The 144,179-nt window shown below is 45.5% G+C and overlaps 2 protein-coding genes across 2 annotated transcripts; both read right to left on the bottom strand.

Annotated features, from left to right (window-relative positions):
• Window positions 1–52,602: 52,602 nt before the first annotated feature.
• Window positions 52,603–56,752, bottom strand: LOC140720300 (NACHT, LRR and PYD domains-containing protein 3-like). Its single transcript, XM_073035167.1, has 6 exons — window positions 55,559–56,752; window positions 54,437–54,523; window positions 54,113–54,283; window positions 53,787–53,957; window positions 53,464–53,631; window positions 52,603–53,321 (listed from the first exon to the last, which is right to left on the bottom strand). Exons 1-6 carry the CDS (start codon window positions 56,479–56,481, stop codon window positions 53,234–53,236), a joined length of 1,608 nt encoding a protein of 535 aa, XP_072891268.1. The 5' UTR covers window positions 56,482–56,752; the 3' UTR covers window positions 52,603–53,233.
• On the bottom strand, window positions 56,750–77,198 carry LOC140720301 (NACHT, LRR and PYD domains-containing protein 12-like). Its single transcript, XM_073035168.1, has 6 exons — window positions 77,103–77,198; window positions 74,697–74,978; window positions 72,718–72,884; window positions 67,162–67,333; window positions 66,996–67,061; window positions 56,750–57,276 (listed from the first exon to the last, which is right to left on the bottom strand). Exons 1-6 carry the CDS (start codon window positions 77,110–77,112, stop codon window positions 56,750–56,752), a joined length of 1,224 nt encoding a protein of 407 aa, XP_072891269.1. The 5' UTR covers window positions 77,113–77,198.
• Between the last annotated feature and the right edge of the window lie 66,981 nt (window positions 77,199–144,179).

Genomic DNA, 144,179 nt, shown 5'->3' with positions numbered 1-144,179 from the left:
TTCCTCGATCAAGGCTCTGCGTTCCTGTCTCTCCCTCGACCGAGTCAAGGCTTCGGGGTTTCGTCCAGTCCCAGTCACGTCCAAGATCCTTGTCCTGTCCAAGCCACGGCTTTGTGTTCTCTTCTTGTCCATGTGCCTCGCCAAGCTCAGGAGTTACTTGCCCATCCAGGTGCTGGGGTTCCCTCGTCCTGTGCTGGGGTTCCCTCGTCCTGTGCTGGGTTTCCCTTGTCCTGTTCATGAGTCTCACGTCCCGTCCTGTAACCTCTTCATGTCCTCGCCTGGTTCTGGGGTCCGAGCCCGAGTCAAGACCCAGGTTCTGGGTCCTTGTCCAGTCTCTGTCTCGGAGTCCAAGGCTAGGCTCCTACTTCCCAGTTCCATGTCCTGGTTCCCTATCCTAGTTAGGTCCTGGTCCAGGCCCAGAATCCTGTCTCGTCTGGGGCCTTTGTCGTGTCCAGCGACCTGTCTTCCTCACTTCCCTTGCTTCCTTCTCACGCCTAGTCCTGTTCTTGGTAGTTCAGTGTCTGTGTCCTGCTTTTGGGGCCACTCCCAGCCCCCCCCCCCCATATGACACAGCAAGAGGATCAGGAGTTAAAAAAAGTACAAAGAGCCGAGGAATCTGAAGAGTTTGAGAAATATCGAGTGATGCAGGCACGTAATCGGATTGTAATTAATAATGGTAAATCTGTGGTGCCTAAATGGGAAAGAAATCAAGTGATGCATTGGCACCATGGCAATTGTGGGCATCAAGGTTCAGATAGATCTATGGAATATTTGAAGAATCTGTGTTGGTGGCCGAAATTGCGAGGAGATGTACAACATTATAGTAAGAATTGTTTGGTTTGTGCCCGCTGAGAACCCCGATAAATCGGCTGGAGAAGCAAAATGACTATACGGCTCATGGGTCCCGGTCTTACCCTATGTTCTGAGAATAGCCCTCAGCACAGAAGCATCCTCTCCTGCATTTGTACGTTTTATGTTGACGATCGGGAGAAAAATGAAAGGGTTAGATTTATCGAAGACCGAGTATGATACATTGGAATGAACAATAGCAAACAGCAAATAATTGACTCTTTTATGGAGGCTCATTATGACGCCGCCCATAATACGTGACGGAAGAAACGGCAGAGCGAAGCTTGTTTCGAGGTGCGAGCAAAACCGCGGGTGTTTAAAATATGACAGAATGTTATGATGTCACTACATCAGCCGAGACCCTTTACCCCTTCCAGATTAGTCGGGACAGAGCCAGTCTATCAGTATATCGAATTCAGACCGCTCCATATAAGTTAGGTTTGTATCATATGAACCAACTCAAACACCTTGGAGATAGTCAATGTCCTCTAGTAGCTGAGCTCCAGAAAACATATTGTCAATGGGATGCTCTGCTCCGTGATGAGATAATCCTCTTGGATTTACGTTTCAGGCAATCGACGGTGATGTGGATGATGGAGCAGTTGCCCCCACAGTGAGTTGTGCGACCACTTCCAGTTTGTACCTGGAGGATCGAGACAGTTCACATCTCTGCACTCGCCCGAGCCAAAGCGGAGACACTGGAAGAGAGAAACAGATGGGAGAACATGTTTGTTGCGTGGCCTTTTGGAAATAAAGTGGGCGATAATTTATCTGATATGAATGGATTTTAACAAGGCGTTAAATTTATCCATGGTAGGACCATTCATAATTTCAGAAGGTTTGGCATCCAGGGTAAGTTCGCTGATGGATTCTGACCTGACGCCCACAGAAGACAGAGGATAGTTGTCGATGGGGCGTTTTCTCCCTGGATTTTGGTGAAAGGTGTCCTGCAGAGATCTGTTCTGAGAGCGCCGGCATTTCGTGTTTTTATGAACGATTTGGATGAGGAGGTGGTAGGGTGGTTTATTGTGTTTTCAATGATGTGGAGATTGGTGGAATTATGGATAGTATAGAAGGTTGTCACAGATTACAACAGGATAGTGACAGGACGCAGAGCAACGCTGAGAAGTTACAGATGGAGTTCAACCCGGAAAGGTACGAAGTGATTCACTTTGGAAAGATGGATTTGAAGGCAGTGGTGATATTTTCTAGTGTCAACCGAGGGCCGCGCGTTAGTACGAGTTCCACAATGGAAACAGAGTGAAGAGACTCTCTCCAATAAGCCGAGGGCCGCTCATCGGTACGAGAACCACAATCGGCACGGAGCGGTGCACTGCCGGAGCAGAAGGAAGTGTGATTTACTGGTGAGCTTGAACACATCCGCTGTTCTGAACATTCATATAGTGACGCTCGAAAGGTAATATACCTGACAGTAAATCAGGAGGGAAAAAATGACAACTTAATCACAAATAATAGCTCAGCCTGGAAACCTGAAGATTGTTCACAGATTTCACTTGCTACTTTTGTTCAAAGAGAGAATGGATGGAGAAATAGTGGTGGTATTGTGGCAGGTTGGAGAATATCTTTAAAGTTAAACAGACTGCATCGCACGTCACGGGTATGTGGTGGTCAAGTCATTCACTGGAAGAGGTCAGATTCCTGCCAAACGGCCCGTGTCTGCGCTGGAAAACATTGTTCTACAAACCGTCCACAACCCTCGCTAATTTCCCAAGGACAAGCTCCCTTTCTGATCACAGGCCTCTGGACTATCGCTGTGGATCTTTTACAGTGTTTTGAGGAATATGTGCCATGTATTTTATTTTAACACATGTCAGCTGTCACTGTGATTTCCATTACTCAAACCCCCAGAATGACTGGAACGAACGAACGAAAAGATGAATGAATGTTCCCCTTTAATAAAGAGGTTTTCTCCATTTCAGCCGCCAGCTCCTTCCCACAACTTCAGAAGCGAATGTGCACGGTCAAATATTACAAGATAAATTGACTTCAAGATGAATGCCTGTTTAAAGCAACACAGATACAAAAAGTATCATATTTGAATAGCTGAAGCCAGGTATCATGGAAAATAACATGAAAAATCCAGATCATGTGTTCTTCTAATGTAAATGGATTGTAATATCCCTTGAGGAATCAAACTCGTGACACGGCAGCAGTGAGTAAAATAGTTTAACGTAAGTGCTTGTGCAGTTGGTTGTCACTAATATCCCTAACGTGATAGCCACGCTAATTGCCTCAGTGAAATTGCTCTCTCCTCAATAAAAGTCTGTTAAGCCGATCCCCAGTCCATCTGAGCAGATGAAACGCTCCGTACAACTGAACTTTGCTTCTGACGGAACATGGGATATGCGGCGATTTACTACATCGCGGCCGTTTTCTATCCCACACTTGTAGCGGTTGGTGTCCCCGGTAAGATGCTGGAGCTGGTTACTTTATGTATGGTGCCGTCGTTACTCTGCTGCGGTATCCGCACTGTTACTGAGCACAGATGCTGCCATCGGCTGAAACGTGTTTCCGGAATGGAGGATCCAGGCATCCAGTGCTTTTATTTTCATTTTCCATATTTCGTTTCCTTCTTTTGTCAATTAAGTTGGTGCCGATATTGACATTGTTTCAGAATTTCACCTCGCTAGGCTTTCTGAAGTGATGCTGGTCTCTGCTTTTCTAGGTCCGAGTCTCTATCAGTGCAGACACTTCGATCTTCTAACAACGTGGCAGCTTATTTAAAAGACGGTCCCGTCTATTTGCGACACGTAGGTCTGTTCCTCTGTAAGTCAGTAAATGAGAACTCGTGCTTTATATTTCCTTGACTCCACTTTGTCACCGCTACAAACAATCCCGTCAGCTCTTTCACCTCTAATAATGGAAATGGTGTTCTTTACAGGAGCGATCGACTGCTCACCGGTCCGTGAGTCGTGGAACTCGGATGCCTCGCTCTAAACAGTGGGAAGGTCGCCAATCCACTGACACTCACATCCGTCATTGTCCTCCAGCCGGAGTGCAGCGACCGAGACCGCACACACTGGATTCCCGCTTTCCACTTCCAAACAGACCACACCCTGCATAGCATCGATGGAATGGGGGCATTCAGGAAACTGACCGTATTTCTATTTTGTTTCCAAATTTCTTGCAGTTAATTTAATGGCGATTGTGATCCTCTCTCGGGGAAAATGCGGACTCTCCAAATGCATCACCCGTTACCTGGTTGGAATGGCAACAGCGGATCTGATGGTGGTTATCGCTGTTGCTTCAGTGGAACAGACCAACAATATCTGCATTTATTCTAGATCCCTGCTCATCACTCCTGTATGCGCTCTGACACTTGTATTCGGGATGGTAGCGACGGACTGTTCTGTTTGGCTCACGGTCAGTTTTACCTTCTATCGCTTCATCGCAATATGTTGTCAAAAGCTGCGGGAGCGATACTGCACCGAGAGAACAGCAACGGTGGTTATGGTGACCGTGGTTACAATGAGCTGCGGGAGATGTGTCCCGTTTTACTTTGCCCTTGAACCTTACGTCATCATTAACAACATGCCGTGTCGGTGCACAGCCACATACGAATCCCTTACTTCACCTGTGTGGAGAGGATACGAATTACTGGACAGTATTTTAAAACCATTGCTACCAATCGGCTTAATCCTGGTGTTTAACGGATTAACCATAAGTCATATCGTTGTGGCAAATAGAGTCCGCAGAAAGCTTCGGCACAGCAGCGACAATCAGAAAGATGCCGAGGTGGAAAAACGCAGAAAATCGATGATTTTGTTGTTTTCTATATCAGCTAATTTCATATTATTTTGGATGCCCTATGTAGCCCATTCACTGAAATGGCAAGCAGAAAACGATTATTACCAGGACAGATATTTGAGTTCCCCGGTATACATCCTCCAACACCTTGGGTTCATGTTGCAAATTCTCAGCATGTGCACCAATACCTGTCGCTATACACTGACACAAAGGAAATTCAGAGAAGAGCTGAGGAATGGAATGAAATATGTGTTGACATTAAATGGCCATCAGTATAGATAACGCCCGTGTCTAATGGCAAATCAGTAGAGTTTTCAAATAAAACCATTTTACAATGAACCTGTTTGGCAAATATGTCAGAAATTCAAACAATATTATGCCTGGTCATCCGAAAATGGCAGAATTGGCGGACGATTGCTGACATCACACAGTTCAGGTCGATAGCAATACAAACGCTCAATGCTGCTGGTGTGATTGTCACTTTGGTTGAAATATGTTCCAAACTATCACAGACACTCGACTGTCACAAGGGCAGGAATGGCTTCCGGATTTTAGATGTTTCAAAATGGACAGGGTCGGGTAACAGAGTGTAAAGGGAGTGCGATGGGAAACCAGGGATAGTATCGCAGCTGCAGAAAGGGAGGACAACGTGGAGCGTTCGTTTGTTAATAGAGTGTGAACGAACACAGACACATGATCACCCCATATGGAGCATTCTATTTCGATCCGGATGCGGGTCTTGGGTATTTGCCATGTTATTGGCATGGGTAACTTAAACTTCCATAATATTCTTTAGCCCCTACTCAGGGTAAAAGTTTTAAGTATGGCATAATATCTCAGTTTTGTCCAAGAACAATTCATGTCACTATATGTCGACAGGCGCACTTGCAAACATTCCATACCAGATCTAATATTAGAAAAGGAAACGGGTGAGGTGACAGATCTCTCGGTGGGTCAGCATTTCAGAACGATAGGACAGAACTCCCCTCCATTTACCTTGCCCAGGGATAGGACCAGAGAGTATGGAGTGTGTTTAATTGGGGGTCAACGATGTGTGGTGCTACCTGGCAGGAGCTCAGGACCGTACTTTGGGAAATGATGCACTCGGGGTATTGCGCAACAGATATGTGGGGATTGTTTAGGGAGCACTTACACAGGGTTCAGTATAGGCTTGTCTCAGTGACGCAGGGAAAGGATGACAGTGTAAAGTAATCCTGGGAGACAAGAAAGTTGGAACAACACGTCAAGAGGAAGAAAGAACGATACTTACAGAACAGGAAGAAAGGATCAGGTAACGCTATAGCGAGTCACAATGTGGACAGGAAGGAATTTAACAATGTACAATATTAGGAGTGATAGGGGGATTTCAGAAATCCTTGACGAGTTGCAATGTGAAGAACCGGAGGAGACTGGAGAGAGTGTGGGCAGATCAGATGTAAAAGAAGAAAACGTGTCTGGAGTTCAAGGAGGCGGTAAAGCTCCTCACTGAATAAATTGATGAATGTGAACACAGCGTCAAAAGGCAGATATGCTCGAATATGCCGACACTGAAAAGAGGATTGGGTGGAAACTTAGAAAACATTATGAAAACAAAATTCTTCCGGCATCGGAGAATTATGATGGATAATTCTCCGATGCCGGAAGAGATATAGCCCAGGTAATAGATGATTCCCAAATGCCGGAAGGGATATTGTCCAGGTAATTTTGGAAAGCGAGCTCAGATATTGCTGAGTTATTGGACAGGATATGTGTGTCTTCGCTGGCAACAGAAGTAGAACTAGATGATTGGAGGGTGGGAAATGTTCATTTGTTGACGAAAAATAACAGGGATACTTCTTGGAAATATAGACCAGGGAGTCTTACATCAGTAGTGGGTAAACTACTGGAGATGATTATTGAAGAGGGAACTTATGAGTATTTGAAGAATCTTAGTCTTGTTACGGAGAGAAATTTTGTCCTTAATGATCCAGATTGATTTATTTGAAAAACTGAAAATAAAACTAACAGATGAACCAGGACAGTCGATGTGGGTGCATTAATTTTGGTCAGGCGTTTTAATCAGTTCCACATGTGGACTCATTCAGAAAGTCAGGAGGCATGGGATCGAGGGTAACCTGTTTGCGTTGATTCAGAATTGGCTTCCTAACAGAAGGCAGATGATGTAGTAGACAGAGTGAATTCTGGCTGGAAGACAAATGGCAGCCGTGTTCCGCATCGAGAGTCGAAACTTTGGTACAATTTACAACCCTATTACGCGTCTGCAGTTACAGTGCTCCAAGAAATAGGGCTGAGGAAATAATCGATTTAATCTGATCACACAGCAGCACCTGGATAATTTATGGAATTAGGGTTGACGGCGTAAGCAAATCGCTGAGCGACTGACTGCACCTGCGCGTTTTCTGAACTGATCTGTCATTTACATATTACAGGGCAAATGCTACAATGACATCCAAGCATCTTTTCCACTGGAGCCCTACAACTTAAAACCAGCATTTCAAAGTGTTCAGCAGCAGCTTCTGGTGCTTATTAAAAGAAACAGCCTTCCAAAATGCCAATTCCAAATTCCCAATTCAAGTACACACCAATTTATCCCAATATCAATTTACCCCTGAATCGTGGTTTTATCGCATCGAGTGTAGATACGGTCATAGTTCGATCCATTTAATCCTGAATCCACATGGCCGATGTGGAATCCGTGTCTCTCTCTGAAATCAATTATAAATGAAACATACAAAATTACACAAAGTAAAATGCAGCGAAGGAATAACAAACACCCGTGCTCACACAAAGACATCGCAGGCAATTGGAGAACATGGAATAAACTACTTCAATAGCTTCCATCTTCTCATGCACAGAAGCAGTCTTCAGCCCGTCGGGTCAGTGAGGAATTATTGAAACTGCCTAGTCCCATCGACCTGACCCGGACCGTGGCCATCCATATCCCAGTACTTGTGCAATCATCTCTTAGATGTTGAAATCGGAATCTCAATTACCACTGGCGTTGGTAGCACTGTCTACACTCTGTCCACCCTCTGGGTGAAGAAGTTTCCCCTCATGTTTCCCTTAAACATTTCACATTTCACCCTTCACCCATGTTCTCCAGTTGTATTCTCGCTCAACTTCAGTGGAGAAAGCCCACTTGCATTTACACTCTCTATACGCCTCATAATGTTGTATACCTCTAACAAATCTCCCCTCAGTCTTCTACCCGCTCGGGAATAAAGTGCTGACATATGTAATCTTTCCTTTTAATTCAAAACATTCAGTACCGGCAATAGCTGTGTAATTTTTTTCTTCATTTTTTCAATCTTATTTGCATCGTTCCTGTAGGTAGTTGAGCCCAACAGCACACAATATTCCAATTCGGGACTCAATAAAGCCGTAAACCACAGCAACGTAACGTCCCAACTCCTGTACTCCATACTTTGGTCTTGGAAGGCGAAAGTGCGAATAGCTTTACGACCCTGTCTAACTGTGCGGCAACTTTCATTGAATTATGGACCTGCATTCCCAGATTCGTTTGTTCTATCGTACTCCTCAGTGCCCTATTTCTCATTGTGTCAGACCGACCCTGGCTGGTCCTCCCAAAGTGCAAAATCACTTGTTTGCGTTAACTCCGATCCTCTATTTTTCAGCCAATTTTCCAGTTGGTTCAGATCCCGCTTCATGCCCCGGTACTCCTTCCCGCTGTTGACTACACCTGTAATGATGTTGTCATCGGCAAATTTGCTCATCCAGTTCACAACATTATTATCCAGATCGTTGATATAGATTAAAAGTAACAACAGCTACAGCGACGATCCCTGGGACACTCCTCTCGTCACAGGTCCCCCGTCAGACAGACAACCATCTATTACCACATTCTAGCTTCCCCAACATAGCCAATGGCTAATCCATCTTATTACCTCATCGTGAAAGCCAAGTGACTGAACCTTCTCGAACATCCTCCCATACGGAACCTTCAGAAAATCCTTGCTGAAGTCCCTGTTAGACGGCGTCCACTGCCTTGCCACCACACCATTCCTGGGAACTACCGCGTAAAGCTCTGGGAGATTGGTTAGACATGACCTAATACGCAGTGGCCCATACTGACTATCCCTAATGTTCCTCTTTGTGCATATACTTTCTTTCATACCCCATGCCCAGCGTAGTCTGAACACCGAGGACAATTCATCATTACATAATACTTGGCGAGTCCCTTCCAAGAAAAGCTATCGAGATCATCCAGCGTTCGGCACTGGTATTTATGGCCTATTATTCTTTAAATTCTCCTGCACTTTATTATCTGACGCATTGAGAGTAGTCTGGAAAAGCAAGGCGTCATAGCTTTAAATAATTAATCGACTTGCTTAACTATAGCAAGATACGGTACGCTCGATCGAGCACAGAACATAGAATATTACAGCACAGTACACGAGGTTCTGATAGGCTTTCAACGAATGGAAGTTCGATCTAACACATCCCCCCTGCATCTGAATCAGAATCAAAGGTTTCAAAGGTACATTTCCAGAATCAGAACCAGATTTAATATCGCAGACATACGTCGTGAAATTGTTAACTTTCCGGTAGCAGTACAATGAAATACAGGATAAATAAATATAGAGAAAACAAAACTGAGATACAGGTTGCAGCGGGGAAAAATAAACTGTTCCTGAATCTCTGAACCTGAGCTTTCAGGCTTCTGTATCTCCTTCCCGATGGTAACACTGTGAAGAGGGCACGTCCTGTTAGTGGGCAATGTTAATGATGGGCGCCACTGTGACAAGAATCATCCCTTGTAACAACGATCAATGAGATACACATAATCTGTATTTACTGTTATGGATTCAAGCAACAATAAATATATGAGTTAGGCAGGGTATTTTATAACAAATAACAGGTTTATTAAACACTGAAAACAAACCCCCCAAAAGTAAGCACATCACTAACGTAACCGGAAATCAGCTGCTGGGCGGCAGCTTAAACAGTTCTTAAAGCGATGTTGCCAAAACAGTTCTTCGAAGTGGTATTGCAAAAGTACTAAATGCTCACAGTCCATTTATAGGAGAGATTTTTTGAAGACGATTTAAATTCTCTTTCACGTCGTGTTGCTTCGGTTCCCGAATCGAACTTTTCCCACGAGAATTTTACGAAGATGGGGAAAGGAAACGGCTTAAAGGCACTGACCTTTCCTTTACAGAACTGTTCCCAATCCTTTCTGCTATTTCACAGGGATTCACACGAAAACAGTCCACGAATTCCTTCCGAATAAGGATAAACAAGGTCGAACCTGTTTCACCGTCGAAATCGATTCTCCTCGATCTTTTAACTCCCGAACTCCAATCTTCACTCTCCACTGATTCCCAACTAGCAGTGCTATAAAGAAACTGCTGGCAATGACCTTTTAAACTTTAGGCATTAGATAAAACTTCATCTTTCATCTAATCTGCGTCATAACATTAAATCACGCAGTGGCATAAAGTCAACATGGCAAATCCAGCCACGAACAGCCCCTCCTCACAGGGAGGGGTCCTCCTTTTAAACCCAGCTTAAAAAACCTGTCACATGACCTCTACTGGCGGGAAAATGACGTCACTCCACCATCACAAGACCATCACCTCAAGTCCAGCAAAGCTTCAACACCTGTCACGTGACAAGTACGAAACATTACCAACAAGTATCTTTTATTATTTCTACTAAAAGCACGTAGATTTACACACTATCTTCCTCTGTGCACCCTACTGGAAACCCTGACTCTCCATGAACAGTCAATGAAGTGAAAAGGTATTATCCGGGAAAAGAGTCGACGCTGGCAAGACATTCCATAGAAACATAGAAAACATAGAAAATCTACAGCACAATACAGGGCCTTCGGCACACAAAGTTGTGCCGAACATGTCCCTACCTTAGAAATTACTAGGCTTACTTATAGCCCTCTATCTTTCTAAGCTCCATGTACCGATCCAAAAGTCTCTTAAAAACACCCAATCGTATCCGCCTCCACCACTGTTACCGGCAGCCCATTCCACGCGCTCGCCCCTCTCTGAGTTAAAAAAAAAACTTACCCCGACATCTTCTCTGTACCAAGTCCCCAGCACCTTCAACCTGTGTCCTCTTGTGGCAACCATTTCAGCACTGGGAAAAAGCCTCTGACTATCCACACGATCAATGCCTCTCATCATCTTCCGATCCTCATGTTCCCGATCTCCACGTGTCCGTGTGGTCCTACTTTTCGGCAATGGTTGGTCTCTGGCCGCTGGAGAGTTATTTCCCCTGCATGTTTGAAGCTCCGGAATCTTATATTGTTCCTCATCAATTGAACCATTGGATTCCCAAACCATTGGCTCAACGTCATCTGACCTACCTGGGTTATCTGGTTACTGATCATTGTACAGAGCTACAACCAACATATTGTACCTGGCTCTGCCCACTCCAGCCTTGTGTATTCGTATCTTTACACCCTGACTGGTCCGAACCAGTTAAAGGAGGCAACCCAGACAGAGTCTACCGAGACTACAGTTTACTTATTTGGTAGGTCAGGCATTTTACATAACAAGTAGCAGCTCCTCTGAGTATGGTCCCAGAGTCAAGAATCAGTTCAGAGTCCACGCCCTTCACATAACAAATGGCGACTAGTTTGAGAATGGTCTCAGGTTTAGCAGATCATTACCTGAAGCTTCCTGTGTCCACATTCAGTTCCTCTGATTAAATTATTCCAGTGCAAGAATCAGTTCATTATCCACAAAATGGGGGGAAACAGAGAGAACTGGTTTGTCTGCTGCCCCTGTCCTTGATCAGTCTGTAGTTTCTTCTGGCCAACAGTGTTTTATGAGCCATTCAATCTGACACGACGGTATCTTTCTCGGGTCTGCTGTCGTCTGTACGCACCAGGGTGGATGATGGAGGTTTTGCGGAGACGCCGAGTGCTGTAGGGGTCGAAGTGGTTTACAGATATGCGGTGTGATGTAGGGGTTGGAACGATGTTGTGACATACCTCGTAACGGGTTAAAAGAACCAGCGGAAATGGAACACACCTGGAGTCTGGTATTAGTGTTTATTAGTATCTACGTAATATAGTAATATAAAACCAGATAAATCAAACAGGTTAGCAGAGTTTATCCATACACAAGTGTGTAAATATAAAACCCCAAACTTCTTCAAGCTTAGGTGGTAAATGATACAGTCTTACGATGGTATAGGAATGACGTCAGTTCAGTTCGTGATATTAAGTGGAGTAGAACTGAGCAGAGAGAGAGCGGTGATTTGTTTTCCAAGTAAGCCGATGCCGTCGATCTTTCCGTTATCCTCCGAAGTCCTGTTAAAGTTACCGACTGTGACCACACAAAAGGGTACCGTCTTCACAAGGTAATGCTGTCAACCCAGTCAATGGTTAAACACACCGATACCATTCCACCGGTCACCCCTTTTCCACACTGTGAGCAAAACCCACACTTTCGTGGGCAGTGAAAGCTCAACCAGTGTCTATTTCTTCTGTATTTCTCTCCGTGTCCTCCGTGTGTCTGTGTGTCTGTGAGAATGGATTTAAAGGCAGAGGTGATACATTCTCGAGTCAACCGAGGGCCGCGTATGAGTACGAGTTCCACAATGGAAACAGAGTGATGAGACTTTCTCCAATAACCACAAGCGGCACGGAGCGGTGCACTGCAGGAGCAGAAGGAAGTGTGATTGACAGGTGAGCTTGAACACATCCGCTGTTCTGCACATACTCATAGTGACCGTTACTTAAGAAAACAGATTGAGTGAACTCTGCGTGTTCTCCTTGGAGCGACGGAGGATGAGAGGTGTCCTGATAGAGGTGTACAGGGTGATGTAAGGCATTGATCGTGTGGATAGTTAGAGGCTTTTTCGCACGGCGGAAATGATACAGGATAAAGCTGCTTGGGAGTAGGTACAGATCAAATGTCAGGGGTAAGTTTTCTACGCAGAGAGTGGTGAGTGCGTGGAATGGGCTGCCAGCAACTGTATTGGAAGCAGATACGATAGGGTCTTTTAAGAGACTTTTGGATAGGTACTTTGAGCTTAGAAAAATAGAGGGCTATGGCTAACCCTAGTAATTTCTAAGGTACGGGCATGTTCGGCACAACAGTATGGGCCTATACTGTACTGTACGTTTTCCTTTTTCTATGTTTGTATGAAAGACAATATACCTGAAAGCAAATCAGGAGAAAGACAGACAACTTCGTGGCAAATATAGCCTGAAACCCTGCGGAATGTTCACAGATTTTACTTGTTACTTTTGTTCAAACTGAGAAAGGATGGCGAAATACTCGTAGAATTGTGGCTAGTTTGAGAATATCTTTAAAGTTAAATCGACTGCATCGCATGTCACGGGTATGGGGTGTTCAAGTCATTCACTGGAAGAGGTCAGGGTCCCGCCAAACGGCCGATGACTACGTTGGAAGACATTGTTCTTCAAATTGTTCACAGCCGCCGCTAATTTCCCGAGGACTCGTTCCCTTCTTGACCACAGGTCTCTGGAATATCGCTGTGGATCTTTTAAATTGTTTGGAGGAATATAAGTGCAGTGTTATTGTAATACATGTCAGCTGTCATTGTTTATTCCACCACTCACACCGCCCGGAATGACTGGAACAAACGAAAGAAAAGAATGAACGAATGTTCCCCTTTAATTAATAAATGTTCTCCATTTCACCTGCCAGAACAAACTCCTTCCCTCAATTTCAGAAGCGAATGTGCTCCGACAAATGTCACAAAATAAATCGACTTCAATATGCATGCCGACTTTAAAAGCAATACAATTTAATAAAAAAAGATAAATTACAAAAAATAAAGAAATTAAAAAACGCAACACGGATATTTTAAAAAATCATATTTAATTACCTGAAGCCAGGTATCACGGAAAATAACGTGGAAAATTCACATCATATTTTGTTTTAAAGTAAATAGATTGCAATATCCCTTGAGTAGCCAAATTAATGACACGGGGACAGTGAGTAAAAATAGTTTAACGTAAGTGTTTGTGCAGTTGGTTGTCACTAATGTCTCTGACGTGATCGCCACGCTAATTGACTCAGTGGAATTGCTCTCACCTCAATAAATTTCTGTCTGCTAAACCGATCACCAGTTAATCTGAGCATCTGAAACGCTCCGCACAACTGAACGCTTCTTCTGACGGAATATGGGATATGCGGCGATTTACCACATCGCAGGCATATTCTATCCCACACTTGTAGCGGTTGGTATCCCCGGTAAGATGCCGGAGCTGGTCACTTTATGTATGGTGCCGTCGTTTCTCTGCTGCGGTATCCGCACTGTTACTGAGCACAGATGCTACCGTCGGCTGAAACGTGTTTCCGGAATGGAGGATTCAGCCATCCAATGGTTTTATATCCATTTTCCATTTTTTGATCGGAGTGTTTTCCTCTTCTGTCAATTAAGTTGGTGATATCGTCACTGTTTCATAATTGCGCCTCGCTAGGCTTTCTGAAGTGAGGCTGGTCTCTGCTTTTCTAGGTCCGAATCTCTATCAGTGCAGACTCTTCGCCCTTATAACAACGTGGCAGCTTATTTAAATGACGGTACCGTCTATTTTCGACATGTAGGTCTGTTCTTCTGTAAGTCAGTAAATGAGAACTCGTGCTTTATATCTGCACGATACCGCTTTGTCACCGCTACGAAGAATTCCTTCAGCTATTTCACCTCTAATAATGGAAAAGGTGTTGTTTACAGGAGCGATCGGCTGCTCACCGAGAAGGGAGTCGTGGAACTCGGATGCCTCTCTCTAAACTGTGGGAAGGTCGCCAATCCACTGACACTCACGTCCGTCATTGTCCTCCAGCCCGACGCAGCGACGGGGACCGCACACACTGGATTCCCGCTTTCCACTTCCACAGACCATACCCTGCAGGAATCGGGGGGAGTGGTCATTGATCAGTTGCAGCTAAACCATATTCTGCATAGCATCGTTATAATGGATGTTCAGTGAGTTGCCACTGACGATATTTATTTTTTATTCAAATTTCTTGCAGTTAACTTAACGCCGATTGTGATCCTTTCTCGGGGAAAATGCGGACTCTCCAAATGCATCACCCGTTACCTGGTTGGAATGGCAACAGCGGATCTGATGGTGGTTATCGTTGTTGCTTTAGTGGAACAGACCAACTATATCCACATGTATTCCAGAACCCTGCTCATTACTCCTGTATGCACTCTGACCCTTGTATTTCGGGTCATATTGTTCGATTGTTCTGTTTGGTTTACGGTCAGTTTTACCTTCGATCGCTTCATCGCAATATGTTGCCAAAAGCTGCGGGACAGATACTGCACCGAGAGAACAGCAACGGTGGTCATCGTGACCGTGGTTATAGTGAGCTGTGGGAAATGTGTCCCGTTATACTTTGTCATTGAACCTTACGTCATCATTGACAACATACCGTGGCGTTGCGCCCACACACAGGAATACGCTACTTCAGACGTGTGGAGAGGATACGAATTACTGGACAGTATTTTAACACCATTGCTACCAATCGGATTAATCCTGTTGTTTAACGGGTTCACTGTAAGACATATGATTGCGGCAAATATAGTCCGCAGAAGGCTTCGACACAACAGCGACAATCAGAAAGATGCCGAAGTGGAAAACCGCAGGAAATCGATGATTTTGCTGTTTTCTATATCAGCTAATTTTATATTATTTTGGATGGCCTATTTAGTCCATTCCTTGAAATGGCAAGTGGAAAACTATTTTTACGAGAACAGATATTTGAGTTCCCCGGTATACATCCTACAGCAATTTGGGTTCATGTTGCAAATTCTCAGCATGTGTACCAATACTTGTATCTATACACTGACACAGAGGAAATTCAGAGAAGAGTTGAGGAATGGAATAACGTATGTGTTTACAATGAATGGCCATCTGTGTAGATAATGCCCGTGTCTAATGGCAAGTAAGAGGAGTTTTCAAATAAAGCAGTTTTACAACGAACAGGTACAGGTTTGGCAAATATGTCATTAATTCAAACAATCATATGCCTAGTCATCCGGAAATTGCTGAAATGGCGGAAGATTGTTTGCTTCATAAGGTTCAGGTAGGTAGCAATGCAAACGCTCAATGCTGCTGGCGTGATTGTTACACTGATTGAAGTATGTTCCAAACTATCACAGACACTCGACTGTCACAAGGACAGGGATGGCTTCAGGACTTTCGGGTTAACAGAGAGTGAAGTGAGTGCGATGGGAAACCAGGGATAGTATCGCAGCTTCAGGAAGGGAGGACAATGTGGAGCGTTCGTTTGTTAATAGACTGGGAGACGAACACAGAGACATGAAGGGCGCGATCACCCCATTTAGAGTATTCTGCATAGCCTCCGAACTGTTTACCCAAAAAAAAAAACAAAATCTGCAACGGGAACGGTGAGGAACCGATCGGGAAGCAGATCTTTGACATGTGCAATGGTATTGGCACAGGTAAGTGAAACTTCCACAATATTCATTGGCACCTCCGAGGGTAAAAGTCTGGCATAATCTCTCAGTTGTGTGCTGGAAGGATTCAAAGAAATATAAAAAGAAAGGCGGTCTAGCGAACAGTCCAGACCGGATCTAATATTAGAAAAGTGAACGGATCAGGTGACAGATCTCTCCGCAGGTCACCATTTCAGAACGACAGGGCAGAACTCCCCTCCATTTACCTTACACGGGGATATGACCAGGGAGCATGAGATGTATTGAACTGGAGATCTGCGATGTGTGGTGCTAACTGGCCAGAACATGGAATGGGAAATAAGGAAACAATGTACTGAAGGAAATGCACAACAGATATGTGGAGATTATTCAGAAAGCACTTAGATGGGTTCAGTATAGACTTGTGTGACTGAGGCAGGCAAAGGATGACAGCGTAAAGTAACCCTTGCTGACAAGAAATATGGAACAGCTCGTCAAGAGGAAGAAAGGAAGATACTTAAGGTTTAGGAAGAAAGGATCAGATAGGGTTATGACGAGTCACAATGTAGACTGAAAAGAATTTAAACAATGGACTTCAAAGTTAGAAGGGGAGTAAAGATGCACTAAGATAAGTGAAGTACAGGAGGAGACCTGAGAGAGTGTAGTCAAATCAGAGGTAAAAAAGGAAAACCTGTGTCTGGAGTCCAAGGAGGCAGTGAAGCTCCTAACTGAATATATTGATCAATGTGCACACAGCGTCAAAAGATAGATATGCTCGAACATGCCAACGCTGAAAAGAGGATGCGATAGAAACTTGGAAAACATTATGATAGATGATTCCCCGATACCGGAAGGGATATACTCCAGGTAATATTGGAAAGCGAGCTCAGAAATTGCTGAGCTTTTGGACGGGATATTTGTGTCTTCGCTGGCCATGGAAGTAGAACTAGACGATTGGAGGGTGGAACATGTTATTCATTTGTTGACGAAAAATAATAGGGATACTTCTTGGAATTATTGACCAGGGTGTCTTACATCAGTAGTGGGTAAACTACTGGGTGGGATTATTGAAGAAGGAATTTATGAGTATTTGGAGAAACGTAGTCTGGTTAAGGACAGACAACGTGGCATGTTGTCCTTTATGAGTCAGATTGAATTATTTGAAAAAATGAATATAAAACAAAGAGAAGAATCAGATCAGTCGATGTGGATGTATTAATTATGGTGAAGTATTTTATCACTTCCCCAAAGTGGACTCATTCAGAAAGTCAGGAGGAATGGGATCGAGGGAAACCTGGCTGCGTTGATTCAGAGTTTGCTTACTAACAGAAGGCATATGATATAGTAGACAGAGTGAACTCTGGCTGAAAGACAGCGACCAGCCGTGTTCCGCACGGAGAGCCGAAATTTCAGTACACTTTTTAACTTTATTTCGAGTTTGCAGTTAAACGGCTGCAAATGGAGAGTCGGAATTTCGGTACACTTTATAACTTTATTTCGAGTTTGCAGTTAAACTGCTGAAATAGGGCTGAGGGCTGAGTCGATTTAATCTGAACACAGAGCAGCAGCTGGATAATTTATGGAATTAAGACTGACGGCATAAGCAAATCGCTGAGCGATTGACTGCACCGCCACTTGTCTAAACTGACCTGTGAATTACATATTACAGGGCAAATGCTACATTGACTTCAAAGCATCTTTTCCAGTGGAGACCTACAACTTAAAACCAGCATTTCAAAGTGTTCAGCAACAGCTTTTGCTGCTCATTAAAAGAACCAGCCTTCCAAAATGCCAATTCCAAATTCCCAATTCAAGTACACACCAATTTATCCTAAAGCCAATTTACGTTTGAATCGTGGTTTTATCGTATCGGGTGTAGATACGCTCATATTTAGATCTATTTAACCCTGAATCCACATGGCCGGTGTGGAATCCGTGTCTCCCTCTGGAATCATTAATAAATGAAACACACAAAACTACACAAACTAAAAATACAGCAAGAGCAAAGCAAATATCTGGTCTCACACTTGTCTTCCTTCAAAACCATCGCAGACTGTTGGGGATGCAGAATAAACATGTTCCAAATTTTCCATCTTCTCATGCTGTAACCATCCATTAACTCAGTCTCCATGCTTCAGTGTGTGCAAAGACAGAGGGATCGAACAGTATCAACGACTTTCTAGATTGATCGGTGCTGTGAGACACTACGGTTCTAACCCAGACATACAGTCGGACAGCCATAGGAAACCACTGCACAGAAACAGGGTCTCCAGCCAGTCCAGTCAGTGAGGAATTATTTAAACGACCTACTGCCATAGACCTCACCCGGACCGTGGTCATCTCATCCGTGTACTTCTCCAATCAGCTCTTAAACGTTGACATCGGAATCTCAATTACCATTTGTGTTGGCAGCTCTGTCTACACTCTGACCACCTTCTGAGTGAAGAGGTTTTCACTCATGTTTCCCTTAAACATTTCACATTTCACCCTTCACCTGTGATTTCCAGTTGTATTCTCGCCCAACATCAGTACAGAAAGACAGCTTGCATTTACACTCACTGTACGCCTCATAATGTTGTATACCTCCATCAAATATCCTTTCTCTCTTCTACCCGCTCGGGAATAACGTGCTCACATATGTAATCTTTCCTTTTATTTGAAAACATTTAGTCTTTCACGGCCATAACCGTGTAATTTTTTCTGCATTATTTTAATCTTATTTTCATCTTTCTTGCACACAATATTCCAAATTAGACCCCAATAAAGCCTTTAACATCAGCAACGTAAAGTCCCATCTCCTGTACTCACTACCTTGCTCTGTGAAGGCCGAAGTGCAAAAAGCTTTTTTTTACGACCCTGTCTAACTGTGGTGCAACTTCCATTGAATTATGGAGCTGCATTCGCAGATTCGTTTGCTCTATCGTACTCCCCAGTGCCTTATTTCTCATTGTGTCAGACCAATCGTGGCTGCTACTCCCAAAGGGCAACATCTGACACTTGTCTGCGTTAAATCCGATATTGTTTTTTAGCCTATTGTTCCAACTGGTCCAGATCCCGTTTCTGGTACCATGCTCTGGTACTCTTCCTCGCTGTCAACTACACAGGTAATGCTGCTGTCATCGGCAGTTTGCTGATCCAGTTAACGACATCATTACCCAGATCGTTAATATAGATGACAAACAAAAAACAACGATGACAGCAAAAATCCTTGCGGCAGTCCACTCGTCAACAGAGAGACAACCATTTTTACCACACTTCAGTTTCCCCAGCGTAGTCAATGGCGACTGCAGTTTAATAATTCATCATGAAAGCCAAGCTACTGAACCTTCCCGAGCATCCACCCTACGGAACGTTGAGAAATTCCTTGCTGAAGTCCCTGTTAGATGGCATTCACTGCCTTGCCTTCCACACCATTCCTGGTAACTACCTCGTACAGCTCTGTGAGATTGGTTAGACATGACCTACTCCGCACGGGCCTATACTGACTATCGCTAATGGTCCTGATACTTCCAGATACTTCCCTTCATACCCCATGACCAGCGTAGTCTGAACACCGAGGACAATTCATCATTTCGTAATACTTGGCGAGTCCCTTGCAAGCAAAGCTATCGATATCATCCAGCGGTCGGTACTGATATTTATGGCCTATTTTTTTAAAAATTCTCCTGCACATTATTATCCGACACATTCAGAGTAGTCTGGAAAAGCAAGGCGCTGTAACTTTAAATAATTAATCGATTCACTGAACTATAGCAAGATACTGTCCGCTCGATCGAGCACAGAACATAGAATATTACAGCACAGTAAACGAGGTTCTGATAGGCTTTCAACTAATGTAAGTTCGATCTAACACATCCCCCCTGCATCTGACTCAGAATCAAAGGTTTCAAAGGTACATTTAAAGAATCAGAACCAGATTTAATAGCACAGACATACGTCATGAAATTTTTAACTTTTACGGTAGCAGTACAATGAAATACAGGATAAATAAATACAGAGAAAACAAAACTGAGATACAGGTGGCAGCGGGGAAAAAGCTGTTCCTGAATCGCTGAGCCTGAGCTTTCAGGCTTCTGTATCTCCTTCCCGATGGTAACACTGTGTAGAGGGCACGTCCTGTTAGTCGGCAATGTTAATGATGGACGCCACTGTGACAAGATTCATCCATTGTAACAACGAACAATGAGATACAGAGAATCTATATTTACCAACAAGCATCGTTTATTATTTCTACTAAAATCACGTAAATTTACACATTATCTTCCTGTGTGCACCCTACTGGAAACCCAACACTCCATGAACAGTCAATGAAGAGAAAAGGTATTATCCGGGAAAACAGCCTACACTGGCAAGGCATTCCATAGAAACATAGAAAACATAGAAAATCTACAGCACAATACAGGGCCTTCGGCCCACAAAGTTGTGCCGAACATGTCCCTACCTTAGAAATGACTAGGCTTCCCCATAGCCCTCTATTTTTCTAAGCTCCATGTACCTATCCAAAGGTCGCATAAAAAGACCCAATCGTATCCGCTTCGACCACTGTTGCCGGCAGCCTACTCCACGCAATCACCACTCTCTGAGTAAAAGAAAAACTTACCCCTGACATCTCCGCTCTACCGCCATCCCGGACCTTCAACCTGTGTCCTCTTGTGGCAACCATTTCGGCCCTGGGAAAAAGCCTCTGAATATCCACACGATCAATGCCTCTCATCATCTTCCGATCCTCATGTTCCCGATCTCCACGTGTCCGTGTGTTCCTACTTTTCGGCAATGGTTGGTCTCTGGCCGCTGGAGAGTTATCACCCCTGCAAATCTGGAGCTCCGGAATCTTATAGGAATATAGGGTAGCAAGAAAGGAGCTTAGGAAGGGGCTGAGAAGAGCAAGAAGGGGGCATGAGAAGGCCTTGGCGAGTAGGGTAAAGGAAAACCCCAAGGCATTCTTCAATTATGTGAAGAACAAAAGGATGACAGGAGTGAAGGTAGGACCGATTAGAGATAAAAGTGGGAAGATGCGCCTGGAGGCTGTGGAAGTGAGCGAGGTCCTCAATGAATACTTCTCTTCGGTGTTCACCATTGAGAGGGAACTTGATGACGGTGAGGACAATCGGAGAGAGGTTGATGTTCCGGAGCATGTTAAAATTAAGGGAGAGGAGGTGTTGGAGTTGTTAAAATACATTAGGAGGAATAAGTCCCCGGGGCCTGTCGGAATATTCCCCATGAGTATTCCCCTTGCTCCACGAGGCAAGGGAAGAGATTGCTGAACCTTTGGCTAGGATCTTTATGTCCTCGTTATCCACGGGAATGGTACTAGAGGATTGGAGGGAGGCGAATGTTGTCCCCTTGTTCAAAAAAGGTAGTAGGGATAGTCCAGGTAATTATAGATTAGTGAGTCTTACGTCTGTGGTGGGAAAGCTGTTTGAAAAGATTCTTAGAGTTCGGATCTATGGGTATTTAGAGAATCATGGTCTGATCAGGGACAGTCAGCATGGCTTTGTGAAGGGCAGATCCTGCCTAACAAGACTGATAGAGTTCTTTGAGGAGGTGACCAGGCATATAGATGAGGGTTGTACAGTGGATGTGATCTACATGGATTTTAGTAAGGCATTTGACAAGTTTCCACAAGGTAGGCTTATTCAAAAAGTCAGAAGGCATGGGATCCAGGGAAGTTTGGCCAGGTGGATTCAGAATTGGCTTGCCTGCAGAAGGCAGAGGGTCGTGGTGGAGGGAGTACATTCAGATTGGAGGGTTGTGACTAGTGGTGTCCCACAAGGATCTGTTCAGGGGCCTCTAATTTATGTGATTTTTATTAACGACCTAGATGTGGGGGTAGAAGGGTGGGTTGGCAAGTTTGCAGGCGACACAAAGGTTGGTGGTGTTGTTGATAGTGTAGAGGATTGTCGAAGATTGCAGAGAGACATTGATAGAAGTGTGAGATCGTACACTTTGGAAGGACAAACTCCAAGGCAGAGTACAGAGTAAATGGCAGGATAGTTGGTAGTGTGGAGGAGCAGAGGGAGCTGGGGGTACATGTCCACAGATCCCTGAAAGTTGCCTCACAGGTAGATAGGATAATTAAGAAAGCTTATGGGCTGTTAGCTTTCATAAGTCGAGGGACAGAGTTCAAGAGTCGCGATGTAATGATGCAGATGTATAAAACTCTAGTTAGGCCACACTTAGAGTACTGTATCCAGTTCTGGTCGCCTCACTATGGGAAGGGTGTGGAAGCATTGGAAAGCGTACAGAGGAGATTTACCACGATCCTGGTCAGTACAAGAAGACATGGCTTTAAGGTAAGGGGAGGGAAGTTCAAGGAGGATATTAGAGGAAGGTTTTTCACTCAGAGAGTGATTGGTGCGTGGAATGCACTGCCTGAGTCAGTGATGGAGGCAGATACACGAGTGATGTTTGAGAGACTACTAGACACGTATATTGAGGAACTTAATGTGGGGGGTGGTGTTAGTTGTAATATGGGAAGCAGTGTTTGAGGGTCGGCAAAACACTGTGGGCGGATGGGGCTGTAATGTGCTATTCAATGTTTTATATTCTATATGTAATATAGCAATAGAAAACCAGATAAATCCAACAGGTTAGCAGAGTTTCTGCAGATATAACTGTGTAAATATAAAACCCCAAACTTCCTCAAGCTTCTGTGGTAAATGATACAGTCTTACGATGGTATAGGAATGTTGTCAGTTCACTTCGTGATATGAAATTGAGTAGAAGTGTGGAGAGAGAGAGAGAGAGAGAGAGAGAGAGAGAGAGAGAGAGAGAGAGAGAGAGAGAGAGAGAGAGAGAGAGAGAGAGAGAGAGAGAGAGAGAGAGAGAGAGAGGTGATTTGTTTTCCAAGTAGGCCGATGCCGTCGAACTTTCCGTTGTCCTCCGAAGTCCTGTTAAAGTTACCGATTGTGACCACACAAAAGAGTACCGTCTTCACGCGGTAAAGCTATCAACCCAGTCCAGGGTTAAACACACCGATAGAATTCCACCGGTCACCCCTTTTCCACACTGCGAGCAAAACCCACCCTTTGGAGGGCGGTGAAAGCTCATCCAGTGTCTATTTCTTCTGTATATCTCTCCGTGACGTCCGTGTTTCTGTGTGAAAAGCCAGCTGACCTTGTATGTATCCCAAACATGCTGAAAGCTATCTGTCCATTATTTAGCCCCGCCCTTCCGTAACCATGGAGACTCACGAGCTGTTCGGTGCTCTCTCTCTCTCTGAATCAGTGTACACCCACTCTCTCCTTTTTTAAAGGCACATCCATATTGTCACACCTCCCTCCTGTTGGGAAAAAAAGTTTGATCAACGAGCAAAATTGTTGTCAAACTTTTGATTACAGAATATGAAGCAATACATACATGATTAACATATAGCAGACTAGAGAAGTGTATAATAATAATAGTTTCTATTTCATTCTTCAACTTAACATCCGAACAATCAATCCACCATGTCATTGTCTTTACCTTTCACATACTTTGTTACAAAACCAGATTCCTGCAAAACGAAAACCCCTCTATCTTCAAAATGGCGTTTGATCACACATTTTCTCATTTACACTTCACTACAGAATATTTAACCATCACGTGATCAGCCCCAACAGGGCTTTCACGTTCGGCCTGAAATTTATCCTGCACAGTAACTAACTCCTCAGTCGTGTTTTCTAAACTAAGCCCTTTCGCTGAACTTCCAAAGAAATCCTTAGCTCCAAACAAGTCATTAATTCTATCTCCAAGATCTTTAGTTCCATATGTTTCCATAAGAACACCTGCCGATGGCCTCTCTTTGTCAAAACAACACTTCCCTTTGTTTTGAGAAGTCTCCGAACCTTGTCTCTCCAATTCCCAAACTTGAACAACATCACCAAGTTATTTATCTTTAAATTCAAAAACATAGTTAAACGAACCAACGTGTACTGTCTCAGCATCTGAGAGGCTGTTTCTGTCAGCAAGGTCAAAGGTCTTGAACCCAATCTAGATTTCACAGGTACTTTATTCAAAAGTCCAGAAACAGCACCCTTCTCAATATCTTCAATAACATTCACCTCACCAGTTTTCATCTCATCACCAACTTTTAGTACACTGTTTAACTCAGCTGACTGAGAATCCTCAATTTCCACTGCTGGCAAGGTTAACCCCTTATTCACTGAACCAAATCCAGCTGACACAAAAGGACTGTATTCCTTTTCAACCGATTCAGACACCTCAGACCTTAACTGAGTTCCAACACAAGGTGCAATACGCTGTAAATTCACAGGTGCTTCAAGAACCTGAACACAGGCAATCGGGTAAGCTGCCTCTTCTACGCTTTCATTACTAGCTCCAGTTTCAAATTCCAGTTCACCCTGATTACCCCAGCTACTCTCTTTGAGGCTCTCATTCAGGAAAAACTTAACCTCATGGGTTATAGCAAACTTGTCTGCTGGCTTAGCAGACCCTCAGCCACTTTCTCATCCTACCCCTTTAATTTTTCTAACCGAAGCCGAACCTCAGCCTTAGTAGGTTTACTGTAAACAACATTTCCCACATATCCTCTTCAAACGTTCCCTTGGATATATAATGCTTTGCTATTAACGCCTGTATTATGTATATCGTCATTCTAGTGCTCACCTTAAGTTTTAGCTTATGTGTAATTCACAACTGCACATCTTAGCATCATCTCATACTTCAGGGGATGGTTCCACCGAAACCTGCCAACCTCAATCTCCATTGCTGCTGATTTTCCACGCAAGGAAATATAAAGAGATAACGAGATATTCCCCTTCAAGATAAACCACTAATCACTCAATTAAGCCTCCTACAAATTTAGAATGGCTCCAAACAAGTTTTTTTCTGATTCCCGGACGAGCCCCCAATTTTTAAGATACCCCTAACGAGTTAAAAGAACCATCAGAAATGGAACACACTGGAGTCTGGTTTTAGAAGACAGAACATAGAATAGTACATTGCAGTTCAGGATTTCTGGCCCACAATGTTGTGCCGACCCTTAAACCCGGCCTCCCACCTTAAATTGTAACCCCAGATCCCGCTGGTCTCCCACAAAACCAAGTTTGAAAACATTTACTTTGTACGCTGCCTTGTAGATTGTCCTTCCAAAGTGTACCACCTCACACTTCTCTGTGTTGAACTCCATCTGCCACTTCTCAGCCCACTTCTGCATCCGATCAATGTCTCTCTGAAATCTGCTACAAACAAAACACAATTTATTAATATCTACGTAATATAGCAATATAAAACCAGAACAAATCAAACATGTTAGCAGAGCGACTGACGGACTGGTGCAGAGACCAGTAACCTGTCTCTTAATGTGAACAAACTAAAGAGATGGTTGTTGACTTCAGAAGGGCACCGAGCGACCACTCCCCGCTGAACATCGAAGGTTCCTCTGTAGAGATCGTAAAAAGCACAAAATTTCTTGGTATTCACCTGACGGAAATTTCACCTGGTCCCTCAACACCAACTACAAGCAAAGAAAGCCCAGCAGCGTCTCTACTTTCTGCGAAGGCTGAGGGAAGACTATCTCCCACTCTCCCCCCTCCATCCTCATCACGTTCGACAGGGGTTGTATTGAGAGCATCCTGAGCAGCTGCATCACTGCCTGGTTCGGAAATTGCACCATTTCGGATCGCAAGACCCTGCAATGGATAGTGAGGTCAGCTGAGAAGATCATCGGGGTCACTCTTCCCGCCATCACGGACACGTACACCACACGCTGCATCCGGAAAGGAAACAGCATTATGAAGGACCCCATGCACCCCTCATACAATCACTTCTCCCTCCTGCCGTCTGGGAAAAGGCACCGAAGCATTCGGGCTCTCACGACCAGACTATGTAACAGTTTCTTCCCCCAAGCTATCAGACTCCTCAGTACCCGAAGCCTGGACTGACACCTTGCCCTACTGTCCTGTTTATTAGCTATTGTAATGTATGCACTGTTTTGTGCACTTTATGCAGTCCTGTGTAGGTCTGTAATCTACTGTAGTTTCTCTGTGTTGTTGTTGCTGTTTTGTAAAAAGTAGTTCAGTCTAGTTTTTGGACTGTGTCATGTAACGCCATGGTTCTGAAAAACGTTGTCTCATTTTTACTATGTACTGCACCAGCAGTTATGGTCGAAATGACAATAAAAGTGACTTGACTTGACTTTACTTTACTTGATTATGCATATATAAATTTGTGAATATAAAACCCCAAACTTCTTCAAGCTCAGTTGGTAAATGATACAGTCTTACGATGGTATAGGAATGACGTCAGTGCAGTTCGTGATATTAAGTTGAGTAGAATTGAAGACAGAGAGAGAGCGAGAGTTGATTTGTTTTCCAAGTAAGCCGATGCCGTCGATCTTTCCGTTGTCCTCCGAAGTCCTGGTAATTTTACCAGCTGTGACCACACAAAAGGTTACCGTCTTCACGCGGTGAGGCTATCAACACAGGCAAGGGTTAAACACACCGATAGCCTTACACCGGTCACCCCTTTCCCACACTGCGAGTAAAACCCTTCCGTGGGCACTGAAAGCTCATCCAGTGTCTATTTCTTCTGTATTTCTGTCCGTGTCTTCCGTGTGTCTGTGTATCGGTCTGAAAAGCCAGCTGACCTTGTATGCATCCCAAATATGCTGAACACAGCTGTCCATTACACAGCTACGCCCTTCCGTAACCATGGAGACTCATAAGCTGTTCGGTGCACTCTCTCTCTCTAAATCGGTGTACACCCACTCCCTCTTTTTAAAGGCACAGTCCATATTGAATACACCTTTGGATCTCGTCACAGTTTTTACAGATAGCGAGGGTGTCAGCACACTTATTCACCAAACTGGCATTTCTGTCTGTAACAAAATGAAACTCGTATTGTGTCAGAGTGTTCTGTTAATAATGTTCGTGCAACATTATGCTGAGTGAACCTGAATACCTGATTGCAGACCGCAGTCCCTACACTGTATTTCATCTGCCACTTCATTGTCTGTTCTTCAAACCGGTCTGAGTCCTTCTGCAGACACCCACTTTGCTCTAAGCTGCCTATCCGGTACCTACCTTCGTAGCAACTACAAAGTCGGTCACCAAGCCACCAACTCTGTCATCCACATCGTTCATTTTAACATGAACAGAATAAATCTCATTACCGACTCCAGAGGAACGCCATTGGTTACCGGTAGCAAACAGAATAGGCTCGCATTGTTCTAACTCTTTGCCTCATGCCGGTAAACCAATCTTCGATCCGTGTCAGTATCTTTCCTGTAATACCATGAGTTGTGATCTTGTTTGGCAGCCTCATGTGCAGCGAGTCGTTAAAAACCATCTGAGAATCCAAGAGAAAAATATCCACTGCCTCTCCTTTGTCTATTCTGCTTGTTATTTTGTCAAAGAATTCCAAGAGATTTGACAGACAATATACACCCTGAAGACAACCATGCTGAATTTGGACCACTTCAGCTTGCGCTGAATACCCCTAAAAATCATCCTTAATGAAATCCAACCACGACTAACTGTTCTATAATTTCCTTTCTTCTGCCTCCCTTCCTTCTTAAAGTGTGGGATGACATTTGCAACTTCCTAGTTCGCCAGAAGCTTTCCAAAATCGAGACACTCTTGAAAGATAATTACTCATTCTTTAAGAGAAAAATGAGGGGGAATTTCTTCTCTCAGAGGCGGTGGGAATGTGAAATGTGCTGCCAGAGCAAGTGGCACGGTCGATTTTCAACATTTCAGAGATGTTTGGATGGGTATATGGATGACAGGGAATGGATGACTGTGGTCCCGTTAGAGGTTGCTGGAACTAGGCAGATTAAGGGTTTGGCACAGTCTAGAACTGGCCCAATGGCATTGTCCTGTGTTGTAATGTTTCATGACTCTAGTACCTTCACAAACTCTTCAGCTACCTCTTTCTGAACCTTGGGGTATACATCATCTGGTCCAGGAGTCTTATCTACCTCCAGGCGTTCCAGCTTCCAAAGCACATTTTCTCATTAGTAATGGCATCTATACTCACTTCTGTCCACGATACTCTTGAATTATTGTCTTTTTTTGAAAAATATGATAAGTCAAGGTAAGAGGTGTAGTGGGCAGGGGCGGAAGAATAACAAAGCGGTACTCCATCGGTGGAACTGGGAGATGGGAAGGGGTGTTAATTAAAAAAAATCTCCTCAGGATATGTTTTTCTTAACGAAACCAGAATTAAGCACTGCATGCCGGCATGTGTAAAACTAATACAAAATACACACCACTAAACTCAAATGAGAGCACCATCCAGAAACATGAAGAAATGGTCACTTGGAAGATCAAGTGAACCACTCATGTCCGTCCATAGAAGACATCCCAGCGATCTGAGCGCACAGTTTCCTGGCAAACTGAGAAATGAGTGTGCTTCGCGATGGCTGTACCTCAAGTTATACCAGGTTGATCTAAGAAACAAGTAAAATATAATAATAATGATGATGATGATAATAATAATAATTATTATTATTATTATTATTATTATAGTTTGACAAACCCTGCATAGACTCCATCGCTCCTTCATCATTAAAAGTAGAAGAATTAATTAAATAGTCGAACTATATTCTAAAGATATAAACATGAACTTTAGACAGGATAAGTGCAGAGCAAAATTATGAAAGTTGCAATAGAGCTGGTAGTGTATGAACCAGATCTGCCCGATACAATACAACTGAGAAATGAATATTAAACTTAAGATTAAAAGACGTGGGAGCAGAGTTAGGTTATCGAGTCTGCTCTGCCATTTCATCATGGCTGATCCAATTTTCCTCTCAGACCCAATCGCTGGCTTTCACCCTGTATCCCTTCATGTCCTGACAAGTCAGGAATCTATCAATCTCTGTCCTAAGTAAGCACAATGTCTTGGCCTCTACATCTGCCTGTGGCAACGAATTCCACAGATTCACCACACTCTGGCTAATCTCATCAACGTTGGATATGGAGGCCCCGCTATTCAGAAACTGTTTCCTCTGGTCCTAGACTCTCTCACCATAAGACACATTCGGACATCATCCAGCCCATCGCGGACATTCGATATATTCAAATTGTATCACCAATCAAATTCTCTTCATATGACAAAATTTCAATCCTGGAATCATTTTCATAAACCTCTGCTAAACTCGTTCAAGTGTTAACCCATCCTTTCTAAGACCAGGGGCCCAAAACAGCATACAATCTCTAAGTGAGATGTTGTGCCTTTTTCAGTTCACAGCTGGTATGTACAGACCACGTGAGGTCCTCGGTGATGTGGATGCTAAGGATCTTAAAGCTGTTTACCCTCTCAACTACAGATCCATTGATGTCAATAGGGGTTAGCCCGTCTTTATTCCTCCTGTAATCCACATCCAGCGCTTTTGTTTTTGCGACATTGAGGGAGAGGTTGTTTTCTTGGCACCAGTGTGTTGGAGAGATAACTTCTTCCCTGCAGGCCACTTCGTTGTTTTTTGAGATTAGTTCAATCAATATACTATCGTCGGCAAATGTAATTAACAGATTGGAGCTATGGGAGGCGATACAATCATAGGTATACAGGGAGTAAGGGAGGGGACTCAGTTCATGGCCCTGAGTGGCTCCTGTGTTGAAAGTCAGAGGGGTGGAGCTGAGGGAGCCCACTCTTACAAACTGCTGGCGATCTGAGAGGCAGGGTCAAGGACGAGATCTCTGAGCTTCCTGTCGAGCCTGCGGGAAATTATGGTGTTGAATACTGAACTGTCGTCCAAGAATAGCAATCTCACATAAGCATCCTTCTTCTCCAGATGGGTAAGGACGATGTGTAGATCAGTGATAATGCGCCGTCTGCCGATCGGTTGCGTCGGTTGGCAACTTTAAAGGGGTCCAGCGGCATCCTTTCATAAAAGGGTTACATACAATAATCACACAGGCCCGCGTCAGTCACCAAGTAATCTCAATGCCCCGCTGTGTCCCCACAACCTCGTGTCAATCAGGAACGGATTTGTCCTGGGAAATGCACAACGGAAATGTGAATGTATTTTAGGCTGGGGTTCTGGACAGGTTTTCCCCGTGCAGGCAGGGAAAGGACGGTAGGTTGAAGGAACCGGACCGGACCCTAACAGTATCACCTCTGCCTTCAAATTGATCCTTCCAACGTGAATCATTCCGTACCTTTCCGGGTTGAACTTCATCTGTAACCTCTCAGCGCTGCTCTGCGTCCTGTAGCTGTCCTGTTGTAATCTGTGACAACCTTCTACACTATCCAGAATTCCACCAACTTGCACATCATTGCAAGTACAATAAACCACCATTCCACTTCCTTACTTACATAATTTTTAAAGCACTAAAATTCGGTGCTCTCGGAACAAATCTCTGCAGGACACCACAGGCACCGGCATCCAGGGAGAAAACGTTCAATCCACAACTATCCTCTGCCTTCTGGGGCGTCAGTCCTGAATCCACCAGCCAACTTTCCCAGGATACCAAGCCTTCTAACGTTCTGAAATGACTTACCTGATTAACTGAAGGATGACCATCACATCCTCACAAAATTGAAGCAGGCTCGAGAAACATAATCTTACCCTCACAAAGCCATACTGATTCTTCCAAATCAGGTAATACTTCTCCAAATTCTGCTAAATTCTGTTTCTAAGAATGTTCTCCAATAATTTGCCCATCACTGAAGTAGGACTTACCGCTTCCCACAGTCACCCAGGGATTCTCCCGACCACACAAGAGGACTTATCTATCCTAATGTATTTTTTTCAGAAGTTCCAGTACATCCTCCCTCCTAATCTCGGTATGTTGTCGCACCTGCTCTGTCTCTGGTCCGACTGCTCTGAAACCTACTCTGTCCCTGGTCCGCCGGCTCTGAATCCTGCTCTGTCCCTGGTCCGGCGGATTTGAATCCTGCTCTGGACCTGTTTCGCCAGCTCCGGATCCGTTTCTACCCTGGTTGCCGCCCTGCTCTGTATCCTGCTCAGCTCTGGTTGCCGGCCTGCTCTGTATCCTGTTCTGCGCTGGTTGCCGACCTGATCGGAATCCTGTTCTTCCCTGGTTGCCGGCCTGTTCATTATCTGTTCTGTCCGGCTGGTCGTGTTCCCCTGCTTCTCTCGTACGCTGGTCCCGCTGTTCCGCCTTATTCGCATTGCCCGCGTTGTCACGCTGTCGGTTGTCTTTCCCAATGTACCCGGTGTGTCACGGTAGTCCTGCTGCTCAACCTGGACCCAGCTTTCTTCTGTTCCCTCGCCTCCATCGGGTAAGCCAGGCCGTTGCCGTTGCCCTACGGGTGGTTCTGTCCCTTCCTACCCCTCATCTCTGATGAGTTGTGCCCCGCACCTGCCCAGGTGTCCGCGCCTTGCACAGGCCTACGTGTTTCCGCCTGGGAGGCGGCCCTGCCCGTGATCCATATGCGGCCCGCCTTGAGGACTCATCCTGCCCTGACTGAAATCTGGGATCCTCCCACCTCGCCTGAAATCTGGGATCCTCTCGTCTCGCCTGACCTCCGGGATCCAGCCCCGCCTGCATTACCCTTTGCATGCCATGGCATCCCCATCCTGTCCTACCCCTAGCACTTCAGTGCCTGCGTCCTGCATTTGGGTCCATTTCATGTCCTCTCCTGACAGATACTTACTCAAGTCAACCGAGGGCCGCATGTTAGTAAAAATTCCTCAAAGGAAACAGAGTAATGAGACGTTCTCCAATAAGCCGAGGGCCGCACATTAATACGAGTTCCGCAATTGAAACAGAGTGGTTAGACTGTCTCCAATAAAGAGAGGGTGTCTCAGCGCTCCGAGAACCACAATAGGCACAGAGCTGTGCACTGCAGGTGCTGGAGGAAGTGTGATTAAAAGGTGAGCTTGAAAACTTCCGCTGTTCTGCACATGCTCGTAGTGACGCTCGAAAGCCAATACACCTGACAGTAAATCCGAAGAAAAAAATACAAATCGTGGCAAATAATTGAACAACCTGTGAACCTGCGGATAGCTCACAAATTTTACTTGTTTCTTTTGTTCAAAGAGAGAATGGATAAAGAAATAGTGGTATAATTGTCGCAGGTTTGAGAATATCATTGACGTTAAATAGACTGCATCGCACGTCACGGTTGTGGGGTGGTCAACACATTGAGTGGCAGAGGTCAGGTTCCTGCCAAACGCCCCATGTGTGCGCTGGAAAACATTGATCTTCAAACTGTCCACAGCTCTCGCTAATTTCCAGGAGACACATTCCGTTTTTGCTCATAAGTCTCTGGAATATGGCTCTGGATCTTTTAAACTGTTTTGAGGAATATGTGCAGTGCATTTTATTGTAACACGTGCCAGATGTCACTGTGATTTCCATCATTCACACCGCCCTGAACGGCTGGAGCGAAAGAAAGAAAAGAATAAACGAATGTTCCCCTTTAATAAAGAAGTTCTCCATTTCACCTGCCAGAACAAACTCCTTCCCTGAATTTCAGAAGCCAATGTGTTCCCTCAAATGGTACCAAATAAATCGACTTCAAGATTAATGCCAACGTTAAAAGCAATAGAGATATAAATATATCCAATTTAAATAGCTGAAGCTGGGCATCATTGAAAATAACATGGAAAATTTGCATCATTTTTTAAAAAAGTAAATAGATTACAATATCCCTTGAGGAGTCAAATTCAAGACACGGGAACAATGAGTAAAAAATAGTTTAACGTAAGTGTTTGTGCAGTTGATTGTCACTAATGTCCCTGACGTGATCGCCACGCTAATTGCCTCAGTGGAATTGCTCTCACCTCAATAAAAGTCTGTTAAACCGATCGCCAGTCCATCTGAGCAGCTGAAACGTTCTGTACAACTGAACGCTGCTTCTGACGGAATATGGGATAGTCGACGATTTACTACATCGCGGCCATTTTCTATCCTACACTTGTAGCGGTTGGTGTCCCCGGTAAGATGCCGGAGCTGGTTACTTTATGTATGGTGCCGTCGTTACTCTGCTCCGAGATCCGAACTGTTACTAAGCACAGATGCTACCATCGGCTGAAACGTGTTTCCGGAATGGAGGATTCAGACATCTAACGGTTTTACTTCCATTTTCCATATTTCGATAGCAGTGTTTTCTTCCTTTTTCAATTAAGTTGTTGCCGACATTGCCAGAGTTTCATAATTTAACTTCCCTAGGCTTTCTTAAGTGATGTTAAGTGATGCTGGTCTCTGATTTTCTCGCTCCGAGTCTCTATCAGCGCAGACTCTTCGACCATATAACAACGCGGCAGTTTATTTAAATGACGGCCCAGTATATTTCCAACATGTAGGACTGTTCTTCCGTGAGTCAGTAAATGATAACTCGTGCTTTATGTCTCCATGATGCAACGTTGTCACCGCTAGAAACAACCCCTTCAGCTATTTCACCTCTAATAATGGAAATGGCGTTGTTTACAGGAGCGATCGACTGCTCACCGGTACGTGAGCCGTGGAACTCGGATGCCTCGCTCTAAACTGTCGGAAGGTCGCCAATCCACTGACACTCACATCCGTCATTGTCCTCCAGCCGGAGTGCAGCGACCGAGACTGCACACACTGGATAGCCGCTTTCCACTTCCAAACAGACCATACCCTGCAAAGCATCGGTAGAATGGGGGAATTCAGAGAGTTGACCATATTTCTATTTTTGTTTCCAAATTTCTTGCAGTTAATCTAACGGCGATTGTGATCCTTTCTCGGGGAAAATGTGGACTCTCCAAATGTATCACCCGTTACCTGGTTGGAATGGCAACAGCGGATCTGATGGTGGTTATCGTTGTTGCTTTAGTGGAACAGACCAACAATATCTACATTTATTCCAGATCCCTGTTCATCACTCCTGTATGCGCTCTGACATTTGTATTTGTGGTTGCGACGCGGGACTGTTCTGTTTGGTTCACGGTCAGTTTTACCTTCGATCGCTTCATCGCAATATGTTGCCGAAAGCTGCGGGAGCGATACTGCACCGAGAGAACAGCAACGGTGGTTATCGTGACCGTGGTTATAGTCAGCTGCGGAAAATGTGTCCCGTGTTACTTTGTCCTTGAACCTTACGTCATCATTGACAACATGCCGTGGCGGTGCACCCTCACATATGAATACGCTACTTCACCCGTGTGGAGAGGATACCAATTACTGCTCGGTATTGTAACCCCATTGCTACCAATCGGCTTAATCCTGGTGTTTAACGGGTTAACCATAAGGCATATCGTTGTTGCAAATAGAGTCCGCAGAAGGCTTCGGCACAGCAGCGACAATCAGAAAGATGCCGAGGTGGAAAAACGCAGAAAATCGATGATTTTGTTGTTTTCTATATCGGCTAATTTCATATTATTTTGGATGCCCTATGTAGCCCATTCCGTGAAATGGCAAGCACAAAACTATTTTTACGAGGACAGATATTTGAGTTCTCCGGTATACATCCTACAGCAATTTGGGTTAATGATGCAATTTCTCAGCATGTGCACCAATACTTGTATCTATACACTGACACAGAGGAAATTCAGAGCAGAGCTGAGGAATGGAATGAAGTATGTGTTTACAATAAATGGCCATCTGTGTAGATAACGCCCGTGTCTAATGGTAAGTCAGCGGAGTTTTCAAATAAAGCAGTTTTGCAATGAACAAGTTAGGCATTTATGTCATTAATTCAAACAATCATATGCCTGGTCATCGGGAAATTGCTGAAATGGCGGACGATTGTTTGCTTCATCCGGTTCAGGTCGGTAGCAATACAAACGCTCAATGTTGCTGGCGTGATTGTTAAATTGGTTGAAGTATGTTCCAAACTATCACAGACACTCGACTGTCACAAGGGCGGAATCTCTTCAGGAATTTCCGTGTTTTAGATATTTGAAAATGGACAGGGTCGGGTAACAGAGTGTAAAGGGAGTGCGGTGGCAAACCAGGGATAGTATCGCAGCTGCAGAAAGGTAGGACAACGTGGAGTGTTCCTTTGTTAATAAACTGTGACACGAACACAGAAACATGAAGGGCGCGAGCACCCTGTATGGAGTATTCAACAAAAAAGAACGCAACGGGAACAGTGAGGAACCGATCGGGAAGCGGATCTTTGACATGCGCCATGTTATTGACACGGTCAAATAAGTGAAACTTACACAATATTCTTTGGCACCTCCCCAGGGTAAAATGGTTAGGTATGGTATAATTTCTCTGTAGTATCCAGGAAAGATTCATGTCACTATAAGAAGAAAGGTGGGCTAGAGAACCGTCCACACTGGATCTAATGTTAGAAAAGGAAACGGATTAGGTGACAGATCTCTCCGCGTGTCAGCCTTTCAGAACGATAGGGCAGAACTCCCCAACATTTACCTTGCGCAGGGGTAAGACCAGGGAGCCTGGAATTTGGGGTCTGCGATGTATGGTGCTACCTGGCAAGAACTTGGGAACGTAGATTGGGAAATGATGTTCTCAGGGAAATGCGCAACAGATATGTGGAGATTGTTTAGGGAGCACTGACATGGGGTTCAGTATGGGCTTGTCTCATTGATGCATGGAAAGGATAATAGCGTAAAGTAACTCTGGTTGACAAGAAAGTTGGAACAGCTCGCCAAGAGGAAGAAAGAAAGATACCTACGGTTTAGGAAGAAAAAATCGGGTAGGGTTATGGCGAGTCGCAATGCAGACAGGAAAGAATTTAACAATCGGCTTAGAAGAGGTAGAAAGTGACTTGAGAACCCTTGGCGAGTTGCACTGTGAAGAACAGGAGGAGACTAGAGAGAGTGTGGGCAGGTCAGAGGAAAACCTGTGACTGGAGTCCAAAGAGGCTGTGAAGCTCCTCACTGAATACATTCATGAATGTGAACACAGCGTAAAAAGGCAAATATGCCAAACATGCTGACGCTTCGAAAGTGGACAAGATGGAAACTTGGAAAACATTATGATAGATGATTCCCCGATACCGGAAGTGATATAGTCCAGGTAATGTTGGAAGGCGAGTGAAGATATTGCTGCACTTTTGGACAAGATATTTGTGTCTTCGCTGGCCATGGAAGTAGAACTAGAAGACTGGGTGACGGCAAATGTAATTCCTCTGTTGACGAAAGATAATAGATATACTCTTTCGAATTAGAGACCGCTGAATATTATGTCAGTAGTGGGTAAATTATTGGAGAAGATTATCGTGGAGGGAATTTTTGGGCATTTGGAAAAAACGTAGTCCAGCTATGGAGAGTCAACATGGCTTTTTGAGCGGCATGTTGTCCTTTATGAACCAGATTGCATTATTTGTAACAGTGAAAAACAAACAGATGAATCAGAACAGTCGATGTGGATATATTAATCTTGCTCAGTCGTTTGATCCGTTCTCAATAGTAGAATCATTCAGAAAGTCAGGAGGGTTGGGATCGAGGGAAACCAGGCTGCGCTAATTCAGAATTGGCTTACTCACAGAAGAGAGTTGATGTATTAGATAGAGTGAATTCTGGCAGGAAGACAGCGGTCAGCCGTATTCCGTAAGGAGGGTAGAAATTTCGGTAGACTTCACAACTATATTTGGACTCTGTAGTTATAACCGATTTAATCTGACCACCGAGCAGCAGCTGGATAATTTATGGAAATAGGGCTGGCGACGTAAGCAAATCGCTGAGCTATTGACTGCACCGCCACGTTGTCTAAACTGACCTGTGATGTCCATATTACAGGGCAGATGCTATGACGAATTCAAAACAATCTTTTCCAATGGAACCCGACAACTTAAAACCAGCATTCCAAAGTGTTGAGCAGCAGCCTTTGGTGCTCATTAAAAGAACCAGCCTTCCAAAATGAAGATTCCAAATTCCCAATACAAGTGCACACCATTTTATCCTAATACCAATTTACCTCTGAATCGTGGTTTTATCGTATAACCATATAAATATTACAGCACGGAAACAGGCCATCACGGCCCTTCTAGTCCGTGCCGAACGCTTACTCTCACCTAGTCTCACCGACCTGCACTCAGCACATAACCCTCCAATCCACTCCTGTCCATATACCTATCCAATTTTACTTTAAATGACAATATCGAACCTGCCTCTACCACTTCTACTGGAAGCTCGTTCCACACAGCTACCACTCTGTGAGTAAAGAAGGACCCCCTCGTGTCACCCCTAAACCTTTGCCCCCAACTCTCAACTCATGCCCTCTTGTTTGAATCTCCCTACTCTCAATGGAAAAAGCCTATCCACGTCAACTCTGTCTATCCCCCTCATAATTTTAAATACTTCTATCAAGTCACCACTCAACCTTTTACGTTCTAAAGAATTAAGACATAATTTGTTCAACCTTTCTCTGTAACTTAGGTGCTGAAACCCAGGTAAGATTCCAGTAAATCTCCTCTGTACTCTCTCTATTTTGTTGACATCTTTCCTATAAATCGGTGACCAGAACTGTGCACAATACTCTAAATTTGACCTTACCAATGCCTTGTATAATTTTAACATTGCATCACAACACCTATACTAAATGTTCTGATTTATAAAGGACAGCACACGAAAAGCTTTCTTCACCACCCTATCCACATGATATTCCACCTTCAGGGAACTATGCACATTATTCCTAAATCAATCTGTTCTACTGCATTCCTCAATGCCTCCATTTACCATGTATGTCCTAATTTGATTATTCCTACAAAAATGTAGCACGTCACACTTATCCGCATTAACCTCCATCTGCCATCTTTCAGCCAACTCTTCTACCTGCCCTAAATCTCTCTGCAGACTTTTAAAACCGACTTCATTATCCACAACGCCACTTACCTTAGAAGCATCTGCATATTTACTAATCCAATTTACCACCCTATCATCCAGATCATTAATGTATATGAAAAACAACATTGGACCCTGTACAGATCCCTGAGGCACACAACTATTGACTGGCCTCCAACCTGACAAACGGTTTTCCACATTACTCTCTGGCATCTCCCGTCCAGCCACTGTTGAATCCATTTTACTACTTCAATATTAATACCTAACGATTGAACCTTCCAAACTAACCTTCCGTATGGTACCTTGTCAAAGGCCTTACTAAAGTCCATATAGACAACATCCCCTGCTTTTCCCTCGTCAACTTTCCTATTAAACTCTTTTAAAATTCAATAATATTTGTCAAACATGACCTTCCACTCACAAATCCATGTTGACTGTTCCTAATCAGACACTGTCTATCCAGAAAATTATATATACCTTCTCTAAAAATAATTTCCATTCATTTACCCACCACTGACGTCAAACTTACAGGCCGATAATTGCTAGGTTTACTCTTCGAACCCTTCTTAAACAATGGAACTACATGAGCAATAGGTTAATCCTTCGGCACCATCCGCGTTTCTAATATTTCTGTCAGAGCCCCTGCTATTTCTACACTAACTTCCCTCAAGAATCTATGGAATAGTCTGTCAGGACCCGGAGACTTATCCACTTTTATATTCCTTAAGAGCTCCAGTATTTCCTCTTCTTTAATCATCATATTTTCCATAACTTCCCTACTTGTTTCCCTTACCATACACAATTCATATAGCCATATAACAATATAACAATTACAGCACCGGGACAGCCCATTTCGGCGCTTATAGTCCGAGCCGAACGCCTTCTCCCACCTAATACCACTGGCCCGTACTCAGCCCATAACCCTCTATTCCTTTCCTGTCCATATACCTGTCCAATTTTACTTCAAATGACAATACCGAACCTGCCTCTACCACTTCTACTGGAAGCTCGCTCTACACAGCTACCACTCTCTGAGGAAAGAAATTCCCCCTCATGTTACCCCTAAACTTTTGCCCCCTAACTCTCACCTCATGCCTTCTTGTTTGAATCTCCCCCACTCTCAATGGGAAAAGCCTATCCACGTCAACTCAATCTATCCCCTTCATAATTTTAAATACCTCTATCAAGATCGGCAAATTTGCTGATCCAGATAGTTGATATAAATGAGAAACTGCCACGAACACAGCGACGATCCCTGGAGCACTCCTCTCGTCACACGTCCCCAGTCAGCGAGACAACCATCCACTATCACACACTATCTTCCGCAACATAGCCAATGACGAATCCAATTTTCTACCTCATCGTGAAAGACAAGCGACTGAACCGTCCCGACCATCCTCCCATACGGAACCTTGCAAATTCCTTGCTGAAGCCCCTGTAGACGGCATCCATTGCCTTGCCTTCAACCCCATTCCTGGTAACTACCTCGTAAAGCTCTGTAAGATTGCTTAGACATGACCTACGACGGCCTGATCCATACTGACTATCGCTAATGTTCCTGTTTGTCCCGACACTTCCCTTCATACCCCATGACCAGCGTAGTCTGAACACGGCGGACAATTCCTCATTACGTAATACTTGACGTGTCCCTTCCAAGCAAAACTATCCATATCATCCAGCGGCCGGTACTGACATATATGGCCTATTGCTGTTAAATACTCCTGCAATATTATCAGACACATTGAGAGTAGTCTGGAAAAGGAAGGCGTCGTAGCTTTAAATAACGAATCGACTGGACTTAAGTAGGAAGATACGATACACTAGATAGAGCATAGAACATAGAAGATTAGCAGAACCAGATTTAATATCATGGGCGTATGTCGTGAAAGTTGTTAACTTTACGGTAGCAGTACAATGACATGCACGATGATTAAAAAAAGAGGGAAAAACCCGAGTTACAGTTGGCAGCGGGCAAGACACTGTTCCTGAATCGCTGAGCCTGAGCTTTCAGGCTTCTGTATCTCCTTCCCGATGGTAACACTGTGTAGAGGGCATGTCCTGTTAGTGGGCAATGTTAATGATGGACGCCACTGTGACAAGAATCATCCCTTGTAATAACGATCTGTGAGGTACAGAGAAGCTGTGTTTATCAACAAGTAACTTTTATTATTTGAACTAAAATGCAGTTAGATTCACATGCTATCTACCTGTCTGCACCGTACGAGAACCCCTGACACTCCATGAACATTCAATGAAGAAAAAATGCATGAACCCGGGAAAGGAGTCGACGCTGGACAGAGAGTCGAGAGAGAGAGACTGGGGAGAAAGAGACCGGGACAGAGACTGGTGAGGTAGCGTGAGATAGAGGAGGGTAGAGAAAGACCATGGGGAGGGAGGCCGGGGAAGTCGAGGGATCTGGTGTGAAGAGAGATCGGGGGTTGGGGAAAGGTTTTAGATGGAGAGGGAGATCGGAGTCGGGAGGGAGTTTGGTGTCGGCAGAAAGCGGGAGGGGGATAGCCGGGGAAAGAAGTGAGAACCGCGGATGGAGAGGGAGACGTGACAAAGAGAAACTGTGCAGAGACAGGGGGCCCGGAGAGAGACTGGATGAGAAAGATAATGGCGGAGGGAGCGTCCGGAGGCAGGGCGCGGGGTTGGGGTAGGTAGAGAGAGAGGCTGGGAAAGAGAGGCCAGGGTTGAGGAGAGACGGGATAGAGAGAATGTGAGAGACGGGTGGGGGAGAAAGAGACTGGGGAATGTACAGAGACTGCGGCGAGAGTCTGAGAAGAGAAGGACGGGAGGGAGAGAGAGACGCAGCCGAGATTCTAGGAGAGGAGAAACGGCAGGGGGAGAGGGAAACTGAGGGAGGCCGGGTGGGGCGCCATAGAGGGAGAACTGCATGTTAGAGCTACGGTAGGGGAATGGAGGAGAAACTTCGGAAGGACACTGGGAGGAGAGACGAGAGAGAGAGACTGGTGAAGTAGAGAGAGACCGAGGGCTTAGAAAAAGACCAGGGGGAGGGAGACCGGGTAAGTCGAGAGATCTGGAGTGAGAACAGATATTTGGGATGGGGAGAGATCAGTGTGAGGAGGGAGACTGAAAGAGAACTTGGAAGGGGAGAGCCCAAGACAAGGGTGGGGGCGTAAGATAGGAGTAACGGCGGGGAGGGAGAGAAATTCATGGCAGGGAAAGGTGAGAGGGAGAGACTGGGACTGGGGAGTTAATCGGGGAGAGAGAGGCAGAGTTAGATACTAGTGGCCGGGGGGCGGGTCGGGTTTGGAGAGGCTGGTGGATACAGAGAGACGGGATTCTAAAATACTTGGGAGGGAAATAGACACTGGGAGTTGAGAGAGAGAGAGAGAGAGAGAGAGAGAGAGAGAGAGAGAGAGAGAGAGAGAGAGAGAGAGAGAGAGAGAGAGAGAGAGAGACAGACAGACAGACAGACAGACAGACAGACAGACAGACAGAATGGGATAAGGTAGGGAAGTGTGAGTCAGAGAAGTTTGTCCACAAAAGCACTGAGCGAATAGAGGACTTTCCATCCTGCAGGGAATTCTGGGATTACAGCGCTTCCATTCCAAAGTCCTTCAAAAACAAGCATCCCGTGTCATCTCGCTGACCTCTCCCACCCAGCCGGCTTGACCACACTCCTTCCCACACCGTATCCCCGATCTCGCTTTCCTAAACCGGTCTTTGCGATCTTCACCCTCTGCCTCTCTGTGATCACATCCGTTGGCTCGTGTAACGAACGCGAAAAATAGTTTGATGAAACATGCTGAGTCATGTTGGTAATGGGACACTCTGGACAATTTACAGTGTGGGTCCTTCTCCACAGGGCCCCTCTACCCACCTGTCGGCTGTATAACCTGCCCGACCAGAAAGGGAAGCAATGGAGGCTTACCTGAATGACTGTCTTGCGCCGGTCATTATCCGATCCTCATCTTCCCCTGCAGGCGCATGATTCTTCTTTGTGGGTAAGAAACACGGCTCACTGCGCCCCTGCGTTGACTACCGTGGCCTGAACAACATCACCATAACGAATAAGTCTCCACTGCCCCTTATCCCTGCCTTAGAGCCCCTTCACGGAGCCACAATTTTCTCTAAGTTGGACCTGCGGAATGCCTATCACCTGGCAGGATAAGTGGTGGGGGGGGGGGGGGGGTGTTCGAGTAGAAAACAGCTTTTAACACACCTCTTGGTCATTGCGAATATCTGATGATGCCATTCGACCTCATCAATGCCCCCGCTGTCTTCCAAGCACTGGTAAACTATGTCCTTACAGAATTTATTAACCGTTTCGTTTTCTTTTATTTGGACGACATCTTAATCTTCTCCCGCAGTCTCCAGGAACACCCACCATGTCCGTCAGGTTCTTCAGAGGCTTTTGCAGAACAAGATATTCGTGAATACTGAGAAGTTTGAGTTTCATGTCCCTCCTGTCAGTTTCTTAGGCCCGCATTGAGAGCGGGCAAGTGAGGGTGGGTCCCGAAAAGATCCGGAGTGGCCAAACCCCATCGATGTCAGAGGATCGCAAATTTCTACCGTCGCTTCATCAGGAATCACAGCCGCGTGGCAGCACCACTTACTCGACTCACCTCTCCTAAGACACATTTTCTCTGGACCTCCCGAAGCGGACTCAGCCTTCTCGGAGCTAAAGAGGCGTTTCACGTCCGCTCCTATCCTGGCCCAACCTGACCCTTCTGGTCATTGTGGAAGTCGACGCCTCCGACTCTGGGGTGGGAGCGGTCCTCTTCCAACGCTCCAGCGCAGACCAAAAGCTTTATCGCTGCGCCTCCTTCTCTCGCCGCCTATCCCACGCCGAACAGAACTACAACGTAGGGAACCGAGAGTCACTGGCCGTCAAACTCGCTTTGGAGGAGTGGAGACACTGGCTGGAGGGCGCTGAACATCGTATTCATCGCCAGGACGAACTACAAGAACCTCGCATAACTCTAAAACGCCAAACGACTGAAATCCCGGGAAGCCCTTTGGGCATTACTTTTTGGCCGTTTCAGATTCACACTCGCCTATCGTCCTGGTTCCAAGAACGTGAAGCACGATTCTCTCTCTCGTCAATATGTTTCCGAGGAGGGCTTCCAAACCCCGACACCATCCTTCCACCATCCTCTGTGGTGGCTGCCCTCACCTGGGAGATGGAATCCATAGTCAGCGAGGCCCAGCGGACTCAACCTGACCCAGGGAATGGACCCGTCAATCGTCTCTTCCTGCCCACCGCTGTACAGTCTCAGGTTCTCCAGTGGGGGCACACTTCTTGTTTCGCCTGCCATCCCGGGATCGATCGGACTCTGTCCCTTCTGAAGAGACATTTCTGGTGGCCCTTCATGGATGCTGACACTCGTTCCTTGGTCTCTGCCTGTTCTGTGTGTGCCCGTGTAAAAGCCTCACACCGACCACCTGCTGGATTGCTTCGTTCCCTACCTTTCCCGAGCCGCTCTTGGTCTCACATTGAGCTGAATGTCATTACGGGACTACCCCCTTCACATGGGATCACTGCCGCACTCACCGTGATGGACCGCTTCTCCAAAGCTGTGCACTTCCTAGCCCTTCCCAAACTCCCTACAGCCCGTGAAACACCCGACCTCCTTCTTCATCACATCTTCCGTTATCATGGAATTCCCTCGGACATTATATCTGAGCGGGATCCGCATTTCATCTCTCAAGTCTGGATATCCTTTTGTCAAGCCGTTGGAGCCTCAGTAAGTCTGTCTTCCGGATTCCACCCACAGGCTAAAGGTGAAACTGAACGAGCAAACCAGGATTTGTAAGCAGCAATAACCGCCAGCAACCCGTCATCCCAGAGCACTCATCTACCTTCGGTAAAGTACGCCCACAACTCCCTGGTCAGCACCGCCACCGGCATGTCCCCCTTCGAATTCTCCGTCCGTTATCAACCCCTTCTGTTTCCTGCACATGAAGACGACATCGATGTGCCTTCAGTTCAGGCCCATCTCCGCCAGTGCGGCAAGGTCTGGAAGGATGCACGCGTGGCTCTGCTCCACTCAGCCGACTGCAACCTGGAGGACTGCCGATCGCCATCGAATTTCTACACCTAATTAGCGGCCTGGGCAGAAGGTTTGGCTCTCGTCGAAAGACATTCGCCTTAAGAACGAACCCAAGAAACTCGCCCCTCGCTACATGGGACCATTCGAATTTGAGAGTATAATCAACCCCTCGGCAGTCAGAATCAAACTGCTCAGATCCATGCACATTCATCCCACGTTCCACGTCTCCCAGTTGAAACCGCTATCTCTTAGCTAATTGTGCCCTTCTGCCAAACCCCTTCCACCCGCCCGTATCATTGACGACCACCCAGCGTACACCGTCTTGTGAATACTGGATGTGCGCCGGCAAGGCAGTACCTGGTCGATTGTGAGGGATCCGGCCGGGAGGAACGCTCCTGGATTCCCGGTTCCTTCATCCTGGATCCTTCCCTCATCCGTGATTCCATCGAGACAATCCGGACCAGCCTGATGGTTCGCCTGGAAGCTCCCGTTGAGGGGGGGGGGGGGTATTACTATCATGGTCCTGATCATCACTTCCGTATTTTTTTTTATTTTCCTTTGATTGCGCCACGATTCCGACTGCTAATTTCCCATTTGCTGCTAAATCCCTTTGATAACGGCATACCTATTTTTCATCAGGACCTGCAGCATAAGAACCGCGGATTTGCACCCACTAGTTGCCTGATCGTTGGTTTTGCCTGTGTGGTAATTAACGTTTCCCGACCGCTTAGGACCGTATCTTCTAAGTTTTTTCTCCAGATCGAGAATTTCCTGTGAAAGTCCATTTCTTCTTGTCAAGTTCAGTTTTCTAAGTTGAATTCCAGTTCAGAGGTTTACCTGTGAAACACAGCCTCTTAGCATGAAAATAAGTCTTCTAATGTTTTACTTCAGTGTAACTCTGTCTCTCCGTACTAAGAAGAGTTCTATCCGCCGTTTCTTTCTCGACGCTCCGACTCAAGATAAAGTCTGTCCGACGTCTCCCGCCTACCTGCTCTCCCTCCTATTTTCCGTTCACGTCTGCATCCTAACCAGTTCTCCGTGCCTGTCTCCTGCACTTGGGTTCGCCTCATTCGTTGTAACAAGCACATCCTTTTCCTTAACATCTACACACTTAAACTTTTCATACCACTGCAAGTCATATCTACAATCGCCAAGATCCTTTTTTTACGTAGTGAATACTGAAGCAAAGTATTCATTAAGTACCTCTGCTATCTCCTCCGGCTCCCTACACACTTTTCCACCCTCACCATTGATTGGTACTATTCTCTCACATCTTATCATCTTGTTCTTCACATACTTTTAGACAGCCATGAGGTTTTCACTAATACTGCTTGGAAAGGCCTTGTCATCGCACCTCAGGCTCTCGTGATTTCGATCCTAATCTCCATCCTGGTAGCATTAAAATCTTCTGGTTCATTACCATTACCTGTTTATCTGAACATTTCGTAAGAACTTCATTCTGTATCTGTCAGTCTCTGCTACAGTGTGTGAGTGTGGATTTCATTCGGTATCTGACACTCTCTACTATCGTGTAAGTCTGGGGTTCGTTCTGTTTCTGTCTGCTCCAGCGTTACGGTGTTGTCTCAGTCCCGTACCTGTGAATATCTGACTCAGTGTGAGCCGCTGTTTTTTTCTCTCCTTCTTTCCTGCTGTTCCACCAATCTAGTGAATACTCTTAAAATAGAATCTGTATTCACTGAGCTATTCTTAGAACAAGAGCCTTCTACAATTGGATGATGTTAAAATTGTGAGAGAGTCAGTGCACTGATGAATAATGACGGTTGTACTAGGCAACACATTGAGCGCCATAGGGTCATATGGGAAACAGACCATTCTGCATGCTATACGTTGCTAAACCGCACAGCGCCAACTGAGCAGCATTTGATCCGTAAACCTCTATGTTTTGGCAACACAACTTCTGAAAGGTTGAATGAAAATAAACAAAATAAATATATTGATTAATTTAAATAAATAAGTGCGTAATGAATTTCATAAATCGATCGAAATAAAACCCACCAAGACAGCCTGTTTCATGTTCCTGCAATATTTATATGAATACATTCCCCTCAGCAATTCTAAATTGCTCCTTCACCGTGTATCTCTGCACTCTTACGTTTGCTGATTCCGTCACATATTCCTCAATGTGAACCGGAGCGTGAATCTACTCGAGTTATGTCCCACTCATAAATAATATAAAAATCATTTCGATTTTCTTATGACAGTTTCGGACTCGTCTGCAATATGCCATGAATTTTGATTGGGAAAATTGTAACTACGTTGTTCGGGGCAGCACTGAGAGAGTTTGTGAGTAGGAATTCGAGGGAAGCTCAACTCTGACATTTGGAATCATCCAAAGGTCCACATTGCAGCAGGCGGTTGACTGATGAACTCTGAGAAATTGCTGTCACTGCTACGTCACTGCACAGCCGGGAATGTTCCGCTCGTCAGGGACATCGCTGGCGGGAGAACTTGTTCCGGTGTTGCAAGACACCGTGTCCTATGTTACACCCGTCAGTGCAGAAGACCAAGATGAATGGGGGTGAATGGACAGCAGATGATGAACAGATTGACATTATAATGTGAACCCATCACCTGGACAAGTTGGGATCATGGAACAGCAGAGAACAGGAACAAGCCCTGTGACTCACTACTCCTGCGCTGAACAAGATACCGAAAGAGACTAAACTCTGTTGTCAGTACATGAACCATCTCCCTTCATTCACTGGATGCTCATGTGCTTTGAATGAATATTTACCGTTATGGGAATCTAAACGTTGTATCCTAATAGAAGGCAAACCTTTGTCATCGGCTCCCTTGTTGAAGTAAATATTTGAGAAGGCAAGGGAAACCACTGATGGATTAAAAAGATGGAGGATCACTTAAAGACATCCGTGGAAGGGAGCAGGAGGGCTGGTGAGTTAGCCAAACTAGATTCAAGTTGGGTGGTGAAATGGAATCCAGATATAGAGGTAGGAATGACAGAAAAACCAGCAATCTGTACACACATAGACTTGACACAGCAACAGGATCAGGAGTTAGAAAAGGTACAAACAGGAGAGGATTCTGATTTTTATGAGAAATATCGATGGATACAGGCATGGATTTGGATTACACTTGAGAGTGGTAAATTTGAGGAGCGGAATTGTGAAAGAAACCAGATGATGCATTGACACCATGACATTTGTGGGCATCAAGGATCAGATAGATCTATCGAACAGTTGAAGAATCTGCGTTGGTGTCCAAATCTGAGCGGAGATGTACATTATTACAAGAATTGTTTGATTTGTGCCCAGTGAGAACCCAGAAAAATCAGCAGGAAAAGCCGTTTCAGGATATGCTCCCTCGAAGGACCGTGTGTTAACTTGCAGAAGGCAAAGGATAGTTGTGGATGGAAAAAATTCTCCCCGGATGTCCATGAACAGTGGAGTGCTGCAGAGATCTGTTCTAAGACCCCCGGATTGTTGTACTTTTATGAATGATTTGTATGAGGAGGTGGAAGGGAGGTTTATTGCATTTTCAGAGATTTGAAGGTTGATGCAATTACGGAGAGTATAGAAGTGTGTCACACATTACAACAGGACAGTGACAGGACGCAGAGCAGCGCTGGGCAGTTACAGATGGAGTTCAAACCGGAAAGGTTCGAAGTGATTCACTTTGGAAGGATGGATTTGAAGGCAAAGGTGATCCTTTCTCGAGTCAACCGTGGGCCGCACATCAGAATGAGTTCCACAATGGAAACAAGAGTGATGAGACTTTCTCCAATAAGCCGAGGTCCGCTCATCGGTACGAGAACCACAATCGGCACGGAGCGGTGCACTGCAGGAGCAGAAGCAAGTGTGATTGACAGGTGAGCTTGAACACATCCGGTGTTCCACACAGACTTATAGTGACGCTCGAAAGGCAATAGATCTGAAATTAAATCAGGAGAAAACTAACCCAACTTCGTGGCAAATAATACAACAGACTGAGAACCTGCGGATTGTGCAGAGATTTTACTTACTATATTTGTTCAAACTGAGAATGGATGGAGAAATGGTGGTAGAATTGTGGCAGATTTGAGAGTACCTTTAAAGTTAAATAGACTGCATCGCACGTCACGGGTATGGGGTGGTCAAGTCATTCACTGGCAGAGGTCAGGTTCCTGCCAAACGGCCCATGTGTGCGCTGGAAAACATTGTTCTTCAGACTATCCACAGCCCTCGCTGATTTCCCGAAGACACGCTCCCTTTTTGATCACAGGTCTCTGGACCATCCCTATGGATCTTTTAAATTGTTTGTGGAGGAATATAAGTGCAGTGTTATTCTAATACATGCCAGCTGTCATTGTTTATTCCATCACTCGCACCGCCCGGAATGACTGGAACAAACAAAAGAAAAGAATGAACGAATGTTTCCCTTTAATAAAGAAGAGTTCTCCATATCACCTGCCAGAACGATCTCCTTCCCTCAATTTCAGAAGCGAATGTGCTCCGACAAACGTTACAAAATAAATCGATTCCAAGATGAATGCCTGTTTTAAAGCAACAATGATATAAAAATATTCTATTTAAATAGCTGAATTCAGGTTTCATGGAAAATTCACATCATATTTTGCTTTACAGTAAATAGATTGCAATATCCCTTGAGGAGAGAAATTCATTACACGGGAACAGCGAGTAAAAATAGATTAACGTAAGTGTTTCTGCAGTTGGTTGTCACTAATGACCCTGACGTGAATCCCACGCTAATTGCCCCAGCGTAATTGCTCTCACCTCAATAAAAGTCTGCTAAACCGATCACCAGCCCATCTGAGCAGCTGAAACTTTCCGTACAACTGAACGCCGCTTTTGACGGAATATGGGATATTCGACGATTTACTACATCGCGGCCATTTTCTATCCCACACTTGTAGCGGTTGGTGTCCCCGGTAAGTTGCCGGAGCTGGTTACTTTATGTATGGTGCCGTCGTTACTCTGCTGCGGTATCCGCACTGTTACTGAGCACAGATGCTACCGTCAGCTGAAACGTGTTTCCGGAACGGAGGTTTCAGGCATCAAATGGTTTTACATTTTCCATACTTCGATCGCAGTGTTTTCTTCTTCTGTTGTGAATTAAGTTGGTGATATCGTCACTGTTTCATAATTTCACCTTGCTAGGCTTTCTGAAGTGATGCTGGTCTCTGCTTTTCTAGGTCCGAGTCTCTATCAGTGCAGACACTTCGACCTTATAACAACGTGGCAGCTTACTTAAATGACGGTCCAGTCTATTTTCGACACGTAGGTCTGTTTTAACATAAGTCAGTAAATGATAAATTGTGTTTTGTATCATTTGACTCCACTTTGTCACCACTACAAACAATCCCTTCAGCTATTTCACCTCTAATAATGGAAATGGTGTTGTTTACAGGAGCGATCGACTGCTCACCGCGCATCGCTCTAATTTGTCGGAAGATCACCAATCCACCGCCATTCCATTTCATAATTGTCCTCCAGCCGGAGTGTAGAGACTGAGCCCGCAACACTCTGAATTCCTGCTTTCCACTTCCAAACAGACCGTATCCCACATAGCATCGGAAGAATGGGATGTGGGCTCGGCGGCATCTGGTCTGTTGCAGCTGAACCATATCCTGCACAGCATCTTTAGAATGGCGCATTCAGAGAGTTGCTGCTGACTATATTTCTATTTCTGACTGACACAGGACTGTGGGGAGAGAGTGGGACAGTGTGATTAGTTCGGGGACTGACACGGGCTGTGGGGAGAGAGTGAGACAGTGTGATTAGTTCGGGCACCGACCCTGGCTGTTGCGAGAGACTGCGACAGTGTGATTAGTTTAAGGTCTGACACGGACAGGGGAAATGAGCAGGGTAGTGGGATTAGTTTGGGAACTGATATGGGGCTGTAGGGAGAACACGAGGCAATAGAATTAATTTGGGGACCGACGGTCTGTGAAGATATGACGGGACAGAGGAATTACTTCGGGTACTAACAGGGGGCTGTGCAATCAGAATATGCTCTCCGTTTGTGAAGAGAGGCTGCTGGAACAGAGTGAATCACAGTAAAATATAAATTGTATTATATTTTGCATGGGTTATTCCATAAATTGTTAAAGAAATCTACCGAGGGAAATTGAGACCATACAACGACTCCCCACTCTCCATCGAGGAGCTCCCCCTCACAGCCCAACGTCGCATTACCGCGCTTTCACCTGTTTGACATCAGGACCAGAGAATCCTCGACCTCAACAGTACAGCCAACCCCAGCAGTGTCGGGGATCCCCCCCCCACCCCACCACCAGCGATTGCTCCATGGATCAGTCTAACCTTCTCTCCGTTTCCACGGACCATAAGAACTTCAGACATAGTAGCAGAATTAGGCCATTTTGCCCATCGAGAAGGATCAGCCTTGCAATCGTCGCACATCATTTTTTCCTCCTCCTCAACCCCATTGCGCGGCCTTCTCCCTGTAACCTTTGATGCCATCTCCAATTAAGAACCAATAAATCCTTGCCTTAAAAACACCCAACGATCTGGCCTCCACAGCAGTATAAGTGTAAAGGGGATTTCTTCTTTTTCTTTGTTACTGTGTATGTAATCAAAATGGCTTCTTTGTTTTGTTAAAAGTAGGAATACTTCTTTGTTGCGAGAGAGTGCTAGAAGCTTGTTTGGGTTAAAATTTACTGATAACGAGAATAGTATTCCTTTGTAAACCAATTGGGATTAATGTTGTTTTTTCTTCTGAGTCTGTAAGCTATTGTTGGCAGGCTTTTGGGCAGATCGGCGCGAGGGGGTGAGAGAGAGAGGACGCGATGCTGTAAACTGGGCGAGGAACGGACCCCAAAGGGGGGGGGGTCCGAGGTCACGAGGTACCCTGAGGAGAGGAGACGACGATAGATGTGTTTGGTTGACCACTTTGGGTGGTCCTGAGCTGCGAGTCGAGGAGTTCGGAGGGGATCGAATGGTGGCCAGAAGACTTCAGTAATTGAGCTCCAACGGTTGTGCACGAAGTGGTTTGGACTTTGATAAGTTTGGCGCCTTTTCTTTATTGATTTTCCTTCATATATACTGTATCGTTATTAATCACTTAGTTATAGTAACCTTTATAAATTGTACTCATTTAATCGCATATGGTGTACTGTCTGTTTATGGCGAGGCGGGGACATCACACAGCATCCATACCAGCTGATTACCCAGTTTGGCGGGGCCGAAGGCTGCTCCCTCTAGACGAGAACGAACTGTGCGAGCCTGAGGCGACCCAGGGGGTTACATATGCAATTCCACAAATTCACCGCCCTTTGGTTTCGCATCTCTGTTTTGAAGGGACGCCTCTCTAATCTGAGGGTGTGTCGTCTTGTCCTTGACTCTTCCAACATGGAGAACATCCTTTCCACATCTACTCTGCCTCAGCCTTTCACCATTCGAATGGTTTCAACGAGATCCTCCTCTTCGTTCTAAATTCCAGCGAGTGCAGACCCAGAGCCATCAAAAGTTCCTGGTATGATAAACCTTTCATTCCTGGAATTATCCTAATGAACCTCCTCTTGAACTTCTCCAACACAAGCTTATCTCTACTAAGATGAGGAGCCGAAAACTGTACACAATCCTCAAGGTGAGACCTCTCAGGTGCCTTGTGAAGCCTCAACATTGCATCCCTGCTCTTGCATTCTAGAACCTTCCTCACCACTGACTCCACATGCAAATTAACATTCACAGAGTTCTGCACAAGTCCGTGGCATAGACACCAATCCAGAAATTACCAACTGGGAGGTCCTGCTTCTCAGTTTTCGACTTGGATTTAAAAATTTTCTTTTCAGGACCTCTTTGCTTTCCCTTCCTATGTCATAGAGGCTGCCACTCTCTGTCTGACACAGGAATTTTATGTTGGGTCTGTCTGGAGGGAGATTTTCTCAAAGTCCGACTCTGGGAGTGTGCGATGGGACAGGGTAGAGGGAATTCTCTCTGTATCTGAGACCCAGAGTGTATGATGGGACAATGCGGAGGGATCTTCACTCAGTGCTTGACTCCAGGACTATTTGTTGGGACAGTGTTTTGGGAGCTTATCACTATGTCTGACACTGGGAGTGTGCGTTCTGAAGGGTTGGGGGTAGCTTAATCCTTTGCCTAACCCCGGAAGTGTGTGATGGTATGCCATTGTGAGAGGTCCACTCTGTGTTTTACTCTGGGAATGTGTGATTGGACTGTGTTTTATGAACCACTATGCGTCTGACCCGGAAATGTATGATGGGATGATGTGGACAGAGGTACACTCTATTTCTGACACCGGGATTGTGTGAATAGATGGGGAGGAGGAAGATTAAAACTGTGACTGATCCTCAGAGTGTGTCATGGGAATATGCAGGAGAAGCTTCAGTCAGTGTCTGACAATGGGAGTGCGTGATGGGGAGATGCAGAGGGAACTTCACTCTGGGCCTGACACGGAGAGTGTGTATTGGGACGGCGTGGAGGGAGCTTCACTATGTGTGTGACCTGGGAGTGTGTAATGGGATCCTTCGTGGGGAGCTTAAGTCAGTGTCAGACACCGGGAGTATGAGATGGGCGGTGTAGAGGGAGCTTCACTCTGTGTTGATTGCTTCTGTTCGATTCCCCATCCCTGTCTTGTTCGCGACCTTTGTCGATGCAGGTCAGATATCATACAGTGTATGAGCTTCCAATATCTTTTGTCGTATTTGTCTGCGGGGGCAAGGAGAGCACGCAGGAAGGCGGGGGTCAGGGGAGTGCGTGATTCTGGGGTATGAGGAAGTGGTGTGTCAGACTGACTGGGGGATGAGGAGTGAAGAGGTCCTGAAGACCAGACGTCACCAGACTGACATCCCTCAGCTGAGACACTGCTGTACCAGTGTGAGGAGCTCAGACCCATTATTTCAGTTCACCGGGGGCGGGGGGCAGCAGTAACCCCAGATCACTGTTTCTCCTCTAAAGTCCGACAAGACAGGAAGTTACAGCTGTTTATTGATTTCATCATGACAAATGTACAATGTGTGAGCTTGTAACGTGCGGGAAAAAATAAGCTGCTCCCGACTCACTCACAGTCACACACAATTAACTGACCGGCGACACGGAATGACAGGTTGAATCATCAGTCCCGTCTCTAACCGTCACTCTGCATCGGGGAACCGATGATTATAAAATCACACTTCAGAGATCCCTGTAGATCCAGGGTCACTGCCGAAGTATTTGTCAATTTAACATCATGTATCGGCCAGACAGCCGAAAGTACTGTCCTCAGCAAAGTAAACAAAAGGATTCTCTCCCCGGATAATCCCACCCCGGGATACTCGTGTCCTAGAATGAACCCGGCCACTAGGCTCTTCCTGACTGTGCAATTCCGCAAAGCCTAACTTGTGTGAGATCTCGAACTTGGTCATGCGTCAGAATCAGCGGCATTGGACAAGAGGAGGAAATACGTCACTGCAGGACAGCTTCAAAAGTCACAAAGCGCGAGACTAGAGCCCGTTCCGTTAGAATCATTAGGAATCAAACCTGGAGTGCGGGCATTAAAGAGGAGCTTGGGGAATCGGTGAAAATGTCACCATAAGTGTGGGGATGTTCACGCATTCAGATGTTCAAAGGATCACTATCAGTCCAGGTCTGTGATCCTGCACCGATCTTAGTTCCTTCTCCCCGGTCTCACTGAACCGATTCCCCACCAGTCTGAAACACATTGAAGAACAGAGATGAAATAAACAGTTTACATATCAGTGTCAGTAACAGGGGACGGGGATAATGTTTCAACATGCTCACAGACCAATATCCCTGAAATTTTATCACATTGAACGTTAACACAAACACCAACCGGATCCACTCCAGATTTGGGAGGGTCAATATGAGGCGACAGAGAGCGGGAGCAGATCGGTCTGTGAGGGAGTTAATTCCCAGGTTCAGCTCCATCAGTGATGGGTTTGTACTGAGTGCGGAGACGAGATGCTCGGCTCCAGAATCTGTGAGGCCAACCTTCCTCAGCCTGCAGATAACGAGAGAGAGTGGGAATGAAAGACAGAGAGACAGGGTTGGTAAAAATCCCCAGTGTTTATCAGTAACACAATTACTGATCCCATTAATGTTCAGGGTCAGACACCTGGTGACTGTAAACACAATCTCCCACAGTCTGGTACTTACTCCAGTTTCTGTATTTTACACTCCGGGTTCCCCAGAGCCACAGACACCAGTTTCACTCCTGAATCTCCCAGTTTATTATCACTCAGGTCCAGCTCCGTCAGTGATGGGTTTGCACTGAGAGCGGAGGCGAGATCCTCGGCACCAGAATCTGTGAGACCGACATCCCTCAACCTGGAGATGAGAGAGGCAAACAGTGAATAACACAGAGACACAGGAGATGGTACAAAACCCTAGTGCTTATCAGTAACACAATTATTGATCACATTAATGTTCAGTGTCAGACACCCAGTGACTGTAAATAAAATCTCCAACAATCTGGTACTTACTCCAGTGTCTGTATTTTACACTCCAGGTTCCTCAGAGCCGCAGACACCAGTTTCACTCCTGAATCACGCAGTTCATTTTCACTCAGGTTCAGCTCCATCAGTAATCGGTTTGTTCTGAGAGTCGAGATGAGATCCACGGCACCAGAATCTGTGAGACCAACATGGTTCAGCCTGGAGATGAGAGAGAGTGAGGGTGAAGGACACAGAGACAGGAGATGGTACAAATCCCCAGTGTTTATCAGTAACACAATTACTGATCACATTAATGTTCAGTGTCAGACACCCAGTGATTGTAAACACAATCTCCCACAGTCTGGTACTTACCACAGTTGCTGTATTTTACACTCCGGGTTCCTCAGAGCCGCAGACACCAGTTTCACTCCAGAATCTCCAGGTTTATTTGCCCCAAGTCTAAAGCCAAACAGACAAATAGATAAAAAAAGTGATTCAAAAACCATGAGTCTGAGAAAACCTCTCTCACTCGGATATTTCAGGAAACATTAAAATCTTCAGTAAATCACTGATTGGAGTTCCCATCACTGTCAATGTCCCTCACTGACCAGCTCCAGGGTATCCAGCGAATGTCAGTAATTTAGTCTGTCGGTGTGACCCTGTAAACTCCACACATTCTGTGTCACTCCCAGACGGTGAAAAGAAGTGTTACTGACTTGAGAGCATTGGTAGGTTCAGGGCAGAAATGTGGGAGATATACCCACAGTGAGGAGGATTTGTGAATTATAAATTCACAAATTATAATTCCGATAGGAGATGTGGAAGAGGCACCACCTGAGGAAAAGGGATAGGAAGACAGAACATGCAGGAGTAAGGGTAATGGGGAAGAGAGATCCAACAGGAGGAAAGAGAATGGGGAAGAGTCCAACATGATAGGTTGATCCAGTAAAATATTGCACGGGAGGGGTGGGTCTGAACTGAGACCCAAATTTGGAACGGGAGATGAACCCATGGAGTCTGAGTATCTAGTAGTGAGTGATGGTGATAGGCACACATGGGGAAGGGCAGGGGAGGACAATCTCACAATGGTATTTCTTTCCTTCTCACTGGGACAGTCTGCTGACGGTCTCTTGTCCCTCACCGGGAAGGGGGAGTGAATCTCTGACCCACTGCTGCAGTCAGTGTCGGTCTGGGTGTCAGTAACAGTGAGAAGGAACATTGTCAATGGACGTGTCACAGGCAGTGAGAAACACGGCCATTCCTGTGATTTACTACCATTAAACCAATGGCCGTTGTCCACTGATCTGATGAAGCCTCCAACATCCCTTCACAAGGAACCACAGAACCCTCCCGTCCTTGGGAATTACTGACCTATACCCTGGTAATTTAACACAGTCTTTTATTACCTGATATCCTACAGTTTTAGCCAAATTGTTTTACATTGAAACTGCACAATGGAACAGTTTCATAGTTTGGAGAGACAAATCAAGTTACCTCAACTCCTGGCACTTGTGCAGCCCGGGTCCCAGCCGCTGGATTCCTTCACACTGAATGTGACAGTTCTCCAGGTCGAGGTGTTTTATTGTATCACAGAGTCCGATGACATGAGACAGGACCGCGCAGTCAATCGGGGTCAGTGTCAATCCACTGAATGAAAGTGTTTTCACAGATCCCAGTGCGGCCTGAGCCAGCCAGCGATTCTGAGACTCAAACAGGTAGTGCAATGTGTTCATGAGGCTCTTTTTACCAGCTTCACTCCTCGTGTTTCCACTCTGGCGTTTAACCTCCTCCTTCACCCAGTCAATCACCTGGCAGGTTGTTTCATGAGGAAATGGACCCAGAAACTCCTCCAGGCCCCGAGCTGTCATTGGGGAGGAGAGACCAGCAATAAAACGAAGAAATACCTCAAATCGCCCATCTGTTGTGTTCTGGGCTTCAGTGAGGAATTTCAGGATATCCCCAGGATGTGGATTCAGGAATTGTGCAACTGCAGCTACAAACTCTTGGATAGTGAGGTGTGGGAATGTGTACACCACACACGGGGGAGCATCCCCTCCTTCCAATAGCTCCATCAGGAACCCGGACAGGAACTGGGAAGGCTGCAGATTGTGCTTGATCAAATCTCCGTCTGTAAATACAATCTTCTTCTCGGACACTCCTCTGAAGGCCATCTGACCAACCCTGAGTAACACATCACGGGGGTTCTCAATCTCACGGCCGTGGTTTTTCAGGATGTTGTAAATATAGTAGGAGTACAGTTGGGTGATGGTCTTGGGAAATCGCTGCGGATCCCTGACTCTTTGTGTGAAGAAGGGACCCAGTGCCAGAGCGAGGATCCAGCAGTAGGAGGGGTTGTAGCTCATGGTGTACAGGATCTCGTTCTCCTTCACATATTTGCAAACAGCTGCTGCCACCATCTGATCTTCAAAATGTCTGATGAAATATTCCTTCCGTTTTTCATCAACCAATCCCAGGATTTCAGCCCAGACACTAATCTCTGCCTTTTCCAGTAAGGGTAATGCAGTGGTTCGGCTGGTCACCAGCACTGAACACCCTGGGAGCAGCTTACCCTGGATTAAACTGTACACAATGTCAGACACTTCACACCACCACTCGGGATCTGAGCACTGGTGGTCGCATTCTGTGTCTCTTTGATTGTCAGCAAAATGAATTGTGTGCTTAAATTCATCCAAATCCCTCTGGGTTCTTCCAGACCTCTCTCAGGATGTTCCCAAAGTAAGGATACTGATCCAGAATCAGTTCCCTCAAGTTTATTCGACAATTAATGGTGTTTAAATCCCGGAATCTGAAACTGAAGACAAACTGGAATTGCTGATATATTTTCCCTGCGGCCCAGTCATAAACAATCTTTTGCACCATTGTTGTTTTCCCAATCCCAGGGATTCCAACCAATGCTGCAGAACTCCCTGATTTGGAATTAGTCTGGGAAAAGGTGCTCTGGAACAAGTGATCTATGCCGATTTTTTCCAGCTCTCCACTGAGATGCTTCTGTCTCCACTCCTCGTGGACTCTGCCTCTTGCCAGTAGCTCATGTTCCACCAGACTCCGATGTTGAACAGTAGAAATGACCGTGAGCTCAGCGTATCGATCAACCAGCTGGAAAACCTTCACCTTCTCCCTCATCAGGATCGTGTTCACTCTCAGTGTTTCAGTCTGTGCCCGCAGAGTCTCCTTGTGTATCTGTTGAACGTCTTTCATGGGAACAGAGAACAGAGTCAAAAAGTTCAGTAGCTCAACTGACAAAGAATATTATAACTGCATTTCAAGATTCAGCGTTTGAGATTACATGAATTAATTCAATGCATCCATGGATATTAGGACATAAAGTAAAATGCTGTTAACAGACATCGGAACTAACAGCGATGTATGTCTTAGAAAAGATACAATACTGATATTGTGATACTAGTTACATGTGAAGGCGAACATTCCCCTGATATCCTATTGCAATCCTGACTGCACATCCAACACAACAACATTTCACACTATTGAACGCATTGTTTGCATCATTATCAGACGATGTTAATGTTCATCTGCTGTGGAAATATGGAGAGCAGGACACTGTGCATTTTGGTAAGTGTCCACTGCTCTTGCATCAAAACAGGAGCAGAATATGCGGGAAATACTCCGGTCGGGCAGCCTCTGTGGAGAGAGTCACAGTGATGTTTCGTAATGATAACCCAACGTAATGAGAAGAAAGAAGGCTGGTAGTTTTCAATTTCAGTGATGGAGGAGGGGTGGAAAAGTGGAGATGAATGGGAGAGACCAGAAGCGTCTCAGTGATGGACGTCGTATTTGTCAGAGAGCTTAGTGAAGTGTTGGCAACTGGTGACGATCACTCTGTGAGGCGCTGTATTGTTGACAACAATAAATCGGTAAATTGCCATATTATTGGCACATGCACCGAGGTACAATAGACAACCTTTCTGCATGAGATGCAAATACATCATTTCATCATATCGGTGCAATGAGGCCGTACAAGGAAAAAGAGAACAGAATAGCTCAGGGAAACAGTGTTTCAGTTGCTGAGAAAATGCAGAGCAGGCAGACAATAAGGTACAAGGCCAAAGGGTCATTGGCAGGTCAGATTTTAATTGAACTACGCTCCTAAACTGCAGAGATCCTCATCTAAAACTACTGTACTGTGCAAATGTATGAAGTACAGACAAACACACACACATATATATATATATATATATAAACTGCATAAACTCGGATATTTGCTACTAATGTGTAAAGGATGCAGACTGAAGCTGTCACCTTTAAACACCAATGCAAAGCCTTTATATTGAACCTTCATTTTGTCTTTTATTTCCTAGTTTGCACTTTATCCCATGGTAATGCACTATGAACTACATCGTCAGGGTAAGGATTGCTTTATTAATAGGTTATGATTTATTTTTTCTAAGCTCAAACTGGTTTTTCCTGAGGCGCAGGCAAGCCAAACACACTCATCTCTCAATTGATAGGAAATTCCGGACTACTCTAGTGGTGTTTAACATTGTTGCTTTCTGTGGATTTACTTAAATATTTCTTTGTAGAACTAATTGTTTAATGTTATTATGTAGTAACTTTGGGATGATACCAGTTGCAGATATTACTATTGGGACAGCGTGCTGCACAGTCTTTCAGTTTATTTTGCTAATTCAGCAGATTTCTGGTGTTTTTCAGCAATTGATTTCTGTATGTCACGTGTGTTTGGAATGGTTATGTCTATTCTGTAAGTAAGTTCTTCTTGCCTTTTTATCCTGGATACATTGTCCTCTCTGTAATGATGGATCAGCCATAGTGTAATTTGCAGGACTTTGATTCTAAAACTGAATCAGGTTTGTATTTATAGTAAGGTACTGTGTCTTTTAAGAATGTGCACTGTGAAGCAATATTTTGATGAATGATGCTTTCCACTGTAATTAATCAATGCTGCAGGAATTTGTAATGTGTTGGATTGTATCTCTTGTCTTTGTCTGAATTTATCATCTTCAATTTGTTGGTCTTTTGTTTTTGTATTTTAGATGTTTTCGTGCTAACCAACTGTTCCCATGTTGCCATAAGAAATCCTTCTGTTTCTGGGATGAAACCTTCAATTAAGAGCCAGCCGTTCTTGTCAAAATCTAGTCTGCTCAAATCGTGGCGATATCTTCCATGGAAGGACATGCTCTTCCATTCGTTATCTTTTTAGAACCATAGAACCATAGAACATTACAGCACCAAACAGGCCTTTTGGCCATTCTTGGCTGTGCCAAACCATTTTTCTGCCTAGCCCCACTGACCTGAACCTGGACTATATTCCTCCATATACGTCTTATCCATGTATCTGTCCAAGTTTTTCTTAAATGTTAAAAGTGAGCCCGCATTTACCACTTCATCTGGCAGCTCATTCCACACTCCCACCACTCTCTGCGTGAAGAAGCACCTTCCCCAATGTTCCCTTTAAACTTTTCCTCCTTCACCCTTAACCCATGTCCTCTGTTTATTTTCCCTCCCCTGGCCTCAGTGGAAAAAGCCTGCTTGCATTCACTCATCTATACCCATCATAATTTTATACACCTCTATCAAATTTACCCTCATTCTCCTACGCTCCAGGGAATAAATTCCTAAACTAGTCAACTATTCTCTGTAGCTCAGTTTCTCAAGTCCCGGCAACATCCTGGTAAACCTTCTCTGCACTTTTTCAACCTTATTAATATCCTTCCTGTAATTAGATGATCAACACTGCACACAATACTCCAATTTCGGTCTCACCAATGTCTTATACAACCTCACCATTACATTCCAACTCTTATACTCAATACTTTGATTTATAAAGGGCAATGTACCAAAAGCTCTCTTTACTACTCTTGTCTAGCTGTGACACCACTTTTAGGGAATTTTGTATCTGTATTCCTAGATCCCTCTGTTCTACTGGACTCCTCAGTGTTGAACCGCCCCTCTCTTTCGCCTCAGACCCTGATACTCTTAACATTTATCAGTCTGGCCAAGAGCTTAAATCATCATCCAAGCACCACTTCACTCACTTCGATACGGTCTGGGGGCGTAGACTCCGGTATCGTCCTGTACCCGACTTTTCAATTTCAACCCGGCCCCCAGTGCCTTCCAAAAAATCTGGTTCTGTCACTTCAATACTCCGGGGAACTGTACCCAACATTTCCAACTCGGCCTGGTGCACAAGTCAATCGGACTTCGGGATTCTCCTGGCTCTCGGCCTCAGCCCTGCCGCATCAAATTTCCTCCAAGTCCAAAGGAAAGTTATAGGCTATTGCTTAACATCAGTGCGTTCGAGTGCACATAATGTGTTCCTAAAACTTTTCATTCAGTCCCTCTTTTTTTCTTTGTAAGTTTTCCAGATCGGTAACAGGCCAACATATTGCGCCAAAAGAATATTAATATAGGTATACCGAAAGCGTTTATCACTTTGCTGCATTTTGACGATTGCATCGCAGATTTTCTTAAGCATTGAAGTAAATTCCAATTAAACATTTCCCTTTATTGCAGAATGAGGTATTTTCATTGTTTGTTGATATCGACAATACTTATATATTTCATATTCATCCATCGGTTGCATTGTATTCTGCTGATGGCACAGGGGAAAAAGTGGTTCCTTGTGTGAATGTCCTCAAGCTCCAGTACCTCCTCCCCAACTGTAGCAATAAGAATTGGGCATGGCATGAGTGATGCGGTTCATAACTGATGGATGTGCCTCTTTGGAGCATCAGGCTTTGAAGATGTAAGAAGACCCTGATGGTAGTTATATACAGACCCCCAAACAGTAAAAGGATGTGATCGACAAGTTACAACGGGAGATAGAAAATGCATGCCAAAAGGACAATGTTACAATTGTCATGGGGGATTTCAATTTGCAGGTAGGATTGGTAGTCAGGATGTTGTGGGATTCCAAGAGGGGGGATCTCTTGAATGCCTGTGGTTGAGACCACTAGTGGATCAGCTATTTTGGATTGCATATTGTGCAATAGACTGGAATTGATTAGAGAGCATTAGGTAAAAAACCCTATCGGGGTAAGTGACTATAATATGATGGCATTCACCCTGAAATTTGAGAAGGAGAAGTTAAGGTCAGATATATCAATATTACAGTGGAGTAAAGGAAATTATAGAGGCATGAGATAGGAGGTGTGCAGAATTGATTGGAAAATAACACTGGCAGGAATGACGGCAGAGCAGCAATGGCTGGAATTTCTGGAAGCAATTCAGAAGGCACATGATATATCCGTCCCATGGAGGAAGAAGTGTTCCAAAAACAAGAAGACACAACCGTGGCTAACAAAGGAAGTCAATCCCAAAGAGAGTGAGCATAACAGAACAAAAAACAGTGGGAAATTAGAGGAAGCTTTTAAATATCAATAAATATCAACTAAAAATCATGAAGTTAAAGATGGAATATGACAGTAAGCTAGACAATTATATAAAAAGTTGATTCCAGAAGTTTCTTCAGATGCATAAAAGAGAAGAAAGAATGGATATTGGACCGCTGGAAAATGAGGCTGAAGATGTACTAATGTGGGACAAGCAAATGGTGAACGATCTGAAAAAGTATTTTGCATCAATCTTCATGTGGAAGACATCAGCAGTATGGTGGAAGTTCCAGGTATTGACGGGTCATGAGTGTCTGAAGTTACCATTACTAGAGAGAAGGTTCTTTGGAAGATGAACGATCTGAAGGTAGACAATGTTGGGATCAGGTAGGATGCTCAGAGATCTTGACACCTTTTTGAGGACAGGTGTGTGCCCCCTCATCTTAATCTTTGTGAAGTCCAATATCAATTCCCTTGTCCTACTGACATTGTGCTCAAGATTTTTGCTACAACACCACTCAACAAGCTGAAGTGTTTCGCTCCTCTACGCACTTCCATCACCATCTGAAACTCTGACAATAATAGTTGTGTCTTCAGCAACGTTAGAGATAGCACTAGAGCTGTCCCTAGCCACACAATTATGGATGCAGAGAGAAAAGAACAGTGGGATAAGCACTCATCATTAAGTTGCGCCAGTCTTGATTATCAGCCAAGTGGAGATATTATTTCCATTCCGCACAGACAGTGGTCTTCTGGTGAGGAACTTAACGATTCATTTGCAGTGATAGGTTCGGCAGCCCAGGTTCTGGAGCTTTTTGATCATACCTGTTCAAACGATTGTGTTAAGTCTGACGTAAGTATTATTATCCTCCAGGTGATCCATGGCCGCGGAAAGAGCCAATGAAATCGCATCCGCTGTAGACAAATAGTGGTGATATGCAAATTACATTGGGTCTATGTCCTAGCTGAGGCAGGGGTTGATTCAAGCCATAGTCAACCTCTCAAAGTCCTTCATTGTGGAACTGAGTGCTGCTGGACAATAGTCATTAAGGCATCTCACCCTGTTCTTCATGGGAATTGGTATGACTTCTCCCTATTAAAGCAGGTGGGAACTTACAATCGGAGCAATGAGAAGTTGAAAATACCATTGAATACACACGACAGTTAGTTGACACAGAATTTCAGAGCCCTACCAGCTACGGCATCGGGGCTGCTCCCTTGCAAGCACTTAACGTATTGAAAGACCTTCCGAAATCGGCTTCCGAGTCAGAGATCCCAGGGTCAGTGGATGCTGCACAGACTCTCATTGCAGTAGTTGTATTCCCCCTTTCAATGCGTGCATAAAAGGTGTTAATCCCCACTGGGAGCGAAATATCTCCGCAATTCATTGTGTTTGCGCTTTGTTGGAAGTAATGGCCTGCAAGCACTGCCAGAGTTGACGTGCATCCAATTACGCCTCCAACCTCAATCAGAATGGTTATTTTGCTCTTGAGATAATCCTCCATATGTCATACCTGGCCTTCTTGCGCAGTCCTGGATCACCAGACTTTAATGCACCGATATTGTCCTTCCCCAGACATTTACAAATCTCTTGGTTCATGTACGGATTTTGATTCAGCTATGTATAATATATTCTGGTAGGCATAGACACATCCACACAGGTTTTTAGAGTCAGTAATAACTGGGGAGTATTCATTCAGATTTGAATAAAAATGTTGAACAGTCCAGTCTATGAACTCAAAGTTGTTTTGTAAGTGCTCCTGTGTCTCCTGTATCTAAACCTTATTGGTACCCTCTACTGTTGCTGTGGTCTTCAATATCTATCCATAGATCAGACTTTCCAAATTACAGGTGTAGGATGGCACAGTGAGATGATTGTTGCATCACAGTGGTCCTATGTGTTACTCCTCTGGTTCCACAAGTGATATGTTGTTAATAACTATTTAGAGACTGTTTCACGCTAGCTCGGTTAAAATTCCCCAAGATGACGGGGAAAACATCAGGGTGTGCTGTTTATTGATGCCTGTCGCCCCGCTCAATAGAGACTGTTGGACTCGGGCCTGTGGTGGGCTATACCCCGCCACCAAGATGATGGCTGAAAACTCCCATGAGAGATAAAGTGGAGTATAGTTGTTCCCAAGATCTTCCAGGTTCAGAGAGCAGGACTGGAATAGAACTGCCATGTTTGTACACCACCAGCAGTGGATAATGAAGCATGCTCCTACTCCTCTGCCTTTGAAATATTCATCAGTCCCATCTTGATAGTAAATGTGATGTCAGCGATCTGTAAAACTGCATCTAGAGTGACGGGGATATCCAGGTCTCCCGAAAGCAGAAGAACACAACAATCATCCTCTGCAAACTTCGATTATATTTTCCAGAAACTGTATATCTGTCAGCAAAATAGCATATGCAAGTAAGAATCCAGCCCAGTTTCTGCTTTCTGCTTTCCGTAAAGGGGAAACGCTCTAGCGTCTGGAGACCACCATCCGATATTTATCAGCTTTGAGTAGCAATAGTGTAGCAATAGAGATTTTAACTGCCTTAACATGATGTTGCTTGCTGCATTATTTAAGTGTTTAGTTGTGGATTCCAGCTCTGGAAATCTAACATGAGAATATTTGATTTATTTCCATCAGGGCTGCTTGCATGAGTGGCCTTCTTAATGGTACTACAAAATCTGTTGTATGTTCTGCACTTATCAAGACCAAAGGTGATGTTTCTATCTTTTCAAAATAGCTCTACTATTTGAATTAATTGTTTTACCTTTTATGGATGGAGAGTATAATTTTAATTCATCCATGTATCCATGTATAGAAGGTATGCCAAGGTATAATTTGTTTGTCTGTATGTTTCATTTTGCTAATTTGTTACCCTATCTTTATACAATTCAGTAAATTAGTGAGAAAATTTAAAACCAGGCAAAACCACCGTGGATTTAAAGAGTCACACTGAGAAATATCTCCTTTTATTTATTGGTGGTTGTTCTTTTTTGATTGAGAATAGACAGAGCGATTAGAGCACGCCAATGCTTCATCATATATTGTGCGAATTTCGCAAGTGTTGGGTGTATTTGTGTACATTATGAACTTCTATTAACAACGAGTGTGGGACAGAATCGAATGTTTTTGATAGTCAATGTAACAAAGTGAATGACTTTTTGCTTTTCCTGTTGGCTTGAATTGGCTATTCTCAGTTGTTCCTTACAGCTTTTCATACCCTTACTGCACACTTTCTGCTCTTCGCAAGTATACTGTGGTTACCTAAATGAGCGGTGATTATTAGTGAGATGCATGATGTTACAATATCATATTTAGTTTGTAAAACAATAGGAGGCTATTTTGATGGGTTATTTGTGATTTCTCCTTTAGGCAAAAGATCCATTTTATCTTATTATTCAAAAGTAATTATTATTATCTTACCTCTTTCAAATATGGACTTTTTTAATATTAAAGAGCAGATGTTTCTTCTGGATAACCCCACAGGAGGGGACCTCCTCCCCACTCCCCTCAGATGCACCCTAATAAAATGTCTGAGGATCTTATGTTTCACTGAAATCTAATCTTAAATGTCTAAACTCCAACAAGTATAAAATCAGTCTTCCTTCATAAATCATGTGAATAAAACTCCAGAATAGGTAATTTGCTCTGTTGTTTTATGTCAGTGGCTTACAACTCGCAGAATACGCCTTATTATATCTAAGAAACGTTATGAAATGTGTTGCTTTTTGGCACAGTAGAGCGCAGGACATAAAAACTAGTATAATTGACAATAAGAAATGAAAGAACTATATACCGCAAAGCAGGATTAGCAAGGTCATGTTCATGGACTGCTCAGAAGGCTAACTTAGAAGAAGAAGCTGCTCCTGAATCAATTTGCATCAATTGCAAATCAGGGAAAGAAAACCCATCAACAACACGGACAATACAATCCGATGGAATCCAACACTCTGCAAGAAGTGTAATTTAAATAACAGATGCATGAATCAATTGATCAGATGGTCAGTTTTTTTACAAGTGCTGCTGAAGGATTAGTGGTGCTGACGTTGCAAGAACCTCTCAGCTCTTCTTCAACAAAGCATCATATCACATTTATGGAGAAAAGAACTGAGACTTTGCTTTACATTACATTTAAAACACTGAACCTCTTCAGGACTCATGCCAAGAGGTTCAGGAACAGTTATTATCCCTCAACAAATAATTCTTCAAACAGAGCGGAAACTAAACTTGCCCCATAGGATTGTTCCCACATCCTATGAATCTGCTTATATATTTATTATTATGTATTTCTTCTGTATTTGCAGTCTTTTGTAACTTGCAGACTGGTTGTCCAACCTGTTCGATACAGTCCTTCACTGGCCCTATTATGGTTATTGTACTTATTGAGTAGGCCAGGAACAAAATGAATCTCTGGGTCGCATATGGTGACATATAAGTGGTGATAATAAACTTACTTTTTACTTTGATATTGTTATATGTGTTGTAAATAAGAGCTCATCTTAACATAGAATGTGACCTTTTAATAGTCTTAGAAATGCAGAATTAAAGTTGTCCTTGATACTTTCAGGTTTATGTATCTTCTGCCCAATGAAGAAGTGGAAGTATGTGAGTTGGATTAGGATCAAGCAGCAAGACAATCCCCTGCCCCTTGCGTGAGTTCCTTTGAAATTTACCTTTCAATTCATTGTACTCTTACTCTGAGATAACTAACCTAGATGTCCCGATTTTCAATTTTCTACGTAACTCCATAAAATCTCTCTTCAGGACCTAATCACATTTCCTACTTGTGTCATTTGTGCCAATTTGTTTCAAGACCTCTGGCTGCTTTAGAATGCCATGGATCCATTCTGGGACATCCATGACACTGACACCTGGGAAGCAACATACCATCTGTGTATCTCTATCGTGCCCACAGAACCTCGTCGCTTATCCTCCGACTATGAAATTTCCTATCACCACTGACGTCCAATTCATCTCTTATCTCTTCTAAGTCACAACACCAGACTCAGTCCCAGAAACCCTGTGACTGCAGCTCTCCCCTGGTTAGACATTCTCTTCAACAGTATCTAAAGTGGTATACTTATTATAGAGGGAAACGGCCACAAGTATACTCTGCACTGGTTGTGCATTTCTTTTCCTTCTCCTGACAGTCACCCAGCTCCCTGTCTCTTGCCCCCTCCCTGCAGCTCCTATCTATCACCTCCTCATTCTCCCGTATGAGCAAAAGGTCCTCGAGCTGCTACTCCAGTGCTGTAGCTGGGTGCACCTGCTGCTGTTGTGGTTGTCCAGGAGACTGGAGGTCTCCAAGAACTCGCATATCTCAGCAGAGTACAAAAGACTGCCCCTGGAGGTACTCTCACTCCACACTCCACTCCTATGCCCTATCAGATAAGGAATGAAGAATTAAGAACAAAAATGGAATCTTACCAGATACTTCCCATAGCCCAAGCCTGACGAGCCAAAACTACATCACACTCTGACCCACTCACAGCAATGATGGCCTGAGGAATGATCGCTTCACTTGCCCTTGCATTATTTTGAATGATTAAGAAAGACAGATAATGTATAAAGAAGTGACCCATGACTGGGAATGTCATCACTCACCTATCAGTTGAGTGGGTAATTCAGATGACCCTCGGGCGATGTTAATGTATTCCTCTGGATCAGGGTCTGTTTAATTCAAAGAAAAACGTCCTTGAAAACAGAACTAAAATAATTTAAACTGTTTATTTCAATGTGCCTTTGTGTTCAGTGCGTGGTTTTAACATACCTCGTTCCTGTATTTCCCTCAGTATTCTGTCCAACTTTGGTAACTCAGTCTTCCATGCCACAAAGGATTCCCACATCGCCCTCCGGGCCCGGGAGCCTTTGCCCATCACCAAACTGAGGAAGAGTCTGGAACTCTCTGCCCGTTTTCCCTTCTCTGTCAGCTCAGTAACTTTCTACAAAAGGAAAACAATGAATTTATTGTGGAGCAGATAGAAAGTCAGAAAGAGTTTTTACATGATCCTGTAAGCTCCTGTTGCTTTAATAAGAATTGAATAAATTTAAGAATTTATGTCTGACATGTTAGATGTTTCTTCTGGCACAACAACTGCTGAAATAAAACCTACACCACATATTTAGCCATAGGTTTGAGGATTAGTGCAGCAAAGACTTCTATGAATGTTATTTTTCATCCAAAGAAAAAATTTCCAGGGACGTTCCTGATAGGGTCTGCATTAACACAATTATGCGGAAACAACGCAGAGTAAACCAGCATGTAACAACAAAAGCAAAAGAGAGGGGGGACTGAGGGGGCAAAAAAAAAATGGATTTTGGGACCGAATCTCAGACACATTGGGAGAAAATTGAATTCTCAGAAGCTGAAATGCAGGTAATCAGAACAGCCACATTCAGATTAACAGGCATTCAGCATGGCCTGGAACAGATAAGGGTGGGAATCATATCTGAAAATGCATGTTAAATAACTGCCATTACAAACCCACTGTTGACTCTTCATCCCTATTTGTCCGTTGAGGAGTAACAGTTTATAACTGCTGATGAAGATAAATCACGCAGCCATGAGCGGGGATCTCCAGGATGAATTCCCGGTGCTGATGAAGGAACGGTGAGATTTCCCAAAGTCAGGGTGAGCTGAGACTTGAAGTGGATGCGCCAGGTGGCAGTGAGCAACATTTCCACTGCCTAGCCGTGGTTTGATGGATTTGCAGGTTTGGGAGATGCAATCAGTGCTGCTGAACTTCTGCACAAACTGCAGACAGTTCCTGACGGAGCAAAAGGATACATAATATTCATTAACTTGATGCCAGAACCACCTACCCCGTGTGATGTTCAGCTTCAGTTGTTGCAGGGGTAACATGCCGAGGCAAATGCCGGCGGCACCATCGCACTCCTAACTCACATCTTCAAAGTAATGAAAGGATTCACTTAAACGAGAGACATGCAGCCCCTGTCCTGCCCTTACAGTCATGTTTTGTGTGGCATCCATGACATGAATCGAATGAATTGACTTTACCACTTACATTCTTAATATACTAGAGGAGTAAAAATCTTTGCGTTACGTATCCATCTAAATGTGCAATGTGTAGCTTGAAGTAATTGATAATAAGTAGCAACACACACCAAATGCTGGTGGAACGCAGCAGGACAGGCAGCATCTATAGGGAGAAGCGCTGTCGATTTTTCGGGTCAAGACTCTTAGTCCTGCCGAAGGGTCTGGACCCGAACGTTGACTGTACTTCTCCCTGTAGATGCTGCCTGGCCTGCTGCGTTCCACCAGCATTTTGTGTGTGTTGCTTGAATTTCCAGCATCTGCAGATTTTCTGGTGTTTGTTGTCATAATAAGTAGTATGTACAACAGTCAATACAACATAGAAATACAGTTGTGTCAGCATGAAAAAATACAAGATTGCACTTAATCAGGATATCAGGAGGGCCAAAATAAGGCACTAGGTTCCTTGAGCAGACAAGGTGATTCCAAATATCAAGGGATTCCTCATACATGTTAAGAGCAAAAGGATTGCAGGGGTCAAAATTGGTCCTCTGGAATATCAAAATGGTAATTCATGCATGGAACCAAAGGAGATGGGGGAGATTTTAAATGTATTCTTTGCACTTATATATACTCAGGAGATGGACAAAGTATTTTGAAGTGAGGCCAAACTGCATCAACTTCATAAGATCTATACACATTATAGATAAGGTGTCTGCTATTTTGAGGTGAATCAGGGTGGATAAATCCCGAAGGCCTGACTAGGTGTTGCTTGCGGGAGGCAAGTGTGCACATTGCCACGGCCCGGGCAGAGATAATAAAATCATCCTTAGCGATAGCAGAAGAAGCAAAGGATTACAGGATAATCAAAGTTGGAGGGAGGAGAAGATGGTGGCGTGACGCAGCGTGCGTGGTCTCTCCGGTGAACGATATCTGTTATTTGTTAAGTAGGTTACCGTGCACAATTCTGATTTGATGGAGACAGACGTGAGAGCGTGGAGGAACATCTGGAGAAACTTCTGAAATGCCCGCTTCACTGCTGCTGCTACTGCGCGGTCCGGAATCTCCGGAGGAGAAGGCCTCTGAGACCTCGGCTTTGCTTGTTTCGGCGGCCGGGACGAGGTCGAAGGCCCTCGGCAGAGGATGGCACTTGGGAGGCTGTATCAGAGGGGCTGGTCGGAGGCTCGATGTTTTCGGACAGACTCAGAGTCTGCTGGGGTCGGGTGCTTCCAATGCATCAGTTGTTGGTGCCTGGAGGTTTATAGCAGGGAGAGTTTCTCCCTTTCTGCTGCCTGATATCGGGACTATTGGAGTCGATCGGGACTTGAGACTTTTTTTTAACGGTGCCCATGGTCTGCTTTTATCAAATTATGGTATTGCTTTGCATTGCTGTAGCTATATGTTATAATTATGTGGTTTTGTCAGTGTGAGTCTTTGTTTTGTCTGTTTTTTTGTGGTATCACTCTGGAGGAACATTGTATCATTTCTTAATATGTGCATGCATTTCTAAATGACAATAAACGAGGACTGAGTGTCCTCATAACCTAAAAAAAAAAGTTGTTCTGCTGTTTCAGAAAGTATCTAAAAATAACCCAGGGAATTATAGGTTGATGAGCCTGACACCAGTCGTGGGAAAGTTACTGGAAGGTATTCCAAGGGATGGAATATATTGGTACTTAGATAGACGTGGAGTGATTGGGAATAGTCAGCATGGCTTCATGTGTGGCAGGTCATGTCTAACGAATAGAAACATAGTAAACATACAGCACAATACAGGCCCTTCGGCCCACAAAGCTGTGCCGAACATGTCCCCACCTTAGAACTACCTAGGCTTTACCTATAACACTCTATTTTTCTAAGCTCCATGTAGTCATCCAGGAGTTTCTTAAGGGACCCTATCGCTTCCGCCTCCCCCAAAGCCGCTGGCAGCCCATCCCACACACGCACCACTCTCTGTGTAAAAAAAAAACTTACCCCTGACATCTCTGTACCTACTTCCAAGCACCTTAAAACTATGCCCTCTCGTGCTAGCCATTTCAGCCCTGGGGAAAAGCCTTTGACTACTCACATGATCAAAGCTTCTCATTATCTTGTACATCCCAATCAGGTCACCTCTCATTCTCAATCACTCAAAGAGAAACGGCCGAGTTCACTCAACCTATTCTCTTAAGACATGCTCCCCAATCCAGGCAGCGTCCTTGTAAACCTTCTCTGCACCCTTTCTATGGATTCCACATACCTCGCATAGTGAGGCGAACAGAATTGAGCACAGTACTCCAAGTGGGGTCTGACCAGGGTCCTATATAGCTGCAGGATTAACTCTCAGCTCTTAAAATCAATTTGAAGGTCAATGCACTGTATGCCTTCACAGAGGCACAGAGTCAACCTGCTTAGCAGCTTTGGGAGACCTATGGACTCGGACCCCAAGATCTCTCTGATCCTCCACACTGCCAGGAGTCTTACCCTTAAAGCTATATTTTGCCATCATTATTGACCTACCAAAATGAACCAGCTCACACTTATCTGGGTTGAACTCCATCTGCCACTTTTCAGCCCAGTTTTGCATCCTATCAATGTCCTGTGTAACCTCTGACAGCCCTACACACTATTCACAAAACTCCCAACCTTTGTGTCATCAGCAAACCTACTAACCCATCCCTCCACTTCCTATTCCAGGTCATTTATAAAAAATCACGAAGTGTAGGGTGCTTAGAAAAAAAAACACATAGATTTTTTCAAGCAAGTTACCCAGAAAGTTGCTGAAGGCAAGACATGGATGTTGTCTACATGAACTTTAGCAATGCACATGACAAGGTCCCACATAGGAGGTCGGTCAAGGAAGTTCAGTTACTCAGCATTCAAGATGTGTTAATAAAATGGATAAGATTTTGGCTTCATGGGGGAAGCCAGAGAGTGGTAGCAGATATTTGCCTCTCTGACCGGAGACCTGTGACGAGTGGAGTGCCGCAGTGATTGGTACTGGGTCTGTTATTGTTTGCAGACAATATCAATGATCTGTGTAATAACGCAGTTAACTGGTTCTGCAGATTTTGCGGAGGACACAAAGACTGGTACTATAGTGGACACCGAGGAACACTAGAGCTTTCAGTGGCATCTGGACCAGCCGGAAACATGGGCTGAGTAATGGCAGACGGAATTTAATGCAGACAATTGTGGTGTTGCACTTTGTAAGGACCAGCCAGGGTAAGTCTTGCACACTGAATGGCCAAGGCACTGAAGAATGTGGTAGAAGAAAGGGATCTGGAAATAGAGGTACATAAATCATTGAAAGAGGCGGCACAGGTAGATAGTTCGTAAATCATCTTTTGGTCTCTGGCCTTCATAAATCAAAATATTGATTACAGAGTTGGGATGCCATATTGAAGTTGTATAAGATGCCGGTGAGGCCTAATTTGGAGGACTGTGTGCAGTTTAGGTCACCTATCTGCAGGAAAGATGCAAATAAGATTGAAGGTGCATAGGGAAAGTTGACCAAGATATTACTGGGACTGGAGGGCATGAATTATAAGGAAATACTAAATGAATTCGCTCATAATACTTTGGAGTGTAGAGGACTGAGGGGAGATTTGATAGATGTTTACAGATATGATAAACACAAGCAGGCTTTTACCACTAACGTTCGGTTAGACTACGACTAGAGGTCATGGCTTAAAACAAAATGTTCAAGGGGAACATGAGGAGGTACTTTTTCACTCAGATGGTCGTGAAAGTGTGGAACAAGCGGTCAATGAAAGTGGAGCAAGCCAGGTGGATCTCGACGTTTAAGGGAAGTTTCGATATGGATATGGATGGTAGTGGTATGGAGGGCTGTGGTCTGTTTGGAGGTTGATGGGAGTAGGCAGTTTAAATGGTTCGGCATGATATAGCTGGCGCAGTACTTCTCTATGACACTTTGAATGGTCAGCCACCCATTTGTTTGGGAACTCAGATGGACAGCAGAGCAGGAGTGATTGGCAGCTTTCCCTCCCTCCTTCCCTCACTGACTGCAGTGAAGCCAGTGGGTCAACTGAATTTGACTGACAGCCCTGACGAGATGAGGATTGAATTGTAGTCTGAATGCCTTTCCAACAGTCCAGATATACAGCCACTGTTCTTAAACCCCACTGATAAATACCGGTGCGAGAGGAAAATGTGACACTGAAACTGTAGTTCCCAACGCTCCACAACTTACCAGGTTTTACAGCTGAGGCCAGATCTTCTGCAGACAATTCAGGGATCTCGTTGGCCACGTAGAAATGTTAGAACATGTTGGAGATTAATTTTGATCACTTTTCCCTCTGATACCAGTGACGATACATTAAATAGACTCACCCCATGTTCCTGTGCAGTGAGATGCCCCTCCTGTCTCAACATCCAACTGAGTCTTTCAACACCTTCTTCTATCGCTTGTTTCAGTCTGTCCCTGTAGAATTTTGTCAGTTGGTATAGTCGATATTCAGCCCCCTCTGCCGGGATGTCAGAGATTGTAGACTCTGAGTCTGCGAATATAAAAAGGAGGAAGTGGGCACCAACCCAAATATGCCTCTTCTCCACCGCTTTTACAGCACTCACATCATGTCTCGAAACTCCTGCATTCAGCTAAAAACACAGATTTTCTCCCAAACTCCAACACTAACCTTAAAGCCAACCCAGCAACGCTCTGGGAGTTACTTTACCAGAAGGACCACATTTGCGAGAAATCAACCTCCCCACGCCACCCCCTCATTCGGTTCAATTTAGGATGGGCAATAAATGGTGGGGATTTCAATGCTATTCACTTCCCAGAGATACTCTATCCATCCAGGTGTCCCTTAATTCACATACCGGAAATGCACTCTTCATTTGTACAGCTCCATATTTTCTAATACACATTTCCAGTAGTGGGGTAACAGGTCCACCACTACATCACATGTACCAGTCCCACACATTTCTCCTCCCCTCTGACCTACCCTCCAATAAGACCTTACATTTACCCTCCCTATTGGAAGACAGCAAATGTCACATCACTTTTTGAAAAAAGGATGTAGCAAAAGACGGGGGAACAGGTGGATGTCGTATACTTGGATTTCCAGAAGGCGTTCGATAAGTTGCCGTACAAGAGACTTAAGAATAAAATATGGATGCATGGAGTCGGAGGAAGTGTATTGGCATGGATAGTGGATTGGTTAACAAATAGAAGGCAGAGAGTTGGTATAAATGGGTGTTTCTCCGGTCAGCAGTTTGTGTTGAGTGCGGTGCTGCATGGGTTGGTGCTGGGCCCGCAGATGTTTACCATTCACATTGATGTTTTGAAAGAGTGGACTGAGTGTAGCGTAGCAAAATTTGCTGATGACACAAAACTGAGTGGAAAAGCAAATTGTACAGAGGATGTGGAGAGTCTGCAGAGGGATATAGATAGGTTAAGAGAGTAGGTCAATGTCTGGCAGATGGAATATAACAATGCTGAATGCAATATCATCCACTTTGGAAGGAATAATAGAAGAGCAGATATTATTTAAATGGTGAAAGATTACAGCATGCTGTTGTGCAAAAGGACTTGGGAGTGCTTGTTCATGAATCGCAAAAAGTTGGCTTGCAGGTACAACAGGTTATTGAGAAAGCAAACAGAATGTTGGTCTTCATTGCTAGAGGGATTGAATTCAAGAGCAGGGAGCTCATGCTACAACTATACAGGGTACCGGTGAGGCCGCACCTGGAGTACTGCGTGCAGTTCTGCTCTCCATACTTGAGGAAGGATATACTGGCTTTGGAGGCAGTGCAGAGGAGGTTCTCCAGGTTGATTCCAGAAATGAAGGGGTTAATCTATGAGGAGAGATTGAGTTGCCTGGGACTATATTCTGGAATTCAGAAGAATGAGAGGGGATCTTATAGGAACATACAAAATTTTGAAAGGGATAAATAAGACAGAAGTAGGAAAGTTGTTTCCATTTGTCGGTGAGACTAGAACTAGGGGACATTGCCTTAAGATTCAGGGGAGAAGATTTAGGAAAGAGATGAGGAGAAACTTTTTTCCCAAAGAGTGGTGAATCTGTGGAATTCTCTGCCCAGGGAAGCAGTTGAGGCTTCCTCACTAAATATATTTAAGATACAGTTAGATAGATTTTTACATAGTAAGGGAATAAAGTGTTCATGGGAAAACGCTGGTTGATGGAACTGAGTTTACAGACAGATCAGCCATGATCTAATAGAATGTCGGGGCAGGCTCGATGGGCTGGATGGCCTTACCCTGCTCCTATTTCTTATGCTCTTATGTTTTTATGTTCTCCTCCCTGCCGCATTCTGCGAACACATCACCCTCATATTTCACTCACCCGCTCCTTGTTGGGGATTTGACAATTCCGTCTTTAATGAGCTTCCAAGATCACAGACAGTGACCCCACTTGTGCTGGTTCCAGAGTACGGATCAGTGTCCCTGATACCTCTGTGTCTGGGCTGATTTTGTTCGGCTTTCTCTGCGGCCGGACTGCATCCGCCTGGGACACCGCTCTCAATCCGACGCTGCTTTGGTACCTTGCTTCCCGTGTCCTGATTATCTTCCATCGATGCATTGCCTGGGAAGAATCTCTTGACTGCTGTCCAGAACCATTTCCCACCTGAAATAAATGATGAATTGCAGGTTATACTGGAGTGATTTGGAGCTGAGCAGAACAAGGATTCACAATGGGTGGGCACAACTGAGCCAAAACTCTGGCTGACCAGATTTGGATTGGGACTGAGCTGGTGAACGTGAACTGCACTTCCTACTAGTTACTGATTCTGATAAGCCGGTGACAGGACACATGCACTCCCAGAAAAAGAACAGGATAGACACAGTAATACTGATCACTAACTTGGTGCTGATGACCAGGGAATCTAAAGGGAACAGCGTCAGGTGATACCGGGAAATATTACTGAGTGTATTTTCCACAAGCAGAAAAATCCCTGGGTCACACGCTGTCCAATCGCCTGTGTCACACACAGATGAGTCACTGGATTACAGACTGTCCTATCCGTTTGATCACACATACTTCATTCACTGTGCAACAAACTGTCCACACCACTGGGTGAAAAACAACTATTTGCTATGCATCTCCTGCTCTCTTTAACTTTACAAAATGAGCCTATTCTTTGGTGCACTTTTCACGTTCATCTCAGACCCCTTGTAAATTTACATAACCCCCTTCACTGTCCGTTCTACCACCAATATTGCTGACACCTGCAAACTTCCGAACAACATTAACAACTTTACCTACCTAATCTTTAAAATAAGGAGCAAACAGTAGACCTTGTGCCCATCCACACTACAGGTCATAAGCCTCCAAACTGAATAGCCCACCAATTATTAACCTTCGTATTCCTTCCTCCTAGCCAGTTTTGTATCCAGATGGCTGGCTTGCCCGCAAGAAAATAACCTCAGTATTTTTTGTGGTGTCTATATGTACACTGATAATAAATTCAATTAACTTTGAACCCCGAAGTTTCCAGGTATACAATGTGTGGAGTCGACAGAATGTTTGCTGTTATTAGCTGCAGCGCAGAATATAGGCGCAGGGAGATCTTGTGACAAGGTTATAAACTATTGGTTGGATCAGTTGGAATAGCGTGTGCGGATCTTGTAATAATACCTGAGGAAGGATGTATTAGCACCCGAGAGATTGCAAATTGAACATTTCAATGACAAGAGATTGGATTGGATGAGCACCTTTTCTGATTCAGAGTCTCAGCTCAGACTTAGATTATTCATTTCCCTCCATAGTTGCTGCCTGACCTGCTGAGTTCTTCCATCATTGTGTGTGTGTGTGTGTGTGTGTGTGTGTGTGTGTGTGTGTGTGTGTGTGTGTGTGTGTGTGTGTGTGTGTGTGTGTGTGTGTGTGTGTGTGTGTGTGTCACCCGCTCTAGATCCCATCTTGAAATGCAGTGGGATTCATTTTATTCCTACACACCGATAACATTATATTGACCCGATTCCTTATTTGATTCTATGTTTGTCTCCAGCTGTTTTATTTTTCCTGTGGCATTTCAGCATTCAACGTCGTAAAAACTTTTTTTTTGAGAAACCAAATTCACCATTTGTCCACAGCGCAGACATTCATTGGGGTATTAAAACTCCGAAACAAACCACAAGTATATCTACATATCTACAGTAAGTCGTCTCCTGATCCTTTGCCATTCCCAACGCTGGCAATGTTCTCGGCTCGGCTACAAAAAATACATTTCGTAAACTCCCCTCATCTCCTTTCCGCAGCAGCCAAGAAAACCGGGGGGGGGGGGGGGGGTGTTGATAGCTGCCTGTCCAAAACATGAAATGCTGTGTTATCACACAATTTCTGAAATTGCGGAAAAGTTCCTATCAGCTGGCACTGAGTTTTATTAATGAAAGTTGGAGATGTCTCACACATCAGTACCTCTCTAGAGGCAAAACAGACCCTGACTCTTGACTTTTACATAACCTACAAACCTGCTGTTGCATTCCTGTTTCACTCACCACCACCTAATTCAGAACCTCCTGGTTTTTTCACACAAGAGAAGCTTTGCATGGCGAGCGGAGTGATTTCACCATTACCGGTGACAGGTCCCTGCGCTGCACCTGTTACGTTGATCAATTACTCAAGGCCGCAATACCAGTAGGATCAATGGCCCTTTTGGATGAAACCTTAACATCTGTGCAAGTTTCTTCATCTGAAATCTTGTGCAGTAACAGGACGGAAGTTTAATTATAAAGTTCCCAGTGAACATACCTGTAGCCATTCTGATTCTGACTGAAGATTGCTAATTGTCGTCGACTTGTTTACACTATGTTTCCGGTGCGGGGAGGCTCCACCTGCTGGTGATGCTGTGAATTACACAACAAGCAAACAGTGAGTCAGAGTACGATTGAAAATATGACAACAGGTCCATCCCCTGTATCAGAGCAGCAGTTGGATTAGGGGCCAACCCGTCCCCGTTTCTATCAACTTTTGTAAGTCTGTCCAGTGATATCTGACGCTTCCTATTGATACAGTCACAGATCAACAGAGCACTGATACAAACCCTTCTGCCCAATGAGACAATGCCAACCACAGTGCCCACCAAGATGGACCCAATTTCCTATGATGGGTCCATTTCTCTCCTGGCTTCCTCACTCCATCTACACATCCCAACTGCTTCTGTAATTAGACAATTGTGCCTGCCTCATACACTTCCCCTGGCAGTTACCTTCACATAATCACCAACCTCTGCATGAAACCGTTGTTGGTTTTGCAATCTATTTACCACTCCTGCCAACTTAGATCACCTATAAGTTACGGCAATCTTCACTGTCAGCACAGTCTACTAATTTTATGTCATCCGTGAACTTACTGGTCAAGCCTTCTGCACTCGCATTCAAATCATTGCTACAAAATAACGAATTTTAAAAGTTCATAGCCTGTAGCCCTGGCGGCACACCACTTGTTACCCACCTTCATCACGAGGAGAAAACTTCAATCACTATACTTTGCTTGCTACTTTATGCTAAAGTTAAATCCATCTAACTTGCTCTTTCTGTTGTCCGCATGAAGGGCCTAAACTTTCAGACCAAGCTGCCATGTGGGATCTTATCAAAGATTTTGCTGAAGTCTAATACAGAACATCCATGGGAAAATATCTTCGAATTTTCACCTCTGCTTAATGTCTGGTTCACAGTTTCTGACAATGCAATTAGTAGAAAAGTACTTGATGACGTCAGGGTGCGTAAATATAAAGCATTGGTTGTCATTTGCTTGTGAGGACTGAATGAACTGTGGTGTTTGTACATTGTGTTACAAAAAGGTTTGCTATCAGCAGAGGCTTCTATGTCGATATACTCGAGTGTAAGTAAATATTGCAGCTTGCAACAACCAGAGCGGTCAATGACATGTTACTGTAGCTCATGGTAATTCCATATTTCTGCAATCACTGCAGCGCAAAGCATTTATGGTATAAATCGTTATCACGTTTTGAGATGATTATGCGGTAACGCAGACAAGCAAGGAAGCATCGGAACCGAGCACAAGTTACCATCGGAAGATGCAAGATTTGAAATGAGCAAACACTGAGGGAATGTGAGTGGCTTTAAAGAGCTGGGCTGCTGGAAGCACATTACCAGACCTGGAGTGATTGCAACTGGGTCTGGCAGTGGCATAACTGATACTTCTGGGCACAATCAGTCTTACTCCAACTATTTTTTTACCTTCCATTGTACCGGTATATAATATCTAAAGGACCAGTGTTTCAATGGGACTCACCGAACTCTCTCCTGACTGAATCAGTGGCAAATCTGAGTCAGAAGGGTTCTCTCCAGTTGCTACTGTCAATCCTCAGACTCGTTCACTTGTTACTGTTCACTTGTCTTCAGTCATAGTTTGCTTCCAGATGTGGGCGTTTCTACTAATAAATCTCTCACCGTACGTCTAAGTTTAATTAGAGAGATAATAAAGCATGTTAACAGTATAAAGGAGAACAAAATATTTGTGCTCAATATCCTGAAAGCAAAACTCACTGAAATTTAAACATTGAAGACAAATTTAACAACCTCAGTGAATAAATATGTAATTGTCCCTCACACATCACAGAACCTGATATGAAGGAGTCATCGTTCAGTCATGGTAACATAAGATATCAGAGCAGAATCAAGTTATTCGATTCATATGATTACCACCAACCCACCCCCACAACGCTCTATTTATACCTCATGTAACACCGAAGTTACTTAGCAATCAAGAATATGTCAAACTCTGGCATACATGTTTTCAGTAATTGCCTCCATCACAAATATTCACGCATCAACTAAGCTTTGGCTGAGAAAAAGAATCCTCCATCGCAGTTTTAGAGGAAAACATTTATTATCAGCTTGCGCTCTGAGCAGATGGAGACTTCCTCTCCATGTTCACAGTATCCAGGTTTTTTCAGCATTCGATAGGTTTAAGTAAATACACCCCGACCCCCAGCCCCACCATCATCACTGAACTCCATTCACTACAGGCCCAGAGTCATCAAATGGGCCTCATAAATAAGGACTAACACGTAGGCCTTCAAAAGCTCCGGATACATAAAAACTATCATTCTGGTAAGCCTTGTAAGCAACAACTGTACTGTCCAGTTTAAGATGATGCTGGTGAGACACAGCCACGCCTTGCCGCTGGTAAACAGAACTACAAATTATTGTATTATTTACACATATTTCTCGGACATACTGCAATCAATAGCCCGTAACTTCCCTTTCGGAGATGAACATTTGAACAGCTTTTACAACCTGACATTTTTGCGGTGTGAACAGAAGTCTCTAAGGTTTAGAAGGGTTACATCGTGGCCTGTACGGGCTGAATCGAGGCCCAGGTTCGAGAGCGGAGAATAAGCCAATGCTTGGCCATAGCAGCAGTGGACTTGAAGGCGAATTCGGCAGAACCGGGGCAAGGCGATGGTCAAAGGATTCGGGCCTGAATTAAGGAAGGGCGCGAGGTTTGAACAATTTAAGCGCTGGGTCAAATTTGAAAGTTGGATACGTTCGGAATCGAGGCAGTTGGGTCCGGGCCAGAGCAATTTGAAGTGGCAGGGTCTGGTTCCAAGAGCAAGGAATGACGCCATGTTTGCTCAATTTGAGCGCCGGGCCAGATTGAAAATGGTCAGGGTGTCGGTGCCGGAGCAGAGGGACTCCGTGAGGTTTACTCGTCTCTGCGCTGAACTGTGGCTGTAGCTTGCAACTAATAGTTTCCTCAGGCGGTTGCTCGGATGATCTGGTTCGTGGCACATTTTTGTGATCATCGGTTCTGAATGTCAGTTGCTTATTGTTTTGGATGCACATTGTTTTCCCTGCACATTAGGTGTTTGACGGTCTTCTTTTCTTAATGATTTCCATTGAGTTTCTTTGTTTTGTGGCTTCCTGTAAAGTGACGAATCCCAGGGGAGTATATAGTATAGACACTTTTGTAATATATGTACTCTGAATTTAGAACGGCAATAAACACATTTCCAGAAATAGCAGGCAACTTGGTAAAAAGATAGTTACCAGGGAAAAGCTGTGGTTTCTTTCCTGTCTAAATCGCAAAACGAACTCCTGTGCACTTTCCACTTCCAGCAGATGTAAACCATTCCAGTGTGAATGTAATAAAAAGTCAGTGGAATCACTAGAACAGCTCAAAAGGTAAGGAACAGCTATGGGAGAGTCACAAATTAATCGATTTGTGTTTTTGACCTTCCGTCAGAATGGCCTCAAATGTTTTCAGTTCTTAGTGCAGATCGCCAGCGTCCTGAGTTTCTGTTTGATTTCCACTGCCTGACAGACAGATGACAGTGAGAGGGAATTTTCAAACAGCGTCAGAACACTGAAATCCTCTGTGTCCAATCCTATTGTTGCAAACACGGAGCACCCATTCAATCGCAGCCTCTCTCTGTCAGGGATGGAATGGGAACTCACTCCATCCTCAGATTAACAATCGTTGCTTCCAAGGAAATCTCAGAAACAAATACCTGAGTCCGGAACTCATGCAACCCTTGCTCAACACCTCATAAAGCTGGGCTCCTGATCACTCGGTTCACATTATCTGGGCCAAAAACTGTGTTATCCCAGGACCCAACCTCGTAGGAACACAGTCACCCCACCCCAAAATCCTTGCACTTCATCCACACTGAATGGTATAGTGAGTAATTTGCCACGACCAATGTCCAGCAACCGTACACTTCTGCTTCATTGCGAAAGAAGGAACATCATGCCCCATCTGTAGCAGTTCATGCAAGAGCCAAATCCCAAATTCTGACAGCTCCATATTCCCGAAGTCCCCATCCCAGCATTACAGCCCAAGCACCAACTCTTCATGTAATCATTGCTGCCAGTAACATGCAGCACTGTCTCGGCCATTCAGAGTTCAAAAATTAACACCCCGTCATCAACCTACGGCACGACGGGAACCGGATGATCTGACTGGCCAGAGGTCGGCTGGATATGAGTGTGAGTTACGAGAGGGTGAGGAGATGTTTTACATCGTCTCCAGCAGCTAAACTGAATATATTTTATCATGATCTTATTATTAAATGAGATATTGCCCAACACAATTGAACAACACATTTTGAGCAGAATAAAAAGATTAACATCGCCACTTGGGAATCCCCCTCCAAGTCAGTCGCCATCCTGACTGGGAAACATATCGCTGTTACTTCATTTCCGCTGGGTCAAAATCATGGAATTCCCTGCCGAACAACACTGTGGGTGTACCTACACTCAGGGAGTGCAGCGGTTCAAGAAAGCAACTCATCACCATCTTCTGAAGTGTATCTGTGGATGCTGGCTGAGCTGCCGACACCATGTAAATGAATAAAAAGAGCAATGCTTTTGATATAAAATTGAAATTAAAGTGCTGGAAACATCAAATTGGATCTGTGGAAACACTAAAAGACCCAGGATCAGAACTGGGACCGCCTAATCTGCTGACCACTCAATTGCGTAATTTGTCCCAGACAAATGCTCATACCTACAATGGGAGAAATACTGCACAGCAGGGTTCTGAGAGAGCTAGTTAAAGAGATATCGGGGCATTAATAGTTATCTTTTGAGAAACGAAAATCTCATATATTTAAATTGGACCTTCTTTGTATTCGCCGTTCAACATTAATTCTGTATTGTTAAGCACCTGAGCCTCATTGCCGCACAGTACACTCCCTCGGACAAGGCGTGTTTCATTTTACGGTATTCATTACTAATTACTCGATAACAGAGAGGCCCCCGGTGAAACAGTTATCTCCAGTCTATTGAACTTAATATCTATAACAGGAATCACGACTGTGTACCATATTCAATCGATTTTAATATGCATAACATCTAACGTGTTCCAGTCTCCAATGTTCCATCTAATTACTATTTTTGCAGCTGCGTCGATAAACCATTGGCTTGAGCCGGAAATTTTCAGACAGCCTGGAAAAAGCGGCACCTTAGATGTGTGTGTGTTTTGCAATATGCATCTATGAATACTTAGAGTGAAAAATTAATACAAGTCGCATATTTTGTTTTTAGTTGTTAATTGGAGGATATGGTAAAATACAGTAAAACAAAGAAAAAGAAAATCAGGTTTCCTAAACGTTTTACGAGCAGCATTCAATTCTAACCGCGCTGCAACAAAGGCTCCATGGCAGAAGCATTTTATTTACAGCGCGGTCGCACACGGGCGCAGCTCCGAAAGAACAGTGACAGTCTCTCTCTCCAGGTTACCCCAACTGTGCCGAGATAGCCCGCAGCCCCCCGCCCCCAGAGATGACAACCAGTCAAAGTTGACAGCAAGATAAGGAAATCCTTCTCCTTCAGTTTATAGCTCACTTACTGGAAACAAGTTACCGCATCACAGCAGCAATCATATGAAATTATGACCATTTCCTGCTGGTGAATTTGCCTGGCATCCCATTTACTTTACAAATAGTTGTATCGTTCATGGTCAGAGAACGATGCAAAAACACTAAAGATTAAATTCACTGGGTCTCTTATTTGTTAGAGTGTTGAATTAGTAACAGGACATTCGTCCCGTCAGTCCTGTTCCGCCATTCTCAATGATCACAGCGACACTTCCATGCGACCGTCTGTAACACGTCGCTCCCTTGTTTGTAGAGAATCTGTGGTCTGCGGAATTAAACACATTGAAAAAAAAACTCTGCTTCTCTTTCCCTTTAAGGACGAGAATTCCAAACACACAGAATTTCCACCTCCTGGCAATAGCCTCATGTATCTTCTCCAGTTTCAGCTATCCCTACAGCAGCAAACTTGTTCTCCACATTCCTGCCTGGACTCCGCTTGATATTCAATGTATCCAGCAAGGGCTCAATTCGTTTATAATATATACATTTGTAAAATCTCCTCACCATCTAAATAACAGTGACTAAAATCAACCCCCGTGAATTTCTAATACCAGCGAATGCATTCAAATGCCCCCATTCATCCAATACCCGAGGGTAAAATCATTTTACCTCTAATTCTACTAAATCAAACAAGCTGAGGTTGATAAATGTGGTGGTGCGGTAGCGCAGTGGTCAGCACTGAAGCGGACGGTAGCCAGTGGTCAGCATTGAAGCGGACGGTAGCCAGTGGTCAGCACTGAAGCGGACGGTAGTGCAGTGGTCAGCATTGAAGCGGACGGTAGCCAGTGGTTAGCATTGAAGCGGACGGTAGCCAGTGGTCAGCATTGAAGCGGACGGTATCGCAGTGGTCAGCATTGAAGCGGACGGTAGCCAGTGGTCAGCACTGAAGCGGAAGGTAGCGCAATGGTCAGCACTGAACCGGACGGTAGTCAGTGGTCGGCATTGAAGCGGACGGTAGTCAGTGGTCAGCACTGAAGCGGACGGTAGTGCAGTGGTCAGCATTGAAGCGGACGGTAGCGCAGTGGTCAGCACGGAAGCGGACGGTAGTCAGTGGTCAGCATTGAAGCGGACGGTAGTGCAGTGGTCGGCACTGAAGCGGACGGTAGTCAGTGGTCAGCACTGAAGTGGACGGTAGCGCAGTGGTCAGCATTGAAGCGGACGGTAGCGCAGTGGTCAGCATTGAAGCGGACAGTAGCACAGTGATCAGCATTGAAGCGGACGGTAGCGCAGTGGTCAGCACTGAAGCGGACTGTAACGCAGTGGTCAGCATTGAAGTGGACGGTAGCGCAGTGGTCAGCATTGAAGCGGACGGTAGTGTAGCGGTCAGTATTGAAGCGGACGGTAGTGTAGTAGTCAGCAGTGAAGTGGACGGTGGCTCAGTGGTCAGCATTGAAGCAGATGGTAGCGCAGTGGTCAGCATTGAAGCGGACGGTAGCGCAGTGGTCAGTATTGAAGCGGACGGTAGCGCAGTGGTCAGTATTGAACCTGACCGTAGCCAGTGGTCAGCATTGAAGCGGACAGTATGGTAGTGTTCAGCATTGAAGCGGACGGTATGGTAGTGGTCAGCATTGAAGCGGACGGTATGGTAGTGGTCAGCATTGAAGCGGACGGTAGCGCAGTGGAGAGCATTGGAACGGACGGGGAACAGCTGCAGAAGCCCCCGGACATGCACTCAGTGGCCACATTATTAGGTACGGGAGGTGTCATAGTAAAGTGCCCACTGAGGGTAGAATTTGCTATTTTTATATAGGCCTCTGAGAATTACCACAATATTTGTCAATATAAATATCACTGACAGATCTACCCTGTGTGTCCTAAAAAAAATACACACACAGAATAATAAAACACACAGATCCGTAAAGCTGCGCGATTTCAATAACATTGATATGGTAGAAATATTAGAAATGCTGCCATTACAAGTGGGCCTATTAAAACATCATAACACTGCCGAATACAGTCCATCTTCCTATCTGATGCAGAACTCCTGGGTCTGGTTTCAGGGAATCCGAGCTTCTGAATTTTATGCCTCTAACAACAAGTGAACACACCCTGAACAATGTTCAGTTGATAACACGCTCATAAACCTGAACTTCACCCTATTCAGCATGTAACGCCACACCTTGCTCCACAACGCTTGTGTTAAACCACACAAAGACTCACCTTGCTTCAATGAGATTTTCTAACTTGTGTCCAAACCAGAATTAATAATTCAGTGCACAAAATTTTACCACCTCCAGAGAGGAATCATAACCCGCATCCTGATTCCGTTCGGTTGGTGCTGTCACTTGGATTTATTATTCAATTTAGGACCAGTTTATTGTCAGATTATAAACTCCAGCGACAGCTCAGGGCAAAGATCGCTGTGGGTTTATTGCACAGAGACAGCAGAGGGAAGGGCGCTCTCAACTCTGATGGGATATTATGCATTTGGAATAATGTTCTTTTTTGACCAGCGGACATTCCGTTTCTCAGTTGTAAACTTTGGGCAATGGGTTATTGGGGAGCGGCTGTGCCAAGATTACCACCTCCCAGAGATAACAACCGGTCAAAGTCCACAGCACGATATGAATGCTCTTCTCCTTCAGTTTATTGTTCACTTACTGGAAACAAATTGCAGGATCACAGCGCCATCATATGAAATTTAGACCATTTCCTGCAGGTGATTTTGCCTGACATCGCATTTAGTTTACATATACATCAACCGTTTTTCATCAATGAGTGATGGAAACACTCGAAACATTAAACACCCTGGGTCTCTTATTTGTCGGAGGTTGTTGCTGGCATATTGAATTAGTAGCAGGATATTCAGCTATTTTTATTTGAAGAAATAACAGGCGGGTTAGAGAGAGGTGAATACGTTGATGTTGGGTACTTGGATTTTCCAAAGGCCTGTGACAAGGAGCCACACTTGAGGCTGTTTCACAAACTAGGAGACCATGGTATTACAGGAAAGATTCCAGCATGGATAAATCCATGCCTGATTGGCAGGAGGTCTTATGGTCTTATGGAAATGCAGCTTCCCTGGAGGTGGAGGAAAGAGGACACACCAACAGGTGGAACCAACTGTGGGAAGACATGGTTTGTCAGGTCTGAGAATGAGTTGAATGTACCATAACCTTCAGACTGAATCAGAAAACCATTCTGAGGGTATTTGAAATGTCAGAAGCATGGGGATGTGATCACATGTGTAGAGGGCAGAGGGATGTGTAGAGACCCTCAGTGGGATGGTTCAAGTTACAATGTGCAGGGATGAAAGCACCGTGTTTGGGGTCTGATTTAATCACTGATTCTGACACAGTGAGAGGGTTAGTTTTGCTGTAAGCCGGCAACATTAATGGAAGAAGACACAGGAACTTCATCGGTTGCCAGTTGTTTAGCTGACGTGTCCACTCTGTATGTTCCCTTGACATAAATAGATATTCGCAGTGGCGACAAGGGGTACAGTCTGGTTTATTTCATGTTGGAGAGGGGTGTGGAGTTTTGAAATCAGTGCCCTGTGGTGCCACCATTGTTAATTTAGCATGTCCGGAGTGGTGGATCACACAGCACGGAAACAGGTCTTTGGCGAGCCATACCTGTTCTGACCATCCACTCACTGTCTACACTGGTCCCATTCATCAACACTTGGTTGATAGCCGTCTGTATCTCGGCAGTTTCAATGCTCATCAGGATTTTTCCCTGGATCACGTCTTGAATGACGGATCAACATGAGGTAATCGCTTGTTCTCTAGGAGTCTGCTGGCAGCTAGGCAGGACACAAGGATATTAATCAAGGCCCCAGCAATCTCTTCACTCGCCTCTCTCTGTAACTTGGAGTATATCCCGTCAGGCCCTGGAGACTTATACGCCTTGATGCACTTTAAGAGACCCAACACTCTCTCCTTCTTTATTTCAAAATGCCCGAGCATACCAGTACTCTCCGCACTGATCTCCCTATCCTCCGTGTCTTTCTCCTTGGTAAACACTGATGTAAGTTACTCATTAAGGACCTCACACACATTCTCAAGGGCTCTGTTTGATTGGACCTTCCTGAGTACATACTTTTCCTTTTCCTGCTTGACTAAATTCATCACTTCTCTCCATATTTAAGGTTCTGTGACACTGCCAAACTTGTCATTTCTTCATACTGGAATATACCCGTCCTGTACTCTATGCAGATAGATTTTAAACACCCTCCACATGTCAGATGTGGACTTGCCAGAGATAGTTGTCTCCCATTAACCCTCCATAGTTCTTGCTTAGTGAATTCATAATTTACCCTGATCCAATTATTTACTCTCCCGCATAGTCTACACTTTCCTTCTCTATATCTCTCTTAAACTTAAGGAGTTCTGCCCTAACCATTCACCCACCAAATGGTCGGGTATCTAGCAAGCATAATTACCCAACATCAGTTTCAGTACAGCTCCTGCTTTTGTTGGACTATCTACATCCTTATTTAAGATGTCATCCTAGATAGCAAAAATAGTCGATGCTAGTGAATCGGGGAGCTTTTAATAATCAAAAGAAGACAATTAAAAAAGGAATCAGCGGAGAAATGGTGAATTATAAAGGCAAGCTAGCTAACGATATAAAATAAGATACCAAAATAAAGTATCATAATGAAGCACAGTAATGTATCATATTCAATCGCGATTAATATGTATAGAATCTAACGTGGTGCAATCTCCAGTGTTCCCACTAATTACTATTTTTGCCGTTGTGTGGATCAGCCATTGCTGTGAGCTGGAAATTTCCACACGGCCTGAAAAAAGCGCTGCATCTCCAATATGTTCCTTTTTGTAATGCGCATCAATGAATATTTAGAATGGACTGAGAAAAAAGATCACAGCACAGCCGCATACCGGCGCAGCTCAGAAGGAACAGTGACAGTCTCTCTCTCCAGGTTACTCCAAACTGCCTTGTCAGCAACAACCTGTTGTTGGAAACAGGAAAATCACAAAAATCAGCACCAAATCTCACCCATATTCAAATTCGAGATAGGTGAGGGCCTGTCTAAATGGTAAATGCACTAAATAGCTGTGTTATTAGGTAAAACTGTACAGCCACTCATTACTGGGAATCTGTTAATCGTGTGGCAGGAACTCAAAGGATAAAAACATACAGGTATGGTCAAGGAGTTCAGTTGTTTTTCAGGCGAAATATCCGAATCTGGAATAAATGTGGTCTAAGTGACCTTGACCGTGGAATGATATCTGGTGCCAGACAGGGTAGCATGAGGATTACGGAAACTGATCATCTCCTTGGATTTTCACGCACAATTCTCTCGGTTTACAGCGAATGGTGTGAAAACAAAATGAAAGAAAATCCAGTAAGCAGCATTTCTGGGGGGTGAAAACGTCTTGTTAATGGGAGACATCAAGGAGATTGACTAAACTGATTAAATCTGAAAGGACGGTGACAATAACTTAAATAGCCCAGCGCTCCAAACGCCGGGGTGCAGAAGAGCGTCACTGAACGCCGAACGTTGGATTTGGACGGGGTACAGCCGCGGTAAACCCCGAACATACACTCAGTGGCCATATTATTAGTTACAGGAAGTAGTTAAGAATTGCCCACTAAGTGTAGACGTCCATAATTTTAACAACTGCCAGTGAGATTTACTACAGGATTTTTTTATTTTAAATATCACTGACAGATATACACAGTCTTTGCTCACAAAATTACACAGAATTAAATAAAACACGCATCTGTAAATCCAGGTGATCTTCTGGACAATATTGAACTGGTGGAAGCTCTAGAAATACTATCATGACAAGTGGGGTAATAAAAGACCATAACAACCTGATTTTACAATGTTAAAATATCCCATGACTATCGTAACGTTGTCCTTTTAACATAAATTTTCTATCTCCCGTTGTAATTTTCAGACCATGTCATTACTACTGTGTGGGGATCTGTATATAATCCCCATCAGGGCCTTTGTACCGTTGCAGTTTCCTAGCTCTACCCACAATGATTCAAGACCTTCCTACCCCATGTCACCTCTTTCTAATGATTTGATTTCATTTTCACCAAGAGTCACGCCACCCTTTCTGCCGACCTGCCTGTCCTTTCGATACAGTGTGCATCATTGGATGTTAAACTCCCAGCTGTAATATTCTTTCAGGCACGATTCAGTGACACCCACAATGTCATACATGCCATTCTGTAACTTTGCTGCGTTCGTCTATTATTCCTTATACTGCTCGCCTTCAACTGTAACATCGTCAGTATTGTACTCTCCCTTTCCCATTTTGTCTGCCTTTTACTTTCTAGCTCATCCTATTGACTGCGTTTGTCCTATTATCAGCCTCCTCTTTCTATCACTATGACTGCACATTGCCTCTGCTTGTGAACCAACTACCCCATTCTCACTATTATAACTCCAGTTCCCATCCCTCTGCAAAATTAGCCCTCCCGAGTCATTCTGGAAAACCTGCCCTCAAGGGTATTGGTTCCTCTGGGATTCTGGTGTAACTCATCCCTTTTGTACAGGTCATACCTTGCCCAGACGAGATTCCAATCATCCATATATCTGAACCTATGCCTTCTGCACCAGTTCCTCAGCCACTGCCAAATCATTCTATTCTTGTCCTCACTAGCACGTGGCACAGCAGGCAATTCACAGATTACTACCCTGTAGGTCCTGTTTCACAGCTTTCTACCGAGCTTCCTATATTATCACCCAGGAACCCCTTCATTTTTCCTAACCATGTCATTGGTGCCGGTATGCACCAAGACATCTGGCTGCTCACCCACCCCCTATAGAATGCCATGGACCCGATCTGAGACATCCCTGACCCTGTCACCTGGGAGGCAACATACATCCAGAATCTCGTCTCTGTTCCTCTGACTATGGAATCTTTTATACCCGCTGTAGACCTCTTCCCTTCTGTTCTCTTCCGAGGGCAGGACCCAGAGGCTGTGCTTCCAACTGATAGTTCATCCGTCTCACTAGGTGTATACTCAAAGTGGTATACTTATTATTGAGGGGCACGTCCATGGGGCTTGTCTGCACTGGCTGCTCATTTTACTTCCTTCTGCCGGCAGTCACCAAGTTACTCTCCTCCTGCAACCTAGAGGTGACTAACTCCTTGTATCTACGAACTGAAGCTTAAACCATACCGGTACCCAAGAAGAGTGTGGTTAAATTCCTCAATGGCTATTGCCCAGTGGCAATTACATCCACAGTTGAAGTGTTTTGAGGGAATGGCGTTGAAGCATATCAGCTCCTGTATGAACAGTGACCTGGTCCACTCCAATTTGTCTACTGAAACAACAGATCCACAGCACATCTTCTACATCTTCAGTGATCAACCTTAAGCCTGAATTGTAAAGAACTTGGGCCTGATGAGGTGAATTCAGTTTTTGTGTGCTACACATTACCATTTCCATGATGACTGTGTGTCGCCGATAAAATAGTTTTAGCTGCTCTTTTCAGCCTCAATATCCCGTCTGTTACAGGTGTGGTGAACTACATATACCTGTCTGGACACGCCCCCCCCAGCTGACTGCTCCTGTGGCTCCTCCCACAGACCCCTGTATAAAGGCGATTGAGGTCTGAGCCCGGCCTCTCTGTCTCCAAGATGTAGTATGGTGGTCAACCGCTGCTTGTTCCTTCTTCCAGTCAATAAAAGCCGATATCTCGCCTTTACGTCTCAGAGAGAGTTATTGATGGTGCATCAATAGGGAAGTGCGATACCGTGCCGTGTTCAAATGTATTTGCTCTTAGCGATTAGTATGCATAGATTCCAGGACTTTATGCTCCCTTAAGATTAACCCACCCTTATCATCACGACAATGTTTAGTTCACGGTCTTGTCTGTGCCATCCAGATGTGGGAAACATGGGAATGAATAAATAGATGCAGATCTCATTCTTGATAACACCCGAGATGGGGGTGAGTGCATTGTCTAATTTGGAAATAAACTCAGTGGTAATTTTTTGAAGTGCACCTGTACACCAGCTCGTTAATGCTGATCAACAAATCACGTGGCACCAGCTCAGTCACTTTAGTAAAAACATGCAGAAATGGTCAGGAGGTGCAGGTGTTGTTCAGAACAAACATCAGATTGGGGAAAAATGTGATCTTGGTGACTTTGACAGTAAAATAATTGTTGGTTCCAGATGGAGTAGTGTGAATATCTCTGGGATTGTCATGCACAACTGTCTCGATTTACAGACAATGGGTCGAAATACAAACAGACAAACATCCAGTGAGTGTCAGTGCTGGACGGGCAAACGCCGTGTGTATGAGAGAGACCGGAGGAGAATAGCCAGACTGATTCAAGCTGCCGGGAAGGCAACAGGAAGTCTAATAAGCACAGGTTGCAACAGGGAAATCGGCCGGTGGGTGAGTGGGCCAGTGAAGGAGTGGAGCTTTGTGGCTTTGACTCGAGAGGCTTCGACGAGAAGAGGCGGAGGACGAGCCTGTTCCCAGTTAGTCTTTACAATGACTCCCGAGACGGTGATGTGCCTCTCCTGTGAGATGTGACAGTGTTGGGGGAAATCCCCTGTCCCGCAGAGTCACATCTGCCAGAAGTGCATGCGGCTGGGCGATCTGGAAGACTGTGTGAGAAATCTGGAGCAGCATCTGGATGACCTTCGACTCATAAGGGAGAATGAGGCAGTCATAGATGGGAGCTACAGGGAGGTAGTCACACCTAGGCTGCCGGAAGCAGGTCGTTGGGTGACAGTCAGAGGGGGGATAGCGAATGTGAGTAGACAGGTAGTGCAGAGCCATTCCCATGAATAATAATTTTACCATCCTGGACACAGTTGGTGGGGATGACCGAACATGTGTGAGCCACGGTGCCAGGGCCTCTGACACTGAGTCTGATCCTGTGATGCAGAAGTATGGGACGGAGAAGAGGAGAGCTGTCATCCCAGGATTACGGCTGCACAGGTGGAAGGTCAACTGAGGAAGATATGTACCAGCAAGGCGGCTGGACTGGATGGAGTTTCCCCACGATTACTGAGGGCCTGTGCGACTGAGCTGGGAGAACCACTACAGCGCATCTTCAACATGAGCCTGGAGCAGAGAAGAGTACCCAGACAGTGGAAAACATCCTGTATTGTCCCGGTACCGAAGAAACCACAACCAAAGGAGTTGAATGACTTCAGACCTGTTGCCTTGACGTCGCACGTTATGAAGACCATGGAGCGGCTGATAATACAGAATCTGAGGCCACAAACCAGGCACGTCCAGGATCCTCTTCAGTTTGCGTATAAGGAGAAGGTGGGAGTGGAGGATGCTATCACGTATTTGCTGCACAAATCACTCTCTCACCTAGAGGGGGTCAGTTGTGCTGTGAGGATTACATTCCTTGACTTCTCTAGTGCCTTTAACACCATCCAGCCCAAGATCTTAAGGCACAACCTAACGGAGATGGGAGTAGACTCTCACATGGTGGATTGGATAGTGGACTACTTGACAGATAGACCTCAGTATGTGCGGTTGGGAGACTGTAGGTCTGACACGGTGGTCAGCAGCACAGGGGCACCGCAGGGAACCGTACTCTCTCCGGTCCTGTTCACCCTGTACACATCAGACTTCCAATATAACTCGGAGTCCTGCCATGTGCAGAAGTTCGCTGATGACACGGCCATAGTGGGGTGTGTCAGGAATGGACAGGAGGAGAAGTATAGGAAACTGATACAGGACTTTGTGAGATGGTGCAACTCAAACTACCTGCGTCTCAATATCACCAAGACCAAGGAGATGGTGGTGGACTTTAGGAGATCTAGGCCTCATATGGAGCCAGTGATCATTAATGGAGAATGTGTGGAGCAGGTTAAGACCTACAAGTATCTGGGAGTACAGTTAGACGAGAAGCTAGACTGGACTGCCAACACAGATGCCTTGTGCAGGAAGGCACAGAGTCGACTGTACTTCCTAAGAAGGTTGGCGTCATTCAATGTCTGTAGTGAGATGCTGAAGATGTTCTATAGGTCAGTTGTGGAGAGCACCCTCTTCTTTGTGGTGGCGTGTTGGGGAGGAAACATTAAGAAGAGGGACGCCTCACGTCTTAATAAGCTGGTAAGGAAGGCGGGCTCTGTCATGGGCAAAGTACTGGAGAGTTTAACATCGGTAGCTGAGCGAAGGGCGCTGAGTAGGCTACGGTCAATTATGGATAACTCTGAACATCCTCTACATAGCACCATCCAGAGACAGAGAAGCAGTTTCAGCGACAGGTTACTATCGATGCAATGCTCCTCAGACAGGATGAAGAGGTCAATACTCCCCAATGCCATTAGGCTTTACAATTCTACCGCCAGGACTTAAGAACTTTTTAAAAGCTATTATTAATGCTTTTTGAGATAGTGATTTAGATGCATATCATATTTTTTTTTACTGAGTTAGGTATTGTATGTAAGTAGTTTTGCTACAACAAGTGTATGGGACATTGGAAAAAAAAGTTGAATTTCCCCATGGGGATGAATAAAGTATCTATCTATCTATCTATCTATCTATCTATCTATCTATCTATCTATCTATCTATCTATCTATCTATCTATCTATCATTGGAGACTCTATAGTCAGGGGAGCAGACAGGAGATTTTGTGGACGTGCGAAGGACAGCCGTATGGTTTGTTGCCTCCCGGGTGCCAGGGTCCGGGATGCTTCTGACCGGGTGAATGACATCCTGGTACGAGAGGGAAAGCAACCAGAAGTCGTGATACATGTTGGTACCAACGACATAGGCAGGAAGAGGGATGAGGTCCTGAAGTGTGTGTTTCTTGAACTAGGCAGAAGGCTGAAGAACAGGACCTCAAGGGTGGTCTCAGGATTGCTGCCAGTACTATGTGATAGTGATGGTAAGAATTGAAGGAAATGGCAGTTGAATGTGTTGCTGAGGAATTGGTGCAGGGGGCAGGGTTTTAGATTTTTGGATCATTGGGGAAAGTGGGACCTGTACAGATTGGAAGGGTTGCACCTGAATTCAAGGGGGAGCAATATCCTTGCAGGTAGGTTTGCTAGCATGGTTCGGGAGTGTTTAAACTAATTTGCAAGAGGGATCGGACTGGAGTGATAGAGAAGTGAAAGAAGTGCATGGAGTAAAGCCAGATCTAACATATAGAGAGGCTTTGAGGAAAGAGCAGCAGAATAAAGGGTGTAAAGGTAGTAAGGTAGAAGGGCTAAAGTGTATGTACTTCAATGCAAGAAGCATCAGGAACAAAGGTGATGAACTGACAGCTTGGATACATACATGGAATTATGATGTAGTGGCATTTCAGAGACTTGGCTGGCACCAGAGCAGGAATGAATTCTCAATATTCCTGGATTGCAGTGCTTTCAAAGGGATACAGAGGGGGGAAAAGGGGAGGAGGAGTGGCATTACTGGTCAGGGATACTATTACAGCTGCAGAAAGGGTGCGTAATGTAGCAGATCCTCTTTTGAGTCGGTATGGGTCGAAGTCAGGATCAGGAAGGGAGCAGTTACTCTATTTGGGGTATTCTATAGGCCCCCTGGTAGCAGCAGAGACAGCAAGGAGCAGACTGGGAGGCAGATTTTGGAAAGGTGCAAAAATAACAGGATTGTTATCATGGGTGACTTTAACTTTCCTAATATTGATTGGCACTTCATTAGTTCCAAGGGTTTAGATGGGGAAGAGTTTGTTAAGTGTGTCCAATATGGATTCCTGTCACAGTATGTTGACAGGCTGACTAGGGGGTATGCCAGACTAGATATAGTATTAGGTAATGAACTGGGTCAGGTCACATATCGCTCAGCGGGTGAGCATCTGGGGGATAGTGACCACCACTCCCTGGCCTTTAGCATGATCATGGTAAAGGATAGAAGCAGAGAGGACAGGAAAATTTTTAATTGGGGAAGGGCAAATTACGAGGCTATAAGGCTAGAACTTGCAGGTGTGAATTGGGATGATGTTTTTGCAGGGAAATGTGCTATTAACATGTGGTCAATATTTAAGGATCTCTTGCAAGATGTTAGGGATATACCGTATCTGTCCCGGTGAGGAAGATAAAGTATTGTAGGGTGAAGGAACCATGAGTGACAAGTGAGGTGGAAAATCTAGTCAGGTGGAAAAAGGCAGCATACATGAGGTTTAGGAAGCAAGGGTCAGATGGGGCTAATGAGGAATATAGGGTAGCAAGAAAGGAGCTTAAGAAGGGGCTGAGAAGAGCAAGAAGGGGGCATAAGAAGGCCTTGGCGAGTAGGGTAAGGGAAAACCCCAAGGCATTCTTCAATTATGTGAAGAACAAAAGGATGACAGGAGTGAAGGTAGGACCGATTAGAGATGAAGGTGAGAAGACGTGCCTTAAAGATGTGGAAGTGCGTGAGGTCCTAATGAATACTTCTCTTCAGTATTCACCAATGAGAGAGAACTTGATGATGGTGAGGACAATATGAGTGAGGTTGATGTTCTGGAGCATGTTGAGATGAACGGAGAGGAGGTGTTGGAGTTGTTCAAATACATTAGGATGGATAAGTCTCCGTTGCCTGACGGAATATTCCCCAGGCTGCTCCACGAGGCAAGGGAAGAGATTGCTGATCCTCTGGCTAGGCTCTTTATGTCCTCGTTGTCCACGGGAATGGTACCGGAGGATTGGAGGGAGGCGAATGTTATCCACTTGTTCAAAAAAGGTAGTATGGATAGTTCCAGTAATTATGAACCAGTGAGCCTTACGTCTGTGGTGGGAAAGCTGTTGGAAAAGATTCTTAGAGATAGAATATATGGACATTTAGAGAATCATGATCTGATCAGGGACAGGGCTTTGTAAGGGGCAGATGGTGTCTAACAAGCCTGATAGAGTTCTTTGAGGAGGAGACCAGGGATATAGATGAGGGTAGTGCAGTGGGTGTGATCTACATGTATTTTAGTAAGGCATTTGACAAGGTTCCACATGGTAGGCTTATTCAGAAAGTCAGAAGGCATGGGATCCAGGGAAGCTTGGCCAGGTTTATTCAGAATTGGCTTGTCTGCAGAGGGCAGAGGGCCATGGTGGAGGGAGAATATTCGGATTGGAGGGTTGCGACTAGTGGTGTCCCACAAGGATCTGTTCTGGGACCTCTACTTTTTGTGACTTTTATTAACGATCTGGATGTGGGAGTTGAAGGGTGGGTTGGCCAGTTTGCAGACGACACAAAGGTGGGTGGTGTAATAGAGGGATCTGGGGGTACATGTACACAGATCCCTAAAAGTTGCCTCCAAGGTAGATAGGATAGTTAAGAAAGCTTATGAGGTGTTAGCTTTCATAAGTCGAGGGATAGAGTTTAAGAGTCTCAAGGTAATGATGCAGCTCTATAAAACAATGGTTAGGCCACACTTGGAGTACTATGTCCATTTCTGGTCACCTCACTATAGGAAGGATTTGGAAGCATTGGAAAGGGTACAGAGGAGATTTACTAGGATGCTGCCTGGTTTAGAGCATGTGGATTATGATCAGAGATTAAGGGAACTAGGGCTTTACTCTTTGGAGAGAAGGATGAGAGGAGACGTGATAGGGTGTACAAGATATTAAGAGGAATAGATAGTGGAGAGCCAGAGCCTCTTCCCCAGGGCACCACTGCTCAGTACAAGAGGACATGGCTTTAAGGTAAGGGGAGGGGAGTTCAAGGGGGATATTAGAGGAAGGTTTTTACTCAGAAAGTGGTTGGTGCGTGGTATGCACTGCCTGAGTCAGTGGTGGAGGCAGATACACTAGTGAAGTTTAAGAGACTACTAGACAGGTATATGGAGAAATTTAAGTTGGGGGGGGGGTTATATGGGAGGCAGTGTTTGAGGGTCAGCACAACATTGTGGGCTGAAGGGCCTGTAATGTGCTGTACTATTCTATGTTCTATAACTAGTGTGCAGAAAAGCATCACTGATCATGTAACATTTTGATCTTTGATGTGAACGGGCTACGGCAGCAGAAGACTATAAGACCTTAAGAGATAGGATCATAATTAGGCCATCTGGCCCATCGGGTCTGCTCCACCGTTCAATCATGGCTCACCCTTTTTATTTCTGTCCTCCTCAACCCCAGTTCCCGGCCTTTCACCGTAACCTTTGATGCCATGTCCAAGACCACGAAGATACACTGAGCTGCTACTTTGTCAGGTACAGGAAGTGCGTAATAAAGTGCCGACAGAGTGTAGACTTTGATATTTGTATCAACGCCCAGTGAAATTTAGTACAGGAAATCCTCTCCCCATCTCTCCCTCCGTCTCATTGGAATGGCCTCCTCAATGTTCAGCAGAAGCAGATTATTACCATTAATTCTATCATCTCTGCAGTGTCATGGTCTTTGAAGGACAAGTGAGTGAGATGTTGCAGGTGAGAGGCAGGATTAAGGCGCTGAGATCACAGACAGACCTAGATCGGTCACAGGAAATTCAGCATGCGAATTTTATTAAATCTCCCATCAGCATCCTCCGGCTGACAAAACACATCCAGTGAATTTAACGTTAAAGGGATTTTCATCACACAGTAATGAGCATCATCTTAGATATTTGTAAAGTTTGTGTGATAGCAAGGAAACACATCAACTGGAGTAATGTAAATAGACATATTCGTCAGAATTTTATCTGATTGACCAGGTCACTTATCTCTAGTAAGTGAACACTAATTTGAAGATGAAAGGAGGAGAGTGGGGGTAGAGGGGGGAGAGGGGGAGGAGGGGTAAGGAGAAGTGTGGAGGGGGGAGGGAAGAGGGGGAGGGGGGAGGGAAGAGGGGGAGGGAGGAGTGGGAGGAGAGAGGGGGGAGATGGGGGAGGTGGTGGAGACTGTATTGAATTGCTTTCAGTTCCTCCCAGAACAGGAACTATTTTGTCGACATCCCTGTAAAGATGCCGCAGGATGCTTTATTTCTCATCATGTATCCCACCGATTTTACCAAACTACTAAGGATACAATCAAGTACATTGCTATTTAAAAGAAAACTGCAATGTATACACCACCCTGTAAACTTAGGTCATGTCAAATTCTTCTCAATCACTGAGAAAAGCCAAGACAGCAGACAACACACACAAAATGCTGGTGGAACACAGCAGGCCAGGCAGCATCAATACGAAGAAGCACAGGAAGTTGATGCATTCAATTAGCCGAAGGGAATTATTAATTCTTTCAAAAACGATTCGCAACAGTTCAATTGTTGAACAACTGAATAAGTTCTCAATCTCATTTAAGTGGCCGACTGCTTTGGTGATGTTCATATTTCAGTAAAAAGAGCTTCTTACCGTGTACCGCGGCTCCAGGTTCTGTTGCCACCCTGTCCCAGTGAGGCTGTGTTACGGGTTCTGTAAGTAATGAACACACTCTGGTTAATGTTCAGTCAGCTCCTGGTGATAATTATTAACTAAACCCACAGCGTTACCAGCAGGTGTCTCCGTGACCTTTTCCTTAGCACAGGGTACGTTCTGTCTCCAAACAAACATCACCATGGAGATGAAATGTGATCTCAGTGATTTTGAGAGTGGAATGTTTGTCGGTGCCGGAGGGTGCAGTTTGAATTTCGCAGAAACTGCTGAACTCCTGGCGCAGAAGAAGATCAGTGAGGGGCAGTTCGGAGAGCAGAAACGCTTTGTTAATGAGAGAGATTGAATGAGAAAAGCAAGATTGGTTCAATCTGCCGGGAAGACGACAGTAACTCAAATAACTACGCCACAAACGCATTGTGCAGAGAGGCGTCATTGGACGTGTCACATGTCGAACATTGAAATGGACGGGCTACAGATGTAGAAAACCACGGACATACAACCAGTGGCCGCAGTATTAGGTACGGGACGTGCACAGTACAGTGCCCATTGATATGTGCTTTTGTCAGCCAGAAGTGGCTGACGGGAGATTTAATTACATTGGCATCCCGCATTCACTGTGACCAACGCAGATCTGACTGTGATCTCGGCTCATCAGTCCTGCTTCTCACCTGTAAGATCTCACTCATTTGTGTATCAAGGGCCATCACACTGTAGGATTACAATATTACCTGAAAGACTCTCTTTCTCCTGAATATTGAGGACGGTCATTCCCATGACACACTAGACTCACAGAGAGCGAAAACATCTCAACTGGCTTCAACTGGCGGTGCCTGGTTTCAGATCAGGAACTATCAGGACACAACAGGAACTATTTAGTCCCTGTCAAGCTCCGCGGCATACTTTATGTCTCATCGAAGTTCCCAATCATTTTACCAAATTACCGCGGATACAATCAAGTACATTGTTATAAAAAAAACTGTAATGTGTAGAAGCAGTTCTCCCCTGTTTTAGGTAATACCGCAGGTCAAGAGCACACCAGATTCCTCATAGAAAAACTCACGGGGGCAGATGTCTCTCTGCTAAACCTTCTTTTGATCTCCCACCTACCCACTCACATCTGACAGAAGGGAAACAACACTGCAGGCAGTCGTCCACAACAGGTCCCACCAACCGACTATATAATGGAACAATCAACTCCTTACACCGCCTTCCCCCACGACCACCCCCCGCCCCGGCTGTAATCTCCAATGTGGGTGCTTCCATGCTTTTGACCACCAACCGAAATGCCATCTAGGATGGACAGATAGTGTCGATCCGGTTAGTGAAGGAATAAGCAAAGCGAATCCTCAGTTCCCTCGGTCGGGGATCAGTAAAACCCCGAGTGTGGACGGATCGGCTTCCTGTTACTGCAAGCAGTAGCCCGGGGACAGTTCCGAGATGCGGGAAGCTCGCACGTCCCGAGCCTTTGCTAATGATTCGCAGCCGGGTTGGCAGTGCGGCGATTCCGATAACAGGTCCATCTGCACCAGTTCCCGCTGGGACATGCACAAGAAGCCAATGCATTCAATTAGATGAAGGGAATTATTAATTCATTTAAAAGCGATTCGCTGTAGTTCTAATATCGATCAACACAATACGTTATCAATCTCATTCAATTGTTCATAAAAGTGGGTGACTGCCTTTGTGATGTTTATATTTCAGTAAAATGAACTTCTTACCGTGTACAGCGGCTCCAGGTTCTGTTACCACCCTGTCCCAGTAAGGCTGCGTTACAGGTTCTGTAATTAATGAACACACCCTGGTTAATATTCAGTCAGCTCCTGGTGATAATCATTAACTAAACGCACAGCTTTATCAGCGGTTCTCTCTCTATTCTGTTCCTTAGCACAGCGTACGTTCTGTCTCCAAACAAACATCACCATGGAGATTAAATGAGATCTCAGTGATTTTGAGAGTGGAATGTTTGTTGGTGCCTGAGGGTGCAGTTTTATAGACAACAGTCAATAGGTTCAGGAGTAGGCCATTCGACCCTTCAAGCCAGCACCGCCATTCAATGTGATCATGGCTGACCATCCGCAATCAATACCCCGTTCCTGCCCTCTCCCCATATTGCTTGACTCCGCAATCTTTAAGAGCTCTATCTAACTCTTTCTTGAAAGCATCCAGAGAATTGGCCTTCACTGCCTTCTGAGGCGGAGCATTCCATAGATCCACAACTCTCTGGGTGAAGAAGTTTTTCCTCAACTCTGTTCTAAATGGCTTACCCCTTATTCTTATAATGTGGCCTCTGGTTTTGGACTCCCCCAATATCAAGAACATGTTTCCTGCCTCTATCGTGTCCAATCCCTTAATAATCTTATATGTTTCAATCAGATCCCCTCTCATCCTTCTAAATTCCAGTGTTCCAGTGAAAACACTGTCATTCAAGCGTGAAGAAAGTTTAACTCTTTGTGGTACAGGGAAGAGCGATAGAACCAATGACGTGATGTAAAATACATTAGCTGGGGTCTGGAAGGTCGACTGTTCTTTTCTCCATAGACGCTACCCGGCCTGCAGTGTTCCTCCAGCATTTTGTGTATGTTGCTCTGATTTCCAGCATTTGCTGTTTTCTCTTGTTTCAGACAGATCGATGACGGGTCACTGCTCAGTTGGATATTTCACATGTCACTACCGGGGTGAAAGATGCCTTCTGCTCACACTCAGTAGAAATCACCCAGGAGAGTATTTCTGATTGACGGCAAAGACGTCATTTCTCTTAATCCATTTGGATGGTAACTGACTCGGTAACATGAACATGTCAGGACTCCCTTCTCCCATTAAATTCACTCCCGATCTCGAAGCAAAGCCAAGTCTCGCTGTAAACGCTGAATAGTTGTGCAGAGTCAAAGACAACACTTAACTCTGATGTTGTAACCGAACAGCGTTCAGTGTGGTCCCGGGAAATCACAGTCTGACTTCCCGGGTGACCCACAATGGTCCTGCACCGGTGTGCTCACCCTGTACGGAGAGTTGAGTCTGAGCTGCTGCTCCCGAGCCCACTCGGCTGTGATGTGTCCGTCGCTCATTACAGATGAACAGGGCCGGGTGAGCCGGAGTAGAGCGGGACTGCCGCAGTCCCGATCACACTAACTCTCACCGGCTCAGGACGGGTCTGACAGCGGGAGGAGGTGGGAGTGGGGTCAATGTAGCAACCCTAAAGAGGTAAACAAACAGGCTGCGTTAACCTTTCTGTCCGGATTTCCGTGTGGATCTCTCCTATTTCTTTCATCGTAACCAATGGGGCGGAGTATCCTCTGTTTAACTCAGCGAGTCCTGGGCTGCGAATTTGATCCAGTCCGGGTTCTGGGAGGGTCTGAGCTCCACCCTCTGTGTAAGAAAGACTGACTGGAATGGATAGAGTTTCAGCTCAAACATCCCTCACCTGTTCAGGTCCCGGGAGCCGCATTTCTGTTGAAATTAAAGCAAAGACGTTCGACTATATATTTCCACTAACCGGAAAAAAAAAGGGAAAGATGTTTGCATTTTCATCCGGACAACTATTGTCACAAGAACCCTCCTCGCCCACGGTTTCATTCCACACCCCGCCGGAAATACTTGTCGAATTTATTTCTCTTAAAAGTCATTTATTCCAAATGGCCAGAAGTTTTACCGAGAGCAGGAGTGACGCACTCACTGAAAATCATCACATACGTTAAAATGGTCGACAGGGAGGGAATGACACACTGATAGAAATGAGCATGGGGGAGGGAAGAGTTTTTTGCCGATTAAAAATGGGAGCCTCACTCCGCTCTATCCCCTGACCTAACCCTCACTATCCTCATCCCTCTACCTTATCTATACCCCTCATGATTTTGTAGACCTCCATCAAATCTCCCCCAAATCTTCTGCGTTCCAAGGAACAAAGTTGTAACCTATTCATTCTTCCCCTATAACTCAGGTCCTCCAATCGCAGCAACATCCTTGTAAACCTACCTTGTACTCTGTCAACCTTATTTACATATTTCCTGTGGGCAGGTGACGTAAACTGCAAACATGCTCCAAATTAGGCCTCATAACTGTCTTATATCATGCAGTCTCCTGTACTGAATACTTTAATTTATGAAGGCCAATGTGCCAAAGGTTTCTTTACTACCTTATCTAGGTGTGCTGCCACTTTCAATGAATTATGGACCCGTATTCCTGGATGCCTTTGTCCTACCGCACCCCTCAGTGTCGAACCCTTCATTGTGTAAGACCCATCCAGGTTGATCCTACTGAGGTGTAACAGCTCACAAACCTACATTAAACTCCATCTGCCAATATAAGACATTTTTACACCTGGTGCAGATCCCACTGCAAGCTCCAATAGTCTTCCTCGTTGTCAAATACACCCCAAACCTTGGTGCCATCTGCAAATTTGCTGATCCGGATAATCCAATTGTCATCGAGATCATTGATATAGATGACAAACAACAATGGATATCAGCACCGATCCCTCTGGAAATCCACAAGTCACAGGTCTCCAGTCAGGCAGGCAACCAATTGCCACCACTATCTGCCTTCCTCCTCTATGCTAATGTCTACTCCCATTTACTAACTCAATTGAATGCCAAGAGAATTAAATTTATTGGTCAACACCCTATGCGGGACCTTGCCAAATGCCTTGCTAAAGTCCATGTAGACAATATCTAGAGCCTTGCCTTCATCAACTTTCCTGGTAACATTCGTTGTAACCTCTTTGAAAAACTCAATAGATTGTCTAGAACACACAAAGTCATGTTGGATGTCCCTAATCAGTCCTGTTTATTTAAATACTCCTATATCCAGTCCTTCCAATGTCTTCAGACAACTGATGGCAAGTGCACCGGCCTATAATTTCCTGGTTTAATTTTGGAGCCTTTTTTAAACAGTTGATCAAAATTAGCTATCCTCCAATCCTCTGGTAGCTCTCCTGTCTTAGAGCATAATTTAAACATAACGGTTACATCTTTGTAATTTCTGCATCCACCTACATCGGGGTCCAAGGACTGAACTTCTCAGTTACTGGGGATTTATACACTCAAAGTTGCCCAATTTGCCCAAAACACTTTCTCATCCGTAATTTGTATAACATCCGTGGCCTCACTTCTCCTTTGTCTCACTTATATAGATTATTTTCACGAGTGAACACAGAAGCAAAAATCCACTTAAGAACACCTCTACCTGTTTTGGCTCCATGCGTACGTTGGCATTCTGATAATCCAGACAATCAATTGTGTCCCCTGAAATCCTTTTGCTTTTAAAACATCTGTATGATCCCTCACCTTGTCTGTTAGGACAACCTTATGCCACCCTATAGCCTTCCTGGTTTCTTTCCTCAATCTTATCTTGCATTTTCTGAACTCCACAAGTACCTCAATTTTTTCCTACCTTCCTGCACTGTTCTATTTTTTTTCTAAACACAAAGTACACTGCAGATGCTGTGGTCAAATCAAGACGTACAAACAAGCTGGATGAACTCAGCAGGTCGGGAATCATCCATTGAAATGAGCGGTCAACGTTTCGGGTCGAGACCCTTCATCAGGACTAAAGAGTGAGGGGGTAGGAGCCCTAGAAAGAAGGTGGGGGGAGGATGGAAAACCAATCAGAGGAAAGATCAAAGGGTGTGGGAGGGGAAGCAGGGAGGGGATAGGCAGGAGAGGTGAAGAAGGAATTTAAGGGGAAAGCACTGAGTCGTCGAAGGAGGCAGAGTCATGAGAGGTGATAGGCAGCTAGAAGAGGAGACAGATTGAAGGTGGGTTGGGGAAGGGAGAGGGAGGGAATTACAGGAAGTTGGAGAATTCGATGTTCAAGAATTCGATCCTTCCTCTGATTGGTTTTCCACCCTCCCCCCACATTCTTTATAGGGCCCCTGCCCCCTCCTTCTTTAGTGCTGACAAAGGGTCTCAACCCGAAACGTTGACTGCTCCTTTCAACGGATGCTGCCCAACCTGCTGAGTTCATCCCGCATTTTTGTACGTAATTTTTTTCTATACCAGGGCCTCAATCCCACGGAGCAGAGCCATCGTTCTCCATACTTCCTTTGAATCTGATGGCATTGTGATCACCAGATGCAAACAGTTTCGCTACACAAACTTCTGTTACGTCTGTCCTATCTCAGTCCCTAACGGGAGATCAAGTGTCACACTTGAGTCTTTGGGACTTCAATGTACTGATTAATGAAACTTTCCTGAGGACATTTGTCAACTACATGAGTACATCTACAGTATGAGAGTTCCAGTCCGTATGTGGAAGGTTAAAATCAAGTTATAACAAATTATGTTTCTTGCAATATTCTCTGGCGTGTACTAATTTGTTCCTCTAAATACCATAGACGCTTGGGTGGTCTATAAGACAGACCCATTAATATGTTCAAACAAATTTTATTTATCCGATCTACCTATAAAGCCTCACTAGATTAGTTCTCCCATCTGCCTTTACTGCACACTGCCGTGACCATTTCCCTGAGTAGTGAAACCACCCCTACCCCTTTAATCCCTCACGCTCTGTCATGTCTAAAACAACGGAACCCCAGAATATTGAGCTGCCAGTTCTCTGCAAGCCAGTCTCAATAATGGTGACAATATCATAATGCCATGTGTTGATAAATGACCTAAGCTCATCTGCCTTTCCTTCAATACAATATATCCTGGGAATACATTCAATACATCGGTAAGACCAATGGTCTAATTGTGGACTTCTGATTGGGTAAGATGAGTTCTCACACACACATCAATCATCATTGATCGGTCAGCAGTGGAAAGAGTAAGCAACTTCATGTTCCTGTGTGTCAGCATCTCTGAGGATCTATCCAGGGCCCAGCATACGGATGCAGTTACAAAGAATACATGGCAGCCATTACATTTCATTCAGAGTTTGACGAGATTATGGATGTGACCAAAGACTCACAGATTAACCATATAACCATATAACAATCACAGCACGGAAACAGGCCATTCCGGCCCTCCTAGTCCGTGCCAAACTCTTAATCTCACCTAGTCCCACCTACCAGCACTCAGCCCATAACCCTCCACTCCTTTCCTGTCCATATACCTATCCAATTTTACCTTAAATGACACAACTGAACTGGCCTCTACTACTTCTACAGGAAGCTCATTCCACACAGCTATCACTCTCTGAGTAAAGAAATATCCCCTCGTGATTCCCTTAAACTTTTGCCCCCTAACTCTCAAATCATGTCCTCTTGTTTGAATCTCCCCTACTCTCAATGGAAACAGCCTATTCACGTCAACTCTATCTATCCCTCTCAACATTTTAAATACCTCGATCAAATCCCCCCCCCCTCAACCTTCTACGCTCCAATGAATAGAGACCTAACTTGTTCAACCTTTCTCTGTAACTTAAGTGCTGAAACCCAGGTAACCCAGATTGCTACACTTGTACCGTAAAAATAGTTCTAACTGGCTGCACATCGCTTGACATGGTGGGGTGGGGGAAGTGGTGAAGCTACTGCACAGGATCGAAATACTCTCAGCAATGTTGTCAGTTCAGTCAGCTCCATCATGGGCAGTAGCCTCCGTAGCATCCAAGACATCGTCATGGAGTGATGCCTCAAAACGGCGGCATCAGTCATTAGGGATCTGCTTCACCAAGAAGATGCCCTCTTCTCATTGGTATCACCAGGAAGGTGGTGCAGGAGACTGAGGGCACACACTCAACTAGTCAGGAACCGCTTCTTTCCCTCTGTCATCCGATTTCTGAATTGACATGAAACCCACGAACCTACTTCACTGAATTCATTTTTGCAATACTTATTTAATTTAACTTTTAGTAACAGATACTTATTGTAACACGGTTCTGTTTTCTATTATTAGAAGCTGTGTTGGCTAAACAGCTTTTCTTACGCTTGCTTTGGAATCGTAACCCCTGATTCGGGAACTGTTTTTAACCTTGACGTAAACTGTGGAGAATCTCAACCGTGCAGACAGGATAATGCAAGAACACAAATACCACGACCGACAGAAGTGTCTTGAAACAGAGCGAATAACTTCTTGCAATACACACAAAATGCCGGAGGAACTCAGCAGGCCAGGCGTCATCTCGGAAAGGAGTCCTATCGAAGGATTTCGGCCCAAAACGTCGTCTGTTCACTCTTTTCCTAGATGCTGTCTGGCCTGCTGAGTTTCTCCAACATTTTGTGTGTGTTGCTCCGGCATCTGCAAATTTTCTCTTGTTTGCAAATAACTTCTTGATCACTGATCCAAAACACAGGTAACGTGTCGGTTGGAAATAAAGATTAGAAATAGTTATCAGAAGCTGAATTATTCTCACCTTAAGAATGATCAGACAGTCAGGCGAGGGGGGGAAGGGGGGGCGGGGGTGTTGCTGATCTGTGAAAACTCACCGCGCGATTCTCTGTGTCCCCGGGGCGAATTCCAGCAGGGCGCGGCTTCTCTGTTGAAACCAAACAAACCAGTTCGACTTTCCGTGCTCACCTTAAACTGTGAACAAAGCTACTTTTACACTGCATTTAAATATTTCTGTTACAGGGGAAAAACAAAAAAAAACACCGATGGTATAGAAATGGAAGTTCATCAGTGTCTGCAATCTGAATGTCAACTTGTTAGAATTGCTATCAGACTTTAAGAGTTTTTTACATATCTATTAAAAATACACGATTTAATTAAATAAATATATCTGTGGCATTGTCCAATGCGACGATCCGAATGGCAAAATCTTACAGTAGCTCTGTATTCCGAATAGTTTTTCGTGTGTATGTGAGTGAGTGACAGGGAGTGAGAGGGATGAGAGGGAGAAGAGGGAGAGAGACTATGTCCCTGCCCCGTGGGGACATTTCGCATATCATTGTCGGTGTGAAAGGCTTTTCTGCAGCAACGAAAACAACTGGAGAATGTTTGCAATTGAAGGCAATCGTTTCTTTTAATCCATTTGGTCAATAATTAATTCGTTAATTTGAAGATTTCAGAGTTCCCTTCTCCCACTGAATTCCCTCCCGATCCCGACAGAAGCCGAACGCCGTTGTAATCGTTCCCTGATTCTGGAGAATTGGAGACAACACTTACTGTGATGTTGAAACCGGACGGAGTTCAGTGCGGTCCCGGGTGAACAGTGTACTCACCGTGCACGGAGATTCCAGTCTGAGCCGCTACACCCGAGATCATTTGGTTATAGAGTGTCTGTCTCTCATTACAAAAACACTCGCTCTCCTCCCACCCGCCCCTCCCCGTTGTGCTCTGCTCCCACCCGCCCCTCCCCGTTGTGCTCTCCTCCGAACCCCCCCCGTCTACTTTTCCTCCCGCTCTCTCCTCCCCCACCTACCCCCAGTTCTCTTCTCCCCCCTCCCGCTCTCTCCTCATCGCATGCTCTCTCCTCCCCGCTAGACTCTTTCCCTCACACCCTCCCCGCTCTCTGGTGCCTTCACCCCCCGTCTTCTCTTTCCTGCCCCGCCACCGCCTGTCTATCCCCTTTGCACCTCTCCACAACTTTGGTCATCTCCAAAGGGATCCTAACACACCTACCCTTCCGTAAGGATCCTCCCCCACTAATCTTCCACCTGGCACTTATCTCTGTGTACAGCCAGAATGCGACACCAGCCAATTCCTTCACCTACAAATCTGTTTGACTGAAAGATTGCAAATGTCTTTAAGAAGCGAGGACCTTAAAAGAAAGGAAATTATAGGCCAGTTATCCTTATGTTAGTGGTTGGGAAGGTGTTGGCGTCTATTACTAAGAATGAGGTTTCGGAGTACTTGGAGACTAATGATAAAATAAGCCAAAGTCGTCATGGTTTCTGCAAAGGGAAATCTTGCCCAATAAATTTACTAGAGTTCTTTGAGGAAGTAACAAGCAGGGTGGACAAAGGGGAGACAGTGGATGTAATTTGCTTACATTCTCAGAAGACGTTTGGTAAGGTACCACACATGAGGCTGCTTAACAAGCTAAAATCCTATGGCATTACTGGAATAGTGGAATGGTTGACAGGCAGAAGGCTGTCAGTGGGAATAAAAGGGGCCTTTTCTCATTGGCTGCCGGTGACTAGGGGTGATCCTCAGGGGTCAGTATTGGGACCACAGTTCTTCACATTATTTGTCAGTGATTTAGATAATGGAATGGATGGTTTTGTGGCAAAGTTTGTGGATGATACGAAGACAGGTGGAGCAATAGGTAGTGCTGATGAAGCAATGACTCAGACAAATTGGAAGAATGGGCAAAAGTGTCAAAGGGAATACAGTGTTGGGAATTGTATGATAACACATTTTGGTAAAACGGACAATAGTGTGCACCGTCATCTAGATGGGGAGAAGATTCAAACATCACAGGTGTAGAAAAGATCATGAGTACTCGGGTAAGACTCCCTGCAGGTTAATTTACAGGTTGAGTCTGTGGTGAAGAAGGCAAATGCAATGCTGTCCTTTATTTCAAAGGGAATAGAATATAACAGCAAGGAGAAAATTCTGAGTCTTTATGAGACACTAATCGGGCCATACTTTCAGTATTGTCAACAGTTTTGGGCCCAATTTCTCAGAAACCATGTGTTGTCATTGTTGAGTGACCGCAGGAGGTTCATGAGGATGATTCCAGCAATGAAGGGGTTCACATATGAGGAGCATGTGGCAGCTTTGGGCCTGTACTCACTGGAATTAGAAGAATGCTGGGGGATCTCATTGAAACCTACCGAATGTTGAAAGGACCGGTGAGGGTAGATGTGGAGAAGATAGTGGGTGTATCCAAACCTAGAGGGTGCAGCCTCAAAATTGAGGGGTAACTGTTTAGAAAAGATGAAAAAAGGATTTTTTCTTTATACAGAGAGTAGTGGATCTGCGGAATGCTCTGCCACAGACTGTAGTGGAGGTGAAGTCCGTGGGTATATTTAAGGCAGAGGTTGACAGTCTCCTGATCGGTCAGGGCATCAAAGGATATGGTGGGAAGGCAGATGTATGGGGTTGAGTAGGATCAGGGATCAGCCATGATGGAATGGCGGAGGTGAATCGATAGGCTGAATTCTGCTCCAAGTCATATGGTCTGCTGAATGTCAGAACCTGATTTTTTTAAGGAATCATGAAATAATTTTTTAGAGACAACTGTAGATAATGTAGATAATGTGAGTCTGAAGGAAAAAGTAGTAAAATTCCGGAAACTCACAGCAAGCAGGTAATTGGTAATGTTGCAGTTTCGAGACCATTGGTCCTGTTCTTTATATCAGTTTTCAGATTCGCTGACCTTCCCTGCAACAGAAATAGTTAAGCAGAATACTAATGTGAATGCTTTCACATCGGAATGAGATTGAAATGTTGAACCGGTTGGACTTCATTTTCGCAGAGTGACCACTCACTGGAATGTGGAATGTGTAAGCCCAGACAGCCGCTTACACCAGACCCTGGTGAAACTCCTGGTGTGGAATACAGAGACCAAAAACTGAAATCTCACCCTGGATTTGCTCAGTGATTTGTGATTAGCCACGTCTAACAACCTTTGCACTGTGGATGAATAAACAGTTAGTCTAATTCTTCCGACCAGTCACAGCACCTCTCTCACTCATCCATACCTCCTCACTGCCGTTCTCTCTCATCGAAACAAAGAAAGTCAACAGCACAATACAGGCCCTTCAGCCCACAAAGCTGTGTCGAACATGTCCTTACATTAGAAATCACCTAGGGTTACGACTGTTTACTATTTCCCATTTATGCTGCCTGGCCTCCGAGGTTCCTCCAGCATTTTGTGTCGGTGTTGCTCGGATTTCCAGCATCCACAGATTTTCTCCTGTTTTTTGATAAAAACAAAACCGGGGTCACGTAAAATAGCAAGAAAACAGTGGGAAGCTAGAACATTGGAAAGCTTTTACATAACCAAAAAAAAAAGACACACAGGAGAGACAAGATGAATAATTAAGGTAAGCGAGCCAATAATATCAAGAGCTGTTCATATATATAAATAGTAAAAGACAGGCGAGTTGAGTGGGTTTCAGTGAGATGTGCCGCCCCACCACCCGCATTCAATAAACTTAGGTCAGTGCAGGAGTACAGGCCCAAGGCTGGCAAACGCTCCTCATAACTTAACCCCTTCATTCCCGGAATCAGCATCTTGAACATCCTCTGGACTCTCTCCAACGACAGCACACTTTTTCCGAGATATGGATCCTAAATGCTTTAAGTATGGCCTAATAGGGTCTTATAAACTGCCGGCATTATCTCCTTGCTTATATCTTCCGCTTTACTCTAAATAAATGCCAGCGTTACATTTGCCTTCTTTACACAGGCTCGTCCTGTAAATTAACCTTCTGGGAGACTTGCCCGAGGACTCATATTTCCTTCTGTACTTCTGTTGTTAGAACCTTCTCCCCAATCAGATAATAGTTCACTATTGTTCCTTTTGCCAAAAAGCACCATGGTACATTTCCCAATATTGTATTCCATCTGCCACATGTTTGCTCATTCTTCAAATTTGCCAGTGTCCTGCTGCAATCACATTGCCTCCTCAGCACTACCAACGCCTCCACCTATCTTTCACAAATTTGTCCCATAGTCCGAACTTCGCACGGGGTCCACGTCCGGATTATCTTGGTTGTGTCAATCATAATTTTTCAACAGTGAAAACCAGGATTTAATTCTGACTTCGCTTGTTTTGTGTTTCTCCGATTCGTCCAACCACACAAGTTACTGGTAAAAGGAATCACATATCTATTATATCCACTTTCCAAACAGACCTGATCATCCGGGGAGACTGACGGCACCAGCGGATCTCACAAGAATTTCTTAACTCATTCAATCTTCTGGTTTTTAATGGACAATCCTGTCGGACAGATCTTCTGCAAATTTTTGAAGAAGTTACATGCGGGTTAGATTCAGGAGAATCGTTGGGTGTTGTGTTCTTGGATTTTCAGAAGGTGCCACTCATGAGGCTGTTTAACCACTTAATATTCAATGGCATAAGACCATGAGACCATAATTGTAGGAGTAGAATTAAACCATTTGTTACATCGAGTGTGCTTCACGATTTCTTCATGTCTGATCCAATTTTCCTTTCAGCTCCAGTCTTCTGTCTTCCACCCACACCCACTCATGTCCTGAACAATCAGGAATCTACCACACTGTGCATTAAATATACAGAAACACTTGGACTCCACAGATCACTGTAGTAAGGAACTCCACTGATTCACCACTCTCTGGCTGAAGGAATTCTTCCTCAATTCCGTTTTAAAAGGATTGCGTTCCGTAAAATCCTCTCCACATCCACTCTATCAAGGCCTTTCACTATTCGATAGTTTTCAAAGAGGCCACTCCTAGTTTTTCTGAATTCCAGTGAATACAGACACAAAGCGATCAAACGTTCTTCAGATGGCACGCCATCCAATCCTAGAATCATTTTCGTGTAACCGATTTGAACCATCTCTCCAGTCAAAGCACATCTAAGACAACGTGCCGAAAACTGCTCATAACACTCCAGGTGAGGCCTCACCAGTTCTTTATAAAGTGTCCGCATTATCTGCTTGCTTTTATATTCTGGTTCTCTTGCAATCCACGCTCACACTGCACGCCTTCTTCACCGCAGACTCAACCTGCAAATTCCCCTTTATGGACTGTCACACAAGACCTCCCGGGTCTCTTTCCCCCTGAGATTCTGTTTGTATTTTCTCTCCATTTAGTAAAGAATCAATGCTTTCATTTCTTCTACCAATGTGCATGACCGGAGACGGTACTACCTTCCATCTGTCGCCTCTCTACTTACACAAAGCTCCCTGCCCATCCACCTCTCTTCATATCGCCTGCAAACATTGTAAAAAAACCGATGAATTCCGTCATTGAAATTATTGGCATAAAACGTAAGAAGAATCGGTTCCAACATGGAGCCCTGCGGATCCCCACTCTTCACCGGCAGTCATCGTTTCGCTTATTTGACAGTTTACCCAGGTTCATGGAAACTTAGTCGGCTGTGCACATTCACGTGCTGATTTAGCTCAGACAGTAAAGGTACTTGTCAATAAATACAAACTCCTTCTGTAACTAACTGATCGTTATTGCTGATGGGTAATACCTGTAACGCATTGTCTCAATTGTGAAAGCTACATCTGCATCATCCAAAAGTCAGCACGTAGTAGCATTAAACAATGAGGCCGACACAGCAATACTGATGTCAGTCTCCAGAACGCCATGATAGTTTACACGAACAGAGTGGCTGGAAAGTTCACACGAATTGAGAAGTAGGTGTGTGAAGTTTGCTCGTGCCTCAGGGTTTAGCAGCCGGAGCTGAGAGCAAAAAGAAAAAAAAAACATGCAACAGCAATAATACCATTGATAATAATATACCTGTTTACAAACAGGATAGAAAATTGTAGCATCATGCATCCCAGAGCTATTCGACACTCACTTAGATAATCACAATATAATTACAGAAGAGCAGAAAGTATGCCGTGAGGGTGTCAAAATATGTAAAGATAACTGATAATAGATTCTGTAATTCTAAATCAAGCCCGAATGAATATCTGAAAGCTTTCCTGTTGTTATGTTGACTACCAAAATCATTCAATTCTGTCCCACACTAGAGAAACGTGTCATTTGGACTGGACAACCACAGAACATTAAACACAATGAAAGGTGCAATAGAGCGAGTAGAGCAGCAAGGTCCGATACTCCCGATGGATGGAAATGAAACAGATAAACACCTGGGATATCAAAATGCAAACGAATTGGATCATTGTGTGATAAATGGAAATAAATCACTTCAGGGCTTAAGAAAATGTGCCAGAAAGAGCTCAACAGTGAACAGAGAACAAAGGCAACAAACAGATTTGCTGCAAATACATTATATATATTTTTTCCAAAACCGATCTGGAAAAATAGATAAAGAAAAATAACAACTGAAATGCAAATTTTAGAAAACACTACATACACTTGAGCGCACTTACCTCGGGCAGAGACGGAAGAGGAATAACAGACGTAATAAGTTTACACACTAGTCAGATGAAACTTCGAAAGATAACTTTTCATCAAGGAAGACAGGATTTAGTGAGCATGTGGAATTCTGATATGGATACCAGATCAATAAACTTAAATAAAAGTACAATTTAGAAAAAAAATGAACGAATTATCACTTCGGAAGAAAGAGTTAACCAATGGAAGAACATGACGCTCTGTGGAAGACATCCCCACGATTTGAACAGAGTCGATGTCGACAAGGAAACGTCGAAGGTTTGGCTCAGAGTTGGAGTCCTTCCCAGGAACGGTGCAACACAAGGTGGTGAACTCTGAACCAATATAAAATACAGAAGAAAAGAACAACAAGTTCAAGCCGACAATGTCACGCGAAAGCAGAAACAATCAAACGCAGCAGAGGATCCTGCAACAGATTAACCCAGTTTGATTACTGATACAGGTGAAATCAGGTGGCAAGCGTCATTCACCAAGTTCTTGCTTTAAAATGCTAACCCATAAAAGGCAGCGTACGTTACTGCAGAGAGAACCTGATCCAACAACAACTTATAGCCATTTCAGACACACACAACTTTCGTAAATCAAAATGAAAAACACCGGCAATGTGCTGACTTAAAGGAGAAGATTGAAATGCTATTGAAACTGATCAGGGTATAATAGCATAAGACAAAACTGCAGGGTGAATTCTATCATGTGGTTGGATTTACCAGAGGGTGGTAGTAGGTAGTGGCCTCTCTAACTGGAGGTCTGCAGTTACAGGTGTACCACAGTACTTCCGTTCATTGCACAGTACTTCCGTTCATTGCACAACACCGAATCGACAACAGCTGATCCCGCAGTAGGCTCAACCAGAGCTGGTCGAAAATCCATCTCGGAGGCATTCCAGAAGTTCCCTCTGTTTGGATCTGGCACCAACCTCATTTTCCCAATCTACCTGTATATTGAAATCGCTCAAGATGATCGGAACATTGCCCGCTTGGCATGTATTTTCTATCTCCCGTTGTAATTTGCAAACCACATCTTTACTCTGGTTTGGACGTCTGTATATAACTCCCATCAGGGTCTTTTCTTTATTTTCGCAGTGTGTTAGCTCTACCCACAATGATTCAACATTATGTCACCTATTTTTTTAATGATTTGATTTCATTTTGTTTTTACCAACAGCCACACCAACCCATCAGTCTATCTGCCTGTCCTCCAAATACAATATGAATCCTGGGACGTTAAGCTTCCAGTTAAAAATTTCTCTCAGCCATTGTTCAGTGATGCCCACAACTCCTTACATGCCGATCTGTAACTCTGCTACAAGTTCATCTCCCTTATTCCATATACTGTGCGCTTTCAAGTATAACACCTTTAGTCCTGCATTCACCCTTTTCGATTTTGTCCAACTTCTGCATTGCAACATCCAGTTGTCTGCAATTTTGCCCCATGATCAGCCTTTGTTGATAAGTCTCTCTACCCACTGGCTCTGTAAACCGACCAGTCCATCATCTACACGATCAATCCGGTTCCAATCCTCCGCCAGATTATCTTAGACCCTCCCGAACAGACATTGTCTAGTATACGTTGTCCAATAGTAATATTCATCACTGGTCTCATCCCAATGACACCATGCATTAGTATTAAACAGTTAGACTTACACAGCAGTAGACATGTAAATCTCCAGAAAGCCACAATACTAAACAACTCCAGAATAAGTGTCCTCGGCTCTGCACATACAGCAAGTTGGACCAGCTTGAGCTGAAAAAAAAACTAAATAAAAATCAGAATGAAAGAGTTCATTATGCTTGAGATAGACGGGGTTGGTAATGCTGATTAACTCCCAGTACATAAAAATTCTCTCAATGGTGTGTTTCCCAAGCAACCTCTGAGTTGTCTACACCGTCTAAACCAGTCCAGCTCCTGACCATCACATGAGGTTTAACTACTAAGCCCGGCGGAACCATTTCTATTGACAGGATGAAGAGCAGAGGCGGCTCACCATGGCTTCGGACGGATGGGGCTTGTCAGCCGGTGTTGGCACACATCACGTAGATGGAAAATGCTGTTCTCAAACCTACGACAAAACCCAGTCCTGGGGAAAGCTTCGGTGGCAAACTACGAGGAAAAGTCCGGCGCAACAGCTACGGGGCAACTACGTGCTCTGCATGTCCTGTTGCAATGGCTTTGCATATTGGCTTGTGTATCAGGGAGACATCTCGGTTGCATTATCCATGGTTCACACTGGCCAACGGAGGGAGTCAATAATAATTGCAAAACCGTAAGTAAGTAAGTAAATTAATGAGTGAATGACTGAATAGATAGATAGATAGATAGATAGATAGATAGATAGATAGATAGATAGATAGATAGATAGATAGATAGATAGATAGATACATAGATAGATAGATAGATATAGGTAAATAGAAAATTAGACAGACAGAAAAATAGATAACTTGATAGATGAATACATCACATCAGTAATCCGCGTTGTTTCAGGTGCCTGATGGTCGGAGTGAAGAACTGTTCCTAAACCTGGTCTTGTGTCTCTTTCCGATGGAAGCCGGGGTAGAAGAGAATCACCTGGAAGGTGGGCGCTCCTGCTTACGCCATCTGCTTCATTGTGACGTCACACGTTGTAGATGTGTCGCTAGTTTCCTGTGTTTTCACCTGTCGGGTGTGTGGGGCTTTTCCTGTGATGGGATGGGACGCATCCATTACCTTGTGCAGGTGTTGCCGTTCTGCGACATCGGTGTTCCCATACCTGGCCGCCATGCAACCGGATCAATACTGCACTCAGTGCGGAGATTTATAGCGCACTCCAAACCCAGATTAGCAAACCAAAATCAGAATCAGGTTTATTATCACCGGCATGTGACGTGAAATCTGTTATCTTAACAGCAGCAGTTCAATGCAATACATAATCTAGCAGAGATAATAATAAAAATAATAAATAAATTAAAACATAATAATAAACAAGTGAAAGGATCATCAAAAATTTGTTAAAAAAGAACAGAAATGTTGTATATTAAAAGGTGAGGTAGTGTCCAAAGCTTTCAAAGTCCATTTAGGAATCGGATGGCAGAGGGGAAGAAGCTGTTCCTGAATCGCTGAGTGTGTGCCTTCAGGCTTCTGTATCTCCTCCCTGAAGGTAACAGTGAGAAAAGGGCATGCCCTGGGTGCTGGAGTACATTAATAATGGACACTGCCTTTCTGAGACACCGCTCCCTAAAGATGTCCTGGATACTTTGTAGGCTAGTACACAAGATGGAGCTGACTAGATTTACAACCTCCTGCAGCTTCTTACGGTCCTGTGCAGAAGCCCCTCCACACCAGACAGTGATGCAGCCTGTCATGCCAAATCGCTGCAAACTCCTAATAAAGTACAGCCGCTGTCTTGCCTTTTTAATGACTACATCAATATGCTGGGACCAGGTTTGATCCTCAAATATCTTGGCACCCAGGAACTTAAAGCTGCTCACTCTTTATACATCTGACCTCTCTATGATGATTGGTGCGCTTTCCCTCGTCTTACGGTTCATTATTGTAAAACTCAAAACCAAATTTCAACATGCTTTCATTCTCACAATCTGCCGGCGTGTTGGTTCCACTGCATTTGCGTCTGCCGAGCTCTGTCACGGGTCAGGTGTCTGAGAACTGGATGGTTGCAAATGAATTCTGTTACTTAAGAAAGTTTCTGGGACTAAGTCCTTGAACGCGGCGTCAGAAGTGGGTACATTATTAGCAAATATTCAACGAGATCAAAGATGTAAATATTTGGTTAGACCGGGTCTGAATAGGTCTCTGCGTGTGAAGTCATTCCTCACCAATCTTACAAGGTTTTTCGCGGAGCTGACCAGGAAAGCTGATGAAGGAATGGCGGTGGTGTATGTCCGCCTAGATTTTAGAAAAAGCCTTTGTCAATTCCGGCCTGAGAGGTTGGTCCGGAGTGTTCCGTCTTTTGGCACTGTGGAAGCGGTAGTAAATTTGATGCAACATTGGCTTACAACAGGGGTTCCCTTTCTTGTATCCAATGACCCCTCGGTTAATCGTAGGGCTCCGTGCAATAAAAATATTGGAAACCCTGTCCTAGAGACAGAATCCAGAGTGTGGTAGTAGGTAGTGGCCTCTCTAACTGGAGGCCTGTAGTTACTGGTGTACCGCAGGTGCTGCTCTGGGTCCATTGTTGTGTGTTATACAGATCAACAATCTGACCGACAGTCTGATAAATTCACACTGCAGATTTGAGAATGATCGCAAAATTGGATGAGTGGTAGACAGCGAGAGTGGCTGAGAGTCTTGAATACAGGTCAGTGTGTGGTGTATCACTTTGGGAGGATAAACCGTGGTAGGACTTACAGTGTAAAAGGTGGGGGGGAGGGGGCATTGAGTACTGCAGTATAACGGGGGACCTGGGAAGACTGACCCATAATCCCTTGAAGGTGGCGTTGCAGGCAGATAGGATTATAAAGAGAATTATAGGCACATCGGCCTTCAGACATCGAAGCAACGAGTACAGGGGCTGTGATGCTATGCTGAAGTTGTATAAGTCGTTGGTAATGCCTAATATCGAGTATTGTATGTGTTCTGGTCACCAACCTGCATGAACGATATCAATGACATTGGCGGAGTACATTGAAAAATTAGAAGGATGATCCCGGGACATGAGGAGGGGAGTTGGAGGGAAGATTTGAGTAGGTTAGGAAGAGGTTCGCATTCACCCAAGCGTTGGAGTGAGAGGGAAGGTTTTTAAGAGATGTTCCAATTTATGAAGGGTGTAGATAGCGTAGATACAAGCAGGCATTTTCCACTGAGGTTTGACGAGAGTAGTGAGCTACGGGTGAAAGGTGAAATATATCCGGGCAATATGCGGCGAGACATCTTGAGACAGCGAGAGTGTGGAACGGGCCTCCAACGGAAATGGCGGATGCGGGACCGATTTCAACATTGAAGAGGAAATTGGATCCGACATGAATGGACGGCATGGCCCAGGTGCAATGTCCACGGGACTAGGGAGAGGATCAGTTCCGCACTGGCGGATGAGCAGAGCAGCCTGTTTCAGTGCCGGACTTCTCCATGATTCTGTGCTTTGTGACTCGGTTACCGAATACAACTGCGGGATGTTCCCCAGCGGGGTAAGGGTACTTCCATCAGTCTGGGTGTGGCGTGGCATCAGTATGGGACACTAACCATTTCTCTCATAGTCTGCTGTAGCCAGAAATAATTACCGCATTTTTGTGCAACTCTAGTCAGTGAGTTAAGCAATGAATGGGCAAAACAACATTTTATTGTACAAAGCTACTTGGAATTAACTTTTGAATTCGGCGGCTCCTGACTTGGCCTTGAACAAGCTGAGAAACTCCTGTAAAAGAATCTGTGAGGAACCTGCACGATGCTGGAGGAACTTGTCATGTGGGCAGTGTCAGTGGAGGAATATGGACAGATGACCTTCTGGGTGGAGGCACCTTATCTTCGCTTTCATAGAATCCATAGTATACCTGTCCTCGAGGAGGAGAGCGCTGCACACAATTAACCATTTCATTCTCATGCACATACAAAGGGGTTCGACAGTTAGTGCCAGAAGGCTCCCTGATATACCAGTAATCCCCTTTCCCCGGCACTCAGATATAGAAACAGCTGTAATTCCAAACCACTGTACGGCCAAAATCTCAGTTATTGATGCTGGTTTCAGAATGTTGCTTTCTTTCGAAAGCGTCTCCCCGGATGTTCCTAACGTCCGGTGGCTGAATTGACGCAGAATTTTATTCTCATGCACATAGAAAGGGGTTCGACAATTACTGCCAGAATCCTCCCTGATTTACCATCAATCCGCATTCCCCGGCACTCATATATTTGCGCCGCTCTAACCTGAAGCCAGTGCACGCCCGGAAGCTCAGTTACCGATGTTGGTTCATAATGCTGCGTTCTTTCCAATGCGTCTCTCCTTGGACCGTCACTCTGTTCCTAATGTGCTGTAGCGGAAGTGACGCAACTGGCCTGTTGTAAATTATGTTTCATGAAATGTCAAAGAACCCCTGTCCCCTGCTTCTCCATATTTCTCTGTCTAAACACGAGAACAGCGTGTTTCAGGAACAGCTCTCTTTCTATATCCTGATACTTCGTTGTGCACGCGTATTGATGTTCCACTGCGCAGTTCATCTCTGTTTAGCACCTTAATATGTACTTTTTCCCTGAATTAATTTCTTTCTGAAATCTAACTTCGAAAATCATCTGGTGCCTCTGTAATATCGTTACTGGTACTTATTTGCATAAAAACCGATGTTGACACAATATTTTCTGTTTTCCTCTGTCTGGTACAGCAGCGGACAATGTCTGTAATGCTGGGATCATTGATTTGCATTTCGCGCCGCATACTCGCCAACATCTGTGTTTGCGACTGACTCCGGTAACAGTGCAAACAGTGAGGGTTTGCGCCAGAAATCATTCATGTTAATGTCCAGTAAAAAATAAATCACGGCAAGCAAAGTGACAGTGAATCACATGACAGGTGCGTCATCACGGGGAAGTGACAAGACTGAGACTCCACTCGCAATGTGAGAGTGGAATCAGCGCTGATGAGGTGGACTCACCCACAGGATTACAGACTCCTGTCGTCACCAGCGATGCGCAGATAATGTCCTGGCATTACACGGAGTAGTTTGACAACATCGCATCTGGTGTTGCCATCCCAGCATCGGCCGTCTCTTGAGGCTCCATGACAGGTGTTGCGTTCAGTTCAATGAAATCAGGCGTGTTATTTCCCCACTGGCATCACGGTTCGTCAGAGCAGAGATATTTCTGCTAACTAGCGGTAATTAGCACCAGTCACTGTACAAGTTGTTTTCATTAATGGTGACCGATTGCTCTATAAAAGTACGGCATTCTGTGCTTCAGCTACATTGAGGACGGAAACATCCAGACGCGGTGGACTCTCAACAACGTGTGATCCGTGACGAGTTTTACTCAGTAGGCGCAAAGGAAATTTGCTCTCTGGGCGTTGTTATAACTGTTTGAGTTCATTTACTGGCTATTTACAACTTTTATGAAATTTAGAAATTGGGAACATTCCAAACGGAACAGCCTTGGATTAACAATGTTTCTAGAGAGTGCTATTTCTTACACAGTCATTGTAACTGTCGGCATCCCGGGTAAGTACTTTTTGATTGTTTATACGGAAGCACAGACCTCACGCCGCCCTCAGTTACTGCTGATGTGATTTTAATCGGTGTTCATTAAAAATCCTAAAAATGTTGTTCCGTTCCTCTCAACCTCCTGCCTTGTTGTTGTTTTAACCTGGTTCATGCATGCTTGTCACTGGAACTGCTTTACCAATTTCTACTAAAAAAAAAATTCTCTTCCCTCTTTCTGAAAGTAAACTCATCTATTCCACCTCTATTCCTCCAGACACTGTTCAATTAATGGCCGTTCTATTTTCTACTCTTCGACAATTCCCATTTTTTTCCCGTCACCAAATTCTTATCTGCGTTCCTTGGTGTCAGCACCGTTCCCTCTAAGATGCGCGGGTGCGCAGCCTCGCCATAATTGAGACTCCCCCGCGAACATGGCATTTGTGGACAAGCAGCTGGAATTTCTTTTACACCATGTTAACATCATTTTGAAATTATGCTAAAAATCTTTCGAAATCTTTGGTAATATAATTATGAAATTCTCTGAAATTAACTGTATTAATGAATATAATCAATACATGTGCTAAACTCTAAAGGTACCACATTTACATTGAAAATTGTAAGTTCAGCGTACTTGTATTCACATTGCTTCATGTTACAACACTGCCAAAAATGGTCACAATAAAAACAGAATGGAACTCAGCCGCTCTCTGTTAAGAAACTACCAACGCCGTCCCGTCAGAACATTTTACATTTGCATACTTCCTGTCAATTGTGACTGCCCGACAGTGTTTCCGTGTGTTGTGTGTTATGTTTTGTCATCGTTTGACTTGCCTATTACATATTTTTAAAAAAACATTACAAGTGCCGAGCACTTTTAAGACCGGGTAACAATGTTCTGCTCAGAGCAATGGTTTGACCCCGAAGCAGTAAAATAAAACAGAGGGAAGGTGGCTGCGGTGCAAGGTCTTGTTTTCAGAATCTGACCTTGCAATCGAATAGTAACTCAGACTTTCGGAAAGAAGGTAGATGCGCACTTCAATTACACTACCCCTCTCCTTGGAGATACCGCGCTTGGAGTTCTGTGAACAGTCTTGGTCGCCCTGTTATAGGAAAGGCAGAAGTCCGCTGAAAAGAGTGCAGACAGTATTCACAAAGATGCTGCAGGGACTCTCGGGTTTGAGTTACAGGGAGAGGTTCGGCCGAGTGGCATTTTAGTGAGGGCAGAAATGTAGCTGGATTACGAGCGACGTTTCCTCACATAGAAGTTGCTCTGTGTATTGAACAGCCTGAGAAAGGAAATGGGAGCAACAGAGTCGTTAATACTATTTAAAATACAGGTGGACAGTTTGACGAATGTGATCCAATCACAGACAACTGTATCAGGTGGCCATGTCGGTCGGCATGGAGATATTGGGCCGAAGGACCCGTTTCTATGCTCCATCATTCCTGGACTCTGCTCATAGCTGCTGCATCCGTGAACGTGAAGAGATTAATGTGAGCATGCGCAACTGTAAAACGCTTTATGCTACGGTCACGTGTTCAAACAAACAAAGTATCTTTTTACTTCCACGGATAATGTCCAGCGGAGATGAACGATGGATTTTATTTCAAGAGAACAATTGGAGGCTGCATTTCTGCAAAAAAAACCGTTTGAATTACTTTATTCTTATTTTTGGTCCTTTTTATTTCACTGCAGTTAACCTTGTGGCGATCATCATTCTCAGCCGAGGAAAATGCGGTCTCTCCAAATGTGTGACGCGGTACCTGGTGGCGATGGCTGCGGCGGATCTAATGGTGGTGATTATCGAAGTCCTGTTCTACCAGATGGGTCGAGCATACGGATTTCATTACGGAATCCTGGACACTGCTCCGTTCTGCCTTGTCCACTACGTGCTGTGTCACGTGGCCGTTGACTGTTCCGTGTGGTTTACTGTCGCTTTCACTTTCGATCGGTTTGTGGCCATTTGCTCCGCTAAATTTAAAGCGAAATACTGCACCCCCAGAATTGCGGGATTGGTGATTGGCGCACTATCGCTCGGTTTCTGTTTAAAAAACATCCCATTTTATTTCCTGTATATGAATGGAGCAGCGTTGTTGATAAATGGTAACTGGTTCTGTACCAATAGGCCCGCACTTCCTTCCTTGGGACCGTTTGAGGGGTTTTATTGGGTGGACCGTCTGCTGAATCCGCTACTTCCTTTCTTCCTCATTTTGACCCTCAATGCTCTGACCGTCAGACAGATACTGGCGGCGAGCAGAGTCCGCAGGGGGCTGAAGGGACGGGGAAGTTGCGGGAAACAGCGAGATCCGGAGATGGAGAGTCGGAGACAATCCATCATTCTGCTCTTCAGCCTGTCGGCGAGTTTCCTTCTCTGTTGGGCGACAACCACTCTGGTCTTCATTCTCATGCGATGCCTCTACACAGACCTGGAAATGTCTATCCGGCTTTTTCAGGCACATTTTTCGGGTTCTATGATTCAGAATTTCAGCAGCTGCACGAATACATTTATCTACGGAGTGACCCAGACCAGATTCAGAGAGCAGTTGAAAGCTCTTCTTCTCTCCCCGGCTACTTTAGTTTTGAAATGTTTCAGTGACCTGTACCGCTCACATGAAAGGGTCAAATAATGTATCAATTTCGCAAAATAATCAGACCTGCTCTACAAGCGTATTAATGAATTGAACTCCCTGAAAACGTTAATTCTCACAGCAGTTTTGTCTGTCCGTTATTTCAGAAGAAAACCATTTATATTTCTATTATAGATTAGATAGCTCGGGTTATTAGATAGCTCTTCTGTTAAATGTATTTTAACTTGCACATTAAATCACCCTAATATCCGTTATTACAAATACACAGAAGTGCCCATTATCTAAACTTGAGTCTGCATCCATTCTCTTTCTCTCGTGTTTGGAGATTTTCCTTCAGTTAAATTTCCGCTTCGCCAGCTGTATTAGCACGTTGCTGTGGAGACTTATTGTCTCTATTTTTCTGTCTGGCTGAAGGTATTCAGTTTTAGCAAGCGTCGAAGCCCCAGTGTACGGATCAGATATGATTTTGCCTCGGCCCTACTCGTCGATGATTTGACACCACGTCGGTACACATTTCATTTTGTCCTGACGGTATTTTCATATAATAAATGCAAGTTGACCTTGCTTTAGCAGGTTTGCAACTCTGACCCTTTACAGTAATGATGTCCAACATCAGAATACTAGAAGCAAATTAAAGGACTTTACGTTTTATACATTCCACATATATTTTCACCATTCCCACACTGATTTCGAGCCATTATTATGCGAAATGCTTCACAGCGCCAGTGACTTCCTGTTTCGTACATTCCGGTTGTTCATTCATTTACGCAGAATGCTGTGCGGTGATGGAACTGAACTGTGAGCTGTTTGCTGCGTCCGGTGTGGCAAGGTGCCGGGTTGTAAGCAATCACTGTGAATTGATATCTCTGGGTCTGTACCCGCTGGAGTTCAGCAGAACGAGTGGGGATTTGATTGAAATCTTTGGAGTGCTGCAATGCCCTGACACAGTAGATATGGAGAGGAGTTTTCCAACAGTGGGGAGCCTACGACCGGTCAGCACTGCTTCAGATTGAGGGACCTTCATTTGGAACACAGATAAGGATTTAATTTTTCATTTCGCCAGAGGGCGGAATTCATTGGCACAGCCGGCTCTCCAGGTCACGTCATTAGGTACATTTAAGCCGGAGATTTGTAGCTTCTTAGTTAATCAGGGCGTCAAATGTTCTCAGGAGAAGGCAGGGGAATAGGGTTGAAAAAAGGACAATATATCACTTAGAATGGAATAGCAAAGCGGAATGGATTGACCAAATGGCTCAATTCTTATATGAGGGCTTCAATGGTCTGTTCTGTTTCAACGACACACCACATGTTTGTTACGTCCTCCAAACCTGTACTTGGAGTGTTACGTACTCGTGACACGTGACAGTGGTACCCTTGTCACGTAACTAGGGTTGAAGTTATACTGGACTTGAGGCAATGGTCTTGTGATGGTGGAGTGACGTCATTTTCCCGCCAGTAGAGGTCATGTGACAGGTTTTTTTTACAGGGTATAAAAGGAAGACCCCACCCTGTGGGGAGGGGCAGTTCGTGGCTGGATTTGCCATGTTGACTTCAGACTTCATGCCACTGCGTGATTTAATGTGATGACGCAGTTTAGTTGAAAAATGAAGTTTTATCTAATGCCTAAAGTTTAAAAGGTCATTGCCAGCAGTTTCTTTACTGTGGGGAGTGAAGATAAAAGTTCGGAAGTTAAAGATCGAGGAGAATCGATTTTGGACGGTGGATTGGGTTCGACCTTGTGTGATCCTCATTCGGAAGGATTTCGTTGACTGTTCTCGTGTTAATCTCTGCGGGATTGCAGGAGATTGAGGACAGAGTGTGGAAGAAGAGGTCAGTGCCTTTAAACCGTTACGTTTCATAAAATTCTAGGTGGGAAGAGTTCGACGCCGGGGATTGAAGGAGAACGACGTGGAAGAGAATTTAAATCGCCTTAAAAAGTCTCTCCTTTTAAATGGACTGAGCATTTTGAACTTTTGGCAATATCGCTTTAAAGAACTGTTTTTTTTTTCCAACATCGCTTTTAGAACTGTTTGAGCTGCATCGCTTTAAGAACTGTGCAGCTGCCGCACAGCAGCTGTTTTCCGGTTACGTTAGTGTTTGTTTACTTTTGGGGGGTTTGTTTTCAGTGTTTAATAAACGTGTTATTTGTTATAGAAACCCTTGCCTAACTCACATATATTTATTGTTGCCTGAATACGTAACAGGAGTTTAAACTGTAAATCCGAAATCAAACAGCTGATTACTATCTGACGTTACTGCGGGACTGAATATATAATGAATAATTCTCCATATTTTAACCAAGATAACGTTGAGAAATTAAATATTCCTGTGTGATTCTTTATGACGTGAATTTCATCATTCATTTTCCAGAGCTCGATGTCTCCATGTCGCTAATTAGATTGCCATCACGAGTTGATGTCACGCATTCACAGGAACTGCGGCTCCACAGAAACAAAGGCAAACCACGAGATGTCGCTGTTTCTCCGGACTGGTGAAAGATTTACACTGAACTTCCTCAGATGTCAGTAGCAAGAGCATTTTGTTTTCCATAAACATGAACGAGAAGGGGAAGAACGTTGGGGGATCATAACCGTGATATAGTGGAAGGTTAAAAGAATATCGGAAAATATGGCAGATTAATTTAAATACTGAAGATTGTGACTCCCAATAATAAAACACGCCTCGTGCATGACATTCCCGTCCTGACTACGCGTGTCTCCCAGTCAGATCCAGTTTCGGCATCTCTTAGCTTCCACAGACACCACAACTCCGCCTTTAGCCCCTTCCTGTCACCCAGCGTCTTCCGTACGAGCTGTACCTATTGAACCCCATCTCTCCACCACTGACCATTCCCCCTCACCATGCTGTCTCATTAAACACACCCTTTTTCCACCAGTTCCCAATGACCATACACCACGTCGCCCTATTAATCTCTGACTCCGCAAACCCTTAACAGTCCCTACATCGACCAACTCTCACAGCGACGTCTCCACGAACCGCGCACACACATTCAGATCGAATTCCCTTTACTCCTCACGCGGGAAAAACAGCTTCACGGACTCCTCCTCAACACCAGACTCCACGGCCCCCACCGCCTTCAGCAGCATCCACGGTCTCCAGCTCCCCACCAGTCAGCAGTGCCTCCACCTCCCCACCAGTCAGCAGGGCCCACACCTCCCCACCAGTCAGCAGGGCCCACACCGCCTTCAGCAGCATCCACGGCCTCCACCTCCCCACCAATCAGCAGGGCCCACACCGCCTTCAGCAGCATCCACGGCCTCCACCTCCCCACCAGTCAGCAGGGCCTCCACCACAACACCAGTCAGCAGGGCCTCCACCTCCCCACCAGTCAGCAGGGCCCCCACCGCCTTCAGCAGCATCCACGGCCTCCACCTCCCCACCAGTCAGCAGTGCCTCCACCTCCCCACCAGTCAGCAGGGCCCACACCGCCTTCAGCAGCATCCACGGCATCCACCTCCCCACCAGTCAGCAGGGCCCACACCGCCTTCAGCAGCATCCACGGCCTCCACCTCCCCACCAGTCAGCAGGGCCTCCACCACAACACCAGTCAGCAGGGCCTCCACCTCCCCACCAGTCAGCAGGGCCCCCACCGCCTTCAGCAGCATCCACGGCCTCCACCTCCCCACCAGTCAGCAGGGCCTCCACCTCCCCACCAGTCAGCAGGGCCTCCACCTCCCCACCAGTCAGCAGGGCTCCACCTCCTCACCAGTCAGCAGGGCCTCCACCTCCCCACCAGTCAGCAGGGCCCACACCGCCTTCAGCAGCATCCACGGCCTCCACCTCCCCACCAGTCAGCAGGGCCTCCACATCCCCACCAGTCAGCAGGGCCCACACCGCCTTCAGCAGCATCCACGACCTCCACCTCCCCACCAGTCAGCAGGGCCTCCACCTCCCCACCAGTCAGCAGGGCCTCCAACTCCCCACCAGTCAACACGGCCTCCAACTCCCCACCAGTCAGCAGGGCCCACACCGCCTTCAGCAGCATCCACGGCCTCCACCTCCCCACCAGTCAGCAGGGCCCACACCGCCTTCAGCAGCATCCACGGCCTCCACCTCCCAAACAGTCAGCAGGGCCTCCACCTCCCCACCAGTCAGCAGGGCATCCACCTCCCCACCAGTCAGCACGGCCTCCAACTCCCCACCAGTCAGCAGGGCCTCCACCTCCCCACCAGTCAGCAGGGCCTCCACCTCCCCACCAGTCAGCAGGGCCTCCAACTCCCCACCAGTCAGCAGGGCCCCCACCTCCCCACCAGTCAGCAGGGCCTCCACCTCCCCACCAGTCAGCAGGGCCTCCACCTCCCCACCAGTCAGCAGGGCCTCCACCTCCCCACCAGTCAGCACGGCCTCCAACTCCCCACCAGTCAGAAGGGCCTCCACCTCCCCACCAGTCAGCAGGGCCTCCAACTCCCCACCAGTCAGCAGGGCCTCCACCTCCCCACCAGTCAGCAGGGCCCACACCTCCCCACCAGTCAGCAGGGCCTCCACCTCCCAACCAGTCAGCAGGGCCTCCACCTCCCCAACAGTCAGCAGGGCCCACACCTCCCCACCAGTCAGCAGGGCCCACACCTCCCCACCAGTCAGCAGGGTCTCCACCTCCACACCAGTCAGCAGGGCCTCCACCTCCCCACCAGTCAGCAGGGCCCACACCTCCACACCAGTCAGCAGCGCCCCCACCTCCCCACCAGTCAGCAGGGCCCACACCTCCCCACCAGTCAGCAGGGCCTCCACCTCCCCACCAGTCAGCAGGGCCCCGACCTCCCCACCAGTCAGCAGGGTCTCCACCTCCACACCAGTCAGCAGGGCCTCCACCTCCCCACCAGTCAGCAGGGCCCACACCTCCCCACCAGTCAGCAGGGCCTCCACCTCCCCACCAGTCAGCAGGGCCCCCACCTCCCCAGCAGTCATCAGGGCCTCCAGCTCCCCACCAGTCAGCAGGGCCTCCACCTCCCCACCAGTCAGCAGGGCCCACACCTCCCCACCAGTCAGCAGGGCCCACACCTCCCCACCAATCAGCAGTGCCTCCACCTCCCCACCAGTCAGCAGGGCCCCCACCTCCCCACCAGTCAGCAGGGCCTCCACCTCCCCACCAGTCAGCGGGGCCTCCACCTCACCACCAGTCAGCAGGGCCCACACCTCCCCACCAGTCAGCGGGGCCTCCACCTCACCACCAGTCAGCAGGGCCTCCAAGTCCCCACCAGTCAGCAGGGCCTCCACCTCCCCACCAGTCAGCAGGGCCTCCAACTCCCCACCAGTCAGCAGGGCCCACACCTCCCCACCAGTCAGCAGGGCCTCCAACTCCCCACCAGTCAGCAGGGCCTCCACCTCCCCACCAGTCAGCAGGGCCTCCAACTCCCCACCAGTCAGCAGAGCCCACACCTCCCCACCAGTCAGCAGGGCCTCCAACTCCCCACCAGTCAGCAGGGCCTCCACCTCCCCACCAGTCAGCACGGCCTCCAACTCCCCACCAGTCAGCAGGGCCTCCACCTCCCCACCAGTCAGCAGGGCCTCCAACTCCCCACCAGTCAGCAGGGCCCACACCTCCACACCAGTCAGCAGGGCCCCCACCTCCCCACCAGTCAGCAGGGCCCACACCTCCCCACCAGTCAGCAGGGCCTCCACCTCCCCACCAGTCAGCAGGGCCCCGACCTCCCCACCAGTCAGCAGGGTCTCCACCTCCACACCAGTCAGCAGGGCCTCCACCTCCCCACCAGTCAGCAGGGCCCACACCTCCCCACCAGTCAGCAGGGCCTCCACCTCCCCACCAGTCAGCAGGGCCCCCACCTCCCCAGCAGTCATCAGGGCCTCCAGCTCCCCACCAGTCAGCAGGGCCTCCACCTCCCCACCAGTCAGCAGGGCCCACACCTCCCCACCAGTCAGCAGGGCCCACACCTCCCCACCAATCAGCAGTGCCTCCACCTCCCCACCAGTCAGCAGGGCCCCCACCTCCCCACCAGTCAGCAGGGCCTCCACCTCCCCACCAGTCAGCGGGGCCTCCACCTCACCACCAGTCAGCAGGGCCCACACCTCCCCACCAGTCAGCGGGGCCTCCACCTCACCACCAGTCAGCAGGGCCTCCAAGTCCCCTCCAGTCAGCAGGGCCTCCACCTCCCCACCAGTCAGCAGGGCCTCCAACTCCCCACCAGTCAGCAGGGCCCACACCTCCCCACCAGTCAGCAGGGCCTCCAACTCCCCACCAGTCAGCAGGGCCTCCACCTCCCCACCAGTCAGCAGGGCCTCCACCTCCCCACCAGTCAGCAGGGCCTCCAACTCCCCACCAGTCAGCAGAGCCCACACCTCCCCACCAGTCAGCAGGGCCTCCAACTCCCCACCAGTCAGCAGGGCCTCCACCTCCCCACCAGTCAGCACGGCCTCCAACTCCCCACCAGTCAGCAGGGCCTCCACCTCCCCACCAGTCAGCAGGGCCTCCAACTCCCCACCAGTCAGCAGGGCCCACACCTCCCCACCAGTCAGCAGGGTCTCCACCTCCACACCAGTCAGCAGGGCCTCCACCTCCCCACCAGTCAGCAGGGCCCACACCACCCCACCAGTCAGCAGGGCCCCCACCTCCCCAGCAGTCAGCAGGGCCTCCACCTCCCCACCAGTCAGCAGGGCCTCCACCTCCCCACCAATCAGCAGGGCCCCCACCTCCCCACCAGTCAGCAGGGCCTCCACCTCCCCACCAGTCAGCGGGGCCTCCACCTCACCACCAGTCAGCAGGGCCCACACCTCCCCACCAGTCAGCGGGGCCTCCACCTCACCACCAGTCAGCAGGGCCTCCACGTCCCCACCAGTCAGCAGGGCCCACACCTCCCCACCAGTCAGCAGGGCCTCCACCTCAGCACCAGTCAGCAGGCCTCCACCTCCCCACCAGTCAGCAGGGCCCACACCTCCCCACCAGTCAGCAGGGCCTCCACCTCCCCACCAGTCAGCGGGCCTCCACCTCCCCACCAGTCAGCAGGGCCCCCACCGCCTTCAGCAGCATCCACGTCCTCCACCTCCCAACCAGTCATCACGGCCTGTACCTCAACTCCAGCGCCCACGGCCTCCACCTCTCACTCAGCCCCCATAGCCCTCACCTCCGCACCAGCTTCCTCTGACCGAGCGCATTAGCAACAGGTCCTTTGAGCACATTACCCCGGCACCGGAACACAGTCTCTGCACTTCCCTGCGATTACCCACTGACCCCACTCATTCCCGGTTCCCACTGACCCCTCATCGCTCCAACAACCTCGACTGGTTACACCCCTCCCGGTAGATTATCTCTGACAGCATACTTTCTCCACGCTCCAAAGAACAGCTGATCCGCCCAGCAGTTCCCACTGACCCCACATCGCTCCACGCCCCCAATAACCAAAAACTCAACACATCCCACTGACTGCACACCTCGTTCACGTTCCGATTAACACCACAACTCCCCCACTAGTTCCCAGTGACGCCGCACACATCTACGTCCCGGATGGGTCCACACAAACCCGGTTGTTTCTACTTACGGCCCAAGTTGGAATGTCCCGACACACCTACTAGTTCCCAGTGACGCCATCCTTCCTCCGCGTTACAATTGTCATACAGTACGTAGTACAGTACAATACAGTACGTAATTAAGAAGGCCTATGGGATGCTAGGCTTCATTAACAGTGGGATTGTGTTCAATAGTAGAGAGGTCATATTGCAACTCTACAAATCTCTGGTGAGACCGCACTTAGTATATTGTGTTTAATTCTGGTCACCTCCTTATAGGAAGGATGTGGAAGCTATGGAGCGGGTGCAGAGGAGATATACCAAGATGTTGCCTGGTTTGGAGAACAAGTCATATGAAGCAAGGTTAGCAGAGCTGGGACTTTTCTCTTTGGATCGTAGAAGAATGAGAGGGGACTTGATAGAGGTCTACAAGATTATGAGCGGCATAGATAGGGTGGATAGTCAGTACCTGTTTCCCAGGGCACCAACAGCAAGCACCAAAGGGCATAAGTACAAAATTAAGGGAAGTTTAGGGGAGACATCAGGGGTAAGTATTTTACACAGAGGGTTGTAAGTGCCTGGAATGACTTGCCAGGGATGGTGGTGGAGGCTAAAACTTTAGGGGTACTTAGGAGACTGTTGGAAAGAAAATGGAGGGTTATGGGTTAGTGTGAACTTATTACTTTTTTTAAAGGATTATTTGGGTCGGCACAACATGGAGGGATGAAGGGCCTGTACTTTGCAGTAGTGTTCTATGGTTCTATAGCACCATCACCATTTCCCACTGCCCTCAAATATTTCCACGTCACCAGTGATCACAGCCCTCTCCAGCAGACCCTACTCAATGTGATCCGCCCACAAATCCCAGTTGTTTTCCACTGACTCTACCTCCCCATTTTCCAATACCCACATACCGCCCTAATTCTCGCTGACTCCACTCCTTCCCATCAGCTCATATTGCGACTATGCTTCCCCAGCAGACCCCACAGCTCCCAAGTGTCTGAGATTGACCACAGGCCTCTATAGAACACCACCCAGCTCATATCTCAGCCGTCAGACCCTGAAGCCGTCCTCATACACCCCCTCCCCCGCAAGCACCGCGACTGCATCTCCACTCCCGCTCTGGTTTGACCAGCAAAACAAGATCCGTGTATCAAATCTTGATTCTACGGGCCCATAACCGCACAACAACCACTCCCACAGCACCCACATGACTCCTCACGCTCAGCAGACGCCCATTGCTCAACCACCACAGAACCCCACCACCCACCAGAAACATCCACACGAACAGCAACCCAGAGCACACCCGCACCCCCAGTCATCTAACTGACCGCACACTGCTCCCTCGGGATCCAGTATCTGTGAATCCTCGGGAGGATGCCTTTCGGCATTTGGACCCACCCCCAGTCATCTATCAGACCGCACACTGCTCCCTCGGGATCCAGTATCTGAATCTTTGGGAGGATGCCTTTCGCCAAGTGTGTGATATTGAACTTCGGAAGGTCAAACCAAGGTAGAACGTACAAGAAAAATGCTAGGACACTGAGGAGTGCAGTAGAACAGAGGGATCTGGGAGTACAGATACATAATTCCCAAAAAGTGGCGTCACAAGTAGATAAGGTTGTAAAGACAGCTTTTGGTATATTGGCCTTTATAAATCGAAGTATTGAGTATAAGAGTTGGAATGTTATGGTGAGGTTTTATAAGACATTGGTGAGGCCGAATTTGGAGTATTGTGTGCAGTTCTGGTCACCGAATTACAGGAAGGATATTAATAAGGTTGAAAGAATGCAGGGAAGGTTTACAAGGATGTTACCGGGGCTTGAGAAACTGAGTTATAGAGAAAGGTTGAACAGGTTAGGACTTTATTCCCTGGAGCGTAGAAGAATGATGGGTGATTTGATAGAGGTGTAGAAGATTGTGATGGGTATAGATAGACTGAATGCAAGCAGGCATTTTTCCACTGAGGCTAGGGCTGAAAAAAAAACAGAGGTTATGGGTTAATGGTGAAGGGAGAAAAGTTTAAAGGGAACATGGGGGGGGGGCGGGTGTGCTTCTTCACACAGAGAGTGGTGGGAGTGTGGAATGAGCTGCCACATGAAGTGGTGAATGCGGGCTCACTTTTGACATTTAAGAAAATCTTGGACAGGTATATGGATGAGAGGGGTATGGAGGGATATGGCCCAGCAGCTGGTCAGTGGGACTGGGCAGAAAAAATGGTTCGGCACAGCCAAGAAAGGTCAGTTTCTGTGCTTCAATGTTCTATGGTTCTACGGATACTGGTTTTCCAAAGACTGACCCTCCCTCTTTCTCTCCGTTCCCCATTCGGAATCAGATGATACTCACCCTTATCTCTTTGCTAAACCTGTCTTGTGCTGATGCAATCAGCGTTGCCTTTACTGCCGACGGGAAACTGCAGAATGACGCACGAAGCATCGCGGGGTCCAAACGGCGAAAGGCATCCTCCCGAGGATTCACAGATACTGGATCCCGAGGGAGCAGTGTGCGGTCAGTTAGATGACTGGGGGTGGGTCCAAATGCCGAAAGGAATCCTCCCGAGGATTCACAAATACTGGATCCCGAGGGAGCAGTGTGCGGTCAGTTAGATGACTGAGGCTGGGTCCAAATGCCGAAAGGCATCCTCCCGAAGATTCACAGATACTGGATCCCGAGGGAGCAGTGTGTGGTCAGTTAGATGACTGGGGGTGGATCCAAATGCTGAAAGGCATCCTCCCGAGGATTCACAGACACTGGATCCCGAGGGAGCAGTGTGCGGTCAGTTAGATGACTGAGGGTGGGTCCAAATGCCGAAAGGCATTCTCCCGAGGGTTCACAGATACTGGATCCCGAGGGAGCAGTGTGCGGTCAGTTAGATCACTGGGGGTGGGTCCAAATGCCGAGAGGCATCCTCCCGAGGATTCACAGATACTGGATCCCGAGGGAGCAGTGTGCGGTCAGTTAGATGACTGGGGTTGGGTCCAAATGCCGAAAGGCATCCTCCCGAGGATTCAGAGATACTGCATCCCGAGGGAGCAGTGTGCGGTCAGTTAGATGACTGAATGTGGGTCCAAATGCCAAAAGGCATCCTCCCGAGGATTCACAGATACTGGATCCCGAGGGAGCAGTGTGCGGTCAGTTAGATGACTGAATGTGGGTCCAAATGCCAAAAGGCATCCTCCCGAGGATTCACAGATACTGGATCCCGAGGGAGCAGTGTACGGTCAGTTAGATGACTGGGGGTGGGTGAGAATGCCGAAAGGCATCCTCCCGAGGATTCACAGATACTGGATCCCGAGGGAGCAGTGTGCGGTCAGTTAGATGACTGGGGGTGCGGGTGTGCTCTGGGTTGCTGTTCGTGTGGATGTTTCTGGTGGGTGGTGGGGTTCTGTGGTGGCTGAGCAATGGGCGTCTGCTGAGCGTGAGGAGTCAGATGGGGGCTGTGGGAGTGGCTGATGTGCAGTTATGGGCCCGTAGAATCAAGATTAGATACACGGATCTTGTTTTGCTGGTCAAGCCCGTGCGGGAGCGGAGATGCAGTCGCGGTGCTTGTGGGGGAGGGGGTGTATGAGGACGGCCTCAGGGTCTGACGGCTGAGATATGGGTTGGCTGAGGGTTCAATAGAGGCCTGTGGTCAATGTCAAATGCCTGGGAGCCGTGGAGTCTGCTGGGGAGGAATAGTCGCAGTGTGACTTGATGGGGAGGAGTGGAATCAGCGAGAATATGGGCGGTATGTGGCCATTGGAAAATGAGGAGGTAGGATTCAATAGAAACTTATGTAGTGAGGGTTATGACCATTGGGGCCGTGGAGCGATGTGGGGTCAGTGGGAACTGCTGTGTGGATCAGCTGTTCTTTGGAACGTGGAGCAAGTATGCTGTCAGAGATAATCTACCCGGAGGGGTGTAATCAGTCGAGGTTGTTGGAGCGATGTGGGGTCAGTGGGAACTTCTGGAATGAGTGGGGTCAGTGGGAACTGCTGTGCGGATCAGCTGTTCTTTGGAACGTGGAGCAATATGCTGTCAGAGATAATCTACCGGGAGGGGTGTAACCAGTCGAGGTTGTTGGAGCGGTGTGGGGTCATTGGGAACTTCGGGAATGAGTGGGGTCAGTGGGTAATCGCAGGTAGGAACAGAGACTGTGTTCTGGTGCGGAGGTAATGGGCTCAAAGGAGCTGTTGCTAATGCGCTCGGTCAGAGGAAGCTGGTGCGGAGGTGAGGGCTATGGAGGCTGGCTGAGAGTTAGAGGCCGTGGACGCTGGTGTTGTGGTGGAGGCCGTGGTGACTGGTGGGGAGGTGGAGGCCGTGAATGCTGCTGAAAGCCTTGGAGGCCGTGGAGGCTGGTGTAGAGTTGGAGTCAGTGAGGATGGTTGGACCGCGTGAGGATTAAAGGGAAATCGATCGGAATGTGTGTGCGCGGTTAGTGGAGACGTTGCTCGAGAGTTGCTCAATGTCGGGACTGTTGAGAGATTGTGGAGTCAGAGATTAATAGGGCGGCGTGGCCACAGGGGTGCATCTTGTTGGGATGTGATGAGATCACTGGGAAAAGCTGATGGGAAGTATCAAAGTCATTGCCATGTGTCGATCGCGATAGGGCGGGTTCAGAAGGAGGGCTCAGTGAGGCGGTGTCTGGTGTTGCAGTGTGTGTAAAACGTGTGGGATGTCGGTGATTTCAATGCGACGGGCCTGTGCTGATGGAGTTGACTCAGTGGGTTTTCGTGTGGGAGGTTTGGGTTCAGGAGGAGTGGTTGTTGAGGAGACGTGTGGTCATTGGGAACTGGTGGGAAAAGGGTGTGTTTAATGAGACAGCATGGTGAGGGGGAATGGTCAGTGGTGGAGAGATGGGGGTCAATAGGTACAGCTCGTACTGAAGACGCTGGGTGACAGGGAGGGGCTAAGGGCGGAGTTGTGGTGTCTGTGGACGCTAAGAGATGCCGTAAGTCGGTCCCAGTAGGTACTGGGAGAAACGCGTAGTCACTGTGGGAGTGTCGTGCACGAGTTGTGTTTTATTATTGGGAGTCACAGTCTTCAGTATTTAATTTAATCTGCCATATTTTCCGATATTATTTTAAACTTCCTGTATATCATGGTTATGATCCCCAAAGTTCTTCTGCTCCTCGGTCATGTTTATGAAAAACAAAATGCTCTCGCTCCTGACATCTGAGGAAGTTCAGTGTAAATCTTTCACCAGTCCGGAGAAACAGCGACATCTTGTGGTTTGACTTTGTTTCTGTGGAGCCGCAGTTCCTGCGAATGCGCGGCATCAACTCGTTATGGCAATCTAATTATCGACAGGGAAACATCGAGCTTTGAAAAATAAATGATGAAGTTCACGTCACACAGAATCACACAGGAATATTTAATTAACTCGTTAACGGAATCTTGGTTAAAAAATTGAGAATTATTAATTATATATTCAGTCCCACAGTAACGTCAGATAAAAATCATGAGTTTTGATTTTGGATTTACAGTTTAAACTCTAAAAAACAAGTCTGGATGACTTAACAAACATGTGGTGTGTCGTTGAAACAGAACACACCATTCAAGCCCTTGCCATTCCGCTCCACTATTCCATTACGAGTGATTTATTATCCTTTTCAAATATATTCTCCTGCCTTCTCCCAAAAACATTTGACGCCCTGATTAACCAAAAAGCTACAAATCTCCGGCTTAAATGTACCTGATGACATGACCTGAAGAGCCGGCTGTGCCAATGAATTCCGCCCCCTGGCGAAATGAAACATTAAATCCTCATCTGTGTTCCAAATGAAGGTCCCTCAATCTGAAGCCGTGAGGACCGGTCGTAGGCTCCCCACTGTTGGAAAATTCCTCTCCATATCTCCTGTGTCAGGGCATTGCAGCATTCCAAAGGTTTCAATCAAATCCCCGCTCGTTCTGCTGAACTCCAGCGGGTACAGTCCCAGAGATATCAATTCACAGTGATTGCTTACAACCCGGCACCTTGCCACACCGGACGCAGTAAACAGCTCACAGTTCAGTTCCATCACCGCACAGCATTCTGCGAAAATGAGTGAAAAACCGGAATGTACAAAACAGGAAGTCACTGGCACTGTGAAGTATCTCGCAAACTGCTGCATTATCATGCCGTGACACCAGCAACATGAAGATTACATGGAGTGACCGCCATAATAATGTCTCGAACTCAGTGTGGGAATGGTGAAGATAGATGTGGAATGTATAAAACGTAAAGTCCTTTAACTTGCTTCTAATATTCTGATGTTGGACATCAGTACTGTAAAGGGCCAGAGTTGCAAACCTGCTAAAGCACGGTCAACTTGTATTTATTGTATGAAAATACCGTCAGTCCAAAATGAAATGTGTACCGACGTGGTGTCAAATCATCGACGAGAAGGGCCGAGGCAAAATCATATCTGATCCGTATACTGGGGCTCCGGCGTTTGCTGAAACTAGATAGCTTCAGCCAGACAGAAAAATAGAGACAATAAGTCTCCCAGCAACGTGCTGATATAGTCGGCAAAGCAGAAATTTAACTGAAGGGAAATCTCCAAACATGAGAGAAAGAGAATGGAGGTAGGGACTGGCAGACTCGGCCAGGTCACTCCAAAGGTTTAGATAATGGGCACTTCCACAATGGATCTGTGTATTTGTAATACCGGATATTAGGGTGATTTAATGTGCAAGGTAAAATACATTTTACAGAAGAGAAAGTACCCGAGCAATCTAATCTATAATAGAAAAATAGATGTTTTTCTTCTGAAATAACGGAAAGACGGAACTGCTGGGAGAAGTAACGTTTTCATGGAGTTCAGTTCATCAATATGCTTGTAGAGCGGGTCTGATTATATTTCGGAATTGATTAATTATTTGACCCTTTCAACTGAGCGGTACAGGCTTCTAAAACATTTCAAAACTAACACAGCTGGGGAGAGCAGAAGAACTTTCCCCTGCTCTCTGAATTTTGTCTGGGTCACTCCGTAGATAAATGTATTTGTGCAGCTGCTGAAATTCTGAATCACAGAACCCCAAAACTGTGCCTGAAAAAGCCGGATTGACATTTCCAGGTCTGTGTAGAGGCATCGCATGAGAATGAAGACCAGAGTGGTTGTCGCCCAACAGAGAAGGAAACTCGCCGACAGGCTGAAGAGCAGAATGATGGATTGTCTCCGACTCTCCATCTCCAGATCTCGCTGTTTCCCGCAATTTCCCCGTCCCTTCAGCCCCCTGCGGACTCTGCTCGCCGCCAGTATCTGTCTGACGGTCAGAGCATTGAGGGTCAAAATGAGGAAGAAAGGAAGTAGCGGATTCAACAGACGGTCCACCCAATAAAACCCCTCAAACGATGGCGAGAAAGGCACTACGGGTCTACTGAAACAAATCCAATTACCCCTCACCAACAACGCTATTCTTTCCATATACATGAAATAAAATGGTATGTTTTTAAGAAAGAAACCGAGCGATAGTACGCCCATCACCATACCCGCAATTCTGGGGGTGCAGTATTTTGTCTTAAAAGTAGGCGAGCAAATGACCACAAAGCGATCGAAAGTGAAAGCGACAGTAAACCACACGGAACAGTCAACGGCCACGTGACACAGGACGTAGTGGACAAGGCAGAACGGAGCGTTGTCCAGGACTCCGTAATTAAATCCGTATGCTCGACCCATCTGGTAGAACAGGACTTCGATAATCACCACCATTAGATCCGCCGCAGCCATCGCCACCAGGTACCGCGTGACACATTTGGAGAGACCGCAGTTTCCTCGGCAGAGAATGATGATCGCCACAAGGTTAACTGCAGTGAGACAAAAACGACCAAAAATAAGAATTTTTTAAAAAATCAAACACATTTTGCGTGGAAATACAGCCATGATCTGTTCGCTTGAAGTAAAATCCGTTGTTCATCTCTGCTGGACATTATCAGTGGAAGTAAAGAATACTTGTGTTTTTGCGGTTTGTTTGAAAGCCTGACCGCAGCACAAAGCGCTTTACAGGAGCACCTGCTGCTTTGTCTCCTCACGTTCACCGATGCAGCAGCGATGAGTAGAGTCCAAGAATGATAGATCACAGAAATGCTCCCTTCGGCCCATATCTCCATGCCGACCGGCACGGTCATCTGAGCTGATCGCGTTCGTTCGCTTTTGGATCACATCTCTCTAAGGCTTTCGCATTTCTCAAACTGTCCAGGTGTATTTTAAATATTGTTAACCACTCTCTATCGCCCATTTCCATTCTCAGGCTCTTCAACATCAGAGTAACTTCTGTGTGAAAAAACGTCTCTCGGAATCCAGCTACATTTCTGCCCTCTGATCTTAAGTCTACCCTCTTTTGTTCACGATTACCCAACCACACGGAGATGAATGACTGTATTAATACATTATCGTGGCTTTATGCACCTCTATTAAGCCATCCGCGAAATGCCTGCCTCAAGGAATAGAATGCCACTCGGCCGAACCTCTCCCTGTAACTCAAGCCCTGAAGTTCCGGCAGCATCTTTGTAAATACTGTCTGCACTCCTTTCAGCGTACATCTGCCTTTCCTATAACAGGGCGACCAGAACTGTTCACAGAACTACAAGCGCGGTATCTCCAAGGAGAGAGGTAGTGTAATTGAAGTGCGCATCTACGCTTCTTTCCGAAAGTCTGAGTTACTATTCGATTGCAGGGTCAGATTCTGAAACCGAGATCTCGCACCGCAGCCACCTTCCCTCTGTTTTATTTTACTGATTCAGGGACAAACCATTGCTCTGAGCAGAACATTGTTACCCGATTTGGAAAGTGCACGGCACTTTAAATGTTACTTTATATATGTAATATCCATGTTAAACAATGGTAAAACACAACACAACACAGGTAAAGGCTGTCAGGCAGTCACCTCTGACAGGGAGTATGCCAAAGTAAAATGTTCTGACTGAACGGCGTTGGTAGTTTCTGTCTTTATTGTTACCACTTTTGACAGTGTTGTAACCTGAAACAATGACGATTCAAATACGTTGAAGCTCTAAAATGTTTCAATGTAAATGTGTTACGTTTAGTATTTAGCACATTTTTTTCAGTAATACAGTTAGTTTCGGTGTATTTCATAGTCATATTAACAAAGATTTGAAAAACAAGTATTTACGGAGTGACCCATTTCAGTTCTGGCGCAGCTGCGTACCCGCGCATCTGAGAAGGAATAGTGCTGACACCAAGAAAAATAGATCCGAATTTGTGACTGGAAAAACTTGGGAATTGTCAAAGAGTAGAAAATGTCATAAACGTCCTTTAATTGAACAGCGCTGGCAGGGGAAAATAGAAAAGGAAAAGTTGAGTTTACCTTTCAGAAAGAGGGAAGAGAAGTTTTTTAGTGGAAATCGGCAAATTTCCAGTTGGGCGCTCAGCCGCTGGAAGATGCGTGCATGTGTGTTTGTGGAGCGACAAGAGACTCTGGATCTCAGCCGTGGCGGCGCATCGTTTATGGTAAATGGAATCCTACCGCACGGCCGCGCCGTTGGAATCCCTGTCTTTAGACGAGTCTCTTTCACCCTTCCCTAACAAGCCGGCCTCGGTGACGAAGCACACGACACTACCGAGTTGCTGTAAAGCCTCATTTGTTTCACAAATGTCCTTTAGGGACGGAAAATATTCGCCTTTATCTTAATCTTATTTGTGACTGTAGACACAAGAATCCTGTGGATTGTTACGTTAATCCTCTGATCGGGAAAATTAGAGAGACGGTAATAATATCAGAATTGCCTGTGATGCTCACTTCCCGTGAACCCGAACAAGAAAAGGGAACAGAATTTCACAAGTTAAAATCAAAGCTATTTGCTGTGAGTTTGAACGTTAATCTACTGCTCACGTGACAGGGTTGGAAGGAATGAGGTCCGCTAATGACGGGAGGTTTTGCTGGACATGGGTTGTTTGTGTTGTGTCTGTACAGTTCGATGTCTCAATACATAAATGAGAAGATTACAGGCAGTTCCAGTGACAAATCTGCATGACCCAGGTTGAAACATCAACAGGACAGGAGATTGAGAGGAGCGAGACGGCATTTTAGGAATTTTTAATAAACACCGATTAAAATCACATCAGCAGTAGTTGAGAGCGGCGGGAGGTCTCTGTTTCTGTATAAGTAATCGAAAGGCACTTACCGGGGATACCGACAATTATAATCACCGTGTAACAAATAGCCCTCTCTTCAAACATTGTTAATCCAAGGCTGTTAGTATTTACAGTTCTGTTCGGAATGTTCCCAAATTCCAAATGTCATAAAAGTTGTAAATAGCCAGTAAATGAACTCAAGCAATTATAAAAAAGCCCAGATAGCAAATTTCTTTTGCACCTACTGGGTAAAACTCTTCACGGATCACACGTTGTTGAGAGTCCACCGCGTCTGGATGTTTCCGTCCTCAATGTAGCTGAAGCTCAGAATGACATTCTTTTATAGCTAATCGGTTACTAATGTTGAAAACAACTGGTTCATTGACTGGTGCTAATTACTGCTAATTAGCAATTATTTCTCTGCTCCAGCGAACCGTAATGCCGGTGGTGAAATAACACGACTTATTTCGTTGAACTGAACGCAACACCATTCTTAAAGCCTCAACAGATGGCTGACGCTTGGGCTGCAACACGGAGTTGTTGTCAAACTACTCCGTGTAATGACTGGACATTATCTGCGCATCGCTGGTGACGACAGTAGTCTGTAATCCTGTGGGTGAGTCCACCTCATCAGCGCTCTCACATTGCGAGTGGAGTCTCTGTCTTGTTATTTCGCTATGATGAGTCACCTTTAATATGATTCACTCTCCGGTGATTTTTTTTTCTGGATATGATACATTAACATTAATGCTGTTTTTTTTCTGACACAAACCCTCACTGTTTGCACTGTTAGCGGAGTCAGTCGCAAACACAGATGTTGGCGAGTATGCGGCGCGAAATGCAAACCAATGACCCCAGCATTACAGACATTGCCCGCTGCTGTACCAGACAGAGAAAAACAGAAAATATTGTATCAACACCGGTTTTAATGCAAGAAAGTACCAGTGTCGATATTACAGAGTCACCGGGTGATTTTCGAAGTTGGATTTCAGAAAGAAGTTGATTCAGGGAGAAAGTGCACATTAAGCTGCTAAAAGTACGTATCTAAGTGTGCACCTCTTAAATATCTTATCACGAGTATGTATAAAATTTCCTACTCGTGCTGTGGATTTTGAAACGGTAAAGTGACGGACAAAGCCGCTGTTGAATCCGCCTGAGGAACAGTTAGATATTGAAATACTGTGGCGTTCAGTTAGCTGCAGGAATACAATGGGCTGATAAGGCTGCCATTCACTGTCCTGTGGGGTACGAGCACAACCATCAACACGTTTCTCCCTGGTGTGAATACCGGTATAAAATCAAATACTTTCTGCTATCTGTAGATTTCATTTCGATTCTTCTCATGGTTGAACATAAAAACGCCCGTGTCCTTGGCATTACCTTCGCAGTGCCGTGCAGAAATAAATGTAGGACCGACACGTAGGGCCACATCATCACATAAAGCCATATTAAAAGCCATTATTAGCACACACTCGCTCAGACGAATACACACACACAGACACACGCGAACACAAACGCATAGACTCAGCATCCACATACACACACACAATACACACGCGCAAGTACACACACGCACACATCACACATACTCTCTCTCTCTCTCTCTCACACACACACACACACACTGACACACACACACACACACACACACACACACACACACACACACACACACACACACACACACACAAATGAAAGTCAGTACATATATTAAATTCTTTGTCGATCTCCCAGTTCATGGCTTTCTCCTCCCAATCGGAACGCGTTGAACACGATATTTCACGGTGGAGTCGGCATTTCGATTAAGGGATTGAAGAAGCAAAAGCGACATTGAAACACCTGCAAGGCCATGTTGTAGAAACAAGGATTATTCACAGCAGAATGGAAGAAGAAGAAGAATAAATTGGGAGAACAGAGTAACAGGCCAGGCTGCCAGAGAGAGGAAAGGATTGAGCATGCAGTTGACCACAAGGTGAAAATGAAGAGAGGCTAATATGCAGTTGACATAAAATGCAGAATTAGTGAGAGAGAACGACAGCAGTGCAGAGACAATTGACAAACGGGAGACACTCAGTCGGACAATATAAGAGTGTGGGTTACATTCTCCACCTGCCTATCGTAGGTAGAGTGTGGAGGGGTGGTTCATTCTGTACCCACCAGTCTCCGGTGCAATGTGACAGTGTGGGGGTCATTTTATAGATATCAGTCCCTGGTACAGACTGAGAGCGCGCGGTTCTTTAGTTCTCACTCTCAGGTTAATTGTGAGAGTGTGCATTTCATATTGTACAGACCAGTCTCTGTCACAGTGTGAGAGTGTGGGTTTCATTCTGTATCTGTCAGTCTCTGTTACTATGTGAGAGTGTGGGTTTCATTTTCCATTTATCTGCCTCGGATCCACCGTTAAGTGTGTCTTCTCAGTCCTGTACCTGTGAGACTCTGATGCAGTCTGAGCGCGTGTATTTTTTCTCCTTTTTTTCCCGCTGTCCCTCAAACCTAGAAAATAATCTTAAAATAGATTCCGTATTCCATGAGCTATTTTTAGAGCACGAGTCTCCTGCAGTCGGTTTTTGTTATGATTGTGAGATGGACAGTGCACCGATGAATAATGACGGCTGTATCGAGCAGAACATTCAGCGTCGTAGAGTCATATGGCAAACAGACCATTCGGCCCGACATTATTTTGCACGCTATTTGTTACTCAACCACATAGAACCAATTGAGCAGCACGTGATTTGTAACTTACTGTGGTTTGGCAAAACAACCTCTTAAATGTTGAATGAAAACAATCAAATTAAATAAATTCATTAATTTATATAAATAGAGGCAGAGCGTTGCATGTTCCAGCATCATTTATGTGAACACATTTCCTCTCAGCAATTCTAAATTGCTACCTTCACCATGTATCTGCTCTATTATGTTTGCCGATTCTGTCACATATTCCTCAATGTGCACCAGACCATTAGTCCACTCGAGTTATGTCCCACTCATAAATAATATAATATTCATTTCGATTTTCTCATGGTAACCTCAGACTTGTCTGCAAATGCCATGCATTTCCCATTGATAAAATTGTGTCTACGTTGTTCTGTGCAGCACCGAAGGAGTTTGTGAATAGGAATGCGAGGGAAGGTAAATTTTCAAATTTGGAATAACCCAAAATTCCAAATTGCAGCATCCGGTTAATTGATGAAATCCTGAAAATTTGGCGTCACAGCTTAGCCGGAAATGTTCCGCTCGTCAGGAACATGGTGGACGGAAGAGTTTGCTCCTGTGTTGCAAGACACCGTGTTCTGTATTACACTCACCAGTGCAGAAGAACGAGATGAATGGAGGAGAATGAACAGCTGTTGATTAATAGATTGACACTGCAACGTGAACTCGTCGCATGGACATGTTGGGATCCTGGGAACAGTATAGCATGGGAACAAACCCTTTGACTCACTGCTTCTACTCTGAACAAGATACCGAATGAGATTAAACTCTGATGACTGTACACGACCTATCTCGCTTCATTCACTGTCTACACGTGTGCATGAGTCTCACGTCCCTTCCTGTAACCTCTTCATGTCCTCGCCTGGTTCTGGGGTCCGAGCCCGAGTCAAGACCCAGTTTCTGGGTCCTTGTCCAGTCTCTGGCTCAGAGTCCAACGCTAGGCCCCTACTTCCCAGTTCCATGTCCTGGTTCCCTATCCTAGTTACGTCCTAGCCCAGGCCCGGAATCCTTGTCACGTCTGGGGCCTTTGTCGTGTCCAGCGTCATTTCTTCCTTCCTTCGGCTGCTTCCTTCTCACGCCTAGTCCTGTTCCTGGTAGTTCAGTGTCTGTGTCTTGCTTTTGGGGCCACTCCCAGCCCCACTCCCCCCACCCCCACCCCACACACATATGACACAGCAAAAGGATCAGGAGTTAAAAAAGGTACAAATAGCCGAGGAATCTGAAGAGTTTGGGAAATATCGAGTGATGTAGGCACGGAATCGGATTGTAATTAATAATGGTAAATCTGTGGTGCCTAAATGGGAAAGAAATCAAGTGATGTATTGGCACCATGGCAATTGTGGGCATCATGGTTCAGATAGATCTATGGAATAGTTGAAGAATCTGTGTTGGTGGCCGAAATTGCAAGGGGATGTACAACATTATGGTAAGAATTGTTTGG

This window comes from Hemitrygon akajei, unplaced genomic scaffold, assembly GCF_048418815.1.
Source record: "Hemitrygon akajei unplaced genomic scaffold, sHemAka1.3 Scf000041, whole genome shotgun sequence".
Lineage (NCBI taxonomy): Eukaryota > Metazoa > Chordata > Chondrichthyes > Myliobatiformes > Dasyatidae > Hemitrygon > Hemitrygon akajei.
Note: the sequence above shows the minus strand (reverse complement) of the source record. Positions and strands in the feature narration are given on the sequence as shown.

Excerpts from the sequence above, each read along its gene's own strand:
- LOC140720300 (XM_073035167.1), bottom strand. The coding sequence starts at position 56,481 with ATGGTGGCAGCAGCTGTTTGCAAATATGTGAAGGAGAACGAGATCCTG. Across the intron at positions 53,958-54,112 it reads TGTAAAATACAGACACTGGA|GTTGAGGGATGTCGGTCTCA; the intron begins GTAAGTACCAGA and ends TCTCATCTCCAG. Across the intron at positions 53,632-53,786 it reads TGTAAAATACAGAAACTGGA|GCTGAGGAAGGTTGGCCTCA; the intron begins GTAAGTACCAGA and ends CGTTATCTGCAG.
- LOC140720301 (XM_073035168.1), bottom strand. Across the intron at positions 67,062-67,161 it reads GAGGGAAATACAGGAACGAG|ACCCTGATCCAGAGGAATAC; the intron begins GTATGTTAAAAC and ends TGAATTAAACAG. Across the intron at positions 57,277-66,995 it reads ATTACCCACTCAACTGATAG|ACGTTCAACAGATACACAAG; the intron begins GTGAGTGATGAC and ends TTCCCATGAAAG.